The 115,616-nt window shown below is 55.0% G+C and overlaps 10 protein-coding genes across 16 annotated transcripts; 6 read left to right on the top strand and 4 right to left on the bottom strand.

The window, feature by feature from the left end:
• Nucleotides 1-19,023: 19,023 nt before the first annotated feature.
• On the top strand, nt 19,024-22,627 carry ZBTB32 (zinc finger and BTB domain containing 32). Of its 2 annotated transcripts, none has more exons than XM_058530875.1 (6): nt 19,024-19,204; nt 20,304-21,289; nt 21,551-21,624; nt 21,735-21,803; nt 21,930-22,094; nt 22,277-22,627. In XM_058530875.1, the coding sequence occupies exons 2-6, from the start codon at nt 20,403-20,405 to the stop codon at nt 22,564-22,566; spliced, it is 1,485 nt and encodes a 494-aa protein (XP_058386858.1). In that variant the 5' UTR covers nt 19,024-19,204; nt 20,304-20,402; the 3' UTR covers nt 22,567-22,627. The 2 variants fall into 2 exon arrangements, with proteins under 2 accessions (XP_058386858.1, XP_058386857.1); XM_058530874.1 differs by having other exon boundaries at nt 21,488-21,624.
• Nucleotides 22,628-23,847: 1,220 nt separating this feature from the next.
• Nucleotides 23,848-43,509, top strand: KMT2B (lysine methyltransferase 2B). The gene is made up of 37 exons (XM_058530825.1): nt 23,848-24,225; nt 25,361-25,433; nt 25,675-27,701; nt 27,892-28,005; nt 28,092-28,242; nt 28,509-28,788; nt 28,950-29,005; nt 29,251-29,529; nt 29,810-29,904; nt 30,184-30,282; nt 30,424-30,537; nt 30,670-30,816; nt 30,918-31,013; nt 31,480-31,597; nt 32,135-32,248; nt 32,421-32,605; nt 32,681-32,770; nt 32,862-32,966; nt 33,100-33,173; nt 33,735-33,850; nt 33,947-34,038; nt 34,118-34,255; nt 34,991-35,149; nt 35,381-35,501; nt 35,579-35,657; nt 35,760-35,920; nt 36,922-37,149; nt 37,232-38,525; nt 38,616-38,705; nt 38,781-38,890; nt 41,408-41,545; nt 41,629-41,703; nt 41,804-41,981; nt 42,278-42,385; nt 42,510-42,593; nt 42,712-42,841; nt 42,933-43,509. Exons 1-37 carry the CDS (start codon nt 23,863-23,865, stop codon nt 43,206-43,208), a joined length of 8,157 nt encoding a protein of 2,718 aa, XP_058386808.1. The 5' UTR covers nt 23,848-23,862; the 3' UTR covers nt 43,209-43,509.
• Nucleotides 43,501-46,567, bottom strand: IGFLR1 (IGF like family receptor 1). The gene is made up of 5 exons (XM_058530891.1): nt 46,510-46,567; nt 45,707-45,929; nt 45,062-45,246; nt 44,374-44,758; nt 43,501-44,292 (listed from the first exon to the last, which is right to left on the bottom strand). Exons 2-5 carry the CDS (start codon nt 45,861-45,863, stop codon nt 43,967-43,969), a joined length of 1,053 nt encoding a protein of 350 aa, XP_058386874.1. The 5' UTR covers nt 45,864-45,929; nt 46,510-46,567; the 3' UTR covers nt 43,501-43,966.
• Nucleotides 46,568-46,630: 63 nt separating this feature from the next.
• U2AF1L4 (U2 small nuclear RNA auxiliary factor 1 like 4) lies at nt 46,631-48,899 on the bottom strand. Of its 2 annotated transcripts, none has more exons than XM_058530915.1 (8): nt 48,764-48,899; nt 48,531-48,618; nt 48,077-48,143; nt 47,945-47,994; nt 47,773-47,871; nt 47,462-47,595; nt 47,260-47,355; nt 46,631-46,902 (listed from the first exon to the last, which is right to left on the bottom strand). In XM_058530915.1, exons 1-8 carry the CDS (start codon nt 48,805-48,807, stop codon nt 46,818-46,820), a joined length of 663 nt encoding a protein of 220 aa, XP_058386898.1. In that variant the 5' UTR covers nt 48,808-48,899; the 3' UTR covers nt 46,631-46,817. The 2 variants fall into 2 exon arrangements, with proteins under 2 accessions (XP_058386898.1, XP_058386899.1); XM_058530916.1 differs by having other exon boundaries at nt 47,975-47,994.
• A 44-nt stretch (nt 48,900-48,943) lies between these two features.
• Nucleotides 48,944-50,397, top strand: PSENEN (presenilin enhancer, gamma-secretase subunit). Its single transcript, XM_058530937.1, has 4 exons — nt 48,944-49,116; nt 49,250-49,406; nt 49,822-49,926; nt 50,113-50,397. The coding sequence occupies exons 2-4, from the start codon at nt 49,346-49,348 to the stop codon at nt 50,250-50,252; spliced, it is 306 nt and encodes a 101-aa protein (XP_058386920.1). The 5' UTR covers nt 48,944-49,116; nt 49,250-49,345; the 3' UTR covers nt 50,253-50,397.
• Nucleotides 50,398-51,375: 978 nt separating this feature from the next.
• Nucleotides 51,376-56,417, top strand: LIN37 (lin-37 DREAM MuvB core complex component). Its single transcript, XM_058530912.1, has 9 exons — nt 51,376-51,702; nt 54,263-54,338; nt 54,515-54,565; nt 54,893-54,922; nt 55,004-55,089; nt 55,183-55,349; nt 55,900-56,040; nt 56,127-56,200; nt 56,285-56,417. Exons 1-9 carry the CDS (start codon nt 51,669-51,671, stop codon nt 56,364-56,366), a joined length of 741 nt encoding a protein of 246 aa, XP_058386895.1. The 5' UTR covers nt 51,376-51,668; the 3' UTR covers nt 56,367-56,417.
• Nucleotides 56,418-56,465: 48 nt separating this feature from the next.
• HSPB6 (heat shock protein family B (small) member 6) lies at nt 56,466-58,990 on the bottom strand. The gene is made up of 3 exons (XM_058530925.1): nt 58,785-58,990; nt 57,691-57,813; nt 56,466-57,600 (listed from the first exon to the last, which is right to left on the bottom strand). Exons 1-3 carry the CDS (start codon nt 58,965-58,967, stop codon nt 57,430-57,432), a joined length of 477 nt encoding a protein of 158 aa, XP_058386908.1. The 5' UTR covers nt 58,968-58,990; the 3' UTR covers nt 56,466-57,429.
• An 872-nt stretch (nt 58,991-59,862) lies between these two features.
• PROSER3 (proline and serine rich 3) lies at nt 59,863-68,289 on the top strand. 5 transcript variants are annotated; one of them, XM_058530837.1, is made up of 11 exons: nt 59,863-60,216; nt 61,099-61,195; nt 61,496-61,698; nt 62,555-62,682; nt 62,783-62,892; nt 63,555-63,637; nt 63,746-63,894; nt 66,552-66,727; nt 66,822-67,776; nt 67,866-67,947; nt 68,106-68,289. In XM_058530837.1, exons 1-11 carry the CDS (start codon nt 60,206-60,208, stop codon nt 68,245-68,247), a joined length of 2,136 nt encoding a protein of 711 aa, XP_058386820.1. In that variant the 5' UTR covers nt 59,863-60,205; the 3' UTR covers nt 68,248-68,289. The 5 variants fall into 5 exon arrangements, with proteins under 5 accessions (XP_058386820.1, XP_058386821.1, XP_058386822.1 ...); XM_058530838.1 differs by having other exon boundaries at nt 59,867-60,216; nt 62,786-62,892; XM_058530839.1 differs by having other exon boundaries at nt 59,867-60,267; nt 61,099-61,285.
• A 7,959-nt stretch (nt 68,290-76,248) lies between these two features.
• On the top strand, nt 76,249-88,749 carry ARHGAP33 (Rho GTPase activating protein 33). Its single transcript, XM_058530826.1, has 21 exons — nt 76,249-78,037; nt 78,114-78,198; nt 78,568-78,648; nt 78,753-78,890; nt 79,305-79,397; nt 79,967-80,089; nt 80,177-80,254; nt 80,338-80,404; nt 80,488-80,547; nt 80,636-80,788; nt 80,870-80,972; nt 82,128-82,272; nt 82,352-82,434; nt 82,514-82,621; nt 84,021-84,166; nt 84,803-84,956; nt 85,040-85,185; nt 85,264-85,338; nt 86,351-87,022; nt 87,116-87,507; nt 87,592-88,749. The coding sequence occupies exons 1-21, from the start codon at nt 77,634-77,636 to the stop codon at nt 88,375-88,377; spliced, it is 4,092 nt and encodes a 1,363-aa protein (XP_058386809.1). The 5' UTR covers nt 76,249-77,633; the 3' UTR covers nt 88,378-88,749.
• Nucleotides 88,750-95,852: 7,103 nt separating this feature from the next.
• Nucleotides 95,853-108,658, bottom strand: PRODH2 (proline dehydrogenase 2). The gene is made up of 13 exons (XM_058531050.1): nt 108,485-108,658; nt 108,213-108,409; nt 107,987-108,125; nt 107,815-107,901; nt 103,475-103,555; nt 103,247-103,402; nt 103,003-103,169; nt 100,196-100,306; nt 99,684-99,769; nt 98,582-98,754; nt 96,198-96,374; nt 96,030-96,100; nt 95,853-95,928 (listed from the first exon to the last, which is right to left on the bottom strand). Exons 1-13 carry the CDS (start codon nt 108,656-108,658, stop codon nt 95,853-95,855), a joined length of 1,695 nt encoding a protein of 564 aa, XP_058387033.1.
• Between the last annotated feature and the right edge of the window lie 6,958 nt (nt 108,659-115,616).

Genomic DNA, 115,616 nt, shown 5'->3' with positions numbered 1-115,616 from the left:
TGTTGTGGAGAAAAATTGGAAACAGCCTTACATCCATCAGCAAGGAATGGGTTGTACAACTCATGTTATATCCTTGGACTGGGATTCTCCGTAGCTGTTAAAAAGAAGATAGATCTATGTGAGTGGACATAAAAAGATGTCATAATGGTATAAATAATTGGAAAGCATACATAAGGATATTTGTAATAGTAACCTAAGTGAACATCAGTAGGGGCTTGGTTAAATTAGCTGTGCTGTGTCTACACTCCAGAACACCACCCAGTGATAAAAAATAATGAACACGGGCTCTATGCTTTAACACGGAAAAAGCTCCAGGTACTGCCAAGTAGAAAAGCTTGCAAACCACATGCAGGACTTCTATTCCTGTAGATACATATGCAGGGTTGGACTTTTCTTTTTAAAGAAATGGGTCGATGTTTTAAAAATAATGTTTAAAAGAATGGGAAAAATACTTTTAAGAAAGCAAACATCAGGGCTGGCCCGGTGGCGCAAGCAGTTAAGTGCACGCACTCCGCTGTGGTGGCCCGGGGTTTGCTGGTTCAGATCCCGGGCATGCACCGACACACTGCTTGGCAAGCCATGCTGTGGCGGCGTCCAGTATAAAGTGGAGGAAGATGGGCGTGGATGTTAGCCCAGGGCCAGTCTTCCTCAGCAAAAAGAAAAAAAAAAAAGAAAGCAAACATCATTTGTAACCTTTTCATTTAAAAGATTATAAAAATTTAGAACTGGAAGTGCCCGTGTTCAATTCCCCAGTAAATTCCCTCCCAATCTGGTCCAATCCCCTAGACAACTGCTATTAACATATGCTAACAGTCCTTTTTGGGTTCTCAAAAGTTTACTTTGACACATACATATATACTTATACAAGCACACACAAAGGTGTTTAATAGAATCCTGCTTTAAATATTGCTTTGCAACTTGCTTTCTTTACTTAACTACATATTATGGTCATCTTTCCATGTTAGTATATATGAATTCACCTCTTTTTCTTTTTTTTTTTTTTTTTACTATTTGGCAACGTATTTCAGAGTGTCGATGTGTCATAGAACATCATGATCTATTGTTAAGTAAACAAGGCAAGGAGCAGAACAGTGTGCAGAGTGATTTCATTTTTATAGAAATGATGTACACATATTTCCCAGGAAGCACCCCTCTGAGGAGGGAGGGGAATGGAGGGCTGAGAGGAGCAGAAATGTTCACACTATATATATCTTCATAATGTTTGCAAAAATTTTTTATAAAGATCATTTATTATTTTTCGAAAACAAATACTAGCAATGGGGTTTCTAAAACGCTAAACAATACACAACTTTACTTTTCAAGCCAGAATTTTAAAAACACCACGTAGCTGTGATACTCACCATACTTTAACACACAAGGGCCCCTCCAGGGTAACTGGCCTGACTGGCTTTTCTGCAGGCCCTGGAAGGAAACTTCTCCGCCATCCTTGGGCATATATTTGACCCCCTCGTAAACGTGTCAAGGAAAGGGGGGATTCCATCCGAAGCTCCTTTTAGATTTAGGTCTGTCCTCATGAGCAAGTTCACAAACTGAGTCTGTAACTCGGATTCTCTGAGAAACAAAGAGGCAACACTGGGTTCGCACCAGCCCCTCCACACTCTGGGCCTCAGTGTGTCCCTCTATAAAGTGGGGGTTCTAACAGCCCCTATCTCGGGGCATAGGGTCCAACACATCCTAAGAGTCGGGAACTAGTAGACCTTTTATTATGAATCAGGAATTTTCTTGATCCCATGTAATCAGAATCAAATGAAGAAACACACTGCCTGCCAAGGCTGCAACTGTCTTTGGTGAACCCCAATTTCAAATGTTTGGGGTTCCACCACCGTTGATGGACAGAAGCCGATTCACCAAACGGACTCACATATTCGCACTTACGAATGTAACGTCATACTTGAAAACGCTCACTGCTTTCCCTGAGAGCTGCCCGGCCCATGGGCTCAGCGTATGTTAGAGTTAATGTGATGCTTTCTGTCTGAGGGTTTGTGGAGTTAATGCAGATTGATATGCATAAAATCAGTTTTTCCCTTAAAAATCACACTGCAAAAGAATATTTAATGTTGTAGGAAAATAGTTGGGAAATTGTTAAGCGAAAAAAGAAGATTATAAAATAGCATGCCAAGTATGATTGCTTTTCTTGTAAAAATATAAATATGTGTGTTTGCATTAAAATCGTAAAATAAAAAAGTCTCCCAAAGGTTAACATTGGTTATTAAGGAAGAGGAGATGCTTGCAGGGGATTTTTATTTCATTCCTTGGGCATTTTGGTATTTTCCAAATAGTCTATGGTGATTATTGGTTTTGTCCTCCAACAAAACTCAAGAAATAAATGTTAATAGAAATGTCACTGCAGGACAGGAGATGTGCATTGAGAAAAGACTTATTCTGCTAAACATTTTCAAACTTTACCTGAGCAGTTAAGACAGGTCAGGCCTTGCCAGATGCTGGAGCTTGGAGTCAAGCTGGCCTCTGGGCGGCAGGTAGGCCGGCCTCCACCTCTGTCCCACATCTGCCACTGCCCACTCTGGCTCCATCTGGCCACATACCTGCAGAGTGCGGCTCAGCCAGACTGGTAGCTGTGTGGCCTGGCCAAGGCAGGCCTCAGCTGGCTGGACCGGTTTGTCTGCCCTGGCCCAGTCCTGTGGGTGAGAGGGGAGCAAAGAGATGAGAGCCAAGTGAGGCTCCCAGGACAACCTAAGAGAGAAGCAGCCATTCGATGGCTGTTCCTTCTGCACCCCTGCATGACCACATCTGTCCATGCCTCGATCAAGCCTCTAACCCTCCATGGCTCCCCAGTGCCCTCAGCACAAAGTCCAGCTCCTTGGCCTGGCACTGAGGGGTCTATGTGGCCCATCTCTTTGCCACCTCCCCAGGCTCCTCTCTCTCTCGCCCCACTGAACCAAGCTCTCTTTCACCACCTGAGATGACAGAGTGGAGAGAATCAACTATAATGTTATGTGGCCATCAAGCAGGCACACACCCCTGACTACATCCACTGTTGCTTATACTCCTTCCACGAGGACAAGTTGGCTTATTCACTAAAATGTAAAACTCACACCCCTTTGACCCAACTGATTCCACCTCTGGGAATCCATCCTGCATATGGACTCACACATGTGTGCAAAGACCCACGTACCAGGGTAACGGAAGCAATAACTGAGAAACAGCCCAAATCACAGCAGAAGGGAACTGGTTACAGAATTCATTTATATTCACACCGTGGAATACTATGCAGCCCAGTTGAACGGGGACCACATTTGTAGTTGCTGATATGAAACCATCTCCATGATACATTTTCCACTGAGAAAAATGGAAAGTGCAAAACTCAATGTAGCTAAATGCAATGTGATATCCTGGATGGTATCCTGGGAGAGGAAATAAGACAGAAGTGGAATAATTAGTGCAATCCCACTGAAGTCTGGGGTTTCATCAATGGTACCATCCAATGTTAACTTCTTGGTTTTGATAAACGTGCATGGCTATGTGCTGTGTTAACATTAGGGGAAACTGGGTGAAGGATCTACAAGAATTTTCTATGCTGTCTTTGCAACTTTTCTGTAAACTTAAAATTCTTCCAATATAAAAAGTTTATTTAAAAAACTTGAATGAGGGCCGGCCCGGTGGCGCAAGCAGTTAAGTGCACGTGCTCTGCTGTGGTGCCTTGGAGTCCGCAGGTTCAGATCCCAGGCGCGCACCAACGCACCGCTTGTTAAGCCATGCTGTAGCGGTGTCCCATATAAAGTTGAGGAAGATGGGCATGGATGTTAGCCCAGGGCCAGTCTTCCTCAGCAAAAAAAAGAGGAGGATTGGCAGATGTTAGCACAGGGCTGGTCTTCCTCACACACACACACAAAAAACTTGAATGTATGTTTCTATATTTGTAGAACTCTAGAGAGGAGAAAAAAGGAAAAGTTTGTGTATGCACAGGATATGTCCTGTCTTATGTTTTATTTTTATGATTAATTTTCCTTAATTCAGGAATGAATATCCATTTTGACAATTGATGAATATTTAAAAAATAATTTACACCCACACTTGCATCATAATTTTTTCAGAGTACCCAATGTCATTATTTGAAATTTTTTATCTGTAGCATTATTTCAGAATATCTTTGTTTTGGATTACAGAAAGAAATAACACAGGACTGAGGGAAGGAGTGAAAGGAAAGAAACAGGGCAATTCACTAGAAACCAACTCTCAAAATATTCACATTACCAAATGGCCAACTCACTAAATTCATCAAAAATGCTTTCACCAGTATTAACCCAAGTAGTTTAACAGGTTGTAGGGAAATAGATTTTTGGCAGTGGTCCCCTCAGAACCACTGAGCTCGAAGTGTCCTGAGTCAGAGACAGAACAGACAGAAGGAACAGGCTTCCCAGAAGGTAGGAACCTGGAGGCAGTAATAGTCTTCAGGAAAATATGGCCACTGACTTTGCTGGCTCCTCAACGTGGCCTTGCTGATTGTGAGTTAGGGGTGAGAACCAGCAGTCCAACGTGGGTTAACACTCCTTAAATGGAAAAGCTTACATTGTTTTTTGTTTGTTTGTTTTTTAAATTGTATCATTTAATAGGGACTTTTTCTTTTTTTTTTTTTTTTTTTGTGAGGAAGATCAGCCCTGAGCTAACATCCATGCTAATCCTCCTCTTTTTGCTGAGGAAGACCGGCTCTGAGCTAACATCTCTTGCCAATCCTCCTCCTTTTTCTCCACCAAAGCCCCAGTAGATAGTTGTATGTCATAGTTGCACATCCTTCTAGTTGCTGTATATGGGACGCGGCCTCAGCATGGCTGGAGAAGCGGTGCGTCGGTGGGCGCCCGGGATCCGAACCCGGGCCGCCAGCAGCGGAGCGTGCGTGTAGCGGAGCGTGTGCACTTAACCGCTAAGCCACCGGGCGGGCCCGCTTACATTGTCATGTAAGATCTTCCAGACTGGTGACGTAAGTCCTGGGTACCCAACGGCTGTGGTATTGTAAGAACTGAACTTTCCTGATCCGGTGAGAACCTATCTTACGCAGACAACGTCACTGATACCTTATGCCCCAGGGACTGGGGGCCCAGGAAGCTATATTGAGACATGTTGCATCTGCCCCTGTCCTAGGTGGTAAAATTGTGAACATCACCGGCTCACTCACGCATTCAAACATGATTTCCCACCCTTCATGGACATCAGGCACCGTTCTAGGTTCAGGGAACCCAGCAGGGAATACATCAGACCCCAGTCTCTCCCTTTATAAAGCTTACTTCTGGAGGGGGAGATAGAGAAAACCAATAGGGGGAACAGACATGTCAGAGGATAGTAAGTGCTAAGGAGAAAAATAAAACGTAAAAGACTAAAAAAAACTAGCGGGGAAGGGAGCAGGGAGTTCCAGCACACAGCCGTGTCCTGGCTGGTGTGTGAGCTTCCAGCAGTGCCATGCGCCCCTCGGGGTTGTTTCGCTTTGTCCTAGTTGGATGATGCCACGTGTGGTGTTGGGGAGAGCTCCAGCTGGCCATTCCTGGGACACATGCCTGCCTTGGAGCAGGGATGGAGTCACCCCACTCAGTGGGCCCGGCCTGGGAGCAGGGAGGGGTTGGTTACCCAGAGCAGGCTCAGGCCCTGAGCCTAGGGAAGAGTGAACAGACTTTGGGGGCAGAAAAGACCACTATCCCCTCTCCCCGTCAACCTCCCTTCTGACAATTCAGAGATAAATGACACAGAAAGCACTGAGAATTCAATGGTAGCCATTATCATCACTGTCATTTTTATTAATATCAGGGGCCCCCATCACTCACTTGTACCAATTATCCATTTATTTATTGCCACTTAGTTCCAACATTTATCAGCGGGCACAAGGTTAGGCCTTGTCAGTAGATGGCGCTGGAGGGACACTGAAGGATTAGGGGCTTCTCTCCAGATTCCAGGGCTTTGTCCTTGTTGCTACTGGGCTGTGACCAGCAGGTGGCTGTTATTCTTCACAATGCAGCCGGCCACCTCCAGCACCTTCATAAGCCCAGCCAGGGACACGCCACTTAATCTAGGTGAGAGATCTATTGCAAACAAAATAGAATCATGATATCTCATTGAACCGTCCTTTCAGATGCTCTGCAAATGGAAACAGAAAGATACAAAACAGAGCAAATGGTCTTTTTGAAGAGCCACTTCCAGTCCTGCTGGGAAAAAAATGATCAAAAAAAGATCTCTGGCGTTATTAGAGTCCATCTCATAAAAATTCATTCAGAAAATTGAGGAAACAAGTCTAGCAACCGAAGGAATTTTTCAACTTTCAAGATTTATACCGAGTCAAGGCAAGTGATATTTGTCGCCTAGAAACTACTCTGGTCCAGGTTGTACCAGTTAGCTTTTGTTAACCACCCCAAAACGCAATTGCTTAAAATACTGGTTATATTTTAGCTCCTGATGCTGTGGGACCACCTGGGCTGAGCTCAGCCAGGCAGTTCTTCTGTGGGTCTCACCTGGGCTCATTCATGAAGCTGCAGTCAGCTAGTGGCGTGACTGGGGCTGGCTGGTCTAGGCTGTCCTACGAATATGTGCCTCACATGTATGTCTGGCTGGCAGGTGGTGTAGGTTGCTGAGGTGACGGCTCTGACTGGGCCAGTGTCTACAGTAGGCCAGCCCAAGCTTGCTCACATGGCGGTACTCACAGGGTTCCCAAAAGCAGCAAGAGAGGGCAAGTCCCAAAGTGCACAAGCAATTTGTAAGTCTCTGCTTTGGTCTCATTCGCTATTGTCCCATTGGTCAAAGCAAGTCATGACTAGGGCCAGAGTTAGCATGGGAGGTGTGCAGAAGAGAGGAGAATTATGGAGGCCATTTTCACAAACGGTCTACCACACAGGGTATCCAAGTTGATAAAAAGATGCCAGCAGTCTCCAGAAGAACTCTATCTGAGACTGTTCCACATCGTCATTTCCTCAAATGGCCTGCGGTTCCCAGGAAGAGGCCAGCTGGGAAACAGTGCCGACAGCAGCCCGCACCTTGAGTCATTCCTCCAGTAACCAAAGAGCTGTCTTATGAATAGTCACCTTTTTCTGAATTTCAGATATCACAGAAGATTAAGGAGGCAATTTTTTAACTAAATTCATGTTTCAAAACTCAAGTAGGAGCTCTACTAAAGACATGAAGTTTCCCTTAGATGCCTTCTCAGATGCCCTGGGCACTGGAATGGAAAGAAATAAAATAGAAAAAGTAAAAGGTTAAGACCAAGGTCTTTTTGCAATTCTACTACAGTACCGTTGGACATATAATTAAAGGAAAGTCCCTAGTGTTCAAGTTCCTCTTGCTGTCCAAAAAGAACACCTAAGATCAAATTGCTAAGGATGTCCCATCTTCACCACTTCTTTTCAACATCGTAATGGAAGTCCTAGCTGATGCGATAAGACAAGAAAAGGAAATAAAAGGTATACAGATCAAAAAGGAAGAAACAAAACTGTCTTTGTTCACAGATGACATAATTGTCTTATGTAGAAAATCCGAAAGAATCGACAAAAAAACTCCTGGAACTTATCAGCGATTATAGCAAAATTGCAGGAAACAAGGTTAGTATACAAAAGATCAAATTGCTGGTTCAAGCATCAGATCTGTACCTAAAGCCAACAGAGTTACAACCAAGAGTTATAGAGGATGGGTCTAGAAATAACAGGTGCAATCACTGACGGATCTTAGAGATTTACAACCAGGACACACAAGTGCTATTTCCTATTAGACTTTCCTGACCATCCTCAAGAAAGTGATTACCAATCAAGTCAAAACCAGATGAGTTTATGGTACATGGCACCATGCCATGGTACCAAACCTTTTCCTCAGTAAAGTCAAATGTTCTGATCAGGAAGGCGTGTGGTTAACAGCCACCATGACTCATGTCATATACTTTTTACTTAAATATCAAGATATTTTCTGGGCAAACAGCCCTATTTTGATCCCAGACACATTTAGAATGCTTATCATATTAGTCCTCAAGCAGAGTGAGTGATAAAACCCCAATCAAATTTAATCTTCTGAAAACATTCCTTTAAAATACTGGAAATTCCATTGGTTGTTGCTAAAAAAGTTGTTAAAGGTATTTTCAAAGTATTTCACAAAATGTGTCATTTAAAAAGCATACATTATCACTAGATAAAACCAACTATGTGTGTATCTTTTCCCCCAATACAGTCAAATATATTTGTATGTTTCCCCTTTTCAAGAGATTTTTGTCCCAATAGCTTTCATGTTAAGTAGAATGTTTTCAAGGAGAAATACTTTTTTTAAGTTGAAGGAGTACCGATGAAATGAGAATGGCAGAATGTTGACAGCTGTTGCGTCTGGGTGATAGGTACAGAGGGGTTCACTAAACCATTGTCTGTAAAAAATAAACACCTCTTGCCGTGTCTTTGCACAGCTCTTAGAATAATGCCAGCGCGTCTGAGCGTGGCCTGCAAGGCCAGGCCCTGCCGACCACCCCCAGCCTCAATCTCCCCTGCTTCCCCCTGCTCTGCTCTCTCGCTCCAGAGATGTTGAACTTCCGGGCCACAATTCCTCCCACCCCAGAACTCTGGCACCTACTTTCCTACTGCCTGGAAGACTCTCCCCCATCCCTAGTGTAGTTAGTGAGTACACATCCTTCAGATCTTAGTGCAAGCATCTCTTCCTCCAGGAAGTCTTTCTTGAAAACTCTGGCCAGGTTGGAGTCCCGTTTTACTTTCTTAAAGTATCGATCTTGTGGTTTTTCTTCAGAGCACTTAGTACAGTTTTAATTTTACTTGAAATTGATAACAATCGCCTACATTTAATGAGCACTTACTCTGTGCAGGGGCTGTTCTGAGAACTTCATGGGTGTCTGCTTGTTTGATTCTCTTAAGGACAGCAAGTGGAAGGGACTTGCTCGAGGTCACACAGTTGGTAAATGACAGAGGCAGGACTGTCAGTCTGGTTCCAGAGCTGATCTCGCAACCATTCTACTCTGCTCCCTCGCCCTGAAGTAAATAGTATGCATCTCCTCTACCAGACTGTGAGCCCCTCGATGGTAGATATTCAGTGTTACAGACTGAATTGTGTCCTCCAGAATGCATATGTTGAAGCCTTAACCCTCAATGTGACTTTAAGGAGGGAATTAAGGTTAAATGAGGTGATAAGGGTAAGGCCCAGTCCAATAGGACTGATATCTTTATGTCTCAGTCCATTCAGCTGCTATTACAGAATACCACAGACTGGGTGGACAGAAATTTATTGCTCACAGTTCCCGAGGCTGGCAAGTCCAAAATCAAGGCACCCGCAGATTTGGTATCTGGTTAGGGTCTGCTCTGGTTCGTAGACGGCTGTCTTCTCACTGTAACATCACCTGGTGGAAGGGGCCAGGGAGCTCTCTGGGGCCTCTTTCCTAAGGGCACTAGTCCCATTCAGGCGGGCTCCACCCTCATGGCCTAATCACCTCCCAAAGGCCCCGCCTCCAAACATCATCATGTTGGGGATTATGTTCCAACGCAGGAATTTTTTTTTTGAGGGGGGGAGGGACAAACATTCAGTCTATGGCACCTTATAAGAAGAGGAAGAGACACCAGAAGTGTACGTGCACAGAGGAAAAGCCTTGTAAGGACATAGTGAGAAGGCAGCTGTCTGCAAGCTGAGAGAGAGGCCTCAGGAGACACCAACCCAGCTGGCACCTTGATCTTGGACTTCCTGTCTCCAGAACCATGAGAAATAAATTTCTGATGTTTAAACTACCCAGTCTGTGGTATTTTGTTATGGCAGCCCTAGTAGACTAATACATTTAGTCTCTTCTTGCTTGCCAGTGTATACTTTGTACCTAGCACAAAGTTGGTCCTCCAAAAATATATACTCATGTATCATCACCTTTTCCAGAAAGTCTTCCCTCACCCTGGAAGAATATGTTTTGAGGTCTAATTCCTGTCTAGAAGGTTAAATCTTTGAATTTAAAGATTTCAAAGGGGCTGAGTCTTCTACAGGGCTCAGCACAGATGGCATATGCTGTCAGATATTTAATAATATTTGAGTGAATGCAAGTCTCCTGACACCTACACACGAGCCCCAGATGGGGAGCAAGAAGACCTGAGGTCTAAGTTTTATCTCTAGATCCCTGAGCAACTTTGGACACTGAGCTTCAAAAGTAATCATAGCCTTGGGTTTCTCCAGAGATCAAAGCTTGGGGAAAGTCCTTTATGCTCTGAAAAGTACAGGGTCATTTTTATGTCTGTTACGAACACGTGTAGTTGAGCTGGGCTTCTGAGGCTTAGTCATCCCCCTGGCCTAAGCCAGACTTCTTGCTGTACCTCAAATATACCAAGTTCATTTCTCTCTCAGGGCCTTTGCACTTGCTACCTCTTCTGGGAACACACTTCCCCCAGACTTTCCCATGGCAAATATCCAGCCTTAATTTTCAGCGTCTACACCAGAGTCAAGGAAGGTGATGTTGATTGCAAGGAAACAACTCAGTTTTAGGGCATTGAGGAAGAGAAGAGATGCCACTGTTCTACTAGTTCATTTAATACTCTCAACTGTCCTTAGAGGTATTTACTATCATTATCCCCACCTTACAGATGAGAAAATTGAGGCCAAGAGAGGATAAGTAACTTGACAAAGGTCTCACAATTAGTAAGTGGCAAGGCCAGGAGATGAATCCAGGCAGTTTGGATCCAGTGTCCAGCTTCTTATAATTTTATTTATTTATTTTATTTTTCCCCCAAAGCCCCAGCAGATAGTAGTATGTCATAGCTGCACATCCTGCTAGTTGCTGTATGTGGGACGCGGCCTCAGCATGGCCGGAGAAGCGGTGCGTCGGTGCGCGCCCGGGATCCGAACCTGGGCCGCCAGCAGTGTTGCGCGCGCACTTAACCGCTAAGCCACGGGGCCGGCCCTAGTGTCCATCTTCTTAACCACAAGGCTCTCTGCTTCTCCACATACATTAAAGGGTAGTTAACATAGGGTCTGGCACAGGGTAGTTGCTCAATAAGCCATAGTTATTTCTCTACACCTCTCAGACACCTTACTCCCCTAATCTTACAATCCAACCCCCAGAATGAAGCCGACAACCCTGCCTACTCCTTCTTGCCAGAGCCCAGGGTCCCTCACTCCATCTTTTCATGCCTGCACATGCTGGGGAGCTGGATTTGAGTGATCTAGAGTAAAGCTCTCTGGGTTCCCATCCAGGCTCCACCACTCACTAACTCTGTAAACAGAGGAATGTTACATCCCTGCCTGGGTCTCAGTTTCCTCACCTGTATAATGGGGACAACAACAATTCCTATGTCCTAGAATTATTGTAAGGAGTCACGGAGATGATGCACGCAGGATGCCTTCTTCCTCACCTGGCCCAGAAAAAGTCTTTGATAAATTGTAGCAATTACGATCAGGGCTTCTCACTGAGAAGCCCTCAAAGGGTCTGAGGCTGTGAAATACACTCCCAACCACCGTTAGGGCCAAAGTTGGGACCAGATGAACTCTGTTTGCAGACAAGGCTGGCTGGGTGAGAGGACTCTTCACCTGATCCAACCCAGGATCTACCAGAAAAGTAATTCCTGGAGGCAGTGTGGTTCAGCGGGTGACCTCTTGGGTCTGACAACCTGGGTCTGAATTCCAGCTCTGATTTCTCCTCAGGGCCTCAGTTTCTTCATCTGTCAAATGAGAAGGGAGCAGTGTGAGGAGTGATCAAGAATGTGGGTTTGGATTCAGAAGGTTATGTGTCATTCATTCTACTCCTTGCTCAGCCACGGACCACCTATGTGAGCTGAGATGAGGGTCTTCACCTCCATGAGCCTCAGCTGTCTGTTCCAATGGGTGTCGTCTTCACTCCCCTTCCTAGGGTGGCTGTGAGGATTCCCCAGGACCACGTGTGCCCACGCTCTGGACACTGTAGCTGTTAGGATGGGAGGCAGCATATACCTATGGTTAGGAGCTTAGGCCCTGAGTCAGACTGCAACAGACCTAGTGCGAATTCCAGCTCTGACAATTACTCTTGGTGAGATCTTAGGGAAATCAGTTTCTTCTCTCAGCCTTCATTTGCTTATCTGTGAAGTGAGAATAATAACAGTAAATATCTGATAGAGCTTGTTGCGACGATTCATTCAGATGATGCACGTAAAGCACTTAAAACTGGCCTGGCTCAGTGTAAGTGGCCAGTAAGTAGCAAAGACATGATCATGAGGCAGATTTTTAAAATATCCTTTTCTAGAATGCGAATATATTTGCCCAAAAGTTTGAGGACTTGAAAATATGCGCTGAGTGCCAAACAAAAATCAAAAAACCTTCAGTTATAGATGCGGCAAGCCAGGGTCCACGTGACCACATCAGACCCCCATCCCACATCTACAGGATGAGCCCTACGTAATCGTGGTGGAGCTCGAAGGCTGGACTCGCACCGGAACAAGGGCGGAGTCCCAGCGATGCCCACACTCGCTGTGGGACCTGAGACAAGTGACTGCACCTCCGACCCTCAGAGTTTAACCCGGCATAGTAATCGGCTCACAGGGTTATTGAGAAGGATTCGACGAGACGATGCACAAAGCGTGGTACCCGGAAGGGGCTCAGTAAGCGGGAACTGTCGTTGTCACTACTACGGCGCCTGTCGCTCCCCTACTTTTTGAGGGGTTTGCTCCCGCTTTAGGCGGTCTCCCTCCCGACTTTCAGCTCCGGCTATGTCCCAGGCTCCTCTGCGTCATGCCCTCCTCAGGAGGGTCCTCCTGCGCCCCCCGCCCCAAGCTCCTCAGCTAGCCACGGGGAAAGAGGCGCCGGACAAGTCTCCGCGGAGCCCTGCGGCGGAGCTGAAGCGCAGGGTTGGAAGCCTAACCGCCGCCTGAGACCGTGGGGCTAGGCTCCCGCCTCCTGGCCCTCTCGTCAATCAAAAGCGAAGACCCAAGCCTCCGGGCCAATCAGAAGTGGAAGCGGTGGAGGAATGCCCGCCTCCTTACAGCGCCCTCGCGCCTCATTGGATGTGTCCGAGCGCGAACCCAAGGCCAAGCCACTTAAAAGAGAGAGGGGCCAGCCAATCAGCGGTGCAACCGCAGCCAGGCTGGTGGGAGAGGGGAGGCGGGCGGCACTCACAGCCTGGCGCGGTGCGAGCTCACAGTCTGTCAGCACCCAAGTCCTGCCTAGGCAGAAAGCCTGCCGGCCGGGCTCTAAGCTCGTGCCAATTAACGGGGGGCGGCGCAATGGGCCATTCTCTCTACGGTGCGGTGGGGGGCTGGTGCGTGAAGTACGCACGCAGTTAATCCCGGCGCAGCCGACAGTCGAGGTGTCAATGAGGGCGTTTGAAGCGCGAGCGTCTAGACCAATCACGGGTCAAGGCACCGACCCCTCTTGTATCTTCCCTCTCACCCGCACTTCCGGGTGAGGCAGCGTGCGTTCTGCAGCCAATCAGCTGTGGGGCAGGGCACGAGGCGGCAAAGGGGAGCTGCCAGAGGCACCTGAAGCCTGGCTGGCTGTTGAGGGCCTCCCAGTCAATCACACACACGCTTCTCCACGGTTTGTAGGCGGCTGAGAGTGAGGTGAAAGGGTGTGCAAAGAGAGCCACTCAGGGTGGCAAGACAAGAGCAAGAACGGGTGACGTCCCTCAGCACTTGCAGAGGGAGCCTCCAAGGCTCCCTAGGGAAGGAGGTTCAGGGCCCAGTGTCTTCATAGAGAGGGTGGGAAGGTGCAGACTCCGCAGGCGGTCAGCCTGGGGGCGGGCTGGAGGGTGAGATGTCAGCTTTAGAGACCTGAAGCCTGAGTCCGCAGACTCGGCCCCTGCACCGCGCCGCAGCCAAGCAGCCGGCTGCGAGGCGAGAGCGGGGAAGCAGAGCTGTTCTCTGTGCGTCCCAGGCCGTTGAGGTGGAGCCGGGAAAGAGGGTGTGGCCAGCCTGGCAGCCAATCAGCGTCCGCCTCGGGATGGACGTGTGCACGTGCCGGCCTCGCGCTCCGGTCCTCGTGCTGCTCGGCACTTTCTAACGGCCGCTGGGTGTCCACAGACCTGCGTGTGGGTGAGGCTGAGCGTAGGTGAGTCTGAACAGGGTCCCAGTCGGTGAGTGCCATGGTTTTTGTTACTGTTTTTCTTCGGGATTTGGCCTGGCCCAGGCGAAGCTGGGGGATGGGGCTTGAGTGGTCGCAGTGAGGGTGGGGAAGCGAGGGCTGAGGGCCCTGGGGACTCCCTCTGCCCTGGAGAGGCTGGAAATGGGCCTCCTGGGCACCTCTGGGCCCAGGCTGGGCAGAAGTTAGGCCAGCATGGCCTATGAGTTGGTCCGTGGTTCCTGAGACCAGCCTGATTTGGAAGTGTGTCGTGGGGCAGCCAGAGGCCATTAGAGCTCTGTATGGGGTTGTTGGCCAAGAGGTATGGCCACTGGACTGTGAGAGGTTGTCTGGGGTCTCTGGACTGAGTCTGGATCTGGTGACTGGAAAGAGGCCTGTGACTCTCCAGAGGTCATTGTGAGTCACTGGCCAAGAGATGAAACTAGTGTGCACTTGAGAGGTTGTCTGGGGTCTTTAGATCCAGCCTGAGCTGAGAGTGGGCATTGATGAGGTTGCAAGCCCAAAGGGAAGTTATCAAGGGTCATTGCCTCCAGGCTACACTGGGAACATGTGGCTGCAAGGCTTTTGGGGGTCTCTGGACTCTGTCCAAGTTGAGGTGCTGTTAGCAGATTTTCCAATATTGGGTCCAGGTTGGACAACATGGCCAGGAGGTCAGGCCCGTGGTCTTCTGGAGGTTCTGGGGAGGGGGTCTCCAAATCCCAGCCAGGTTGTTTGCCCTCTATGAAGTAGGTAATTACCTTGTGGTGGCTCTAGACAGAACCGGGATTGGCTTGTGTCTGGGCCCTTTTGGTCCCCATCTGTACCTCTTCCACAAACCCTTTCTGGTCATTCCCAGAAGATATAAGGCTGTAAGCATGGGGCAGGTGCATGGGAAAGATGGATGTTGTAGTGGAGCTCAGGAAGAGATGAGTGAGATATCTGCTCTTTAGGAAATCACCCAGGTTGACTTTACCGAAGATCTTTTTATATTCACGGGCCAGGGTGTGGATGTCTAATTTCACTCAGCTTTTCAAGCTCTACATGGTATTAAAGCTTTCGGAGTGCTTTTACATACACCCAGAGTTCTTAAACCAGGGGTGGGGGATGCAAGAGGATGGTCTATGAGTGGATTTCAAGGGTCTGTGAGCTCCTGGAAATCATATGAAAAACTGCATGCATGTTGGATTTTTTGGGGAATAGGGGGCAAAATTGGTCACACAGATAAGTGAGAAGGAGTATTTAACCTGTCCAAGGATGGGCTTCAGCGCAGTCTGTGAATGCCTTGTTATTCATATGCAAAATGGTACAAGAGTCGACAATTTTCTGATGTAAAGAGTTGATTCCATGGCTTACATTTTCAAAGGGATAGTGACCCCCTAATAGGTTAAGAATCATTGGAATAAAGCAGGCTCCGTGTTATTTATGGGGCTAGGGAAGACTATAAATAGAGATTCCCGTTTCTTCCCACACCTGGTGTTGGCGCACACTTCAAGGTGGCTCACATACTAGCCTGCAGGTCTAAGCTCAGTCTCCATGCCCCTCACATACAGTACCTCAGGCACACAGTCCACTCTCGTGAGTATAGACCAGGACCCTGGTAGGCCCTGGAAGTGGGCCATTTGGGCCAGGAGGTCCAGGGTTCCGAGTACCCAGAGCATGGTCTAGAACTGGGGGGCACAGGTTCCAGGTGAGCACTTCCTGGATGCCCTTGGACTTCTTAGCCAGAAGACATCAGAGTGGGGCCCTCTGCCTGGGTTTAAGGCAGTGCTGCTATTCAGTACTGTTCTTGAAAACAGCCCCTGTGAGGAAGTTGAGGGTCTTGGAAGAGTTAGCTCCATATTAGGGCTGAAGAAAAAGGCCATCCACTGTGAGGATGCAGTGGAACCTAAGTTTTTTGACTTCTAGTCTAGTTCTTTTTCCACTTAATCCACAAAAGGTGTGCTATTATAGGGTCTCTATAAACCTACATTCAGCTCACTTGGCTATGACTATATCTGGTTCTTGGGTTACACAGAACAGATTTAAGGGAAGAAGGAAACGAATTCACTCTGTGGTGTCTCTTCTCTGCTATGTGTTGGATGTAATTAACTAGAAAGAGTGAACATTTGAAAGTTTATGTAAGTTTGGATAATTGGTCTTTATATAAAATGCTGTAGGGGGCTTAAGCATCTTAATTTGTGAAAGAGATGTGTTCCTGGGAAGAGTGGAATGTTCCTAGAATTGTTCTAAATTGGATCTTGTTTAAACTTGGCTTTGGGGGTACTCAACATTTAAAATAAGTGAGATAGAGGGAACATTCTTCATAAAACAAATAATCATCCCTCTAATTGGCCTATTCTGATGGTTTAATTTTAATGATAATATTTAAAGGGAATCCATGCTTGTATTGCTGTGTTGATATTTTTACATCAAGCTGGGTTGTGCTTTAAGGAGCTTATAAGGCGCTTATGGTCAAGCCTATCAGTAAGAATAAAAAATATCAGATTTCAAGCTTTGCTTAGTAGTATGAGTATCAGAAAGAACTGAGAGGCAAAAATCATACCTCCTTTTCCCACATACTTCTCTTCCAATTATGTGCTACCTATTCTCTCCCACCCACTCTACCCTCTCCCAGGATGCAGGCTGTGTCCTCATAATCTGCGGTTTCCTGGCCCCACCCCAGGGAGACAGCTGCAGGTGATTCCCACTAAGTCAGCCTGGGAAGTAGAAGGTGGACAAGGTTTCTGAGACTGGGGAGGGGAGACCTTTCAAGAACAGAGACAGTCATGAGCCAGCCCTGATGGCCTAGCAGTTAAAGTTCCGCGTGCTCTGCTTAGGTGGCCCGAGTTCGGTTCCCGGGTGCTGAACCACACCACTCATCTGTCAGTAACCATGCTGTGGTGGCGGCTCACATAGAAGAACCAGAAGAACTTACAAGTATACACAACTATGTACTGGGGCTTTAGGGGGGAGAAAAAAGGAGGAAGATTGGCAACAGATGTTAGCAAAGGGTGAATATCACCCCCCCCCAAAAAAAGAATAGAAACAGTCAGCAGTGTCCCTATCTTTCCAAGTCAAAGTGCTATTTGCTTCTGCTTCTGCTGTGACTGCTCAGTGCAAGATGGCTTGGGCTATGCAGTCAAAAATGTAGGGAGAGAGAAGGGCCTAGAGTGTCATCAGCCCAAGGGCTGAGGTGTAGAGGCCCTAGAGATACCTCTATGGAGGCAGTCTCTAAAGGGATATCCTTAGACGGGGTAAACACCAAGTGGGAGGCAAGATGGGGTTTCCCATTCTTGGGGGCTTTTGTTCACTGAATGGGGAGTCCCCTTGCCCCTTCTCCTCCCTTTTAGGTTTCCTGAAAGCCCACTGACACTCTCTGTCAACTACATTTGGTTTACAGAGGATGCTGCCCTTTGAGCAGTCTCCAGTTCTCTTGATCAATGAGCAAACCACACCAGTGGGGGAGCTGAGTCACAGGCACATGATATAGGGCTGGGAGGTGAGGGGGACTACACTCCACTGGGTGATGATGTAATCTTCCAGACCCCTGTACCTTTTCTTCTATACTTGAGGTATCTCCCTCTTGGCTTTCCCCACTTCTTCCATATCTTCAAGGATTGTGTATTTCTGTGTTGGAGGAAGGATGTTTCCCTCTGTATACATACATATCAGGGATTGGTGCTTTTATGTGTCCAGGCCAAGTATCTTTTATATGGGTGTCTAATGAGTCCCTGGGTGTGGTGGTGTGAGGAATTAGAAAGCTCAGAAATGGAAAATATTTAACGTTCAGAGAAGCAAATGATTAAAGCTTGCCCATTTGCATTTTCCCTTTCACTCTGACTCATCTTCCCCTCTCCCCACCCTATTATTGCCCCTCCACCAGCCCCACCCATTGGCACACCCTGTCTGATCTAGGAAGGGTTAACTTCTGCCTGCACCCAAGCTAGAATGAGAGGTAGAGGGAAGGCATGTTAGGTCTGGAGGGAGAGAGTAGAAGGCTGGTCTGAACATTTTGGGGTCCTGGAGCCAAAGGGAGAAGCAGGAGTTTAGAGACATAATATTTGAGTCTAGGAGGGGACCAGAATCTAAGGGAGAAGCCTAGGGGGAGCCAGACCATGTCTCGTCATCAGAGCAGCCTACCCGTGCCTGACTTGTATATCTTCCAGTTATTTATTTGGCATATATGACATGCCAGGCACTTATCATGAGTGATTTATCAACACTTGTTGAATGAATGAAAAATTTGCCACAGGATGAGGGATAATGGAATAACAAGAAACAGAAAAAGAAATTTGAGTCTCTCAGACCTCATCCTTTCCCCAGGTTAAAGAGTGGTAAAGTGTGAAAAGAGGGGAAATCTCCAAGGACCTTGACCCCTTGGGCAGGAAGTGAAAGAAACCCTGGAGTCCTGATTTCAGAGAAATGTCATTTGTCATCAACTCAAGAAAAGGAGTTTTTCTCTTCGAAGACCACCGCAAGCCCTTCCTGGGGTTGCCCCCTTCAGCGCTTGATGGGAGGATCTGAGTCACTCACACATGCAGTCCCCAATGGTGGCCCAGATGACAGGGGTCATTCCCACATAGCTGTCAAGGCTTGGTAGTACTAAGTCAGGCATGCTTTCGGCCCTCCTTCACTCTCTTCTTGGAATCTAGATGCTTCAGTCCTTTTTACTTCTCAGGTAGTAGAAACAGCTTCCAGCTGCTAGAGCTCTAATGACACCTCTAAGAAACAGAACTAATACTATTTGAATGACGCTGTGTACTGATAAACCACTTTCACATTCATCATGTCATTTCATCCTCACTTCCACCTCCAAGTGAGGTAAGCAGAGGTTATCCCTATTTCATGGACGAGGTAACGGAGGCTCAGAGAGGTGACTTGCCCAAGGTGATTCAGCTAGAAAATGGTCGAGATGAAACTCAAGTGAGGTCTGATTAGTCCAAAGTTCTTGTTGCCTCAGTTACACTTCTTTGACTGGAGAAGTTCACAAATGAAATAAAGACAGGTCAGGAGGCAATGCCTGGATTCTGGAAGTAGAGGGGGTGGTCTCTCCTGGAGGGGTGAAGCAGAGCCGGGAGTATAAAACCACACCCCCTTGGGGGACTGTGGCAGACTGATACTTGGGACACCCAATGGAAGACTGTGAGGTCAGAGGCGGGGCTAGCTCCAGCGGGGGGGCCCCAGGAGCCCCAACAGCAGTTCAGAGCATGCGGTGTCCAGGAGGAAGCTACAACCGGTGAGTGGTTGCTTCTCCCCAGCTGAGACTTTCCTCCCTTACCCCCCTTTCTGTCCACTTCCTGCCAACCTGTAGCCCTCTTCCTGAGGTGTCCAAGTAGTAATCCTCCCTCCCAGAAGCGTCCTTACTCACAGTGCACCCACACCTAGGAATATGCCTGCTGGGCACAGAGACACTTGGGTCTGTCTCTTGGTAACTGGGTTCCCAGTTCTCTTCTTAAAAGCCAATGTGGTGGTTTTGATGTGTGATAAACTTCTGCCTCGTTAGCTGCTGTCTTTCTATTCTTCACTTTTGGCTCATGAAAAACAAAATTAAACCATCTCCTTATCCTAATATTGAGAGGAAATAGCCTCCTGCTCTACAGTTCCCATGTCCCTTTCTCCTGCTTCCTTGGCAGTCAAAGTCTTCTCCAAAACTTCTCTCCATCCTTAGGTCGGGAGCCTTCTCTCCTGTGGCTTCTGCACCTGCTCTCTTAACTCACTGGATGGGAGTCTTTGGTCTCTTCCAGCTCCTTCTCTGAGAATGTGTTCTAGAAGCTTCAGCCTCAGGGAGATGATCGATTGATGCCTTAGAGCCTGCCCTCCTGCAACTACGACCCTGTCTTGCTGCCCTTTCTGCCTCTCAGGACCCTCAGCTCCACGTGATGGGCTTGTGGGAAGAGGACACTACTAGCTTTCTAAACTCTCCCATGAAGCTGCGTCTTGCTCCAACCCTAGTTGCCTGGGCTGGGTTTTATGGTGATCTCTGTGTCTGGAATGAAGAAAGCCTGGCCTGCTCAGAGTTTTCCCTGCAGAGGGGCTTGGAGAAGAAGTATCAGCATCTGCTATCCTTTAAGTCAGAGACTGCCAATTGGCAGGACCCATTTATACTAGTCTTAAACCCACTACTTGATATAGTTGTTAACTGCCTTGTCCTTGCTCTTTAAGTCCTGAATTTGGTCTAATTTCCATTCTCCCACCACTCCCACCCCCAACCCTGGCCCCTGTTATGATTCTGGATAAGCTCAGGTCCTCTCTTGGGTTAGTTTATTTGCTCCATTCAGGACAGAGAGCTCTGATCCAGAACCAGCAACTCACTCACTCTCCCCTTCCCTCCACAGGCTTGAGAATATGCTGTTCCTCCCTCTCCTTTCTGCCACAGACCCCACACTGTGGCCTTTCTCTCAGAACCTCTGAGATTGGTACCCAGGCAAGGCACAATGCCCCTGTCCCCAACAAGACTGCCTAGCCCCTATGGCTCTGATCGCCTGGTACGGCTAGCAGCCAGGCTCCGGCCAGCACTATGTGATACCCTGATCACCGTGGGGAGCCAGGAGTTCCCTGCCCACAGCCTGGTGCTGGCAGGTGCAAGCCAGCAGCTGGGCCGCAGGGGCCGCTGGGCTCTGGTGAAAGGCATCAGCCCTTCCACCTTTGCCCAGCTTCTATACTTTGTTTATGGAGAGAGCGTAGAGCTTCAGCCTGGGGAACTGGAACCCCTTGAGGAGGCGGCCAGGGCCTTGGGGGTACAGTCCCTGGAAGAGGCGTGCAGAAGGGTTCGAAGGGACAGGGCTAGAGAAGAGCTGGGTCCGGGACTGAAGGAACATCAGGAGGAGCCAGAGAAACCCACAAAGGGTTCTGAGAGAGGAGTAGGGGCCCTTGGAGAGAAGCAGAGACCAGAGAAATTTGTTAGAGCTGGTGGGCGAGAACAGGAAACACTGCAGAAGCACAGGCCACCAAGAGAGAGCCCTGAGATGGCAGAGGCAACGAGGGAGGGCCAGGGAGTGCAGATGAGATTCAAGGAGAAACTCAACCAATTCCCTGTTGGCCATGGGGGAGTAGATGGGAAGCAAGAAGTGATCATGTGGGTGAGGGAGACTCCAGGGGGCTCTGAGGAAAGTCTGCAGGAGTTCCCTGGCCCCCTTCCCCCACCTGCTTCCCTCCAAACCAGCGTCACCCCTAGGCCCTGGTGGGCTGAGGCCCCTTGGTTAGGGGAGGGGCAGCCTGCCCTATGGAGCATCCTGCTGTTGCCGCCCAGATATGGCACCCCCTTCCCCCATAGCACCCCCATCACTGGAACCTGGCAGGAGGTCTGGCCTCAGGACGAGAGGTGAGTGAAGGGCCTCACGGAAGACCTCCCAAGCTGGGAAGGAGTGGCTCAGGAGAGGCAGCGGTGACGGGTGGAAGGGCACCATATCTCTTATCTCTACTGTACATTTCCTGAGCTGGGGACAGGACAAGAAGCTCCCACCAAAGGGGAAGACAGAGCCCAGTCCCTGAGGAGGACTCATGACACCTCCCTCCCCAGGAAGAGATTGGCCACAATCCCAGATTTTGCCAAGGCTGTAACTCTTCCCCACCCCACCCCCAGGATGCCACTGTCCCTAAACCTCCACAAAGGGCTCTGGAGCCAGAACCAAGTGGCCTCCTCCAGCCCAACCCCAGGTAAGCCCCTCACTGCCCTGCATGAACCCTATAATGTGGTCTCTCCCCTGGGGCTGGGGGTCCAGGAATCCAGCCTGAGCAGGGCCCCTACTTCACTCTGCTCCCTCCAGGTTCCCTCCACCAGGGCCCCGCACAGCTCAGCCCTGTGGAGATGGAAGAGTCTGATCAGAGGCACACAGGTGAGGAGGGTGAGGGAGCTTTTGCCTCAGCCCCAGTGTAGCCCCTGATGGCTTGCCTGGGTGTTGCAGTGAATCCAGCTCTGGGATTCCCAGCCCTGCCCTCTTTTGCTTTCTCCGTCCCCACAGGTGCACTTGCAACTTGTGTGGGTCATATGGGCACTGCAGGCCGCCCATCTTGCCAGCACCCCCCCCTGCCCCCTCCTGCTCGGTCCAGGCCCTATTCTTGTTCTGTCTGTGGAAAGAGGTTTTCACTCAAGCATCAGATGGAGACGCACTACCGAGTCCACACAGGTATGCACGCCCTGCCCAGTGTGAATTGTCTGCTTCCTTCCAAACTCCAGTCTGCCCGTTCCTAGGTCCCTGTCTGCGTGCCTGGCTCCCGCCCAACTCCCTTGCCTAGTCGCCCTGATCTACCCCTAGGCCAGCTTTCACCCCCTTCTTTCTTTCACTGGCCTCCCCTCCATCCGCCCTAGGAGAGAAGCCCTTCTCCTGTAGCCTCTGTCCCCAGCGCTCCCGGGACTTCTCGGCCATGACCAAGCACCTGCGGACGCACGGGGCGGCACCCTACCGCTGCCCTCTGTGCCAGGCCGGCTGCCCCAGCCTGGCTTCCATGCAGGCGCACATGCGCGGCCACTCGCCCAGTCAGCTCCCGCCCGGATGGACCATTCGCTCCACCTTCCTCTACTCCTCCTCCTCCTCCTCCTCCTCGAGGCCGTCCCGGGCCTCGACCTCTCCCTGTAGGCCTCCTTCCTCCACCACCTGACGGGGTGTCGGTAGCTTCTTTGGCTTCAGCCAAGAGTACAATTAAAGAACGAAAGACGGGCGGCGGGCTGGCTAGGCTTCTGACCCGGCTACGGCGGCATGTCCAATTCGGCTCCAAGAAGCGTGGCAGGAAGGGCGCCGAGAGCCCTCTCTCAGATGATAGCAGGCCACAGAAACCTGGGCCAGCGAGCCCTTGTAGGGTGAGGGCAGTGAGCTTTGCACGAGTGAAGGTTAACTGTGCGGAGACTGGCGATTTCATCACCAAAATAAAGAGTTTCCTGTGCCTTCCTCTCAGGACAAGAAAGTCAAGTCCAGACTTTAGTCTGGGGTGGGAGCCGGGGAGTGGGCGGCCTTGCCCTTAGTCCTGTAGCGGCCCCTGCTGGCCATGCGTCCGCTGTTCGGCGCAGCGGCCACCTCCTCCATCTCCTGGGGTTCCCAGTCCTCCCCCGGAGGCAGCGGGCCGCGAGGGCTCGGTGTCCAGGCTGCCTTAGCAGCAAGCCCTGTGCGGAGAGGCTGCGGGAAGCCAAGTTGCTCGTCCCTTCCACAGCAAGCAACGGCGCACGGGGTCTGAGTCCGGGCCTTGCGGCCTGGGGCTCGAGAGGAATGCATGCCCCGCCCTGCTTTCGGCCACCCGCCTTGGCTCTCCTTAAGCACAACGGCCACAAAGCTGCTGCCCCTTCGGCATCTTCCCCCCAGGCTGTGCAAAACGGCCGCCCGGTCTTGCCTCGTACTGAGACTAACCTTTTGCCGCTGCCCCTTCCCCAGCCCACGCCTCCTGCAGCGGCGAACTTCATTTCCCAGTGTCTCCGGGGCACCCAGGGTGCGAAGCTCACTGCACCCTGGGAGTGGTAGTTCATGCGGGCCGCTGGCCTCGACAAGAACAATGGGAGGGGTCTGGGGCAAGAACCACACCTCCCGGCGGCCCGGGGGCTGGCTTTCTGCGTCGGGTCCGGGCCCCACAGTCCCAGCTCTCGCGGCCCTAGCTCCCGGCGGAAGGAGCGAAGAGCCTGGACTACATTTCCCGGAGGCCCCTGCGCCTCACCTCTCTCCGGCCGCGTCGCGGGGTCTATGCTCTTTAGGCGCGGTCTAGGGGTGACGGCCGACCTGCCTCGGACTCCCGCTCCCGTGGTGCCCTGCGCGTGGCCGGCCCAGCCCCCGGCTCCCGCCGACCCGGCGGCGGCGCTGGTTGTTGTCGTGAGCCGGAGCCGCCCCGCCCCTCCCCTCCCTCCCCTCCCCCTGGCCCTGCGCACGGGCCGCCCCTCCCCCCCGCCTCCCCGGCCCCTCTCACGGTGCCAAGATGGCGGCGGCGGCGGGCGGCGGCAGTTGCCCCGGGCCTGGCTCCGCGCGGGGCCGCTTCCCGGGCCGGCCGCGGGGCCCCGGCGGGGGCGGGGGCCGCGGCGGACGGGGCAGCGGGGCCGAGAGAGTGCGGGTAGCTCTGCGGCGCGGCGGCGGCACGGCGGGGCCAGGCGGAGCCGAGCCCGGGGAGGACACGGCCCTGCTCCGTTTGCTGGGGCTCCGCCGGGGCCTGCGCCGGCTCCGCCGCCTGTGGGCCGGCCCGCGCGTCCAGCGGGGCAGGGGCCGGGGCCGGGGCCGGGGCTGGGGCCCGAGTCGGGGCTGCATGCCGGACGAGGAGAGCAGTGACGGGGAATCCGACGATGAGGTGAGGCAGTCGGAGGCGTCCCTAGCGCCGGGCGGGGCGGAGGCCGGGGGCTTCCAGGGGTCGGGGTGGCCCCGAGGGGTGACGTGGGGAAGCGGGGTCCTCAGGGCACCTGCGGAGGGAAGGGGCCTTGGAAATAGACTTGGGAGGAGCTGCACGGAGCTGTCGGTGGAAGGGGCCTCTGAAAGTGGGTAGAGAAGCCCGGGCTGCAGCTGGGCACTGGGGCCCGAGACGGGTCCTGCTGAAGAGTCCTGGGTTGAGCCTTCTTGGTAGTTGGCAAAGCCGCGGCAGCAGAGGCTTGGGCGAGGAGGCTGCGGGGACTGCATGCCCACCCGGTGGTGGTTGACAGCAGCAGCGTGGCTTTAGTGGACCGAGGCAGGGCTCTCTGGGCTCTTACCTGTAGGCTGCCCCGCCCGGCTTCATAATCTCTGCCACATCCCTGGTTTCGTCAGTGCCCCAATTCTTCTTCTGACCTAAAGTAGATAGAGGGTAGAGTGGTGGAGGGTTTTCTCTTGGGAGTACAGATTCAAGAGAAATGGAATGAAGGCTGAGACTGGGCACTCTAGCAGGTCGGAGTTCACCTCAGGATTTATCCCCAGCCTTTCAGAAGAGGCAAGAAGTTGTGGGTTGTATCACTTAGGACAGTTTGTAGCCACCTGAGTGTTCAGGGTGGATCCTAATATGATCAACCATTTGATAGACACAGACACTCTGTTTGGGTACCCCTATTCCCATCTTGATGTAAGAAAAAACTGCAACCTGAGATAGTGTAAACGGAGGTCTCACTTTTATCTGAGTTGGAATATGAGAGAATCTAAGGGTAGTGCCTACTGCCTGGTCTGAGAAGACCCTGTTCTGTTCCCTTCTGGGACAGTGAACCACTGATGGCTGTGGTGGTGTGGTCTGGCACAGGGCATGGGGCTTCAAAATGCCCTGTGCTTCCATCCCTAGGGAGAGACCCTGTTTTCTAGCTCCGCCCCCCGCCCCCCACCATCCAATCCTTTCAGCTCTTTTGTAAATAGCAGGGGGACGTTAGGGGGAAATCTGGGGATATTCCTCAATACCTGAGACTCAGGTGGAAAGAGGGCTTTGGCACTGACTGCTGTTTCTCCCCTCCACCCCTGGTCCCCTAAATCAGGAGTTTCAGGGTTTTCATTCAGATGAAGATGTGGCCCCCAGTTCCCTGCGCTCTGCGCTCCGATCCCAGCGAGGTGAGTGACGGGGAAACTCTACCTCTGTAGCTTTACAGGAATGTTATTCTCGCTCTTCATGTCAGCTCTTCCCTGTTCCGCTAGAGTCTCCATCAGTTATGGAGTGTGTTCTGTGTTCAGAGCTCAAGCTAGACTGGGCTGTGGGGGAAACAGACAAGACTTAGTCCCTGGCCTCCTGGAGAGCCTTTTTCAGTCTGCAGGGCTAGCTTGACCCATCTCCCCACACCTATTCTCCTTTTAGGTCGAGCCCCCCGAGGTCGGGGCCGCAAGCATAAGACGACCCCCCTTCCGCCTCCTCGCCTAGCAGATGTGGCTCCTACCCCCACAAAGACTCCTGCACGGAAACGGGGTGAGGAGGGCACAGAACGGATGGTGCAGGCACTGACTGAACTTCTCCGGCGGGCCCAGGCACCCCCAGCCCCCCGGAGCCGAGCATGTGAGCCCTCCACCCCCCGTCGGTCTCGGGGACGGCCCCCAGGACGGCCAGCCGGCCCCTGCAGGAGAAAACAACAAGCAGTAGTGGTGGCAGAAGCAGCTGTGACAATCCCCAGACCTGAGCCCCCACCTCCTGTGGTCCCAGTAAAACACCGAACTGGCAGCTGGAAGTGCAAGGAGGGGCCAGGCCCAGGACCTGGGACCCCCAAGCGTGGAGGACAGTCTGGGCGAGGAGGTCGTGGAGGCAGGGGCCGAGGCCGAGGCGGGCTCCCTCTCGTGATCAAGTTTGTTTCAAAGGCCAAAAAAGTGAAGATGGGACAGTTGTCCTTGGGACTTGAATCAGGTCAGGGTCAAGGTCAACATGAAGAAAGCTGGCAGGATGCCCCCCAAGGAAGAGTTGAGTCTGGACAGGGAGAGGGCCCCTGCTGGAGGAAGGAGCAGAAGCTGGAGGAGGAGGGAAAAGAGGAGAAAAAAGAAGAGAAAGACAAGGAGGAGGAGGAAGAGAAGGAAAAGAGAGCTGTAGCTGAGGAAGAGATGACGCTAGCTGAGGACAAGGAAGAGGCAAAGCTGCCATCGCCACCCCTGTCTCCTCCAGCCCCTCCATCTCCTCCACCCCTCCCACCCCCCTCCACATCTCCTCCATCCCCACTTTGCCCTCCCCCACCCCCAGTGTCCCCTCCGCCCCCACCATCCCCTCCACCTCCTCCACCCCCTCCTGCCCCAGAGGAGCAGGAGGAATCCCCTCCTCCTGTGGTCCCAGCCACATGCTCCAGGAAGAGGGGCCGGCCTCCCCTGACTCCCAGCCAGCGGGCAGAGCGGGAAGCTGCTCGGGCAGGGCCGGAGGGCACCTCTCCTCCCACTCTAGCCCCCAGCACCACCGCCACGGGAGGCCCTCTAGAAGACAGCCCCACTGTGGCTCCCAAAAGTACCACCTTTCTGAAGAATATCCGGCAGTTTATTATGCCTGTGGTGAGTGCCCGCTCCTCCCGCATCATCAAGACACCCCGACGATTTATGGATGAAGATCCCCCCAAACCCCCAAAGGTGGAGGTCTCACCTACTCTGCGGCCTCCAGTTGCCATCTCCCCACTTGCCCCCCAGGAACCAGCACCAGCTCCCTCTCCACCACGTGCCCCAACTCCTCCATCTACCCCAGTGCCACTCCCTGAGAAGAGACGGTCCATCCTAAGGGAACCCACATTTCGTTGGACTTCCCTGACCCGGGAACTGCCCCCTCCTCCCCCAGCTCCACCGCCGGCCCCACCCCCACCTCCTGCCCCTGTCACTCCATCCCGGAGGCCCCTGCTCCTTCGGGCCCCTCAGTTTACCCCAAGTGAAGCTCACCTGAAGATCTACGAATCGGTGCTTACTACTCCTCCTCTTGGGGCCCCTGAAGCCCCTGAGCCAGAGCCTCCTCCCGCTGATGACTCTCCAGCTGAGCCTGAGCCACGGGCAGTGGGCCGTACCAACCACCTCAGCCTGCCTCGATTTGCCCCCGTGGTGGCCGCTCCTGTTAAGGCTGAGGTGCCCCCTGCTGCGGTTCCAGCTCTGAGCAGTGGGCAGCAGCCTCAGGCTCAGCTACAGCAGCCTTTGCAGGCCTTGCAAACCCAGCTGCTGCCCCAGGCCCTACCACCACAGCAGCCACAGTTACAGCTGCAGCCACCGCCACCACCACAGCAGCCACCACCCCTGGAGAAGACGCGGATTGCTGGCCTGGGTTCCTTACCACTGTCTGGTGTGGAGGAGAAAATGTTCAGCCTCCTCAAGAGAGCCAAGGTGCAGCTGTTCAAGATCGACCAGCAGCAGCAGCAGAAGGTGGCTTCTTTGATGCCGGTGAGCGTGACGCTTTGGCCAAGCCTCAATTCTCTGCAACCCCTTAACCTCCTGCCTCCCTGGACACCTTCCAGCATTGCGGGGAGCCCTCAGAGCCAGTCCTTCCCCTGTCCGCCGGCTTCCTGTGTTGCTTCCCAGGCCCCAGCATTCCTCACTTTCCAGCCTCTGACCGTGTTTATTCCCCCACCAGCCAAGCCCTGGAGGGCAGATGGAGGAGGTCATGGGGACTGTCAAGCAAATCCCAGATAGAGCTTCTGTCAGGTCTGAAGATGAATCAGTGGAAATTAAGAGAGAGAGACCATCGGTATGGAGTGGGAAGAGGGCCCTCCGAAGAAGCCTGATTGCAGGAGCTCAAGGGGCTGCTCCCCACACATGGTTTCTCTCCCCCAGGGCCCCGAGTCCCCTGTGCAAGGCCCCCGCATCAAACACGTCTGCCGACATGCTGCTGTGGCCCTGGGTCAGGCCCGGGCCATGGTGCCTGAAGATGTTCCCCGTCTCAGTGCTCTCCCTCTCCGGGATCGGCAGGACCTCGCCACAGAGGGTAGGGGCGGGTGTGTTGTGGGGCGATTTGACAGCTGTGTCAAGTTTGGGGGCAAGTGAATGCAGCCAGAGCCTAGGAGAGAGAGAGCTGAGTTGGGTGCTTGGGGCTAGGTGGCAAGAGGATTGGAGTGCTAGGTCTTAGAGCGAGTTTGGGGGCACCTGGAATCTGAGCAGTGTGGGAAAGTGGGGTCCAGAGGGGAGAACAGGGAAGTGGGGTAGAATGCCCGATGGCTTCATGGCTCCATCCACTCCTCTCCGCTGCACTAGATACGTCATCAGCATCTGAGACCGAGAGTGTCCCATCACGGTCCCGGCGGGGAAAGGTGGAGTCAGCAGGGGCTGGGGGAGACTCAGAGCCTGCAGGGTCTGCAGGGACCCTGGCCCACACACCCCGGCGCTCACTGCCCTCCCATCATGGCAAGAAGATGCGGATGGCGCGGTGTGGACACTGTCGGGGCTGTCTGCGTGTGCAGGACTGTGGGTCTTGTGTCAACTGCCTGGACAAGCCCAAGTTTGGAGGCCCCAACACCAAGAAGCAGTGCTGTGTGTGAGTAGCTGGGGGGCAGGCTCCATTCCCACCCGTGGTTGTCAGTCACCCAGGCCTCCTGCCCTGCCAGAGCAGTGGGATTGGCATCCTTGTGGAGAGCTTCCTCTCTTCCCCCAGACCACCAGTCCCCTACCCTGGTGACGTGCTGCTCCCCTCCCCAGATACCGGAAGTGCGACAAGATAGAGGCTCGGAAGATGGAACGGCTGGCTAAAAAAGGTAACGAGGTTTACGGAGCATTTCTGTACACAGCCTTGTTTAGATTCCTGGTACGGGGAAACTACGCTCTCTTTGCTCGCTCCCCTTGTCTTTGTAGTCCACCATCCTTGTCATCTTTTGCATCGTGTGCTTTGGTTTCTCCCGTACTTGTTCTTTTCTGCCCCACTTCTTTCTGGCTTTTCTCCATCCCAATGTCCCATGTCCCTGGCTGAGCTCAGATCCAACTAAGTCCCCTGTTCCCACAGGCCGGACGATAGTGAAGACGCTGTTGCCCTGGGATTCCGATGAATCTCCTGAGGCCTCCCCTGGTCCTCCAGGCCCACGCCGGGGGGCGGGAGCTGGGGGGCCCCGGGAGGAGGTGGTGGCCCCCCAAGGGCCGGAGGAGCAGGACTCCCTCCTACTGCAGCGCAAGTCAGCCCGGCGCTGCGTCAAACAGCGACCCTCCTATGATATCTTCGAGGACTCGGATGACTCGGACCCCGGGGGTCCCCCTGCTCCCCGGCGTCGGACCCCCCGAGAGAATGGTGCGACTTGCTTGTTACTTCTTCTCTCAGTCTTCTGTGTGGAAGGGACAGGGCTCCTGGACCCAGAGCTCTATGGCTATGTTAGAGAAAGTAGCTGAGTGCAGAGGAGGAGGTAGTTGTAGGTTGACAGGGAGAGCTGGTGCGTGGGGTTTTCAGTAGCTGAGCAAGGCCTAAGAGTCATCCCGGTGGACCTTGGTTAGCTCAAGAAGGCCCTGGGGATCAGGTAACATTTGGGGGTTGTAGCAACGGGGGAACCTCACCACTCATGTGTCCTGCCCAGATCTGCCAGTGCCAGAACCTGAGGAGCAGAGCCGGCCCCGCAAACCCACCCTGCAGCCCGTGTTGCAGCTCAAGGCCCGCAGGCGCCTGGACAAGGTCAGCACGGCCCCACACCAAGAACCCCGTGCCCTGTGGAAGGCATGGCTCCCGCCCTCCAGGAGCTTCCTGGCGAGTCAGGGTAACCGGCTCAACTGAGTGCCGTGGTGTGTCCACACCAGGAGGCAGGCCCTGAGGGGTGAGGCAGGCCTGTCCTTCTAGAAGGCAGAGGATTTGGGCAAAAGCTATGGTCGGGCAGGCTGGGAGAGAGGTCCACGAGGAGAGAAGTTGGCAAAGGGTGGGGCTGGCAGCCTTCTGACTGCCACCATCTCTCCCTAGGATGCTTTGGTCCCTGGCCCCTTTGCTTCTTTCCCCAATGGCTGGACTGGAAAACAGAAGTCCCCTGATGGCGTGCACCGGGTCCGTGTGGATTTTAAGGTATGGCATTGACATGGGGAGGGTAGTGGGGACTGTGGTTGGAAGAAACTTGTTGGTTGTGCCCGAGAAGCCAGGGCTTTAAGGATGGATCTGGCTTGTGTTCCTGGCTGCCCTCTGATCCTGTGTCCTCTCTTCCCTCAGGAGGACTGTGACCTGGAGAACGTGTGGCTGATGGGCGGCCTAAGTGTGCTCACCTCCGTGCCAGGGGGGCCGCCGATGGTGTGCTTGCTCTGTGCCAGCAAAGGCCTGCATGAGGTTGGAGCCCCGCCTTTTTTCACAGCCCCCTAGTCTCCACTGGCCCTTACTGCCTGGTTTCTTGGGCCTTCTCAGCAGGGTCTCATCCCCTGGCCTCACACTGTGCCCATCGTTCACTCTCCCCACTCCCAGCTGGTGTTCTGCCAAGTCTGCTGTGACCCTTTCCACCCATTCTGCCTGGAGGAGGCCGAGCGGCCCCTGCCCCAACATCGTGACACCTGGTGCTGCCGCCGCTGCAAGTTCTGCCACGTCTGTGGGCGCAAAGGCCGGGGATCCAAGGTTTGGGCGTGGGGGCCATGAGGGTGGGTGGTGGCGTGGAGGAGACGGGTATTCCTATGCCAGTAGGTTCTGTATTGCTGTCCTTCTCCAACACCCAACAGCACCTCCTGGAGTGCGAGCGCTGCCGCCACGCTTACCACCCGGCCTGCCTGGGGCCCAGCTACCCAACCCGGGCCACACGCAAACGGCGCCACTGGGTGAGAGATGAGGCCGCGTGCCTGCTGTGGGGCTCCACTTCATGCCGCCACAGCCCAGACCTGCTCTAGCCCAGGGCTGTCACGAGGTGGGGCTTTGGAGGTCGTTAGAGAGTTTGTTAAACAACGTGTCCTCTTCAAAAATGTGACATAGATTAGAGTTATATGCAGAATTTGTACATAACGGCTTCAGGGGCTCATGGATTCCATAGTCCTGGGCACAGAATCCCCTGCTCTAGCCTAACCTCCACCCTCCGTGTCCGTCCGCCAGTCTCCCCGCTTCGTCCCTCTCCCTCCCCGCTTCCCTTCCTCTCCCTCCTCCTCCTCATCTTTCCCCACACCTTTTCTCCTCTTACTCACCCTTCCTCATCTGTTTCCTGTCTACTGTCCACTCCTCTTTGCCCATCCGCCCTCGCACTGCTCCAGCCTGGTGCCTGGCTCTCCCCCTAACGTGGCCCTGCCCCCCCAGATCTGCTCAGCCTGCGTGCGCTGTAAGAGCTGTGGGGCGACTCCAGGCAAGAACTGGGACGTCGAGTGGTCTGGAGATTACAGCCTCTGCCCCAGGTGCACCCAGCTCTTTGAGAAAGGTGGGGACCTGGCAGGGGACGTGGGCCCTGAGGGGCCACCGGGGAGTGGGCCAGGCTCCTAGACAGGCAGCTAGAGCAGATGCTCTTTTCTGGTGACTTCCCCCCACTTCTAGCTGTGGAACCTTTTCTTCCGTTCAGGGTCCTGTTGCACAGAAGCCCGTCTAGTACCTCACATAGAGGGACACAGCCCCTCTGGAGGACAATGGCAGTGGAGGGCCTGAGACCCCCACCTCGTGGTGGTCCCTGAGATGCCTCCTGGAACCTCACGTGTCCACTGAGCACTTTGAAAGCCGGGGCTTTCCTTATTTATTCAGGCAGCACGTTTAGCAAAGCCCTATTCTTTGTGAGGCATTGGGGCTGCAGGGCTGGTAAAGAGGCCTTATCCTTAGCTTGCTTGGTGGGAATGGTAGGGACCCAAGATGGGGCATAATGGAGGCAGCCGGTGCCGCGGGCAAGGGATGGCGGGCCCCAGCAGGGACCCTGAGGGCCAGGTAGTGGCCCCAGGCCCTCTCACTTGCCTCTTCCCTCTTCCTCCAGGAAACTATTGCCCGATCTGCACACGCTGCTATGAAGACAATGACTACGAGAGCAAGATGATGCAGTGTGCACAGTGTGACCACTGGGTGCACGCCAAGTGCGAGGGGCTCTCAGGTGGGTGGGCCAATCCCGGGAGTTTGGTCTCCGCCTGTGGGGATCCCCGTCCTACCCCCCACTGCAGGCCATCAGAGGACAGGTGGGCTTGATGTCCTTGGCGACCCAGGGGCTGCTGAGAGCCCTTTCATGCTCCGGGACCATTTTCTCCTTCCTGCCCTGGCTGTTCTAGATGAAGACTATGAGATCCTTTCGGGGCTGCCAGACTCGGTGCTGTACACCTGTGGACCGTGTGCTGGGGCCACGCACCCCCGCTGGCGAGAGGCCCTGAGTGGGGCCTTGCAGGGGGGCCTGCGCCAGGTGCTCCAGGGCCTACTGACCTCCAAGGTGGCGGGCCCACTGCTGCTGTGCACCCAGGTCTGGGGGGCTCGGATGGCAGGCCGGGGTGGGGCCAGGCCCGGCGCCAGCCCTGCTGACTTCCCCTCTCTGCAGTGTGGGCAGGATGGAAAGCAGCTGCACCCAGGGCCCTGCGATCTGCAAGCCGTGAGTCAGCGCTTTGAGGAAGGCCACTACAAGTCCGTGGTGAGTGGGACACTGAGAGGAACAGGTGGGTGCCAGGAAGAGAGGGCTGGGGTTGAGGTGGGGGTTCGGATCCTGACAAACCCCCTTACAGCACAGCTTTATGGAGGACATGGTGGGCATCCTGATGAGGCACTCAGAAGAAGGGGAGACCCCAGAGCGCCGGGCTGGAGGCCAGACGAAGGGGCTCCTACTGAAGGTGAGCTCTTTGGGGGGTGCCTATAGGGTGGCTTGAGTGGTAGTGGGGAGGAGAGAGTGGGTCCTCCAGACTCTGCCCCCGCCACCTCTCCTGGGGAAGCCAGTCCTTCTCATCCTGTTAACCCACTTCCCAGCTGCTAGAGTCTGCGTTCGGCTGGTTCGACGCCCACGACCCCAAGTACTGGCGACGGAGTACCCGGCTGCCGAAGTGAGCAAGGCTGGGTAGCAGGAGGGGACCAGGGAGTGAGGGCAAAGGCCAGGGCACCTGGGAATCCAGGGTCAGGCTGGGCTGAGGACAGACGAAGAGCAGAGTCAGGGTCCAGAGGGGGGTGGGACCAGGATGCGAGTCCTCAACGGTTCTAGACTAGCAAAGACCAGATCGTGTAGTTAGCTTCTATTTCTAGTTTGTGCGTGGCAATGTTGCGGAGCTGCGCAGGCGCTGATGACCCAGACGGTCAGGGCGGTGATGGGGAAGCCCAGGGGGCTGTGGGAGCCCAGAGGAGGTGCCTGCTGGAGCCTGGGGCCTGAGCCTTCCCAGAAGAGATGACATCTGAGCTGAGATGTGGAGGAAGAGTATTCCATGCACGAGGAACAGTATTTCATGTGTCACAGGTGGCATGAGAGCGCCTGGTTTGTTCGGGACACTGAGAGAAATGCCACGTGGAGAGAGGACAAAGGGTGTCATGGCGTGTTTAGGCTGAGATTGTGGGTGGGCCCCAGTCCAGCCACCCTTAGAGACATGTCAGATGCTGACCCTGCCTGTCCACAGCGGAGTCCTTCCCAATGCCGTGTTGCCCCCATCCCTGGACCATGTCTACGCTCAGTGGAGGCAGCAGGAACCAGAGACCCCAGAATCAGGGCAGCCTCCAGGGGACCCCTCAGCAGGTACGAGGAAGTAGGGGCTGGAAGCCAGAGCTCCTGGGTTGGTGGGCCAGGCTCCAGGTCCTGATTCTTGAATATCTCTTCCCACACCCCTTCCAGCTTTCCAGGGCAAGGATCCAGCTGCTTTCTCACACCTGGAGGACCCCCGTCAGTGTGCACTCTGCCTCAAATATGGGGATGCAGACTCTAAGGTGAGGGCTACTGTGGGAAGGCCCAGGTTGTGGGGCCTGGTCCCTGGGGCCTCCCCTAACGCCATTCCTCTGCCCTCAGGAGGCAGGGCGGCTCCTGTACATTGGGCAGAATGAGTGGACACACGTCAACTGTGCCATTTGGTCAGCCGAAGTGTTTGAGGAAAACGACGGTTCCCTCAAGAACGTGCACGCTGCTGTGGCTCGAGGGAGGCAGATGGTGAGGGCGTGGGCCTGAAGGGCAGGCAGCCCTTGGGGTCTGGGGTAGGGCCACTCCTGGTGGAGACAGCTCTTGTTTCACAGTCTCTACCCCAGCATGTCCTTTCCCTGTGGGTCCTAGGTACCTTTTTTGGTTGTCCCAGGACTCTGGTGCTGCAGTGATAGCGGCTTTTTTCCTATTTGTGCCCTCTGGCCGTAATCCAGGCCTAAAGCCAGGGAGACTAAAAGTTAGAAGACCTCCCATTGATTGCACCTGTGCAGATGCTCTCCAGACAGGATGGCATTTAGCTCTTCTACGTCCCGTGAGGTGAGGTGTTGCCCGGGTTAGGGTTCTCCTCACGGTGTGGCACTGGGTCAGGAACTGCAGAATGCCTCAGGCTCACCGTCAGGAGGTGGGATGATGGAGTTACCTATCCAGGGGTAGATGAGAGGAGTAAATGAGATAGTGCAGGTTCCTCATGAGAACAGTGTGAGACAGATGGTAGGTGCTACTCAGAAAGCGTTAGCTGTTGGTGTTTTTCTTCCTACCGCAACACTGCTTCTAAAACTCGGCAATGCTTTCGATGTGCACCTGGCCTGGCTGCAGCTAGGGAAGAGGTTATGTTGGTGAGTGCCTTTCTGTGTGAGGTGCTGGGCTCAACAGGGGCCCAGGCAGAGTGTCAGGACAGCAATGCTGAGCATCAGGCCCCGGCCCCGGTCACTGGCTTCTCCCCTTAGCAGCCCCTTCCACCCGCAGCGCTGTGAGCTCTGCCTGAAGCCTGGAGCCACGGTGGGCTGCTGCCTGTCCTCCTGCCTCAGCAACTTCCACTTCATGTGCGCCCGGGCCAGCTACTGCATCTTCCAGGACGACAAGAAAGTTTTCTGCCAGAAACACACAGACCTGCTGGATGGCAAGGTGGGCCAGAACCGTGAGGGAGACAGCTCCCCACTACTCTCTCTTCCCTTTCCACTCAGGGACCCCTGCGGCCCCTCAGGCCTGGTCCTTGCTGCCTCTTAGTGTCTCCTCCTTATTCTCCCCAAGTCCTTTAGCCAAGCCCTCAACTCTCCAGCTCCTGCCTACAGAGCCTTCCCTTGCATCCCCCTACCCCCCACCAATCCAGCACCCCATTTGCCACCCACCTCCCAGGAGATTGTGACCCCCGATGGTTTTGATGTTCTCCGCCGAGTCTATGTAGACTTTGAGGGCATCAACTTCAAACGAAAATTCTTGACGGGACTCGAACCTGATGCCATCAATGTGCTCATTGGTAAGCCGCTTGCTCTCTGCCCTGGTCTTCTTGACCCTGCCTGGCCCCACCCTCCTGACCTCTCCTCTGCACCACAGGCTCCATCCGAATTGACTCCTTGGGTACTCTTTCTGATCTCTCGGACTGCGAGGGACGGCTCTTCCCCATTGGCTACCAGTGAGCAGCCTAAGGGGGGATTGGTGGGGTTGGGGAACTCTAGGACTGGATCCCATTTCCCAAGTTGTCCTGACCCTCTTGTCTCACACGCCCACCCAACAGGTGCTCCCGTCTGTACTGGAGCACGGTGGATGCTCGGCGGCGCTGCTGGTATCGGTGCCGAATTCTGGAGTATCGACCGTGGGGGCCGAGGGAAGAGCCAGTTCACCTGGAGGCAGCGGAGGAGAACCAGACCATTGTGCACAGCCCCACCCCTTCATCAGGTCCGGCCTTGGAACTACCTCATTTTCTTCCATTTGTCGTAAAGGCACTATGAGAGAACTTAATGACTGTGCATTACGTGCCAGGGCCTGTGCTCAGCATTTCACAGGAAGTGAGGGGAGAGCACCGTGCTGCCTGCTGATGGGGAGTAGGTGGCAACTTCTTGACAAGCGTAACGAGCGTTTTTGGCCACCTAACTTGGGGCACGCGCTTATGTAATGCTCCCCACAGCCCTCTGAGGAAGGCACAAGCCACGCTGTACTGCACCTCGAGAGGGCAGTTGCTCTCCATAGTTACATAGTGATGGGGCCAGGGCTCAAACCTGGATCTGCTCAGTTCCCAAACTGGCACCCTCATAGCCATGCTGGCACTGAGGGATGGAGCAGAGCAAAGAGTGGGCTTAGAGCCTGGTAAAGGGGGAGAGGCCATTGTGGGCTGAATGGGAGGAGGGAGAGATCTGGGTGGTGTTTGCAGGTAGGGGGTTTGTTCCAGGTTGAGCATGACATGAAGTGGAGAGGGGAGGAGGGTGCAGCCGTCCTGGCTGGAAACAAGGGAATGTTGGGAGGAGGCGGCAGAGATCAGCTTGCACAGATTGGGTGGAGCCAGGTAATGGGGAGCTGCCAGCACCAGGATGGGGCGGATGCGTTTGATGTGGCGGGGATGCACAGAGCAGGTCAGAAAGTGGTGGGACTGGCCGTGCTGGAGAGAGGGCAGTGCCTCTCGTGGCCTGTGGGGCCTGAATCAGAGAGGGAGCAGTAGGCAGCTGGGAAGGGGGGTGATGGCAAAGGATGGGTGAGGACCTAACCCGGGTGCGTGTGGAGGTGTTGCAGAAGCCACCGAGGGGTTTGGGGGCTAGGTGATGACTGGAACCAGTACTCACTGTGACCGGGTTAGGGGCGGGATTGGAGAAGGTGCAGTTGTTTCAAAAGAAGGGAGGGCATGTGAGAAGAAGCTTTGATAAAGAGCCCCTGCCACCCCTGATGTCATTCTCTGGCCTCTTTAGAGCCCCCAGATCATGTGAACCCCCCACCAGATACAGATGCCCTTACCCCGCGAGCTCCTGAGCACCACTCACCTGTTCAGAACCTGGACCCCACTCTTCGGCCGGATCCAAGCAGCGCCCCTCCTTCGGCCCCCCGCTCTTTCTCGGGGGCTCGAATCAAAGTGCCCAATTACTCACCATCCCGGAGGCCCTTGGGGGGTGTCTCCTTTGGACCCCTGCCCTCCCCTGGCGAGTACCTGGGAATGTCCGGGGGAGAGGTGGGGCGTGTGAGGCAGGAGTACGTGATTGACAGTGATGTTTTCCCTCACAGGAAGTCCATCTTCTCTGACCCACCACATCCCTACAGTGGGAGACCTGGACTTCCCAGCTCCCCCCAGACGCTCCCGTCGTCCCAGCCCCCTGACCCCCAGGCTGCCACCATCACGGCGGGCGTCTTCCCCTCTCAGAACTTCCCCTCAGCTCAGGGTGCCCCCTCCTACCTCAGTCGTTAGAGCCCTCACACCTACCTCAGGGGAGCTGGCTCCCCCTGGCCCGGCCCCATCTCCTCCACCACCCCCTGAAGACCTGGGCCCAGACTTTGAGGACATGGAGGTGGTGTCAGGACTGAGTGCTGCTGACCTGGACTTTGCGGCCAGCCTGCTGGGGACTGAGCCCTTCCAGGAAGAGATTGTGGCTGCAGGGGCAATGGGGAGCAGCCACGGGGGCCCAGGGGACAGCTCAGAGGAGGAGACCAGCCCCACCCCTCGCTACGTCCATTTCCCTGTGACTGTGGTGTCTGGCCCTGCCCTGGCCCCCGGTGCCCTCCCTGGAGCGCCCCGCATCGAACAGCTGGACGGAGTGGATGACGGCACAGACAGCGAGGCTGAGGCAGTCCAGCAGCCTCGGGGCCAAGGGACTCCTTCAGGACCAGGAGCAGGCCGGGCTGGGGTCATTGGGGCTGCAGGGGACAGGGCCCGACCTCCTGAGGACCTGCCATCAGAAATTGTGGATTTTGTATTGAAGAATCTAGGGGGGCCTGGGGAGGGGGGTGCTGGGCCCAGAGAAGAGCCACTCCCCACAGCGCCTCCTCTGGCCAATGGCAGCCAGCCCCCCCAGGGCCTGCCTCCTAGCCCAGCTGACTCCACCCGGACGTTTGCCTGGCTCCCTGGGGCCCCAGGAGTCCGAGTATTGAGCCTGGGCCCTGCCCCTGAGCCCCCCAAACCTGCCACATCCAAAATCATCCTTGTCAACAAGCTGGGGCAAGTGTTTGTGAAGATGGCTGGGGAAGGTGAGCCTGTCTCACCCCCAGTGAAGCAGCCACCTCTGCCCCCTCCCATTCCCCCCACAGCCCCCGCTTCCTGGACTCTGCCCCCAGGACCCCTGCTGAGTGTGTTGCCTGTGGTGGGGGTGGTCCGCCCCACCCCACCCCCACCCCCCACTCCACTGACGCTGGTGTTGAGCAGTGGGCCCCCCAGCCCGCCCCGCCAGGCCATCCGTGTCAAGAGGGTATCCACCTTCTCTGGCCGTTCCCCACCAGCTCCTCCCCCAAGCAAGACCCCCCGGCTGGAGGAAGATGGAGAGGCCTTGGATGATCTCCCCCAGGGTCCAGGGCTCAGTGGCAGTGGGTGAGTGAGTGTGCTGAGGCCATGGAGGCAGGCAGGAGAGGTGGGCAGGGGGAGGCAGCTCGGCCTTCTCACGGTTCTCCCCATCACCAGGCTTAGCCGAGTGAGGATGAAGACACCCACAGTGCGTGGGATTCTCGACCTGGATGATCCTGGGGAGCCCGCTGGGGAGGAGAGCCCAAGGTGAGTGGCCAGGGCCCTTTCCCTGGAGGCCCTGGGACCTCTCCTTCTCCCCTTCTGACAGGTCTCTCTTCACAGGGCCCTCCAGGACCGGTCTCCTCTGCTGCCACTTCCAGAAGGTGGTCTTCCCCGGGCCCCTGACGGTCCCCCCGACCTGCTGCTTGAGTCCCAGTGGCACCACTACTCAGGTAGGGCCCAGCCTTTCCCTCTCACTGCCTCCTTCCGTGTGCTCGCCTCAGCTGCGGCACTGACAGATACAGAACTGTCCACTTCAAAAAACACCACTGAAGGTTGCACATTGCACACCCACCTGGGTACAAGCCTGAGGCTTGGTGCTAGAATTTTGGAGACGCTCTCAGGGAGCTTATGGTCTATGGCAGAAACAGAGAGAGGAAGTTTTAGCTCGATATGACAGGTCTTCTGCAAGTGCCTGTCCAGCATGCCCAAGAGCCCAGGGGAGGGCTGCAGAGCCTAGTCTGTCAGGGTCAGAGGGCTAGGTACCTCAAAAAGCCAAAGATGAAGTTTTGGGGATCGTCCAGAGAAGACAGAGCCCACCTAGGACCCAGAGGAGGGGCAGGAACAGTAGGAAGGAAGTCAGAGGAGGGTGGTGGCCCAGAGGCCTAGAGAAGGGAGTAGCCAGCAGCCCCAACTGCCACAGAGGACACGAGGTGTGTGGGGTCTAGGATCGGTGTGCCGTGTTGGGCAGGTGGCACAGGGAGGGGAGGGTGTATGTCTGAGTGTAGAATTGAAGCCAGTGGTTGATGAGGAAGCCAAAACAACACCCAGGTGTCTTGCCAAAAAGCTCAGCCTACAGAGGAGGTGAGGCAGCAGTGTAAAGGGTTTGTTGTGAGGGCTGAGACAGCAAAGCCAAGGATGAGGGCAAAAAGGAGATGGGCAGAGGCGTAGGGTGGGGTTTGACTAGGAGACCCCTCGAGGAAAGGTGAAGGACATCAGTACGCGGGATGGGCGCGTACCTTGGAGCGGTCTTGGCTGACGGACTCAGTGTGGCTGGAAGGAAGTACAGTACTCTGTTGGTCACGTGGGCAGTGGGAGAGGGAGTGGGCTGTGGCCAAGTAAGCTGGTAATCGAGCAGCCTGAGGCTTGAAAGTTCTCGTGGCCCCAGTCCTGTCCTGATGTGTGGATTTTCTCATTACGTAGAGCGCAGGTGCTGAGCATGAAAGTGGAGTAAGGTAGCCTGAGACTGCTTAACGGAAAGGCTACTTATAGGAGACAGAGATGGCATGAGGATGTGGCAATGACCGTGACAGCCAGGTCCCCGCCCTTAGGGACTAGACTACATTTTGGTAGAGGAAACAGACACGTCCGTTAGCAAGTGCACTGCAGCTTGGAATGAGCGCTGTGAGGAAGGACGCAGTGAGGGTGGCTGGGCGAGGCCCCTGGAGTCAGCCCGTTGTGTTCAGGGAGCTGATGGAGGAGAGAAGGCTAAGAAGAGGTGGAAGAAGTTGTCAGAGGTGGACCCAGGGGCACTGAGGCCTGGAGACGATGTGGGTCACACAGCAAGGGTCAGGTTTAGAGTCTTGCTTAGGGCTTGAAGGGCACGTGGGCAGGTTGGCCTAGAGAAGCAGTATGGGGAGAAAGTGCAGCCATGGGAGCCCCGTGTCTCCTAAAGCCTGCTCCACGGAAACTTCTGTTCCCCCACTCCACCCAGATACAGTGCTCAGTCCTCAGTCCACATCCTGTGGGAGCCAGCAGCAGTATTGGCACACAGATCCCTCCCTCCTTGAAGCACTTCCTTCCCTGGCTTTGGAACCCCAGCCCTCTCCTCACCTCTCTGGTTGTGCCTCCTCATTGCCCCAACCTGTCAGCTTTGGCATGTCCAGGGCCCTGGCCTTGACTTCTCTATCTACACTCATTCCCAGGTGCCCTCATCTACCTTCATGGCTCCAAATCCCAGCTCTAATTCCGATAGCCCCCAGCTTGCTAGCCACCCTTCTATAACCTGCTGCCTGCCCGCCTTCTCCTTCAGCAAGTTGCAGGGGGAGGTTTTCTAAGAGGAAGCTCAGATTCAACAAGTCCCAAACTGAGCTCTCAGCCTTCACCCCGGACTTGTTGCTCTCGCATCCTCACCATCTCAGTCAGTGGCAGTTTCATCCTTCCAGTTGTTTAGGCCCCAAACCTCAGAGTTGTCCTTGACCCCTCTTTCTCTCATATTCATGTCTCCTCCATCAGCAAGTCTTGCCTGCTCTAAAGTCTTCAGCCCCTGAGAAATCCCTTAAATAGCTCAGAATGTATATGTACTTGATTCTATGAGTATGGGCCTGTATAATAATATATTTGTAATATTTACAGAAATGTGCTGCATATAAAAAAAATACATGTGAAAAATATAATTCTCCAGTATTTTTAATTTTGTGTGAGAGACAGAAGAATGAGGGGTAGATGGGCATTTATGGTAGACTGGGTTTGAGTGAGCCATAAGTGTGACCTGCAGAGAGACAACACTGCAGGCCTCCATGGAACTGCCTATCTAGCCAAGAAGTCCTGCAGAAAAGGGACCACAGGCCCTGTAGAAAAAAATAATGTCTGTCCTATTCAGTTCGCTGGCCAGTTAGGGCAGGAAGAGGGCCTTCAGCCCCAGTATGTGTGTTTGTGCTCAGGCAGGAAGGGAGGGTGATGGGGAGCTGGGGGCTTTTGAGTCCAGGAGGAGTGATCCTCACCTACTCTGACCTGTTCCTTGGGACCAGGTGAGGCTTCGAGCTCTGAGGAAGAGCCTCCATCCCCAGAGGACAAAGAGAACCAGGCCCCGAAACGGGCTGGCCCGCATCTGCGCTTTGAGATCAGCAGTGAGGATGGGTTCAGCGTGGAGGCAGAGAGCTTGGAGGGTGAGTTGGGAGTAGCAGTGATGGGGAAGGAAGGTATCCTGTAGGACACCAACCTGACTGCTCTGGCCCTGCCCTCTCCGCAGGGGCGTGGAGAACTCTGATTGAGAAGGTGCAAGAGGCCCGAGGGCATGCCCGACTCAGACATCTCTCCTTTAGTGGTAAGTGGGGGTCCATGGGGATGCTGGGGGCTGGGATGACTCCCCAAGGGCAAGATGGGCCTCTGCCATGACTTGTGTGTCCTCACCTTTGACTTCCCAGGAATGAGTGGGGCAAGGCTCCTCGGCATCCACCATGACGCTGTCATCTTCCTGGCAGAGCAGCTGCCCGGGGCCCAGCGCTGCCAGCACTATAAGTTCCGCTACCACCAGCAGGGAGAGGGCCAGGAGGAACCACCCCTGAACCCCCATGGGGCAGCCCGCGCCGAGGTCTATCTCCGGTGAGAGGGCTGGGGCGTGATGCCTGGATTGAAGGAGCCAGGTTCTTGAGGGTGGCAATGAAGTCTGTACAGATTGGAGACAGAGGCCTGGGAAGAAGACACTAGGGCACTCGAGGCCTTACTTCTAGAGTTCACATCAGAAGAATGAACCCATCCATTCCCCTTTTAGTGTGTCTTCAGTAGTAGCGCATTCCTCCTGCCCTGCCAGCAGCAGGCCCAGGGCAAAGAATAGATGGGTAGCATCTGCTTGAAGGGCTGCCTGTGAATCTCCCTCCTTCCCTCCCTCCTGCCTGCAGGAAGTGCACCTTCGACATGTTCAACTTCCTGGCCTCCCAGCACCGGGTGCTCCCTGAGGGTGCCACCTGTGACGAGGAAGAGGATGAGGTGCAGCTGAGGTCAACCAGGTATGGCGAGCAGGCTGGGGTGCTGGGGGTGGTTTGGAAGGGTCCCAAAGAGGATGACCAGGGGCAAGAGAGGTTGGTCCTGGATACCAGCCTGTGGGATGTGTGACACTGCTGCTCCCTCCAGACGCGCCACCAGCCTGGAGTTGCCCATGGCCATGCGCTTTCGCCACCTCAAGAAGACATCCAAAGAGGCTGTGGGTGTCTACAGGTTAGTGGGGTTGGGGGGAGGCTGCCCCTTGGGTGGATGGACAGGCGCCCTGGTGTGGAGCTGCCTTGGTTCCCTCCCCCTGCCCCCTGAGCTCGCCCTTGCCCGTCCTTCCCTGCAGATCTGCCATCCATGGGCGGGGCCTGTTCTGTAAGCGCAACATCGATGCTGGCGAGATGGTCATTGAGTACTCTGGTATCGTCATTCGCTCTGTGCTAACTGACAAGCGGGAGAAGTTCTACGATGGGAAGGTGGGCTCCACCAGGTCCTGGGAATGAGGTGGGTGAAGCGGGGCCTGCCCATGGGAACAGAGCACCTGACTGCCCCACCCTGTCCCTGTAGGGCATTGGGTGCTATATGTTCCGCATGGATGACTTTGACGTGGTGGATGCCACGATGCATGGCAATGCTGCCCGCTTCATCAACCACTCGTGTGAGCCCAACTGCTTCTCTCGAGTCATCCACGTGGAGGGCCAGAAGCATATTGTTATCTTCGCCCTCCGCCGCATCCTGCGTGGTGAGGAGCTCACCTATGACTACAAGTTCCCCATTGAGGACGCCAGCAACAAGCTGCCCTGCAACTGTGGCGCCAAGCGCTGCCGTCGCTTCCTTAACTGAAGCCGTGGCTACCCACCACGCCCCTGCTGCCATCTTGCCCCTAGCCTGGGGGCTCCCTAGTCCCTCCCAGAGCATCTCACCCCCACCTTATGTTCAGGGTGGATGTGGGCATGCAGGTGGCAAGGGCCCTGCCTCCACCCCTCCAGCCCACCCAGCAATCGCCCCCTTTCTGCCCTGGGGGGCCCAGGATGTAGATATTGTACAAAGGTTTCTAAATCCCTTCTTTTCTATGCACTTTTTTATTTAAGAGGGTGGGATCCCTGGTGGGGACCCCCCACAATAAAGTCTGTCAATGTTTGGAGAGGTGGTCTTCCTGTTTGTGTGGTGCTGGGGGCAGGTAGGAGCTTCTGTTTCTCTGTGCCTCACACCCATCCTGAGCCAGGGAAGTCCATCAGTCTCAAATTAGTGAATTGTGGGGTCTGTTCAGGCTTCAGAGCAACAAATGTTCTACATATTGTAAGTTAGAACCCTGCTGGCTCCCTGTAGATGACTTCTCCCAGGGGTAGCAGGAGTATTTCTCAGAGGAGATCCTGGTTGCCCAGAGGCACTAAAGGCCAACTCGCCCATATCTGGTCTTATGTGTATGGTGGAATGGGCCCTTTTTCTGGTGGGGAGAGGAATGAGAGAATGTCTGGTGGGTCTTGGCCCGATTAAGATTCTATTTTAAGAGGGCCACTTAGTTGAAGCTCAGAGACAGCAGGCACTTATTTCAAGGGAAACTTTATTTTTGTTGAGTACTAGGCTGGACAAACCTCAGATCAGCCAAGCTTGGACAGCACCCGCAGGGCATCTGCCCGCCCTAGCTGGGCCAGGTGTGTGCCAAGCTGGCCCAGAGAGGCAGAGGGTTCCCTCGCAACCACCATCTCGATCAGGGCCCGCAGAGGTGAGCGACTGGGTCGCAGTGAGTAGGCAAAGGTGGACCAGGCAGCGGGCAGTCCATATCTTGCAGCCAGGTGTCGAGTGGTGCCACAGGCCATCCCCCCACCTGGCCCAGGCTCAGGATCCAGCAGCACAATCAGCTCCTCCAGCACCTCCAGCTCATCCAGGAGGCGAGACAGGGGCTGCGACGCCAGACTCGGCAGTTCTGGAAGACATGGAGGGGTGAGGGGGAGGAAGGGTGGGCTTCCAGTCCACTTTCCCTCTCCTTGGTGTGTCCCCGACTAACCCCTGCCCAGGAGTGGAAGCAGAGACACCCTCTTCCATGAGTCCCCTGCCTCTGATGCCTCCAGGGAGCCTGGAGATGAGGAGTGCAAGGAGGAGAGGGTGTGGGTGGTGGGGTCGCTGCAAACCAAGCCAGGATAGGGGTGGAGGCGAGCTTTCCCCTGGCGGCGGCGGCAGTGCCTTTGCAGGGCGAGCAGGAGGATTGCTGTGGAGGTCAGGAGCAGAACCATCACCAGGGGCAGGGCAAAACTCGGCAAGGCCTGCTGAGGGACGTTGCGCTCAGACGTCCACGGGTGACTGGAAATCGCCGGTGAGCTGGGCTCCTGGGAGCTAAGGACGCTCGGTTTTCCAGGCGTCAGGAGGCAGAGCTCCTTGGTAGGGACGGGCTTCTGGGAATAGGGGATTGCAGTAACGCAAGAGGCACGCCCCGCTCCTGCCCTCTCAGCCCAGTCCTCCCATCCCTATGTCCCTCAGTGGGGCCACGCCTCCGCCTGATCCAGACCCGCCCCCCTACTTTAACCCCGGCAGGTCACCTCCCGATACCGCTGTGCCCCAACCCCTATCCTCCTCAGTGGGGCTATACCCCCTCCCTTGGTCCAGACCCCGCCCACCCGGTCCCAAGCCACGCCCTCCAACCCCGCCCCACTCCGGCAAGCAGCACCCAGGGCCAGGCCCTCCGGAGGCGACCGCACCTCTCTGCAGCGCCGCCGGGGTCCGCCGCGCCTCCCGGCGGGAGTAGGGGCCGTGGCTCCACCGCCACAGGGGCTACATAGCTCCGCGCTGTCGGAGTTGCACTGCCCAGGAGGACACTCTTGGAAGGGGTGCGTTACGTGATCGCCAAAGTCATTGAGCCCGCAGTTTTCTGAAAACTCCTGGTCTGGTGGGAGACCGGGTCTCACGTGTGACCAGGCCCCGCCTCCTCCACCCTGGCGCCGCCCTTCCCTCCTGTCCTATCCCAGGAGGCCCCGCCCCTTGCACTTACTCACCGTCCTATCAGCGGACGCGCCCGCCTCCCGTCCTCCCCGCGTTAGTGCCGCGGGCCCGCAAACCTGCTCTCGGCGGGCCCCGCCCTCTCACTCCCCTCCCGCTGCGGCCCCGCGCTCCGCCCACGTCCGCGGCCGTCCCCGCCGCCGCCGCGGCTTCCTCGCCGCCCCCGGCCACACCCCTTAGCCCGGGCCCCGTCGTAACCCACGCCATCCCCTTCTTCACAGGCTTAGACCCCTCCCCTACCCCGAAGCAAGCCTCACGGGCTGTAACCACAGACCTCGCTCCTCTCCCGCTCCCCATCACCCCTGGCTCTGCCCACCGTATGCATACGCCCCGTCCCTGCTCCTCACCCGGGCAGGGGGGCGGCCCGAAGCGCTGCAGGCAACTGCCGCAGCACTGGTTGTCAGGGTTCCAGTACTCGAGGCGGCCGCAGCGCTGGGAGGCCTCCCGCGGCGCCGCCAGGGCCAGGAGCAGCGCGGCAGTCAGAAGGCAGCGGAGGGGCCCCATCCGGGCAGGGCCTGCAGCCTGGGGGGCCGTGACCGCAGGACTTCCGCCCACAGCGCCGCCGCCGCACTTTCCAGGAAACCCCGGCAGAAGGAAGCAGTGGATGTGGGGGCATAGGATCCCCAGGCCTCTTCAGAAGCGGGGAATTACCCCCCAGCTCCCAGTCCCTCTCCTGGCCCATTAGCAGAGAGGCCACAAGGCCTCAAGATGGCTAGAACCGGGATGGGGCCTGACTGCGTGGATTCATATCCCTCTCTGCCATTTTCCCGCCCTCTCTTTTCCCACGTAAAATGGGATAATAGCACCTGTCTCATAGGGTTACTGTGGAGAATTAAAACCGTTACTATAAGTAAAGCGCTTAGAACAGCACTTGGCATATGGTAAACTTAAGTATTCGGTATTACCAACTCCCCCTCAGGGTAGCCAGCATGGAGGACGCAGCCCTTACCCACTGGAGACTCCCACTCAATTAGCTCCTAAACTCAATCTCTTCTGGGCTGGGGAGCCTCCAATCTGCCACCACCAGGCGTCTTCCCCTGAGAAGCCTCTGGTGGATGTGCTGAAGTTACCAGCACAAAGGTGTCCCCACCCCACCGGTCCCACTTGGGGGTTTCTAGGGTCCTGGGCTCTGAGCCCGCTGCTTTCTCACCTGTTCGAGATTACTCCGCTGAGGTTGTGGCCAGAGCCCAGGCCCACTTCCCCTTTTCGTCAGACGTGGGGGTGGGAGGAAACTCCAGCCCGCAGCCAGGCTCGAGCTAACAACGAAGCTCTAAAGCCTCAATACACAACTTTATTAGGGGAGGGATGGTAGGAAAAGGGCCCTGTGTAGAACAGATTACATCCTGGAGCCCTGGAGGCTGGGGAAGATGGCGGTGGGGAGTTAGGGAAGCTTTGAGGAGGCGTCCTGGCCAGGAACATCTGTGCCTGTCAGGGATGGAGGGCAAGGGGTCCAGGGTCTCAGAAGCGGCCATGCCGATGGTCTGGGGATCGTCGTCGGTTTCTTTCTCTGGGACGGTGGCTGGCCTGAGACCTAGGGGGTGACCTGGGGACAGGAGTGGACAGGGGAGGGTTAGAGCCCTGGGGAGTGGTATGCAGGTCTGCCTCTCTGCTCTGGGATGGGGCAGGGCTGGTGATGAAGCAACCGGAGCTCCTGAGGGTGGTGTCAGGATGGGTGCTCAGGCTCATCTCGGGACTGGAGAACTAGGTCGGTCTTGGGTTTGGGGGTTTGGGGTTCAGGCAGCTTTGGGGGTTGGGACATAGGTGCTGGTCTTGGGATGGGGCTCAGGGCTAGTCTTAGGGTACAGAAGGCTTGAGACAGTTACTGGGGCATAGGATCAGGTCCACCTTGGTATAGGGGCCTTAGGGTATGAGGAGTCTTGGCAGACTGGTCCTGAGGTACCTGCGCCTGGGTCCGCGCCCATAGAGCTGTCGCCGGAGGTTCCGGGAGATGGGTCGCAGGTGCATGAAGTTGCAGAAGCCACCGCGGGTACATTCCCTGGGTAGAGGACGGATGGATGGATGGAGGAGACCACTGTCACTGACAGCTCCCTAACACACACAGTAGTCTGGGACTCCAGGCACCCAGCCCTGTACTACCATACCCCATCTCATACTGCCGACAGCATGACTCCCGGAAGTCGGTGACAGGAGACAGCTCGGCATGTACAGCCTGCCCATTGAACCAGCGGTTATTGAGTTCAGCCACTGCCCGCTCTGCATCCTCCTCGCGGCGAAACTGGGAGGAAAGTCGGTCAGGGTCAGCAGTCAAACTCAGAAATCTTCAGGGGACTAGATAGCAGCCCTGAGGCAGGACTGGATTTAGCGATGGACCTCAAGCTGTGAGGCTACAGTGGTGGCCATTAGGCACTGAAATGCCTCCCCCTCTGGGCTCTAATGGGGGGACAGCAGGCACCTTGACATAGACATTGCCCACGAGGTGGTCCCCCAGGTTGTCGCACACATTCATCTCTTCAATCTCCCCGTACTTCTCCTGCAGTTCGGTGAACACCTCCTGCGGAAGACCAGGAGGAACTCAGCTGAGCTCCTGGCCCAAAGGGAACTCGACCCACCCTGCCAACCCTCACCTCGAAGAAGTTATCATAGTGTTCTTGCACCTCCACGTCGCTCACGTGACCTGGAGGAGGGGGCAGGGTGGAATCAGGGCGTGGCCTGCTGGGGGCTGTCCGCCCTGCCCCCAAGACCGGCCCTTCACTCACAGTGCGATCCGTCTGCGGTTTGGGCGGTGTTCTGTGGATTCCGGTACAGGTTGAGCAGCACTATGGTCTGAACAGAATTTAAAAGGGGCAGGGGCTGAGCTCAGAGAGCGGGGTACATGTAAAGGGGTGAGGTATGAAGGTTGGGAGTGGGACCTTGCACCAGAGAAGAAGCCTAAGCATTTTGACTGCATCGGCGATGCTTGCCCCAAGGAAACCTGAAGAGAGGGGACCTAGGACAGCCCAGCGGCGTAGTCTTGTACATACGGGGGGTGGCCAAATTCCTGGGAGAAGGGCCTGAAGGTTGGGGGAAGAACCTGCAGAGGTCCGACAAGAAACGAGCCGGGCGGTAGGGTGGGCCTTAGAAACCCGGAAAAGGCGGGACCTCGTGACGGTGGACAGCAGAAGAGGAAGGGCCGGGAGGCGTTAACCCTCGGGGCTCCGGGGTGGGGCTCACCTGGCTGAAAGTCGGTTTGTTGTGAAGCCGGGAGCACCGGTCCCCGTGCCGGCAGGCCCCGATCTTAAAGTAAAAAGAGCAGTTAACCCTGGAAGAGGTGCAAAGACAGAGGTGAACCGAGGGCCGGGGAAGCTGGACACCCCAGAAACACCGCCCCACGCCGCCCAGCCACCAGGGAACCAAGTGCCCCGGCCCCGGCCCCCCGAGGGGCCACTCCCTGCGCCCGTTCTCACTTGTCCTTCTCAGTCCCGAATATCGAAGCTAAATATTCAGCCATTTTCACCCGAACCCTCCAACTCTGTCTGCTCTTTACGTCACTTCCATTGCTTAAGAGTATTGGGAAGCGTAGTTCACCGCCGCCTAGGGACGCACATCACGCGCTCAGAAACTCCCTAGTGCGCTTGCGTGTTTGGAGGCCTGAGCCCTCCGCACGGACTCACCGGCAGGAGTTCCCCGAATGCGCGTGCGTGCAGCGTTGCCTCACTGAAAAAGACTACAAACTCCAGAGATACTTGCGGCATCTCGCGCAAACGGCCGTAGTTGAAAGTGGCGGAGGCGTCCAAGCCACAGGAAGTAGACTCGCCTGGTAAGTTGAGGGTCGTTTCGCGGCCCCCAATAAACGTGAAGAGCGTTTCAACCCAGTCAGCTTTCTGGTGGGGGTAGGGGTGTCCTTCTTTCAGCAAACCTGCCCTTCAGTTTATCTCCTTTTGCCGTAATAGGGGCGTGGTTGTTCGCGATCCTTGCATCTGTCACTTGGGGTCAAGGCTTGGGTCTCGCCCCGCAGACCCTCGGGACGACCCGGCCCCAGCGCAACTATGAACTTGGAGCGAGTGTCCAACGAGGAGAAGTTGAACCTGTGCCGGAAGTACTACTTGGGTAAGGGCCGGTCTCCTAGGCTCCCAGGAGAAGAAAGGGGACCGGACTAGAGCGCCTGAGGGAAGAGGGTATGGGGCCTGAATTATTGGGTCTAAGGGATGAAGCGACTGGGGACGCGGGCTCCTGGGTCTGAGGGAAGGACCTGGGTCCTGAGGAAGGAGGAGGCCAGGACCTCAACTTGTGGGTCCCAAGAGAGGAGAGGAGGTGGGGGGCTGGACTCCTGAGTCCTGAGAAAGAGATGGTTGAGGAATCAGATTCCTGGATCCCAGGCAGGAGCGAGGATTCCTGAGTTCCTGATAGCAGAGATTTCCATTTGAACTTGGGTATGGGAGAAGACCTTCCAAATAGGTCCTCTAGGTGGATGTGGGGGAGGATCCTCATTGCCTTATGTCCCAGTTTGTTTTTTGCTTTTCAGGTGGGTTTGCTTTCCTGCCTTTTCTCTGGTTGGTCAATATCTTCTGGTTCTTCCGGGAGGCCTTCCTTGTCCCGGCATACACGGAGCAGAGCCAAATCAAAGGCTGTGAGTCCAGGGCACAGATGAAGGGAGGCCACCCAGTGTGGGGAGGGGGAAGTGGGGAGCTTTGGTGGGAGGGGATGATGGAGGTTCCAGAAGTCTGGGGCTCTGTGGAAGAGAAGAGAGGGCTGGTCTGGGGAGACCAGAGAGCAGGTGGAGGCCAAACTTTTCCACTCCTGTTCCCTCTTACAGATGTCTGGCGCTCAGCTGTGGGCTTCCTCTTCTGGGTGATTGTACTCGCCACCTGGATCACCATCTTCCAGATCTACCGGCCCCGTTGGGGTGCCCTTGGGGACTACCTCTCCTTCACCATACCTTTGGGTACCCCCTGACAACTTCTTCTGCACAGACCTGGGAACCTGCTCATTCTCCCAGGATGAGCTCCTCTACTCTAAGCCCACTCTCAAGCCCCTAAGACTTGTTCCCATCTTCTGTGTTCTCTGCTGACATCCCCCAATAAAGGACCCTAATTCTCTATGTTGACTTCCTAGGATCTCTTGGAGGTTGAAGCATAAAATGATTATTAATATTCAGAAATATTTATTGAATGCTTACTTTGTGCCAGGCTTGGTGCTTCACACATTATGTGCATTTTTTCACTGAATACTTATAATTTTCCGAAATAACAAAGTTTCCTACTTAGGAACCCTGTTTTACAGATGCAGAACCAAGAAAGGAATAATGCTTCTATTACTAGGGGCTGCTATCCCATATTGTAGTGTGTGAATTTGAAAACGTTACTTTCCCACTCTGCCTCAGTATTCTCATCAGGAGTGTGGATCACAATTCTACCTCCTACAATTTGGGCCAAGGCATAGGTGGTTAATGAAAGTTTCCCACTTTCTGAAGGCAATGTCTGCAGCAATAGACATATTCAAGAGCTGTATTAGAGAAGGCTTCCTTGGCCATCCTCTTTAAAATTTCAGTCCCCACGTCAGTACTCCCTATGTTCTTTCTCCTCTTACATTTTGTTTAAAACGTTCTACTTGTTTATTGTTTATCCTTCATCTTTTAAAATATAAGCTCTATTAGAGCAAGGATTTTTCTCTTTTGTTCACTGCGGTGTCCCCAGTGCCTAGAAGAGTGCCCAGCACGCTAATTAATATTTGCTAAATGAATGAGGTTGTGCCTGAAAAGAGATTAACAGGTAGCTGGCACTTAGCGAGTGCTTAGTAAGAGGGAACCCAGCCAAACTCCAGACTTGCCTTCCTCTTAGGGACAAGAGGGTCTCCCGACGGTTAAATAAATCCTGTTAATAGCTAAATTGGTGTTACTCAAAGCTTCTAACACTACAAGTTCCAAGAAGCCTCGCGATGCCCTGATCCTACGTCTCCCACCGTGCCTCGCGCGGCGCAGGCGCCGTTACCCCGGCTGAGTCGGGAGCTAGAACTACACCTCCCAGGAAGCGCCCTGGGGTGTCGTCGGTTTGTTTCCGGAAACGGGGCCCCAGAAAGGTGGGACTTAGGGCTGGGAGCGGACGGCGGCAGCTCTCAATTGGTCGGGGTCCCAGATTGACGGTCGCCTTGACTAATGGGAACAAGTGACTGCCGCAAGAGCCCGCCCACAGAAGGGGAACTAGAGGAGGTGGCGGCAGCGGCGGCGGTGGCGGCTGGACACTGGTCAGCGCGGAGGACTGTCCGCACGCAACCTTACCTTTGACCTCTCCCCGCCTGCCTCTGGCTTTGACTTGTGACCCTAGGCTCCTTGGGGCTCCTCTGACCCAGCTAGCCAGACCCCAGACCCAAACCATGTTCCCGGTGAAGGTGAAAGTGGAGAAATCAGGTGAGGACCCCGAGTTCGGGGGCCTGTCGGGGAGCTCCGGACTGATCGGGGGATGGGAGTCCCGACAGACAGGAGTATCGCGATAAGGGGGACTGCGCGGCTTCTCCCTGCAGCCCATCTGACTGTCGCTCTGAGGCATCGAGCGATTCCTGCCACCTTCATACCCTCCCGGTCTGTGCTCGAGGTAGCTTTGAGATTGAATGGTGGTGGCTCAGGCATTTGGGGGCGGTAAGACATGGGGATCCTGAGCCATGTGACTCTGAGAAGGACTCTTTTTTTGGTTCTGCCTCAGTTTCCCCATTTCCAGCAGTGGTTACGAGTCAAGCATTGTGCTGAACGCCTGAACTACAGAGAAGCTTTTAATCCTCGCAGTCACTGTATCGCAGTAATCCTAGGAATGAAGAAATGTGGTAGATGGGGAAACTGAAGCTGAGAGAGAGGAAGTGATTTTGGATTGGGGCGGAGCTGATGGGAACCCAGGACTAGCATGTTAAGGGTAGTGGGAGAGGCACGGAATCCAAACAAAAAAAATGATAGTAAAATGGAGTAAGATGTTAGATGGTATAAGTGGTAATAAAATGAAACAGGAGAAGGTAAGTAGATCAGGAGGGAGGCAGGGTGAGGGAGAGCCATGAGGATATGTGAAGGAACAGCGGATCAGCAAAGGAAATAGCTTTGAAAAGGCCCTGAGGTGGAAGCCTTGTCTGGCGTGTTCAAGGATGAGCAGGGAGGCCGGTGTGGCTGGAGCAGAGCGAGTGAGTTAGAGTGTGAGGAGGTGGGTGCGAAAGGGAGGGGATGGGGGCGGGTCTTATGGGCCCAGGTTAGGACTTTGGCTTTTGCTTTGATGGAAATTGGGAGCCAAGGAAGGGTTTTGAACTGAGGAGTGAGTTAATAAAGATGCCCCCCAAATGCTGAAAGAATTGTGGGTAGAAAAGTGAAGGGGGCCTGACCACAAATGGTGGGTGGGGAAGGGGTAGGCAGGGTCATGGAGGCCTGTGAGGACCAGGCTGAGGAGCTCAGACTCTGACCAGGGGGCACTGCAGAGTCGTGGAGGCTTCTATCAGGATGATCAGGGTCAGGTTTGGTTTCAGGAAGATTCCCCCGGCCGCTTTGTGGAGGGTGGGTCAGAAGGGGAGACTGAGGCTGGGAGCCCAGGGGGAGAAAGGGAAAGGACCAGAGTCAGGGGTGTTGGGAGCGGGGAGCGGGGAGAGACACTCAGGAGGCCAAGTGGACAGACCAGGGGATTGGTGGGCTGGGGTGGGGGAGAGAGAGAGGTGTCCATGTTGAGGCCCAGGGGGGATAGTGGGGCTACCCCTGAAATGGGAGCCCAGGAAAAGGGGTAAGAGAGAGACCCTGAGGCCAGTGTGGGCCTAGTAGGTGGAACGAGCCTGGGGGATGTCCAGGGGACATGTCCAGGAGTCCGTGGGATCCCACAGTCTGAGGTTCAGGAGAGAAGCAGGGGGTGGGGAAGGAGACATGATAGATCCATACCTTGGTTCCTGCCCAAGGCTCTTTGCGAGAATGTCAGCTGCCCCAGCTCCCACCCCCACCCTGTCTCTCCTCTGAGTGATGTCAGGAGTCCCTGCATCTCCCAGTCTCCTCAGGAAGTCCCAGGGCTGGGAAAGCATGTCCCCAAGTGTCCTTCCAGGCTCTGAGCACCGGGCCGGAGCTCCTGCTAGATGGAAGAGGAGAGCAAACACCCCACAAGGGCGAGAGGAGAATATTTATAACATCATCTCCTCCTCAGTTCCGTGATGGAGGGAGGGCAGCACAGGCTGACAGAGCCAGGCATCGCCTGTGGCAGGCAGGAAGGTGGGCGCAGATCTCATTTCCAGAAAAAAAAAAGCCCAAAATGGGTATTTTAGGTGAAATCTCCCGATTTTTAAATGTAGTCAGCTCAGATTTAATTCAGATTAAAATAACACCACTGCCTCAGCCAAACAAAACACATCTGGCAGCAAGACTCTGCACCCAGTCTGAGACCCTGCCTTATAACCTCAGCCGTGGAGCCAGACAGCCTGGGTGCAGATCCTCAGTCCTGCTGTTTCCTGGCCGTGTAACTTTGAGCAAGTCATTTAACATTTCTGTGCCTCAGTTTCACTGTCTATAAAATGGGGATAAACATCGTATCTTCCTGCCAGGCTTACTGTGAGAATTCAGTGGGTTAATGTGTGTGATGTGCTTGGAACCACACCTGGCACATAGTAAGCACTGTGTACATGCTATTTTTATTATTATTGCATCCTGCTAAGAAACTCGTCTACACCATGGTTTATTTAAACCTCAAAACAGTCCTAGCAGATGGGTATCATCCAGAGACCCATTTTCATGATGAGGAAACAGGCTCAGCAACGTAAGGTGACTTAGGTCACATGGGAGCATGTGGCACAGCCCTGGAATCCAGTGCTCCTGCTCATCGCTTCAGCAGTCTCTGCCCACTGCACCCTCAGCATTCCCCGGCCTGGTGAAGGATTGGATAGGCATGCCCTCCCTGGCCCAGTTGGCTACAAACCCGCCTCAGGCCTGGGAACTGACTCCTGCTCTGTCCCCTGTTCCCCAGAGTTGGAGATGGCCAAGGCCCGGAACCAACTGGATGCCGTTCTGCAGTGTCTGCTGGAGAAGAGTCATATGGACAGGTTGGGACCTGGCCCAGCATGGGGTCATAGGGGGTCGGGGGCCCTGGCAGGGGACCCTCTGATCCTGGGTGAATCTGGGTGGGACCCCAGAGGCTGGCTTAGGGAAGAAGGTGCCCAGTGGAGAGGCCACTCTGGGCCTTTGGAACCCTGAGCCCACAGCTCTCTTCTGCTCCCAGGGAACGTCTGGATGAGGAAGCCGGAAAGACCCCCTCGGACACCCACAACAAGTAAGTTTTGTTGGTGGGGTTTGTATCTGAGGGCTTGTGTGGATAACTCTTCCCTCAACCAAGCCCTGAGCACTCGGCCCCGTGCTTCCTCCACCACAGTCCTAACCACTCTGCGGGGACAAAGACCCTGGGGCAACAGACGCTTAGGTCCCCTCATGGTTGGGACCTCAAGGCCCAGGGGCGTGGGTGGGACACAAGGCCTAAGCAATTGGCGGGGTCCATGTAGGCATCTCAGGCTCAATCTCAGGGTATCCCCAGGGTTCCCTCTTGAGGGGTTTGAGCAGGCATTTGAGGGTCAGCCTGCTGACGCCCCGTCTTTCCCCACAGGGATTGCTCCATCGCGGCCACCGGCAAACGGTAAGGTAGCAGGGGCCCCAGCCAGCTGAGGAGAGGTCCCCAGCCCCCACCCTGGTCCTGACATTCTCCCTCCACACACAGGCCGTCTGCCCGCTTCCCCCACCAGCGGAGGAAGAAGAGGAGGGAGATGGATGACGGGCTGGCCGAGGGAGGCCCACAGCGATCCAGTGAGTAGGCGGTGGCCCTCGAGGGCGGGCAACACCAGGGGGCTACGGAGGACATTCACGGACATTCACGTACCTCCCCCTCCACCACCCTAGACACATACGTGATCAAGCTGTTTGACCGGAGCGTGGACTTGGCTCAGTTCAGCGAGAACACGCCACTGTACCCAATCTGCCGGGCCTGGATGCGCAACAGCCCCTCAGTGCGCGAGCGGGAACGCTCGCCCAGCTCGCCACTGCCCCCTCTGCCTGAGGATGAGGAGGTGGGATGGGGGAGGGCAGTGGGTAGATGGTCACAACGTACCCTTCCCCAGCCAATGGGATAGACAGGCGCAGGTCTCTGTCCCTCAAATGACTCCTGGACCTGGGGAGGCACACAGACGTGAACCCTTAGGCTGGGGGATGGATGGAGCTCCCTAGAGCAGACAGACATGGCTACCTGGTCTGGGAGGGAGAGGGGACAGGGTTCCCCTGGGCAGATAGATGTGACCTCCAAAATCAGGGGTCCCCAAGAGCTGGGGGGCTGGACAGAGGTCCTTAGTGCAAACAGGTATAGCCACCTGGCCTAGGGGAGCAATCAGGACCCCTTGGGCTGGGCAGGGGTAGATGGGGGTCCCTGGGTTGGGCAAGAGAAGACAAGGATTCCTGGGGCAGGCAGACCTGACCCCCAGCCTTCAGACATGACTCCTAAGCACAGGTCCCTGGTGAGTCCCTCATGTCTGTTGTCACTGGGAAAGGCAGGAGGGGTGAATGTGTACCCCTGGCCCTCTTCTCTGACTTTTGGGCCTGGTGTTGGGGCCCTTGTGTCCCCAGGGTTCAGAGATCAGTAACAGCAAGAGTCGTGATGTGTACAAGCTGCCTCCGCCCACAGCCCCTGGGCCACCTGGAGATGCATGCAGATCCCGAATTCCATCCCCACTGCAGCCCGAGACCCAGGGTACCCCCGATGATGAGGTGGGTATGCAAGGCTGGCCTGGGGCTACGGGGCATATTGTGGGGCCTGGACGTAGCCACCCAGCCTGGCCTCTCTATCCATGCAGCCCTCTGAGCCTGAGCCCTCCCCTTCCACACTCATCTACCGCAACATGCAGCGCTGGAAACGCATCCGCCAGAGGTGAGCATCCCCCAGCCTGCTTGCCCCCCTGTGGCCTCTGTCCCAACTGCTAAGTCCTCCCTCTGCCTCCCACCCCCGCCGCAGGTGGAAGGAGGCATCTCATCGGAACCAGCTTCGTTACTCAGAAAGCATGAAGATCCTACGGGAGATGTACGAGAGACAGTGATGTTCCCTTGTCCCCCCAAGCCCAATAAACATTCTCCTCCTCCACACTGGCCTCTGTTGCTTCAGCCCATCCTTCCTGGCCCAGGCATAAAGCAGCTGGCACAGCTTTAGCACATTTATTGGGGCAGTGGGCCTGGTTAGGAGTGAGGAGATGGGGCAGCAGGGAATTCAAGGAGGGAGAAAGATTGTGGGGAATCAGAGTGGCTACTTGGTTGGGTCTTGGAGAAGAAGGGGAGGTGCATGGAAGGTGGATTGCCTGGGATATGTGATTGGAGAGTTGGGGGTCAGGACAGAGTGACTGGGGGGTTATGGTTAGAGTTGGTGATGGGGGCCTAGGATATCTGCAGAGTCTGGGGGAATGGGGTAGGGTATCTGTAGTTTGAGGTTGAGGGTCCTGGTTGGCTAGAATCGGTGTCCAAGAGTGGGGGTTAGAAAAGGAGTTCAGGGGTGGGGGTGGCTGGCTAGGGTTTCAAGTCAGAAGATGGGTTGGGGGAGGCAAGTAGGGAGAGTGGAGTGTCTGGTTGGAGTGAGGGGAAGGATCCAGAGCCTTGGGAGCCAGGCTTGGATGGTCTGGGGTGGAAGGTCTGTGCAGAGTCTGGGACATTTGAGGGGTGAGGGGGATTATGCTGGACTGGCCTAGGGTGGGGGCAGGGCTGTGTACACCATAATCCGGTGTCACAGAGGGGAGGGGATCGAAATGGGGTGTGGAGATATTTTCCTAGAAGAGTCAGAGGAAATAAGGAGTTTTGAGTGGGGCTATATGCCAAGAAAGGGGGGTCAGTGGGGATGGGAGACTGCAGGCTAAGGCATTGTGCTTGAAGGGTCCGGAACCTAGGAAGGTGTTGAGGGTTTGAAAGCTGGAGGGCTTGTGAGAGCGGGAGTGTCAGTGGAGAGGTCTAGGTTATCAGGACTGAGTCTAGGTTGGAAGGGTCAGGGCGGGATCCCAGATTGGGTGGATGGGTAGTCTTGGCGCGCTCAGGACATCTGGCTGGGCGGAGTCAGGTCGGCTTTAAAAGAGGGGGCCTGAGGCGGCTCCCGGCGTTCAGGCGTGCCCAGCCAGACCCCTACTTGGCAGCAGCCGGCGGCGACGGGAGTGGGGCCTGGGCCGGCGCGGGTGCGGCCTGGATGGACAGGACACCCTCAGGGGACAACGCGGACGTCACGGTGGCAGGATCCACGCCAGGCGGCAAGCGGTAGCGGCGGTGGAACTCGCGCGAGATGTATCCGTGCTCATCCTGGGGGGAGAGAGGCCTGAGTACCCCCGCCCCTTCCCTATAGATGCCCCGCCCTCCGGCCCGCAGTCCCACCCCCGCCAGCAGGCTCACCGGGCGCTCCTCGTGGCGCGCATGCACCTCCACGTGTTCGCCAACCACCTTGACGGCGATTTCCTCCGGCGAGAAGTGCTTCACGTCCAGAAGCACCGAGAAATGCCCGGAGTCGGTCGGCACCTGCACACAGGCCGATCGTCATGGGGCGGGGCGGGGCTCCCTGGACCCAGTCAGGCCCCTCCCCCGTCGGGGCCCGGTCGGTTCCGCTGCTGCAGCTGATCCTGGCCTCCGGAGCTGGGGGGGTCCCCTTTCTTACTCATAGCCACCATCGAGGACCTGTTCCCCCAGGATAACTGGCATCATCTGTCCCCGTGGCATCACTGGGATTCCTCTCTCACCCGGAGTGATGAGGCCCCCTCCCCCTGCAAGGTCAGGGACCTTTGCCTTCTCAGGGTGAGGCCTGACTACCCCCCCCCCCCCGGTGTCAGCGACCCCACGGTCAGCGGCTCCTCCTGGACACTTACTCCTCAGCTCCCTCCCCCTCAGAGCCCCCCGGGCCCTTACTGCCCTCCGCCGTCCCCCGCCAGAAATCGCCAAGATGCCTCCTCCCCCGTCTCCAGAGTCTTCTTTCTACCCTCCCACTCGAGTCACGGGACCGCCTGCGCCCTCAGCTGTTACTAGTACTCCTCCTCCGCTTCCCAGAGCGGCCAGGACCCCCTTCTCAAGTCACAGGACCCTTCCTCTCCTCTGCCTCTCCAGGAGACATAAGGTCACCACATACAGTCTCCAAACTCTCTTCCCCAAGGCTAACAAAGCATTCCCTCCCCTCAGCAGTGACTGGGAGTCCCCACGCCCTTCAGAATGACTGGGCTCCCCTTTTTCCCAGATTCCTTGGGTCTCCAGCCTCCTCCAGAGTTACCAAGACTCCCCTCAGAGTACCGCTCCCACCCTGTCAGTGACCCAGCCCTTCCACTCCCCCGAGAGCTGAGACCGTCCTCATCTCGATGGGGACCTCCCACTCCGTTCAGTAATCCGGCCTCTGAGATTCCATACTCAGGGAACTCCGGAAGCCCCCCTCAAAGGGGCACGCCCTCCCGGGACCCCGAGCCTTGGAAGTGGTCAGGTGACCGCCCCTCCCCCAGGCCTGGCACCTGGGCGGTAGGCAGCGCCACGCTGGGTGCGCGCAGGTAGTAGGGGGCCAGCGCGGCGGGGCAGAGCGCAGCCAGCTCGGCCTCCAGCAGTCCCTCGCCGAAGCGCTGGTCGAAGAGGCGCCCGGGCAGGGGGGCCGAGGCGCGGCGCAGCCACGACGGCTGCACAGGCACGGGGATCTCCATCCTGCTCCGCCGCCGCCGCCGCCGCCGCCCTGGGCGCCGCAGTGCCTCTGCGTGCGCCGCCGCCGCCGATTTATAGTTCGCCCTGTGTCCGCCCCTCGGCGGGCCGCCCGGGGACACTGGGACCGTGGCCAGACTCGGCCATTAATAGAGCCTTATTTAGAAAGCCCAACAATGACTTAGCCATTTATTAAGCGCCTGCTGGATGCCAGAGAGGTGTCATTAGGGTTCCCCAATTTCCCGAAAGGGAAACTAAGGCTGAGAAGGTGGAGCCTTGCCGGAGTGGGGAGCACAGCGCGTTTGGGACCCGGGGCCTCAGAAGCCCCCGCGGAGTTCCCAGTACGTTTAATCCACCCCCGCCCCGCAGGCAGCTCTGGGGATGACGCAGATGGCCGTCTTAGGAGCTGATTCCTGGGTACAGGGAATGCTGTAGCGGGGCCAGGCTGTCAGGAGGACACAGAACAGACCCTACTCCCATCTCAGCCGGGCCCTGGGCCCAGCCCGCCGGCAAGCCGGGCCTAATTCTGTGTCTCTGACTCAGCTGTGGGTGCGCAGGGTAGGGCGGTCTGCCAGGTGAGCAGCGGCCAGGGGGCGAGGGCATGAACAGTCCAGGCTGGCCCCCGGGGGGCCGCGCGCCGGGGCCCGAAATAGCTCATTTTGATCCCACCACCTCGGCCAAAAGCCCAGGCCTGGCACTTGGTGCAACCAGCTGCTCCTGCAGCAAGACGGAAGTGGTTAGATGACCCAGCGGGACCGGATGGCCGGTCCGACTGTTGGAGGGAGGGATGGCAGTTAGAGAGGGGACAGACTCCCTGATTGCCCCCTGCAGTGGGAAAAACGGTAGTTAGACTGGAGTCTGGATGAGATATCTGCAGCAAGAGGGGGAGTGGTTAGGAGACCCGACTGCAAGCAGAGTGTAGTTTAGAACCCCGCCTCGCCTCAGATCCTTTCCATTGGTCCACAGGTTTGTCAATTACTGCTGCACGCTACGGTTCGCCAATCAAACACGCTCCTTCAGTCAGGCCGCCGTTACAGCCGGTTGTGAGACATCTCCCTTTGGCCACTTTCCAATTCCTTTTATTTTCGTCTCCGTCATTGGTCGCCTTGGAGGCCGCTCTCTTCCCGCGCCCGCACTCCCAGAGAGGGGCGGGGCCGATAGGACATTGCTAAGCGACCAAGATGCGCGCGGGGTCAGTCCGCTGAACGAGAGGAGCAGGTAGAAGCGCCGAGGGAGCTGCGGGATGGACCGCAGGTGAGGCCGATCCTCTTCCGGGGACCACAGGAGGCCTGGGGAGGACCGAGGGTGAGAGCAACACAGCCGAGGGTCAGGTTTGCTAGGGCCCGGAGTCTCGTTCTCCAACAGTACTGGAACTACAACTCCCAAGATGCTCCACAGCTTTGGCTGCTCCAGCCTTAGACTTAACCATCCCGGGGGGCCCATGGCGTCTTACATTCCGCTCTCTAAGTGGCCCCAAGGGCTTTTTTTCCTCCAAGGGTGTCCACGGGCATCTTGGGAATTAAGTTTCTTAATTTTGAAATTGCCCCCAGACTCATGGGTGTTGTTTTTGACCTTTCTTGCTTGGGCGGAGCCCAGTGACTGATGGACATTGTAGTTTTTTCTACCCTTTTCTCCCTAGAGAGTGTCCCAAGGACTTATGGGAAATGTACGGTGGTAGAGTTTAGCCTTGCTGCTTAACCCGAGCTCCCCTTCAAAATCACCTGGGATGCTGCGAAAAAGATACAGATGCCTCGCCCCCCGTTAAGATATTCGGATTCTTTTGGTCTGGGGTGAGGACCGCGCATCTGTATTTTTAAGACTGCTCCTAGACTGGATCCAGGGTTGAGAACCTCTGGCTAGCAGTTCCTGGGTTCTTCTTTGAGACTGCTCCAAAGGCTGGTGGGACTCGTGCCTCCAGTATCATTATCTTGAATGTGCGGCAGTGCTTCATGGAAATTATAGTCCACCTCTCCCAGGAATCTGTGGGAACCATAATCTGGTTCTGCCCTCCTCTCCCCTTCCTCCCACCTCGACTTCACCCGCCGCTGCCCACCCGCCCCCACCCTCCCCACCCCCCCCACCCCCGGAGGCTGCAGTGACCCTGCTCTGCCTGCCAAACCCACTCTCCCCTTGCAGCCTGCCAGTTTTCTCCATCCAAGAGAGCCCATTTGGGGACACTCCCCTGGGTCGAAGCCACTACTGGCCTTCCGGAAGCCAGACCTGGCACCCCAAGGTGAGGACACCACCCCACAGAGAGTGCTGTGTGCCAGTCCAGTAGGAAGGGAGTGACGACTAGAGGGAAGGAAGACACGTGATGATGGGGGTGAGAGATTAAGAGAGAGTCCCTCCTCCCTTCCCATGGCCCTGCCCTTATCCAGTCCTCTGCCACCATCACAGCTGCAGTCACTCTTAGTTGTTGCCATTGTGAGATGTGTTTCCTCCTCTCTGGACTAAGACTTCATGTGTGTCTTCATTCCTCCACAAGGATGACCTCAGGCCTCACTTTTTCTTCTCCACACCTCCCCTGTCTTAGACCCAGAGCCCATCCAAGACCCAGACATCCAGGCTCCCAGCAGCTCCCAAAGCTCTGGCCACAGGTCCCAACTCCCCTGAGCCATTCGAGGATTCCTGGCCCTCCAGCTCGGGGACCCCTTCCCCACCCAGCACCACCGAGGGACAGATTGGAGCCTCCCCACCACCCACCCTGATTGACAGTGGGGACTCTGTGGTGGCCAAGTAAGTACACCCAGCCCTGGAAGGAAAGAAGGTTTTGGATGAGGGGCAGGGGGCAGGCATCCCATAATCATCATCAAACCACAGCTGTTTATGCAGCACTTTTAGGACCACACTTCATGTGTGTTGTTAAGAGCTCTGGATGTAGGCTGCCTGGGTTCAAATCCCAGCTCTGTCACTTACTCTCTGTATGATCTTGGCCTCAGTTTCTTCATCTGTAAATTGGGGATATTAATAACACATATCCCCTAGGGCTGTTTTCAGCTTTCAATGAGTTATCGTCTGTAAAGCATCTGTAACAATGCCTGTCGCATGGTGAGCACTGGATTTGCAGGATACAAGTTCAGGTGCTGTAACAAAGAGTCCCTAATTAATTGTGGCTTAAACAGGTAGCATTTATTTCTCCCTCACCTAACAGTCCAGGCAGAAGCAACCAGGGCTGATATGGCAGCCCCTTGTTGAGTTGTCAGAGACAACTTCCTTCTATCTTGTTGCTCTCCCATCCCGGGGTCTGTCACCTTTTCCTTCATGGACCAAAATGGCTCCCAACCACATCTACTCTCCAGAATCATGTATCCTCATTCGTGTTGGTCAAACACCTAGTTACATGGCCATAAAGCTACAGGGGCACCTGGTAAAAGTATCTAGAGAAAAGTGGCTCTGTGCCCAGCATTATTATTATTATATAGTCTTATGTAATATTGCATTACTATATAAGAAAGGAGAATAGACATTGAGGGACCACTACCAGGACTGCTATGGTGCTCCATAAACATCGGCTATTGTAACTATTATTATTGTTATGATTTGGCTCTCCTCACCACCGCCACCCCCACCTCCCATTCTCTGATGCTCACAGGTACATCAACCGGTTCCGTCAGGCTCAGCCCACGAGCCGGGAGGAGCGCCAGCCTGCAGGCCCAACCCCGGCTGACTTTTGGTGGCTGCAGCCTGAATCTCCAGACCCCAGCAGTCAACTTGCAGCAGGTACCTGCTTCAGTGCCATCCCCTCTAGACCTAAAACTTTTCCTAATTAATGCCCCAGCAGCCCCTCCCCTTGGCCCCCTAATCAATTGGGGCTTCTCAGCAGGAGTCAGTGAACCAGGAAGAAGACTCAACACAGCAGTCCCGACTCTTGCCAAGGTGGCCAGCACATCACAGGCTAAGGCTGTGGCCCCCCTTCAAGAAATAAAGCAGGTGACATCCCCTATCCACTCCCTCCCCTATGTGCCTCAACTGCCAGCACCAGCCCTGGGATGGAATTAGAGTCAATCCCCGGTTCAAGGAAGATTAAACAAAGAAAGGAGGATTTGTTGGCTTATGCAATCAAGAAATCCAAAAGTAGATGCTTTCAGGCATGGCTGGATCCAGATGTTTGAACAGTATTGGGAGGAACTTGACTCTCTTGGCTCTCTGTTCCTCTTTGTTGGGCTCAATCTCAGGCAGGCTTTCCCCTCAAAGTAGCTAAGATGGCCCCAGTAACTCCAGGCTTCTAACTTACTTAGTTACTCCAGTGGAAAGAGAAGGCTTTTCCGATAGCTCCATCCAGAGCCCCAGGGCTTACTCTCATTCGCTCATCATTGGGCCAATCACTGTGAACCAGAGGACAGAATGTTGTGATTAGCCAGGCCTGGTCAGGAAGGTAGGGTCTGCCCTTCTCCCACAGCAATGACTGCACTGAGGGGTGTGGATCCACAGAGGAAAACGGGTCTCTCTTCCCGAGGAGGAGGAGCAGATTCTAAGCCAGCATGTAAGGGTACCAGGTGGAGTGCTGACCTGCACTCCAGGCCCTCTCTCCAGACGCCTTTCCCAGCAGCCTTTGGGATGGGGGCTGGCCTCTGACCCCTCTCACCTCGCAGAGCCTCAACACATGGAACTCATCCATGCTGGACCTGGAGACGCTGAGCCTGCAAAGCAGAGCTGCCAGGCTGCTCCAACGCAGGTGCCTCCCCGTCTGCGTCCTCCTCCCCCCACCACCCCTCCTGCAGCTCCAGGCCGGGCCCACCGCCTCTGAGACCACTGTGGTCTCACTTCTGCCTTCTCCCCACAGCAAGGCCTCCATCTCCTCCTCCTCCTCCTCCTCCGTCAGCCCCGGCGATGCCAGCAGCTCCTCATTCCCCATCAGCTCCGATGGCCTCTCTCCCTTCTCCATGACTTTCATCCCTGACTCCAGCAAGGACTCTGACCCCAAGGTGCATGGTAAGTCCTGGGAGGCAAGGACTGAGGGCAGTCTCGGTGTGAATCCCAGCTCTGCCACTTACCAGCAGTGTGACCTGGGCCTTTCTGGGCCTTGTTTCCCCAACTGTAAAACGGGGGTAAGAATTGTGCTCCTCTGCTCTGGGTGTGGTGAGGACTCAGTGAGCTGGTGACTACACGGAGCACTTAGCACAGCTCTGCTAACAGGAGCAATCGTTAGTGCAACATGTTCTCTCTGCATCTGGTCTGTGGTTCTGAACACAAAGCTCCAAAATCAGGTTTTTTGCAAAATTGGCACTATACCTGATTTGACAGCAAAATCTGACCTAAACAATAGGAAGGATATTTATAATCTCTCTATACATATATATATGTCTCACTTAGGGTGAATATTCCTACCTTTTGCTCTGGATATATAGTACATTGAACCATATGAAATTTTTGTCTTATAAGTAAAAAATGGTTGACTATTGGCAATTTCATATTATTCAACCAAATACCAATGTGTGAGTCTGGTGTGCTGTCCCAGACCCCTGTCTCTGCTGTCGGTACCATGAAACCTTGCTAAAACATGCAAACTGTTGAACTCTCAAATTTCTGCCCCCAAGATTTCAGAGAGGGGATTAAGGACCTAGGTTAGTATTCCTGCCGTCATTATTGTTGCTGAGACTCTGTGCCCGGGGCCTGGGATGCAGTGGTGGACAGGCTGATGCTCCCCATGGCTCAGGGGCTCCCGTGCATGGGGACAGGCGAGCGCAAGTAAACAGGTGTTCATGTGATCCTGCCCAAGCACCCGCCTGTCTGATTCTTCCCTCCTTCTAAGCTTCACCTTTTATTCACCTCTCCTTCCTGAGCCTCAGTTTTCCTCATCTGTAAAATGGGGATAAAACTAGTACCTACTTCATGAGTTGTTTTGAGTGAATGAATAAACTTATTCATTCCTTCATCTAACAAACCTTGAATCCCTACTGTGTATGAGGCCCTGGGAGCGGGATGAGGGATTCCACGGTGAACCAACCATACACGGTCCCACCGTCAGGGTCCCCACAGCAGAGTGAGCGTGGGGCAGAGAACAGATACATAACCTCACAAAGGTGAAACGTAAATAGAAATGGGGGCCAGGCAGGAGAGGATCGTGCTGCTGGGAAGTCAGAGAAGGCCTTCCCAGAAGAGGGGCTATCTAAGTGGAGACCTGAATGATGGGGAGCGGGGCAAGAGCCCTCTAGCATGTACAGAGGACCTGAGGTGGGAGGGAGCATGGTGCAGACAATGGACTAGAAAAGGTGGGAGCCGGGGGTGAGAGTAGTGTGGGAGAAGGTGGGAGAGATTGGCAGAGGTCAGATTACATTGGGCCATGTATGCATGGTGAGGCGTTTGGTCATTATCGTAGTACTGGGGAGCCAAGGGAGGTTCTGAGCAGGGAGGGGACATGATCTTTCCTGGGTGTTAACAGACCCCCTCTGGCTACTATCAACACCCAGTGAGCGACGCTAGTAGTTCGACTTGGGCCAAAGCCTGAGGAGCAGATTAGAGGGAAGTGGCCAGGTTTGGAAATAGAATCACAGGATACAGAGGGGAGGGGAGGAGAGAGAGTTCTGAGATGATGCCTCCTTCTCTGTACAGCGTCAGATGGTGGGGCTTCTGAGAGAGAATGGTAGCCCTCCTGATCCTGACTGATGGGATGGTGCTCTGGGTGATGGGAAGGATGTCTTTTCGCCCCACTGGCCTGAGGACAGCAAGTGGCCCTGCCCTTAGTCACTGCTGGATCCCAGCACAGGGCTGGGCACTGGCATGGAGCACAGTAAACAGTTCATTCTGCATTTATGCCACACATACTGTCACCAGGCCCTGTTCATGACACTGGGCATATGGTAATGGCCAGACAGACAAAGATTGCTGCCCTTGTTTGCTGGCATTGTGGAGGGAGAGATAAACAATACGAAAGAAGTACGATATTTAGTATGTTAGAAGGTGATAGTGCTAAGGAGAAAAATGGAAGAGGAAAGAGGAGAGGGAGGGGCAGGGCTGGGGGCTGTTGCAGTTTTGAATGGGGTAGCCAGGGAAGGCCTCACTAGTGGTGATATGTGGGCAGAGATCTGAAGGATTTGAGGAGTGAACGCCCGGATACATAAGGGAAGAGCTTTCCAAGCAGAAGAAACCACAAGTGCAAAGGGTTTTGCTTTTTACCAGGAGAGAGGTGCAGCCTGGGGAGGATTCTAGCCGAGGAGGGCTCTGACTCTGGTGTTCACAGGCTCCCTTTGGCTGCAAGTGGGGAACACACTGGGAGGAGAGGCGAGTGGGGAAACCAGGGAGGAGGCTGCTGTGGGGTCGGCCCTGGGTGAGGGCAGTGAAGCGGGGAGAAGTGGGCAGAATGTGGAGGATCCATCCTGTCCACTGCTGTACCCACAGTGTCCAGAGCTCAATAAATGTCTGTTGATGAGTGAAGAACTGAATGATGGCAGGTTGAGATGCCCACCAGTGCTCTCTCCTCTCCCTCTGTCCCCTTCCCCACTTCCCACTCCAGAGAGGAGCTGGACGTTATCTGGGGAGCCTGTCTGAATAACCTTCTGGTACAGTGGAAGGGTGTGTGCGCAGGCTATCGTTGGGTTGCTCACACCCCGGTCCCTCCCTTACCCCCCCTTCCCTTACTTACCCCACAGCAACGCCGGCGCTGGCCCCCATCCCTGCTCCAGCCCCCGTCTCCTCCCAGGCACCCCTGCGGCCGGAGGATGACATTCTGTACCAGTGGCGGCAGCGGCGGAAGCTTGAACAGGCCCGAGGAGGTCAGGGTGACGGGACCTGGGTGCTGCCGCGGACCCCTGCCCTCCCCACTCAGGTGAGATGGGAAAGGGAGGAGCCTGAAGGAGGTGGAGGGGGGAAGAGGAGCCTGAGGAGGACTGAGGACCCTCTAACCTTTCTCTCCCTCTCAGGTCCCTGTCCCCATCTCCCTACAGACCTCTCCTGCCCCTGCGGAGACCTCTGGTTCCCTGGGAACCCAGCCTAACGGCGTCCCACTTTGGGGGAGTGTTGCCCGGCCTGGCCCCCCTGAGGCCTTCTATTTAGAAAGGCCTCCTATTCCCCCAGGGTTCTCTCCACACTTCTTTTGGGGCCCCAGCCCCCATGGGTTCTTCTGGGCCCCGCAGTCTGGCTCCTGGGTATCTCTGGGGGCTGTTCCCCCGACGTCCCCGGTGTCTATCCCCGCGCCTCCAGCCTCCACCTCTGCGCCCCCGGCCTCCACTCCCGCAGCCCCGGCCGCCCCCCAGGGCCCGCCCACCCCTGCGCCAAGCAGCCCTGCCCAGCCAGAGAGGCAGGGCCCCAAGCCTCGGAGAAGCAGAGCCCCTCGCCGGGAGACTGCTGGCTGGATCACAGCCGGGGACGAGGGGCCCGGCCCGCAGCTCAGAGGCGCCCTGGGCCAGGTGGTAACAGCTCGGCTGTTCCCGGACTGCCTGGAGGACACGCCCCCTCGCCTCGAGGGCCTGCCTCTGATCCAGGCAGAATCTCCGAAAGTCAAGGCCACACCCCGAAAAACCAAGGTTACGCCCCCTCGCTCAGAGGTCCCGCCCCCTCCATGGGAACCACGGTTTCTGCAGGAGGAGACCCCGCCGGGGCGGTCTAAGGCCGGGTTTCGGAATGCCAAGGCCACGCCCCCCCTGGCGGGCTCTGTGCTTTGCAAGGCCGAAGACAGTCCCTCGGCTGAAGTTCGGGATCCGCAGCCCGGGGTCCGGTCCTCACCAGATGAAGAGGTGTCCACAAGTGTCAAGGCCCCACCCCCTCCGTTTAAGGTGGGGTCTCACAGGGCTGTGGCCACGCCCCCGTCTACTGCTGACCACGCCCCCTCAGAGGACCTGCTCTCCCAGGCCACCCGACTCCTGGAGGCTGCCGAGGGTGAGCCAATGCACGTGGCTGCCTGGACCTGGATGGCGGTCCAGCACCCTACGAGTTCCGCCCCCTGGAGCTCGCTGTTTTTCCCCCAGACTCCGACGGCAGCGAGTTCCAGGACGACCCTGTTCTGCAGGTGCTAAGGGTTCAGAGGGCAGAGCTTCGGCGGCAGAAAAGGTGACCATCACCAGGATCTATAACACTGGGCCTCTGAATCCTCAGAGAAGGCCGACTGGGTGCCTACCCCTCCCGAGCCCCTTTCCTGGATCTGCCCACAGCCCCAGACCCCAATCTGAGCACATACCTCAGCCTCTACTCCCCTGGCTTTTTTCCAGGAAAGTGGAAGCCCAGTTATCCCGCCTGCCGGGCCACACTGAAGACCCAGGGTCTTGGTCTCCTCCAGCCAGTTCGCCCCCCGGGTCCCCAAGGATGCGGCTGCGGAGGGAAGGGGTCTCTCTTGAGGCCAGACGACCTTGAATTGTACAAAGTCCCTTTTTCCCAATAAAAATTTTTTTTTCAGTTTACTGGTTGTCTCTGAGAAAGGGGTTGTTCTGGAAAGGCCAAGGGTCATGCTAATTTAGGGAAATGGCTCCCCCCTCCCCTACATCCCCACCCCACCCTGGCCCCACTCCCACCCTAGTTCCTGACCATTGACACAAATCTCTTGGTTTCGTCCTCTTTGAGGGTAGGGCAGGGGAGGGGTTCCAGGCAAAACTGCAGGCAAGACTGGGACTCACCTTATCTGCCTCACAAATCTGGAGTGGATCCTCTGGTCTCAGATAAGGCCGAAGGGACTGTCCTCTGGGCATGAAGCTAATGGGGTCATCAGAGTGTTGGGCAATGTTTAGTCCTCAGTCCACATCCTGCAGGAGCCAGCAGCAGCACGGATCCCTTCCTCGAAGCACTTCCTTCCCTGCTTCCAGAACCCCACCCCTCTCTCACCTCTGGTCATGCCTCCTCACTGCCCCAACCTGTCACTTTGGCATGTCCAGGGCCCTGGCCTTGACTTCTCTATACTCATTTCCAGGTGCTCTCATCTAGCTTCATGGTTCTAAGCTGCATCTCTATTCTGATAGCCCCTAAACTTCTATCTTCAGCCTAGACCTGGCCACTGAACCTCAGGCTCCTATATCCTGTTACAAGCTCACCATCCCCACTCAAAGGTCTAAGAGATGACTCCAACACCGCGGGTCTTAACTGAGCCCCCAATCTTCCCCCATAAACCTGCTCCTCCCTGGGCTTCCTCAGCTCCATCCTAGCTGCTCAAGCCAAAAGCCTCATAATTGTCCTTGACTCCTCTTTCCCTCACACCAACAGTCAGTTGACCAACAAGTCTTGTCATCTCTACCTTTAAGATCTATCCAGAATTTAACCCCTTCTTCCCCTTCCACCGCTATCACCCCAGTCTAGGCTATCACCACCAGTCTGGACTATTGAAAAACCCATTGTTTTGTCTGCAAATTCTTTTACACACTTCTTACCAAAAAGTAGAGTCTATGAGAAGAAATAGAGAATCTGAATAGACCAATCACAAGTAAAGAGATTGAAACAGTAATCAAAAACCTCCCCAAAAATGAAAGTCCAGGACCAGATGGCTTCTCTGGAGAATTCTACTAAACATTCAAAGAAGATTTAATACCTATTCTCAAACTATTCCAAAAAGTTGAGGAAGATGGAACACTTCCTAACACATTCTACGAGGCCAACACCACCCTGATACCAAAGCCAGACAAGGACAAAACAAAGTAGGAAAATTATAGGCCAACATCGCTGAAGAACATAGACGCAAAAATCCACAATAAAATCTGGCAAACCGAATACGGAAATACATTAAAAAGATCATACACCATGACCAAGTGGGATTTATACCAGGGATGCAGGGATGATTCAAAATCCACAAATCAATCAATGTGATACACCACTTTAACAAAGTGAGGAAAAAAAACCACATGATCATCTCAATAGATGCAGAGAAAGCATTTGACAAGATCCAACATCCATTTATGATAAAAACTCTCAATAAAATGGGCATAGAAAGAAAGTACCTCAACATAATAAAGACTATATATGACAAACCAACAGCCAACATCATACTCAATGCGGAAAAACTGAAAGCCATCCCTCTGAGAACAGGAACAAGACAAGGGTGCCCACTCTCGCCACTCTTATTCAACACAGTACTGGAGGTTTTGGCCAGAGCAATTAGGCAAGAAAAAGGAATAAAAGAAATCCAAATAGGCAACGAAGAAGTGAAACTCTTGCTGTTTGCAGATGACAGGATTTTATATACAGAAAACCCTAAAGAATCCATCAGAAAGCTATTAGAAATGATCAACAACTACAGCAAAGGTGCAGGGTACAAAAATCAACCTACAAAAATCAGTTGCATTTCTATACTCCAATAATGATCTAAGAGAAAGAGAACTCAAGAAGACAATCCCATTTACAATTGCAAAAAAAAAGAGTAAAATAACTGGGAATAAATTTAACCAAGGAGGTGAAACTATGCAATGAAAACTATAAGACATTACTGAAAGAAACTGATGATGACATAAAGAAATGGAAAGACATCCCATGCACATGGATTCGAAGAATAAACATAGTTAAAATGTCCATACCACCTAAAGCAATCTACAGATTCAATGCAATTCCAATCAGAATCCCAACGACATTCTTCATGGAAATAGAACAAAGAATTCTAAAATTCCTATGGGGCAGCAAAAGACCCCAAATAGCTAAAGCAATCGTGAGAAAAAAGAACAAAGCTGGAGGCATCACAATCCCTGACTTCAAAATATACTACAAAGCTGTAGTAATCAAAACAGCGTGGTACTGGGACAAAAACAGACACACAGGGACCAGCCCTGTGGCTTAGCAGTTAAGTACACGTGCTTGGCTACTGGCCGCCCAGGGTTCGGATCCCGGGCGCACACGGACACACCACTTCTCTGGCCATGCTGAGGTGGCGTCCCACATACAGCAACTAGACGGATGTGCAACTATGACATGCAACTATCTACTCGGGCTTTAGGGGAAAAAAAGGAGGAGGATTGGCAATAGATGTTAGCTCAGAGCCAGTCTTCCTCAGCAAAAAGAGGAGGATTGGCATGGATGTTAGCTCAGGGCTGATCTTCCTCACACACACAAAAAATAAAACAGACACACAGATCAATGTAACAGAATTGAAAGCCCAGAATTAAACCACACATCTATGGCCAGCTAATCTTCGACAAAGGAGCTAAGAACACAGAATGGAGAAAGGAGGGACCAGCCCGGTGGCGTAGCAGTTAAGTGCATGAGCTCCGCTTCGGCGGCCTGGGGTTCGCGGGTTCAGATCCCGGCGCGCACAGACGCACCGCTTGTCAAGCCATGCTGTTGTGGCATCCCATATAGAAAGTGGAGGAAGACAGGCACAGATGTTAGCCCAGGACCAATCTTCCTCAGCAAAAAAAAGAGCAGGATTGGCATCAGATGTTAGCTCAGGGCTAATCTTCCCCACAAAAGAAAAAAAACAAACAATGGAGAAAAGAAAGTCTCTTCAATAAGTGGTGTTGGGAAAATGGGACAGCCACATGCAAAAGAATGAAAGTAGACCATTATCTTTCGCCATACACAAAAATTAACTCAAAATGGATCAAAGACTTGAAGGTAAGACCTGAAACCATAAAACTCCTAGAAGAAAATCTAGGCAGTGCACTCTTTGACATCGGTCTTAGAAGGATCTTTTCAAATACCATGTCTACTCAGACAAGGGAAACAAAAGGAAAAATAAACAAGTGGGACTTCGCCAGACTAAAGAGCTTCTGCAAGGAAACGGAAACCAGGATCAAAACGAAAAGACAACCCACTAACTGGGAGAAAATATTTGCAAATCATATATCCGACAAGGGGTTAATCTCCATAATATATAAAGAACTCACACAATTGAACAAAAAAAAAAACAAACAACCCGATCAAAAAATGAGCAGAGGATGTGAACAGACATTTTTCCAAAGAAGATATGCAGATGGCCGATAGGCACATGAAAAGATGTTCAACATCACTAATCATCAGAGAAATGCGAATCAAAACTACATTAAGATATCGTCTTACATCGTTAGAATGGCTATAATCACCAAGACAAAAAATAACAAATGTTGGAGAAGGTATGGAGAAAAGGGAACCCTCATACACTGCTGGTGGGAATGCAAACTGGTTCAGCCACTATGGAAAACAGTATGGAGATTTCTCAAAAAGTTAAAAATAGAAATACCATATGACCCATCTATCCCACTACTGGGTATTTATCCAAAGAACTTGAAACCAACAATTCAAAGAGATTTATGCACCCCTATGTTCACCGCAGCATTATTCACTATAGCCAAGAAGTGGAAGCAACCCAAGTGCCCATCCACTGATGAATGGATGAATGGATAAAGAAGATATAGTATATATACAATGGAATACTACTCACCCATAAAAAAGACAAAATTGTCCCATTCGCAACGACATGGATGGAGCTTGAGGGTATTATGTTAAGCGAAATAAGCTGGACAGAGAAAGACAAACATCACATGATTTCACTCATATGTGGAAGATAAAATAACGCACGGGCAGAGAGAATACTTTGATGGTTACCAGGGGGAAGGGGGTTGGGGGGTGGGCACAAGGGGTAAAGGGGCACATCCATATCGTGACTGACAAATAATAATGTGCAACTGAAATTTCACAATGTCATAAACTATTACGACCTCAATTAAAAAAATTAAAAAAAAAAAAGTAGAGTCTGGCTTTTCTCTTTGAAACTGGGTGGAACTTTGTGACTACCCCAACAAATAGAATGCAGAGGAAGTGGTACTGCTTTAACGTTCTAAACTGGATTAAAAATGATGACACAATTTCCACCTTTTTTTTTTTCTCCCTCTCTTTCACTCTCTGATGCTTGCTTTGGAGCCCTGGGCTGCCACATAAAAAGTCCAGTTGCCAGGCTGGGTAGGCGTTTGGGTTACACAGGTGTCCGCACTTGTCAAATTTCAGTGAAATTTGTGAATTTTATTTTACATAAAGTTTACCTCAAAATAAAAATAAACATTGAACTCTAGTTAAAGATATGCATGCTGAAGTATTTAAGGGACAGTATACAAATGTCTGTAATTTATTTTGAAATGTATCCAAAAATTAGTTAGATTAATGGATAAATAGAGTAATAGGTAGATGTGAGATAAAGCAAATATGGTAAAATGTTAATGGTAGAATCTAAGTAGTGGATATATGGGTGTCCACTGTAAAATTTTTCAACTTAGCTCTATGTTAGAAACTTTTTGTAATAAAATGTTGGAGAATATATGATCAGGATTATTTTGATATCTGTATTTATTAAAAAGGGCAGGATAGGATAGATTTCTGTTACAAGTAGCTTCTTTATGTCAGAGACATAATAAATATTTGTTTACAGCCTTTTTGAACAAACGATACATTTAAATAAAATCAACAAGAAGGAAGTAGCTCTTTAGATGTAAGGAGAAATAAAAGATGTTTAGGGGCCAGCCGGGTGGCATAGTGGTTAAGTTCACACACTCTGCTGTGGCGGCCCGGGGTTCGCAGGTTCGGATCCCAGGTGTGGACCTATGCACCACTTATCAAGCCATGCAGTGGCAGCGTCTCACATACAAAGTAGAAGAAGATGGGCACAGATGTTAGCCCGGGGCCAATCTTCCTCAGCAAAAAGAGGATTGGCAACAGATGTTAGCTCAGGCTAAAAAATAATAATAATAAATAAATAAAAGATGTTTAGCAGTAGAACTGATCTAATTGGGGGGTGAGTGAGACCTAGAAGGATTCCTGAGGAAGTTACATTTATTTATTTTTTTTTTAATTTTTTATTATTTATTTTTTTCCCCCAAAGCCTCAGTAGATAGTTGTAGGTCACAGCTGCACATCCCTCTAGTTGCTGTATGTGGGACACGGCCTCAGCATGGCCGGAGAAGTGGTGCGTCGGTGGGCGCCCGGGATCCGAACCCCGGGCTGCCAGCAGCAGAGCACAGGCGCTTAACTGCTAAGCCACGGGGCCGGCCCAGAAGTTACATTTAAACTGAGACAGATGGGAATTAACTAGTTGACAAAGGGCCATCCTAATTACCATTGCTGGGTTACAAGCCACCCCCAAAACTTAGTGGCATAAAACAATCATTTTATTATGCTCATGGATTCTGTGAGTCAGAAATTTGGACAGGGCACAACTGGGGACAGTTTGTCTCTGCTCCATGATGTCTAGGGGCTCAGCTGGGAAGACTCAAGGGTACCTCCACAGCTGGGGGTGGAATCCCGGCAGCTTCCTCACTCACAGATCTGGCCCCAGGGCTCTGATGCCTCCAAGGCTGGTTTCAGCCGGAACTATGGACTGTGGTGCTACACACAGTCTCTCCATGTGGCTTGGGCTTCCTCAAAGCATGGCTACTTCAGTGTAGTCGCATTTCTCACATGATGCCTCAAGGCTCTAGAGCTAGTCATTCCGGTGGACAAGGAAGAAGCTGCATTGCCTTTTACTACCTAGACTTGGAAATCACACAGTGTCAATCCCACTCTTCTCTATTGCTGGAAATTGTCGCAATCCTGCCCAGATTCAAGGGGGAGGGAACATAGACTCCACCTTTTCATGAGAAGAGTGTCAAAGAATTTGCAGTCATGTTTTAAAACCACCACAGAGGTTGATGGGGACAGGGAGGAGTACTCCAGGCAGAGGGAACATCCTGTGGGAAATCCCTATGATGGAAGTGAAGGCAGCAAGTTCAATAAATTGAAATAAGTGACTGTAAATTGACCCCTCCCCCAGCACTCCCTTTCCCCAATCTCTACGTAATTTTTATCCAGAGAACTTATCACCTTCTAATATTATATATATATATATATATATGTTTTGTTTTTTGGGTTTTTTTTGCTGAGTAAGAGTCTCCCTGAGCTAACATCTGTTGCCAATCTTCCTCTGTTTTGTATGTGAGCTGCTGCCACAGCATGACCACTGATGAGTGGTGTAGGTCTGTGCCTGGGAACCTAACCCAGGCCACCTAAGCAGAGCGTGCCAAACTTAACCACTAGGCCATCAGGGCTGGCCCCCAATATTCTATATTTTAAGATATCTATTTTGTTCATTTTCTGTCTTTTTCCACAAGTTTTTGCGCTCCATGTGGGCAGGGTATATTTCTCCCTGTTTTGGTTACTAATGTATTCACAAATTCAGTGATCAGAGTTTTTGAATGAATGAGTGGATGGATCAAGGAGGTACCCTCTGAGGTGAGAGCCTTGTTAAGGCCATGACTAATGGGAGACTCCTCTTGGAAAGGGCATTTCTTCAGAGTGTTCTCTGAGCCTGGCTCAAAAACGGCGAGAACAGCTGGGATTGGCTTTATGGGAGGCGTGGTCACGTTCTGGCGTTGCGGGATGACCTATTCCTAGGAAAAATGAGTCAAGACTGGAGGCCGGCCTGTAATAAGCAGTAGAGGAGGAGGCAAGAAAAATATACAGTGGGTAGGGCAAGGCCAAGTCGCAGGGGGCGTAGGGTCATGTCCCAGGCAGGGCACCTGAGCCAGTGAAAACGGTCCAGGGACGAATACCCTCAGTATTCTGTGGGCGGGGTCAGGGTCAGGACTGCCAAGATGGGGCTAGAGGATTGAGACATTGAAAAGCTGCTTGGGGATGGAGAAAAGCCCTGAGGCCATGGGAGAATCCAATTAAGAGTGTCAGAGGGGCGGTCCCTGAGAGTGGACTAAGCTGAGGGCCCATCGCCTAGCGTAAGAAGTGTTAGAGAGGCAAAGCATAAAGAACCTGGGGGTGTGTCTTGGGAGGGGAATGACAGCCAATCAGAAGCAGCCATGGGCGTGGCGCTGTCAAACTTCGCGGGGCGGGACCGAAGACAGACCCAGGCAGGGATGGGACCCATGCCGAAGCCAATGAGAAGCCGCTCGGTGGGCGGGGCGTCGTCCTAAGGCCGAGGCGGGAGCCAATGAGAAGCGGCGCCGCGTCCTAGCTGCCCCCGCCCCGGTGGGGCGCGCGCCGAAGCCACGGGCAGCCGTTAGGGGCGGGGCCTGCGGCCGCCCGCGCGCGGCTCGCGCCCTCCGCTTTGTGTCGCCATGGCGGCGGCATCGGCGACGAGGACGACGAGCGAGGGGTCCCGCGCGGCCGGCGCCTGAGGAGGCTACGCGACCATGGTGGTGAGCGGCCCACGCGGCCGTCGGTCCGTCCGCGTGTCAGTCTGTCCGCGTGCGGCCCCGCCCCGCGCGCCCCGCCCCCGGCCCCGCCCGGCCCGCGGCCCGCGCCGCCCCTCACCCTCGTCGCGGTCCCTCTCGTGTCCCGGCCTGGGCTTGGGCCCGAGCCCTTACCCCGGCCCCGCCCCCTCAGCACGCATCCCCTTCCACGCCCCGGATGGGGGTGACGGCGGCCGAAGACCCGGGCTTGGGAGGAGGAGGGGCTGGTCCAGGGAAGGACCCCCGATTCCCCGAGTGGCCCCCGCGGGCGCCTGCTGAAGCTCCCTGGTTCTTCACCAGCCCCCGTCCCAGAGCCGTCCTCAGCGTCCTCATGCCAGCCGCCAGCCCTCCCCGGCCTGGCCCCTCTCCTCCTCCACCAGCCCCTTTCTCATTCTTGAGCCCCACCCCCACCCGGCTCCATCCTCAGCCTGACCCTTTTCTTCTCCTTCTCGTCATTCGCACCGCATCCCAGTCCCTCTCTACCAACCCTCCCCTACCCCCATCAGACTGAACCTTTAGCTCAGCCTCTCCAGTACTCCACCCCAACCCCAAGGCGGCATTGTAGCTGCGGCTCCATCCTTGGGTCCTCTCCACCTTCTTGTCGTCCTCCCTCCCCCACCGTCTCCCTCTCCCACCATGCTGCTCCTGCTCATTCATCCATTCATTCCCTCGTCGTCGCTCACTTAACAGACATTCCCTGAGACCTCTGTGCAGACCCCATGCTCCAGGCACAGAGAGAGTCAGATCCCATCCTGCCTTAGGGTGCCTCATGGGCTGGAGCGGGGGAGAACTGAGGATGAGACCCAAGGGTGAAGTCGGGGTTGCAGGGATATGAAGGCGGGAGAAGCTGGAGCCCAGTCTGGGGAATCCCCATCTGGCAGCTGGTTAATTTATTCGTCACATTTTACCGGGCCCCTGCTGTGCGACTGGGCTGGCACAGGGCATTGGGACCCAGAGAGGAATCAGGCACAACCCTATCTGTGAGGAGCACCAATTCTGTGCTCAGCTCTGTGCTAGGCAATGCTGGGGGACTGGGACTCAGCCCCAGGCCCTGATCCTGGAGACGTCTCAGTTCAGTGGGGGAGATGGACTTGTCACCAGACAGTGACATCTCAGAGTGCTCACGGCTGTGATAGGGGAAGCTCAGGCTGGGATGGGGGAACCTCAAGGGATGGAGGAGTCCAGAAGAGGTGCCTGATACAGCCTGAAGGGTCAGTAAGAACTTCCTGAGAAGAACGTGAGAGTTGAGACCTGAGGGATGAGGAGGAGCGAGCGAACGTAAGGAGAGGATGGGGAAGAGTGTTTCATGCAGAGGGAATAGCCTTTGCAGAGACCTAGAAGGAAGTGAGAAGATGGTGCTTTTGTTGGACTCTTAGAAGTTCAAGAGCTGTGAGTGGAGGCAAAGGGGAGAGATGGGGCTGGAGAGGTAAACAGAGACCAGAGCATTCAGAATTTATCTTGAAGACAAGAGGGAGCCATTGCAGGTCCACGATCTATGGAGAGACAGGCAGATTTGTGTTGTGTAAAAATTATACTGGCTCTTGCTGTGAAGAAGCTGGCAGGAGGGAAGAGGTTGGAAGCAGGAAACTGATAAGATGGGAGCTGCGGTGTCCAGACATCGATGGAAGGTGTGGAGAGGCACAGATGGGAGATGACTGGACTCTGCAGGGACTATGGGAGGGTTTAAACAGGGAGAGATGGTACCAGCATGCTCTCTCCCTGCCTCACCCTCAGCCACCGCTCCTCCAGCCCCCCACCGCAGACCACACACGAGGAAGCAGGCCTATCCTCGGCCGGCTGTCACCTCCCCCTGACCTACTCTTCTACTCCATGCTCAGGGCAGTGTGTGGAGCAATTCGGGCCTCCAGGCTCAGGCTGGCAGATAACAATGCTCCCGTTGTGTCTCTGCTCCCATCTCTGGGGCCTCTGATTCTCCTTTCTGCTCTACAGGCTCGCAGCACTGACAGCCTGGATGGCCCAGGGGAGGGCTCTGTGCAGCCCCTGCCCCCCACTGGCGGGCCCAGTGTGAAAGGGAAGCCTGGGAAGAGGTGAGAGGTGAGGGAGAGGCCCAGCTAGGAGGGGGCAAGCTCAGGAGCCGCTAGTGATGTGTCACCTGTCCCCCAGGCTCTCGGCTCCTCGAGGTCCCTTCCCCCGGCTGGCTGACTGTGCCCATTTCCACTACGAGAATGTTGACTTTGGCCACATTCAGGTATGGGGGCTTGGCACCCAGGTGGGAAGATGAGATCCCACCCACCGTGAAGCAACATCAGCCACTGTACCCCTGAAACTTGTCCCTGGGACTGGCTGCTCCACCCCTCTGAGCAGGCAGTGGCCGGAGTTGCAGGGCGGAAGGAGAGAGCTGTCCATTCACTCATTCATTCCTTTATTCATTCAGCAACAGCTTTTTGTTAGGTGTATGCTCTGTGCCAGGACCCTGTACTCTGACAGACACCCCCAGGCCCCGCCTGTGGGGAGGTACAAGAGGGGACACAGACCCATCCCTAGCTAGCGCCAATCTGGAGAAGTCAGGACTGAACCAAAGCGAGGCCCTCACCTGGGCCTTTGTTTCCTTCTGCAGCTCCTGCTGTCTCCAGAGCGTGAAGGCCCCAACTTCTCTGGGGAGAACGAGCTGGTGTTTGGGGTGCAGGTGACCTGTCAGGTGAGGCCACTCCTGCCTCTCAACCAGCCTGGCAGACTGGTTGCATGGTTCTCAGCTCAGTGTAACGGGCCCACTGCTCCCTTCTGTCCCTTCCGCGCCCTCAGGGCCGTTCCTGGCCGGTTCTCCGCAGTTATGACGACTTCCGTTCCCTGGACGCCCACCTCCACCGGTGCATATTTGACCGGAGGTTTTCCTGCCTCCCAGAGCTTCCACCGCCCCCAGAGGGCGCCAGGGCGGCCCAGGTAAATTGCTTCTTGTCCCCGCCCCTGCTTCAGCCGTGGCGTGTCCTCCTCAGCGAGGCAGGGGGATAGACAAACATTTAAACAATGGTATGGCCCAAGTCCCCACCAATCAGCGTGGAGAGGCCCTCGAAATGCAGCAGGGTTCTGGAGGCCCCCTTTAGTTTTAGGGTCATGGGGAGTTCCAGGGGGTTCCACGGGAGGGTCAGCATGGCCTGGCCAATGGGGGCACACAGGAGCTTGGCATAGCCTGTTTACCAACTGGTATGACAATATTTTAGTGCTTAACAGCGGAGTGGCTCCCATGCCTTCAGGCTGAATTTCAGCCCTGCCCAGAGGTGAGCTAGGGCAGTCTAGGAGGGTAGTGGGCTCTCTCAGGGTCCCCTCACAACAGCCCGCCCTGCCCACCCACCCCAGATGCTGGTGCCGCTGCTGCTGCAGTACCTGGAGACCCTGTCAGGACTGGTGGACAGCAACCTCAACTGCGGGCCCGTGCTCACCTGGATGGAGGTGGGCCTGGGCAGGGGGTGTGGAGATGGGAGTGAGTGAGGGATGTCTGAACAGTGAGAAGCAGCCTGGGAGTGTGTGGGCGCAGGAAAGAAACGAGCCAGAGAGGAGGAGGCGCTGGTATTTCAGTGTCTGTGTGGGTGCAGGCCTGTGAGAGAGAGCGTGTGTGTGTGTGTGTGTGTGTGTGTGTGTGTGTGTGTGTATGTGTGTATGTGTGTGTGTGCTTCAGCAGGTGCTGGGCTGTGGGGATGTCAGGATTTCAAGGTATATCAATTAGAAATGGGATTGTTGTAATTCACAGAAGGCCTGGCTAAGAGGGGCTTAAACCAGCAGGTTTTTAGATAGCACACGTGCAGTGTCTGCTATGGAGGATGAGGATACAGGGTGTCCTGAGACATGTGAGAGGAAGGAAGGGGCTTTGTTTTGCAAGAATTTAGGTATTTGACCAATAGGTCTGAGTGACAGGGGCTCTCAGGTGGGGGACAGGTCTTGGCCTCCGTTGGATGTGGAGGAAACTTCTCTGCCTTTATCATCACCTTCTTCTTCCCTGCCACATCCCTCCTCCATCTCAGCTGGACAACCATGGCCGGCGACTGCTCCTCAGTGAGGAGGCCTCACTCAATATCCCTGCAGTGGCCGCAGCCCACGTGGTCAAACGGTACACAGCCCAGGCCCCCGATGAGCTATCCTTCGAGGTGAGGCTGTGGGGGAGCGGACTCCAGCGGGGCTCTCTGCTTCCCCTGCCCCTCTGACCCTCCCTCCTCGCACCTGCCCACGGCCAGGTGGGAGACATTGTCTCAGTGATCGACATGCCACCCACGGAGGATCGGAGCTGGTGGCGGGGCAAGCGAGGCTTCCAGGTGAGCCCAGCGGGGGTGGACAGGTGGGGCTGGGGCACCCGGCCAGCTAGGGCGGCCCAGACACTGACCCCAACCCTCCTCAGGTCGGTTTCTTCCCCAGCGAGTGTGTGGAGCTGTTCACAGACCGGCCGGGTCCAGGACTGAAGGGTGGTAAGTGCTCTGGCCAAAGTGGGGAGGCCCTCCTGCGTCCTGTGCCTGCTGCCCATCCTTCCCACTCACTGTTTGCCCCACAGATGCCGACGGTCCCCCGTGTGGTGTCCCGGCTGCCCAGGGTGTCTCCTCTCTGACCTCAGGTAATGGGAACAAGGAGCCAGGGCCCTGCCCCCGCCCCCCCAGCCCAGTGGCTGCACTGATCCCGTGTGGCCTGCCTTTACCCCACAGCTGTGCCCCGGCCGCGTGGGAAGCTGGCTGGCCTCCTCCGCACCTTCATGCGCTCCCGCCCCTCTCGGCAGCGGCTGCGGCAGCGGGGTATCCTGCGGCAGAGGGTGTTCGGCTGCGACCTTGGAGAGCACCTCAGCAACTCGGGCCAAGACGGTGAGGCCCGGGCCACCGCACGGGGTGGCCTGCCGCATGGGGTGTGACCTGCTCAGTCCTGACCCTGCGGCTCTCTCCCAGTGCCCCAGGTGCTTCGCTGCTGCTCGGAGTTCATTGAGGCCCACGGGGTGGTGGATGGAATCTACCGGCTCTCAGGCGTGTCGTCCAACATCCAGAGGCTACGGTGAGGGCCCTCCACCAACCTCGTCTCTCTACAGACTGCTACCGAGTGGTCGTCTCTATTCCAGGCCTGGGCCGTGTGCTGGAGACTCAGAGTTATCAGGAGTTAGGAGGGCATAGAGCAGGGTGGGACCAAGGCTGGAGGGCTTCTTTGAGGAAGTGACACCCCCGCTGAGGCCTGAGAGGTGAAGGCAGAATGAGCGCTGGAAGCGGAGGGATCCACCTTCACTGAGCACCTGGCACCTGCCCAGTGCTAGGCCCTGGGGACTCAGTGGTGAATGAGATGCCGAGAGACTCTGGCCCTCATGGGGCTCACATGCTGGAGGGACAGACAAGGAAGTGGGAACGTCACTAGGAGGTGACAAGGGCTGTGGAGAAAGACTGGGCTAAGCAAGATAACGCTAAGTCAGGGAGGGTGCTGAAGTTTTAAATACGGTGCGCGGAGAAGGCCTCCTGGAGGAGAGCTCACTCCAGAGGAGGTGAGGGAGTGAGCCATGTGGACATCCTGGGAAAAGCACCCACAGTGGAGGGAACAGCCAGTGCAAGGGGTAAAGCAGCAGGAGACGATGTCCGAGAAGTGATCAGGGCAGAGCGAGCAGGGCCTTTTGGACGACTGCGAGGATTTTGGCTTTTACTCCAAGTACAGAGGGAACCACAGGAGGGGTCTGAGCAGGGGAGAGACAGCACGCACGAGGGTCTAAGAGTGGGGAGGCGGTGAGGCCCGAGCATTGAGGCTGACCGGGGGCCAGGAGGTGAGAGCGGAGCTGGGGGCAGCGAGAGAGGAGGCACGGAGCTTTCACCGAGAGCAGTGGGCACCACCAGAGAGCCTGGAGCAGGGGCTGCTGGGGTTTTAGCTGCATTTTCTGGCGACCTCTTGAAGTCGGGAGGATGGCATGACTTTGTCACGCTCTGGAGTCAGATAGCCTTGGGGAGCTACAAGCAGGACATCTCCCCCTGGGCCTCAGTGTCCTCCTCTGTAAAATGGGCCACGTTGTCTTTGGCACACAGAGTTGTTGGGGGTTTGGTAAGGTTCTGCTCTGAAGAGCCCAGCACAGGAAGAGGGTGGCATCCATCTGTGGATACTGGGGGTGGCGGAAGGACCCGGCCAGGTGGGCCAGCTCTGACTAGAATCTTCCTCCTCCTTGGCTTGGTGCCTCAGGCACGAGTTTGACAGTGAGAGGATCCCGGAACTGTCTGGGCCCGCCTTCCTGCAGGACATCCACAGCGTGTCCTCGCTCTGCAAGCTCTACTTCCGCGAGCTGCCCAACCCCTTGCTCACATACCAGCTCTATGGGAAGTTCAGCGTGAGTCAGGGGGCTGGCAAGGGTGGAGGGTGCTGGGATGCTTCTGGCCCCGCCCTGTCACTTCTGTGCACCATCGCAGGAAGCCATGTCAGTGCCGAGGGAGGAGGAGCGCCTGGTGCGTGTCCACGACGTCATCCAGCAGCTGCCCCCGCCGCACTACAGGTAAGCCAGGAGCGCAGGGGAGGGCTGCGCTGAGCTCTAAGGGAGCTGAGCCTCAGTGCCCCCTCCACTCCCCTCCCAGGACCCTGGAGTACTTGCTGAGGCACTTGGCCCGCATGGCGAGACACAGTGCCAACACCAGCATGCACGCCCGCAACCTGGCCATCGTCTGGGCACCCAACCTGCTACGGTAAACTGGCAGCTCACCAGCCTGCCCGCTCAGGGGCCGGGCCTCATCTCCCCCCACCCCTACCCCCACCCTGGGAACCCACCCAACTCTTGTTCTCTTGTTCATTTCATTCAACACATAAAATAAGTACCTCTCGCGTGACAGCCCCTGTTCTCAGCACCAGGGACAGAGTAGTGAGCAAGATCCTGCGCTCCTGGGCTCACATTCTCATGGGGGAGATGCGCAGTGAACCATCAACGAGAAAAATACAGAGCACTGGCTGTTGGTGATGAGTGGCGAGGGGAAAGATTACAGATCAGGGAAGGGAGATGTGCGGGATTGTGGCGTTTTGAAGTTTTTAGATAGCGTGGCAGGGAAGGCTTCAGTAAGAAGTCTTTGATGGCCAGCAGCAGAGAAGCCCCAGAGGATGCTGGTGACCAAGACAGGCAAGCTCTGTCCTGGAAAGCCTCAGTTCTTCTGGGGACACAGATAAGTAAAAAAATAAAATAGGTAGTACTTCAGGTGGTGGGTATAAGAACTATAGGGAAAAATACACACAGACCCGAAGTACAGATCTTTACAATTTTAAATGAGGTGAGTGGAGAAGAGTCCATTGAGAAGGCAACATTTGAGTCAATACCTGCAGAAGATGAGGGAGGGACCCATGTGGATATCTGAGGAGGAACAATGAAGCAGAGGGAACAGCAAGTGCAAAGGCCCAGAGGCCAGGTCAGCACCTGGTGTGCTGGAGGAATGGCAGGGAGGCCAGTGAGGCTGCAGTGAGTGAGCAGTGAGCGAGTGGTCGGGGGGAGGAGATGATGAGGTTGGAGAGGTGACGGGGACCAGTAGAGGAGTGACTTATGGGTTGTGGGTCATGGTGACTTGGCTTTCACCAGGAGCGAGGTGCAGCCAGGGGAGGCTCTGAGCCAGGAGGGCCTGACCTGACTCGGGTTCACAGGCTCCTTCTGGCTGCGAGTGGAGCAGATCGCAGGGGTCGGGGACGGGAGCAGGGAGACCGGGAGGAGGCTGCTGAGATGGTCCAGGAGGCGGAGGATGGAGGCTGGACCAGGTGGGGCAGTGGGGGAGAAGAGTTTAGATTCTGGACAGATGTTGTGGGTGGAGCCCGCAGGGTTTGCTGAGAGACTGGATGTGGGAGTGAAGGAAAGAGACAGACCAAGGACAAGTCCACGGTGTCTGGCCTGAGCCACAGAAGAGTTGCACTGAGTGAGATGGGGAAGGCAGGCAGGCAGAGAGCAGGTTTGGGGAAAGGCTCAGAGGCCCGCTCTAGATGTGGTCAGTTTGATAAGGTCAGGCGCGTTGAATGACAGTTGTTGCTTCTGCCAGCTCGCCACCTTGCTTAGCCAGAACCCACCAGCTGGGGCTCAAGGCACCTGGCCTCCCTCCCCCTCCTCCCACCCAGGTCCATGGAGCTGGAGTCAGTGGGGCTGGGTGGGGCAGCAGCCTTCCGGGAGGTGCGGGTGCAGTCAGTGGTGGTGGAATTCCTGCTCACCCATGTGGACGTCCTGTTCAGTGACACCTTCACCTCTGCTGGCCTCGATCCTGCAGGTACACCCTTCCCACCCCCGATGTCCTGGCTGCTGCCCCCTCATTGTCAGGGCTGCAGTGGGAGGGCAGGTGGGCTCCCAGCCCTATCCCTTCCCAAATGAAGCTGGACCTCCCTCCTGGCTCCTTGAGGACCCCGCCCCGGCCTCTCCCTCCCCTCCCTCCCCTTCTCATTTCAGCTCCTCCGTTCAGGATCCCCACTTCTTGGCCCGGACATCGGTCTTCCTTCACCCCTTGTAGCTCCTGGGGGCGCTTGGGGCCACGGGTCCTCCTGGGAGGAGGTGGGAGGTCCCCAGACTTGACCCTGCCCTGGCCCCACCCAGACTCCCTGCCCCACCCCGGACCCCAGCCCAATCAGGACTCAGCACATCGGAGGGCCCTCTAGCCCGAGGTAACTGAAGCCAGAGCCGCTGCCCTCGCTGGCTGCTGGGAGCTGCCTCCTCATCAGCTCGTTCTGCCTCATTCCTCCCCCTCACCTGCCTGCTGCCCCCCCATTCCCGCCTGATCTGCCCTGGCCCCCTGCCTTGCCAGCCCGGGTGGGCACGCTACGGGGCCGGGGCTTGGGCTGTAGCGCTTGGCTTTGCCTGTGGCCTTGAATGGCCCTTGAGCTGACAGCTGCCCCCTTTGCCAACTCCCCAGGCCGCTGCCTCCTCCCCAGGCCGAAGTCCCTTGCGGGCAGCGGCCCCTCCACTCGCCTGCTGACACTGGAGGAAGCCCAAGCTCGCACCCAAGGCCGGCTGGGGACCACCACTGAGGCCACAGCTCCCAAGGCCCCAGCTTCCCCTGTGGAAAGGTTAGTGGGATGCCAGGGGGAGGGGAGGGCCAGCCTAAAGGCCCCAGCCCCTCAGACTGCCGCCTGTGTCCCCCACACCCCAGGAGGAAAGGGGAGAGAGGCGAGAAACAGCGGAAGCCAGGGGGTAGCAGCTGGAAGACCTTCTTTGCACTGGGCCGGGGCCCCAGCATCCCCCGAAAGAAGCCTCTGCCCTGGCTGGGGGGCACCCGCGCCCCACCGCAGCCTTCAGGTCAGAGGCTGGACAGTGGCGGGGGGTGGAGAGCCGCACTCTGGAGTGCCCCCATGACCCTTCCATCTCTGCCTGCAGGCAGCCGACCTGACACAGTCACACTGAGATCTGCCAAGAGCGAAGAGTCGCTGTCATCGCAGGCCAGCGGGGCTGGTGAGTAGAGGGTGGCCTGTGCCTGTGCCCAGATGGAGCTGGGAGGGGCTGGGGCCCTGAGTTGGTCTCCAAAGGTTGTACTTCATATTTGGGGCTCTTGGGTTTTTTGTGGTTTTGAATCTGGACATTAGGTACAATGAGTTGGATACAGCATCCCCCTTGGTTCATGATGCGCCGTGATCACTGGTCCATGCAGGGTCCTTTCAAACAGTCTAATTTGATTCATTCCTTTTGAAAAAAACTTCATTAATATAACGAACACCCATGAACCCAGCAGCCAGAACTGAAAGAGCCCCACTCCCTTACCTGCGAGCTCCTTCCCCCGGCTCCGCCTCCCCACCAGGCCATCCTTTAGATTTGATAGTGGTCATCCCAGCTCTTAAGGCTGTATCACGGACAGGGGTATGCATAAATAACATGTCGCGCAGTTCTGGTCGTCGTGAGACTTTAAGTAAAGGGTGTCATAAGAAAGGGGCAGCGTGCCGTGTGTGGAACTGGCCTTTTCCGCTCACCAGTGCATTGCAGATACCCTCCGTGTTGCTGAGGGTAGCTCAGGCTCCTTCCTGTCTGCTGCGCTCTCATAGTCCGGATGTGGGTGTCCCATGGGGAGTTGCTTGTCCATTTTCTCCCGATGGATCTGGGGGCTCTGATGAGCAATCCCTGCCACTCCAGAGAGCTCACCATACCCAGGAGTGGAGGTGCCTTCTGTAGGGCATGTGCATGTTTCCAGTACAAGAGAAGGCCCGGCTGCTTTCCAAACACGGTCACTCCCCGTCTGCACTCCAGCAGCCGTGCTGAGATCCTGCTGGTCTCATGCTCACAGCCCGTGTGGTTATCAGACCCCATTCCTGCCTCTGGGTCTGGATGGTGCTCTTCACCGACTGGCTGTTCATTTCCTTTATCACTGTTATGTCCCCAACCTATTGGGTTGTGTGTGCTATTCTCACTCCTGTATGGGTATGTACAGCTCTGACCCCTGACCCCTAACTGCCTCCCACCCCCTCCCTTCCAGGCCTCCAGAGGCTGCACAGACTACGGCGACCACACTCCAGCAGTGATGCTTTCCCTGTGGGCCCGGCACCCGCTGGCTCCTGCGAGAGCCTATCCTCGTCCTCCTCCTCCTCCTCCTCCTCATCCTCTAAGTCATCCTCCTCGGGGTCCTCCGCAGCTGGGCTGGGGGCACTCTCCGGTTCCCCCTCGCACCGAACCTCAGCCTGGCTGGATGACGGTGATGAGCTGGACTTCAGCCCGCCCCGCTGCCTGGAGGGGCTCCGGGGACTCGACTTTGATCCTCTTACCTTTCGCTGCAGCAGCCCCACCCCAGGGGACCCTGCACCTCCTGCCAGCCCAGCTCCCCCGGCCCCCGCCTCTGCCTTCCCACCCAGGGCGCCCCCACAGGCCCTGTCGCCCCGTGGGCCCACCAAGCCTGCCTCGCCCACTGCCCTGGACATCTCAGAGCCCCTGGCTGTATCAGTGCCACCTGCCGTCCTGGAGCTGCTGGGGGCTGGGGGGACACCTGCCTCAGTCACCCCAGTGCCAGCCCTCAGCCCCAGCCCAGGACTACGCCCCCATCTCATCCCCCTGCTGCTGCGTGGAGCCGAGGCCCAGCTGAGTGACACCTGCCAACAAGAGATCTGCAGCAAGCTGGCACTGCCTGCTCCCCGGGGAGCCCAAGGCCAGCACGGTGAGTCCTGCTCAGCCCACCTCACCCCCCCAGAGACGCTGAGGCTGCGCCCAGGACCCGGCTGATGCCCCCTTCCCATTCTTCTCTGCGTAGGTCCTGGTATGGATTCGCCGCTGCTGCCCCCACCCCTGTCCCTCCTGCGCCCTGGGGGGGCTCCGCCCCCACCCCGCAAGAACCCAGCACGCCTCATGGCCCTGGCCCTGGCTGAGCGGGCTCAGCAGGTGGCCCAGAGACAGAGCCAACAGGAGCATGGGAACACCCCAGCTGCTCCCCACTCCCCTTTCCACCGCTCACTGTCCCTGGAGGTGGGCGGTGAGCCCCCAGGGACCTCAGGGATGGGGCCACCACCCCCTTCCCTAGCCCACCCGGGTGCCTGGGCTCCGGGACCCCCACCCTCCGTACCAAGGCAACAAAGTGACGGGAGCTTGGTGAGGAGCCAGCGGCCCACAGGGACCTCAAGGAGGGGACTCAGAGGCCCTGCCCAGGTCAGTGCGCAGCTCAGGACGGGTTAGGGGTGCAGGGATGTGCCAGAGATGGCAGCCCAGTTCCCGTGTTCTGTCCCCTCACAGGTTCCTACCCCCGGCTTCTTCTCCTCAGCGCCCCGGGAGTGCCCGCCGCCCTTCCTCGGGGTCCCCAAACCAGGCCTGTACCCCCTGGGATCCCCATCCTTCCAAGCCTGCTCCCCAGCCCCGGTCTGGAGGAGCCCCCTGGGTGCCCCTACACCACTTGACAGGGGAGAAAACCTGTACTATGAGATCGAGGCAGGGGAGGGTGCCTCCTACTCCGGCCCCACCCGGTCCTGGAGTCCCTTTTGCTCCATGCCCCCAGATCGGCTCAATGCCTCATATGGCATGCTTGGCCAATCGCCACCGCCCCACAGGTCCCCCGACTTCCTGCTCAGCTACCCACCACCGCCCTCCTGCTTTCCCCATGAGCACCTTGGCTACTCAGCGCCCCAGCACCCTGCCCGACGCCCCACCCGGCCTGAGCCCCTCTATGTCAACCTAGCCCTGGGGCCCAGGGGTCCCTCACCCGCCTCTTCCAGCTCCTCCTCCCCTCCTGCCCACCCACGAAGCCGTTCAGATCCCGGCCCCCCAGCCCCCCGCCTTCCCCAGAAACAGAGGGCCCCCTGGGGTCCCCACACCCCTCACAGGGTACCCGGGCCCTGGGGCCCCCCCGAGCCTCTCTTGCTCTACAGGGCAGCTCCACCAGCCTACGGGAGGGGCGGCGAGCACCACCGAGGGTCCTTGTACAGGAATGGGGGCCAAGGAAGAGAGGGGGCTGGTCCCCCACCCCCCTACCCCACTCCCAGCTGGTCCCTCCATTCTGAGGGCCAGACCCGAAGCTACTGCTGAGCCAGAGCTGGGAGAGCCCTTCCTCCCTCCCCTTCCCCTCACTGATCTCGGCCCAACCCAATCCCTTGTTTCGTATTTTCTTGAGCTCCTGACCCCTACCCCAGGTTTCTAACTTTGTAACTTGCTTCTGACGTGGGTCCCTAACCTATTATAACTTCCCTACCCTGGGCTGAAGGGGCTGTACCCATTCCCCCGCCATCCTCCATCCTGGGGGCTCTCGCACAAATCTGAGGGCTAGGCTGACACCCCATCCTCCCTCTCCAGGAGCCCCCAGCGTGTCCTGACCCGTGCACAGGGGGTGAGGGGACAGCTCCTGCCCATCCCGCCCCCCACATACCGCACTAAACCATCTGCCCAAATCAATGAATAAAAATGGTGAAAATATGGCTGCTAGTGTCATGCTGGGGCCAGGTCAGTGAATAGAGGCAGAGACAGATGGGTTGCATTATCATTTTCTTTCATTTTATCATTTCGGCAGGTGCTGAGTGGGGAGTCACTCCTGGGAGGCTCTGAGGGGCGATATCTGCAGAGAGGGAGGGGGCCATGGGTGCCCTAAGAATCTGTGCCAGGAGAGGGGTCACAGCTGGGCCTGTCTCTGGGTTGGCATCCACCTTGCAGCTCGGCTATGATCTCCTCCAGCAGATCCATCCTGGGGAGCGGGGGGGAGGGGAGGATGGGGGTCACCTCAGGGATGAGGGGGGCGGCCCAGGGGCCCTCCCCACCGGGGCCCAATTCTCACTTCTGCAGGCTGGAGAAGAGCCCTCCTCTGATCAGCTCAGGGCTGAGTGCCTGCAGGAAGAAAGGCTGGAGCTGCCGCCCCCTAGCCGTGGGTGGGCCTGGGAGGGTGGGGTGGGCAGGGGATGGGCTGGGGGTCCTGTGCTTCACCTGCCCTGGTGGCCTTCCCTGCCAGCAGCCTCCAGGGTGTGGGGAGCCTCCCTGTGGGTCAAATGGCAGGGGGTGCGCTCACAGAGCCAGGGTTCCGGCGGGGCAGCCCTGTGTGTGTGCCGCCACAGCCCCTGCGGGGCTCGGATCTTGAGAGAACTCCCTCTGAGAGGGCTCCAGAGCCCTGGGGCCCCAGCAGGGAGGCTGAGTCCTGAAGTCTGGAGTGCAGGGCAGGGCCCTGGGGCGAGCAGGGTTGGTCAGGGGTCACAGGTCAGGGAGGGGACAGTTGGGATCCCAGGGGGCCCTGGTCAGAGGAGAGGCAGCCAGAGAAATTGGGGTTGGTGAAAACTTGGGGAGGGGTCCCAGGTTAGCCATCAATGGTTGCGCAGGGCTCTGGGGGTATCCGTACTGTGGGGCTGGGCTCCAGGCGGCGGTGCAGGCTGGCCCTAGCGGTGTGGCTGTGGCCCGGGCAGAGGCCACGGCTGGGACTGGGGCTGCTGCCTAGAGTCAAGCTGCTGCCTGAGTCCCAGGCTGGGCCCCTCTGGACTCTGCTATGGCCCGTGACCTCAGGAGTCTCCAGGGCCTACAGAGAGCAATGGCAGAGAGCTGCCATGGGCTGCCCAGGTGCCCCACAGCTCCTGTGGTCCCCCACATCCCTGGCCTGGCTCCTACCTGGGATGGGGTGGGGTCTAGGGACATCACAGGGGGCACAGGCCTGGGTGTAGTCTTGGCTCTGGAAGCCACCTCATAGTAGAGTGTCTCTGGGGGGACAGACCAGTTGACTGGAATGGGGGGCACAGCTGAGCTGTGCCCAGCACCTGCCACCACCCCCTCCTTGCCCTCTAACCTGGTGGGGAACCCTGGGGTGCAGGGCACAGTGTGGTCCGGTCCATTGGGGAGCTCACCTCAGGAGCGGAGTCCTGTGGGAAGGAGGCTGGATGTGGGGACAAGGGCGCTGCCTGAGGTTCCACGGCTACCACCCACCCCTGCCAACCTGTCCTGTACCTGGGCCATGGCCTCCCGCAGCAGGTACCGTGCACTCTGCAGGCTGCCCCAGCGGTCAGTGGGCCCTAGGCCCATCCCAGCCTGAACCAGGGCCTGGTAGGGGGCTGGCACCCGGGGGTCCAGGGCCGGGCTCTCACCTGCCTCCAGTTTAGCCTTCACCTCAGGCCCCTCTCTCCCAGCCCAGGGCAGCTCTCCTATGAGGAAGCATGACTGGGCGACCCAAACGGGCAGGGTGCCTCAGTGGGGCAGGGTGTAGGGTCACTCACTGACCAGTGAAGACCTCCTGAGCCAGGATGCAGAAGCTGTAGAGGTCTGAGGTGGTGGCAGGTGTGTCGCCGCAGATGAGCTCCAAGGGCAGCCATGGGTACAACTCAGGGGGTGGGGGCAGCCCTGGGCCCGGGCCTCCCCATAGGTAGCCCTGCTGTGGCCTGTAGAGGCCCAGGGGACTAGTGAGCTAGTGGCCACTGGACAGGGACACGGGGACAGGCAGGTGAGGCAGGAACCCACCTGGGCTGCAGCCAGCGTTGGTGCAGCGAGCGTCCGTGCTCCAGGCTGCCCACCTTGGCCAAGCCTGGCCGCACCAGCTGCACAGCATGGGAGCTGAGGCCGCCATGAGCACGCCAGCGCGCGTGCAGGAAGAGCAGGGCCTCCAACACCTGCAGCAGCAGGGGACCGGGGAGCAGGCCCGGCACAGGGCGGGGGCGGGGCCCCCCCTCACTCGGTCCCCGTGGGTGCAGCACCACGTGCAGGGAGCCCAGCCACACGGGCTCAAAGAGGAGGCGCAGCCCCGACAGGTCCGCCGAGGGGCTCAGTGCCATCAGCAGCAACAGGTTGGGGTGGTGCAGAGTGCTGGGGGAGGAGAGCGGGCCACTCACAAGGAGGCCCCGTCGCAGCGGGTGGGGCTGCTCCTGGGCACGGATCTGCACCAGCCAGGGGACAGGAAAGAAACTGAGACCGCGGGTCCCACAGCCTGGCAGTTGCAGAGCCAGCACCCAGCCTGTACCCCGTTCATGCTACCCCCCTGCACCCGCCTCCCCTCTGTGGCCTACAAGACACAGAACTGGGACCCACTTTCCAGTGGGGGGATGGTCACTCCAGTAGGAGGGCTCCATGCCAGGTGCTAGCCCACAGGTGAAGACTCGGTAACCGTGGCCACTGGCGCTCTCCCTGGTCTTGTTTATGAAACACTTGAGTCGGGCGGGCAGGCAGGGGCCTGGGCTGTGGGACTGGGCCGGCCTGGGGAGAAGGCTGGGTCAGCGCACCTGCAGTGCTGAAGGTCGGCCAACAGCACATCAGGCTGGCTTCCAGGCACTGCCAGCTGCCGCACCGTCACGGGGTGGCCCCTCCACAGGAGGCTGCAGAATGGGGAAGGGGAGAGAGTGTACACCTGAGATAAGGGGCTTTCCTTGTGCGGGGAGCAAGAGAGCTGGACTCTCCCCGGAGCTCTGCTGGACCCCCTGCAGGAGGCGTGGGGGGTTGCTCTCACTTGGCCATGAGGGTGTGGGAGCTGCTCCTGTAGGTGCGGTCGGGCTCGCCCTGGGCTGGCAGCAGCTCCTTAGGGTCCACGAGGGGTATGCCTGTCACCAGCCCCAGTGGCTACAGGCTGCTCAGCTGGGGATGAGGAGCGCGACTGTGAGGCACAAAGAGGACAGGGGTGGTCCCCGCTCCCCCAACCTCTCCCGCTTACCTGGCCGAACCCCAAGGCTGGGATTTAGGGGGCCCTCCTGATCTGCCCCAGTCTTGGTGCCCTGGGGTAAACGGCAGTCCGAGGGTAAGTCTGGGGTAACTGGGAGTGGTGGGAGGGTGGGCTTCACAGTGTGGACAGTCACCTGCCCGCCTGCCTCAGCCGCAGCAGAGACAGGGAGCCACACAGGCTGCGTCCAGAGCCGGCCTGCAACAGGCCCAGGGATGCAGTGGGTGCCAACTCAGCGCCGTGCACCAGTGCTGATATGTGGGCACGGCAGAGCTGTAGTAGCTCCAGCACCTGGACGGGGGCATGTAGGGTGAGGCGGGGGGCGGGGCGCTGGCCCCAACGCCCCCATCCCACCCGTGCCACTGCTCACCTCCAGGCTCTGCTCGGCACCACCCTGCTCCGCCCAGTCCCAAGGAGTGCGGCCCTGCTGGTCACGCAGACGCAGGTCGCCCCCCGCCCGCAGCAGCTGCAGCAGCACCAGGCTGCGGCCCGAGAAGGCACCTGCATGCACAGGTGTGCTGCCGTCGAGGCAGCGGCTGCAGCGGAACAATGAGGATTAGATGGATTAGGAAAGTGACGGAACAGGGACAAGAGGTGACAGGAGGGGTCACTGAGGGATGAAAGGAGTCACTGTGAACATGGGAGGTGGATATCAGGACAGGAAGGGTCACTTGGGGACACAGGGGTCTTTGAGAGGATGTGAGGATCATTGTAAGCGTGGGAGGCAACCGCAGAATGGGAATAGTCACTGGAGGACAAGATGGGGTTAACTGAGAGGACAAGGGGGGGTCCCTGGGGATGGGAGGGTCATCAGGGGATGGACGGGGGAGGTGAGGAAGAGCCCTGGCTCTCCAGGGCTCAGACTCAGGGCCCCGGGGTGGGGCTGTCCACTCACTGGTTGGGGTTGGCGCCGAAGGCCAGCAGGAGCCGCACGGCAGAGCTGTGGCCACGCAGCGCCGAGAGGAAGAGCCCCGTCTGCCCTGCGGAGTTCTCGCCATCCACCTGGACAACTGAGGTGCAGTGAGGCTTAGGGCTGTCCCTGCCCCTACTCCAGGGGCAGAGGTCCTAGGGGCTGCCAGGCAGCACCTTTGCCAATTCTCAGCCCCTACAGTCCCTCCTTGACTGTTAACCCTTGACCCCAGGCTCCATCTCTATGTCCTGGAACCCCCACCCTCCAGCCTCTGGGAACTCTACCTCAGAATCCATCTCAACACAGTGCTCACCATTAGGTCCATAGAGTTGGAACAAGGGGTGACATTTACGTGCCATGCTGACATCCACCCCCATCCCAGAGGGGTCAAAATCACACAAAGGTACCCAGGGGCCAGGGGGAAGTGGACTTGGTGGGGACGTGGGCTTGCAGAGCCTCATGCACTGTCCAGGACAGGCAGCCTCCACCCAGCTCTAACTCAACGTATGTATACAGGTCCTATGCGGCCAGCACCCATTCTTCAAAACAAGCAAACTCTCTGGATTTCATCAGGAAATCACTCAAGTTTATTTCTGAACACTGCATCTAAGAGCAGAATTCAGGTAGCAACCTCCTCTGCGCCTCCACCTCCATGTCCTTGCCAATCCCCCACCCGCCTGCATCATCCTGCTCAGATCCCCCCTCCCAACCCCCTATCTCTGCACCCACCATACCCCAAGCCCTGTTTCTCCGCACTCAGCAATCCCGAGTTCCTCCTCCTCCAGGCTCCACCCCATATCCTCAAGGAGGGCAAATGCACGGCACCCTTGTCCTTGTACTCCTATGTCCTTGGCAGACATGGCTAATCAATCATGTGCTTGGTCCAACCCAGTTTGGTCTCTGCCGCAAAACCCCTCCAAATGTGATCCCTCGGGAACCTCTGAACATCACACTCACTGCATCTTAGTCTACTCAGTAATCCACCATCTTTTGCAATGGCATTCTAACTGATTTTCTGCATTTGTCTTGAATGATCCCTGCAGAGGAATCTTCTTAAAACACAAATCATTTCATGATACAGATAATTATTATAATGAAAGTCATTTCATTTTTTTGTATAGGTAATCTTATACAAGTTGTTCCAAAACAGAAAAATAGAAAAAGAGGGCAAGGCTCATTTTATGAGGCTAGTATGACCTTAATTCCAAAGCCAGATGAGAGTTTCTAGAATCAGAAAATGAAACTGTATATCAATTCCATTTGTGATCATTTATACAAAACTCCTAAATATAGTAAAAAGGGGAACCCAATCAATTTATTCCCAGAAAGCAAGGATTAGTCAACAAAAGAAAATCTATCAACGTAATAAAACACATTCATGGATTAAAGGACAAAAATCACGTTTAACTCAGTAGACACTGGATAAATTGCAATACCTACTGATGATTGGGGGGAAAAAACAGCTCAGAAAACTAAGAATAGATGGGAACTTCCTCATTTGATGAAAATTATAAAGCAAAACCCAAGAGCAAGCATGATACTTAATGCAGAAACACAGGTTCATTCCCTTTACCATCAAGAACAAAGAAAGGGGGCCAGCCCCGTGGCTTAGAGGTTAAGTGCGCGCGCTCCGCTGCTGGCGGCCCGGGTTCAGATCCCGGGCGCGCACAGACACACCGCTTCTCCAGCCATGCTGAGGCCGCGTCCCACATACAGCAACTAGAAGGATGTGCAGCTATGACATACAACTATCTACTGGGACTTTGGAAGAAAAGATAAATAAATTTAAAAAATTATAAAAAAAAAAAGAACAAAGAAAAAGCTGTCCACTGACAACAAGGTTTGGGAGTTGTGGCTGACACCTTATGATAAGAAAAAGAAATTAGACTTTAAAGACTGAGGAGCTGAGACCAAACTGCCACCATCTGCAGATAACGAAGTGAAAGAATCAACAAACAATTACAACTATTAAGCAAGTTTAGAAAGTGGCCAAATTGGAGCCAGCCCAGTGGTGCAGTGGTTAACTGCACACACTCCGCTGCGGCGGCCCGGGGTTTGCAGGTTCAGATCCCAGGCGTGCGAAGACGCACCGCTTGTCAAGCCATGCTGTGGCGGCGTCCCATATAAAGTGGAGGAAGATGGGCACAGATGTTAGCCCTGGGCCAGTCTTCCTCAGCAAAAAAGAGGAGGATCAGCAGATGTTAGCACAGGGCTGATCTTCCTCTCACACACACAAAAACAAGTGGCCAGATATCCAATCAACTTACAAAAATCAATGAAACATACAAATTCTAAGTTGGGTAATGTTAACTTCTTGCCTACAACTCCAGTGGTTTCCCATCACACAGAACAGAATTCACACCCCTTTTGAGGCCCTTTCCCATCTGTACCTGCTCTCTTCAGCTTCAGCCCTCTCCCAGAGTCCCCTCGCTCCCTGCTGCTACTTATACATACCCAGTTTGTTCTGACTTCAGGGCCTTTGCACTGGCTATTCCATCTTTCGGAAGGGCTCTTCCCTCAGCTTTTTGCATGACTGGCTCTTATGCTGTGGGACTCAAGTATTACCCCACCAGAAAGGCCATCCTTTCCAGTGTGTCCACCCATCCTCATCATTCTCTTAAATTCCCATAACAAATTTCATTCAGAGTGACCCAGAAGGTCATGTTCACCCTTAAATCCCCATCACAGACAACAGAGCCTGGCACACAGTAGGTGCCAGGTACACAATAGTTGACTGGCCAACTTAAGTTGCACCCCCCATGCTGCCCCTCGACCTTGCCCCCACAGGGAGTTCCAGCAGCCACACCCTCACCTCTCTGCAGGAGCCGGGTGAGGCCCCACCCTGGGCCACCCGCCACAGCCAGGCGATGCAGACGGCCCACCTGGGCCTCCGGATCCCGCACAGAGCCCAGCTCCACCGGGAAGCCAGAGCGCAGCGAGGGCATTCTTGGCTCCAGACTCTGTCAGCTGCTGGGCAGGGATCAGCTAGGGGGGCTCATGAGGGCAGGAGGAAGTGAAGGGCGGGACCTCCAGGGAGATAAAGACAGAGCTGGCTGGGATCCTGGGGGGGCAGTCTGAGAAAGGAAGGGGGTTCAGGAGGGGTCTGATTTGCAGGGAACCATCTGAATGAGAAAAGGGGTGCACTCTGGAAGAGCTACATACCAGAAGGTCAGGGGGCTAAGCACATCTGAGAGCTGAAGGGGATCTGGAAATCTGAGGGCGGGGCACTCCATCTAGGGATGGCGGTATAAGGGCAAAGGGCCCAGGACAGGAGTCTGGGGGCTGAGGAAGAGGGTCTGAAGACCATCTCTGGGCTGAAGGAAGAGGGGCCTGAGGGTTAGGATCTGAGAGGGGCTGGGATCTACGGGCTGTGAGGGAGTAGGGGTCCAGGGGAGGACAGTCCGAGGGCAAGGGCTGCAGGCCGGGGAAGGGCCCTGAGGTGGGATCTGAGCGCAGTGGCTGGGGTCCGAGGGAGGAGAGGACTACGGGTCTGCGGGCTGCGAGGGTCTGAGGGGTGGGGGCCCACACTGAGGTTTAGGGAAACGTCTGTGTGCCGGGGTGGGGTCCACAGACCGGGGGAAGAGACTGATGCGAGGAACGAGTCTGAGGACCACCGTATCTGTGGGCTGGGGGAAGGGTGCCGGGAATGACGCCAGGCTCTGATAAGAGGGCGGGCGAGGGCTGTAGGAGAGGCGAGAAGGAAGGGAGGAGTGGCAGGGAGGGGGCGGTCTGAGGGCGGGGGTCTGAGGGCTGGGGGCGGGGTCGGTGGAGAGCTGAGGGCCCAGTAAGGTCTAGGCAGGTTCTCGCGCCCAGACCCCAGCCCAGGAGGCTTTGCACCTACCGTTGGGCTGTGATAGTGGTCACCACGTGACTGCCACGTGACCCCCCCCCCCCCCCCCCCCCGGGCGCACTAGATCTGGTGGTCTGGGCGGGAATCCTGGGCGCATGCGCATCACTGGCTTCCAGGCACGTTTGCGCTTGCGCAGTAGCCTCCCTCCCCTAAGAGGCGCCCCTGAGGCCCTGAGGTGACTCGAGGAAAGAGACCGCGGTGTCTGTCCCAGAGCTCTTGGCTGCGCCCTACGTGTTACCCCGTTCCTACCTCGGCCCCAGGACTTGCTGAGGTGGTGGCTCCTTCCAGATCCCTGTCCTTGGCTGTCTTCTTCCCATGCTTCTCACTCACCCGGTAGGCTGTTTCCTCTCTCACTCCCTGCCCCAGTCCCCACAGTGTCCTGGACACCTCCCCCTGGACGTCCCCTGGGACCCTCACACCCACCGGGTCCCACATTGGCCTTGGTTATCTCCCCAAAACTGCATGTCCTCCCGTATCCCCATCTCAGGGTTGACCCCGCTGTCCCCTCTTCAAGCCAGAGCCCTGTGCCTCTCCCTGAATGTCTCCCTCCCCTCCAGCCTGTCACCCCATGGCCTATCCACTCAGCCCCTGGATTGTCCTTTCCACTAGCCCCCTCCTCCCTCCCCTACAGCCCCGCCCTGCTCCAGCCCCTGCCCCAGATTCCCTACCCCAGCTTCCCTGCGCTCCAGCCTGTCTCCCACTCTGGTCTACCCACCACACCGCAGCCAGGGAAGTCTTCCTGAAGCGAGACCTGACTCTGCCCCTCCTCTGTTTGAAACTCTCCTGAATCTCCAGTGCCCTTGGGACAGAGTCCGAGCCCTGCAGCCTGGCTTCTAAGACTGCATCATCTGGCCCTACCCACCCCTCCATCCTTGTGCCCTCACTCCTCACTCTGTTCCACACTTCTCTGTTTACGCACATGCCCTTGTCTTTGAATGTTCTCCTCGCTGTTCACTTGGGTATTCTTTTTTTTATGGTGAGGAAGATTCGCCCTGAGCTAACATCTGTGCCAGTCTTCCTCTATTTTGTATGTGGGTCACCGCTACAGCATGGCTTGATGAGTGGTGTATGGGTCCGCACCCCGGATCCAAACCAGCGAACCCCGGGCCGCTGAAGCAGAGTGCACAAACTTAGCTACTATGCCACCAGGCCGGCCCATCACTCGGTTATTCTTATGAGTTCTCTGGGAAGCCCTCTTGATCACCAGGGGTCTCCTCTGGCCTCCCAGAGCCTCCAGGCTTTCCCCAGCATCTCCCTGATACTCTGCTTGGGCTTTCCCATCACAGCCCTGACCACTCTGGGCTGTCGCTGTCTGAAGATGGGTCTGTCTGCTCTGCTGGACTGAGAGCCCTGTGAGGCCAGGCCTGGGGTTGTCTGTCACTGTTGTGTGTCCAGCATCGTTCACTCCGGAGCCTGGCTCAGAAGGGGCCTCAGTAAATGCTTATTAAATGAGAGGATGGTTTGGATCTTCGCTCTGTCCCTCCCTGGACATGTGGCCTGAGCCCAGCCTCTTGACTTCAGTGCCTCAGTGTCTGCTCTTCCTCCGTGCTCTTCACTTGGGCATCCACAGGAGTGAAGAAAGTTCCCACATCAGCCACTGACTGCTGAGCGGAGCTGACCACAGGCCCATCACAGGATAGGCTGCCTCAGGGTTGGGGGGAGAACTCATTAGTCTGTGATGGATGCCCTTGCTGTGCTCTAGGGTCATCTAAAGATCTCTCTACACCGCAGAGCCCCCCAGCTCAGGCTGGCTGAGGTCAAGATTCCTCTTCCCCAAGGAGGGACTTCAGTGCAGGGCAGCAGCCTGGGCAGTGGCTCAGGACCTTTATTGACCACATGACCCCCAGGGGTGCTAACAGGGTACACTTAGGCCCCGCCGGAGCAGCCTCCGCCAAAGTTCTTGGCTGAGCAGCTCCTGTTCCCTGCGGGCGCCCTGCAGCACACTCCGGTTCTCCTGGGCCCTCCGGATCAGGTAGGGGATCACCTCCTCCAGGGAGCCATAGGGGATGGACTTATATACAGCGTAGCCGGCCTGCCCTGGGGGGAGAGCATTGGCAGGGTGTGGGCTCATGTTTTAGGAGAGGCTCCCCCAGACCCCATCTGCAACAGAGATTTCGATTTCTGAGAACACGGCAGACTAGGTGAGTTGGATAAAATTTCCCACTGAAAAAACTAAAAAATTTGAGGTAAACATTTAAAAAATCTTCTCAATGTTATTAAAATGCTGCCAAGAGAATAAGGAATTTACTACCCCAAGAATTACGAGAAACCGGGAACCCAGAGAAGGAAGGATGCACAGGGAAGCACTCTTGCCCGGAAGGCAACACTGAGCTGCCAGCTGATGACTTCAGAGCTGAGGGGTACAGCAATCGAGCCTCAAAGCTTGCCCAGGGTCAGAGTCATAAAGGAGAACTTCCCCAAGTTAATCTACCCCCTCAGAGTCAGAGTTAACAAGAAGTAACCCCCCACCTTCCCCCACTCCCAGGGACTGGCCTCGGCTGCAGGCAGAGCAGGGAAGAAACCAGAGAACTGCACCCCTGAGAGGTTGCGGCCATGCATTAGTCCCCTCACGTATTTGCGGCCCAAATTTGCATCCCTGGGATGTCTCAAGAAACCGCAGCTGTGGGTTTAGGGTACAGCGGTGTTGTACCCCTTAGCACCCAGCAGAAGAAAACGCAAAGGTCCTGGGGATCAACATGGTGGAGACAACAAAGTGCCCCAAAAAGAAGACGCCATGATCTAGAACCAGCAAAGGCCGCAGACGCAGAGACACAGGCCTTCAGGCCTTCAGCTGTGGGAACAACAGATCTCTCTGGAAGGGTCCCGCAGCGGGGCCGGCTGCGGGCTCTGGATGGGCGCCTGGCCGGGCATGGGTGGGGTTGGGAGAAGGGATCTGGCTGGGAGGGCACGAGGCCTGGGGCTGGTGGGGCATGGGGTGGGGGATGGGAAATGGGCCATTCACATACCCAGTGCCAGGGAGACATGGTCACACATCCCCAGAAGTTGTCCGAAACAGACGGGCCCGTCCAGAGGAATGCCCAGCTCCCACATGCTGTGGAAAAGGCCGCGTGATTGGTCCAGGCAGAGGTGGAGCCAGAGCCGAACGTCAGCACACCCTCGTGACTGTTCCGGTTACTCAAACGCTGAAGTACTTCCAGACTCAGTGATGCATAACCACTGAGCCCCCCGAAAGCTCCCCAGAGCATCCCCACACCTTCCCTGGAGCACTCAGACCCCCTCAGGCCCCAGCAAATAAGAGGCGGTGCCTTGTGCGGCTGGGGCCCACGGCACCTACAGCGTAGCAGGGGTAAATGTTTTGACTATCCTCCCTAGAACCCCTCTGAACCTACTGGCCCCCCGCTATCCCTCCCCTTGTTCCTCGTCCACCGCCCTCTGCCCACCCCTGGCCTGTGAGCAAGGGAGAGGAGGGGAGGAGACCTTCTCATGGGCACCTGTTTCCCATCCCCCCACCTCATACCGCTTGGTCGCCTGGCAAACAGATTCCTCGTTGTGGGAAGCCACCATGAGGTGGCACACGGGGCCACGGCGGGACACGTGGGTCAGCATCAGCTCCAGGCAGCGACTGTAACTGAAGGGACGTGCTCCACTCAGCTTCAGGCACCTGGTAGGTGAGGGTCAGGCCCCGGGGCCTGCGGATTGCTGTCCTCGGGAGGTGGGCTGCCTTGGGGCAAGGACTCCGGAGTCAGAAGCTTCCTCCATTCCGCCCGCACCTGCTGCAGGGGCCATGGCTTCTCTGAGCCTAGGTGAGCGCGCGTTCACCTAGCAGCACTGTTGTGAGGCTGAGATGAGGGAGCACACAAAGCCTTTGGGACTGTTCTGTTGGAAGCAGTTGAGTGGAAGAACAGGAGCTGTGTGTAGGTGTGATGCCTTTCACACCAACACACTCAAAAATCGTTGTGTTTGCCTGAATACGCGTGAAGGGACTCAGGAAACGCATGTAAGAAACTAACATGGGGGGCAAGGAGACTCCGTGATGAGATGGGGATGGGGGTGGAAGAGAGAGGTGTCAGGGCATTCATTTTCATGTTACTTAGACTTTTGAATCATGTGAATTTATTGTTTATTCAAAACATATTAAGACATTGTACTGTGCTGAAGAGGATGTGGAGAATTGGAACTCTCACATGGTGCTGGTGGGAATGTAAAATGGTGCAGCCACTTTGGAAAACCATCTGGATTTCCTCAAAAAGTTAAACTTGGAGTCACCCTATGACCCAGCAAGTCCACTCCTAGCGAACTGAACTTTCAAGAAAATTGAAACTGTATGTTTATAGAAAAAATGTGTCCATGAATATTCAGAGCGGTATTATTCACAATAGCCAAGAAATAGAAACAACCCAAATGTCCAGCAACTGATGAATGGATGAACAAAATGTGGTCTTGTTCATGCAATGAAATATTATTTAGCCATAAAAAGGAAGGAAGCACTGCTACATAGATGAACCTTGAAAACATTATGCTGAGTGAAAGAAACCAGATACAAAAGGCCACATATTGTATGATTCCATTGATATGAAATGTCCAAAATAGGCAAATCCATAGAGACAGAAAGTAGGTTAGTGGTTGCCAGGGGCTGAGGGGAGGTGGGAATGGCGAAGGACTGCTAATGGATATGGGGTTTGATTTTGAGGTGATGAAAATGTCTGGAATTAGATAGTGGTGATGGCTGCACAACCTTGTGGATATAGTAAAAGCAACTGAATTGTACAGTTTTTTTTTTTTTTTGCTAAGGAAGTGGCCCTGAGCTAACATCTGTGCCAATATTCCTCTATTTTATATGTGGGTCGCCACCACAGCATGCCCACTGAGAAGTGGTGTAGATTGGTGCCCAGGAACTGAACCCAGGCCACTGAAGTGGAGCGCACCAAACCTAACCACTAGGCCACAGGGCTGGCACCTGAATTGTACACTTTTAAATGGTGCATTTTATGGTATGTGAATTACATCTCAGTAAAAAAAATAATAATGGTGCCAATGCTAAGCCTCTGGGACACAAACGTGCCTAGGAGCCCTCACAGGCCTTGGATGCGAGTCTAGGTTCCAACCACGGCTTGGCCACTTGCCCTGTAAGTTTGGGTGAGTCCCTGCAGCTCTACAAACTGTCCTCCATCCACTGTTAAATGGAGTGGGACTTTGTAAGCTCCAGGAGGACAGGGCCTGGGGCCCACCCTGCTTGCTACTGAGAGCAGGGTCCAGCACGGGTCTGATCTACATCACGTGGTCAGCGAGTATGTGGGGATTGAATAAATTCCTTCTTCCCCGGGGCCGTGGTATGGGGGTCCAGAGAGCTCACCCACACAGGGTGATTCAAGGTGGGTAAGAATGCAAGTTCTACAGCCTGTCTGCCTGGCCTCAAATCTTGGCCCTACCTCTTATTGCTGTGTGACCTTGGGTAAGTGTTCTACCTCTCTGTGCCTCGGTTTCTTCCTCTGTGACGTAGGGATGATAATGATAGTACCTACTGCTTGACGTTGTTTATTTATTCATTCAACAGATCTCTACTGAGCCCCTGCTATGCAGCAGGCACGATCGTAAGCCCTGAGGGTTCAGCAGTGAGCAAGCCAGAACCCCCCGCCCTCCTGGGCCCACACTCTGGTTGGGGAGACAGACAATGAGCAGCTGGACACGAGACTGTACAGAACCTCAGCTGCTGATATGTGCTGAGGGGAAAAGTCAATCCAGGAAGAGGGTGGGTGTGGCGTGCTCTAGTTCTTGATACGGAGGGCAGGGCAGGTGCCCTGAGAAGGTACCAATAAATAAAGACCTAAAGAGGTGAGGGATTCAGCCACGTAGCTGTCTGGAGGGAGAATGTTCCAGGCATCGAGAACAAGAAGTGCAAAGGCCCTGGGGACCATCAAGGAGGCCAGAGGAGCTGGAGTGCAGTGAGTCAGGGGTCGGTGGGAGGAGGAGTTAGAGAGGCTACGGGGACTGGATCAGTTGGGCCTCGTGGGCCACTGTAAGGATTTGGGGTTTATCGAGGGTGTGCTGGGAGCCATGGAAGGATTTTGAACTGAGGAGGGACATGGTTTGACTCAGGTACAAACATGAGGGGTGCATGTGGGGAACAGCCTGGGAGGGGAGGACAGAGGAGGGAGCGGGGAGTCCGAGGAGGAAGCCGCTGTTCGGGTGGGAAGTGACAGTGTCCTGGACCACGGAGAGGGAGTGACATGTGGACACATGCACGCTCAGCATCATGGGTAGTGAGCTCTCATTGAAGGTCAGATGTTAGTATTTGTCTCGGAGGCCGGCCTGGCCCAGTCCTACCTCTGACTGGTAGCCTCGCAGTCAGGCTGAGTGGGATCTTCGGTCCCCTGGAGCCGGGCCACCTCTCTCTCCTTGTCCAGATACGCCCCTCGGACCAACTTCACCCCGAAGGCCAGGCCAGCCCCGTCTGCAGCCTCAGCATCCTGCTGCAGCCGCTCGTGTGTGTCCTGGCAGAGCACACGGGCAGCTTCAGGTCAGGGCGCTGGGACCCCAGCCCGCAGCCCCCCCAGAGCGCACTACGCACCTTCAGATAGGCCTGGTAAGTGTTCCACACCCAGGGCCCGCCTTCCCTGGGGCGGTTCCAGCGCGCGGCCAGGGCGGCCACCAGCAGAGAGAGGGCAGGGTTCAGCGAGGTGTACTCAGCATCCACCAGGAGCCTCACGTGCTGGGCCCGGGCATGCTGGGGGTGAGGGACTGTGGTCAGAGCCCCGGGCGCCCAGCAGCGGAGCCAGACCACCGCAGAAGGTCTTACCTGCACCACCCGATGCAGGCGGCTCAGAGAAGCCTGGAGATGCTGGTTTTGCTCCGCAGTGAGGCAAGAGATCTGGAGGTCCTGGGGGTGGCAGGGGAGGCGAGAGCAGTCAGGGCTGCTGGACTCTTCCAGGGCCTAAGTCTCCTCTCCCCACAACCAGGCAGGGGAACAAGTTTAGAACTTGTTAGAAATCTGGAAAGCAGCAGCCATATATCACACAGATACTATTTACTGAGATGTAGTACTGTGGTTGAGAGCCCGGAATCCAAGTTTGAATCCTGGCTCCACCACTTACTGTGTGGCCTTGAGCAAGTCATATAACCTCTCTGGGCCTCAGTTTTTCTCCTCTGTAACATGGAGATGATAATAGTATTGACCTCATGCAGTTGGTTTTTTTGTTTTTGTTGTTTTTAGTGGTTAAGATTGTAAATTTTATAATGCATTTCTCATATTTCTTGCAAAAGCAACGCTACTGGTAACAATTTTGTTTGTTTGAGAAAGTCTTTATTTCTCTTTCACTTTTGAAGGATAATTTTGCAGAGTAAAGAATTCTAGGTTGGTAAGTTTTTCTCTCCACACTGTAACTATTTCCCTTTTACTTGTTGTTAGGACGGAGTGGGGACTTCCAAGCTCCGTACACGCCAGACCAGAAACTGGAGGTCCTTGGCTCTGCTGTGGGGCAGGCAGCCTTCAGGCAACCAAAATGCAAATTTACTCCAGGTCTTTCTTCCTCTCCCTCTTCTCCCCATCTTGGTTGCAGCAGCAAAGAGGACTGAACCCTGAGCAGCTGCTAATCCAAGGCCACACCACACTAGGTGGGTGAGGCTGCAACCAGAGCCCTGACGTGCCCAACGCTAAAGGCTGCAGTCCATCGCGAAGGTGTTGTGTGGATAAAACGGGTTAATGTGTGAGATGCACCTGGACATGATAAGCACTCAGTACTCAGTGTTGTTATTGTTATAAGAATAGGTGACCTCATATACTATCTTATGTATTTAATCTTCACAATGGTGCCAGCACACAGATGCTATTCTAGGCTCCATTTTCCAGGGAGGGACTGAAGCTCAGAGAGTGAAGTGACTTGGAATTAACATACAGAAAGTGCTTAGAACAGTAGCTAGCACATAGTAAGTGCCGTAAGTGCTACCTCCTGTTAGTCTGGTAGGACTCGATTTCCTCATCAGATGCGAAAGGCCTCAGGTAGCCCTCAAGCCCCGACCTGTCTGGCCCCTCTGCTCTCACCTCCCCCCAACTCTCTGCCTCGCTCACTGCCCTCCAGCTGCACTGCCTCCCTGCTGTTCTTGGAACATGCCAGGTACCTCCCCGCCTCAGAGCCTTTGCCCTGGCTGTTCCTTCTGCCTGGAACACTCTTCCCCCAGGTGTCCATCTCCTCACTCCTACCTCTCCTACAGGTCTTTGTTCCAGTGTCACCTTCTCAACGAGGTTTACATTTGCAGCTCCCTGTCTGGGGCTTCCCTTCTCCTTCTGCAGCCTTATTTTTCCCTGTGTTGCTCATCCATACCTAACTTGTTACCTATCGGCTTCAGTTTTCATTACTGAGTGCCTCTTGCCCCTCCTGACTAGTGAGCATGAGCCTTGGGGGCAGGGGGTTGGTCTTGTCATCTCCTCCTCCTAGCACAGCGCCTGGAACACGGTAGATGGTCTGTAAACATTTAGGGAATTCACACGTTTGTGAAGTGGAAATAGTAACTGTCCCTCACCCAGTCCTGTTATGGGGACTCAGAGGGTGAATGTGAGCTGCTGGTGACTCAAGGAGTCCCGGGGGCTTCAAATAACTTGTTTTGGGAAGTTAAAGAAAGAGGAACAGATGAGACTTAAGTTCTATTTTATCCAACAGCGTCGCTGTGGATGACGCAGTCCCGCTAATGGACCCCCTGGGGCGGGTTAGTCTGAATGTGGCAACCCCCCAATCTTGGGGGAGAAAACTCTCTCCAGGAGGAGGGAAGAGCTGGGGGCATCTTTTCCTCAATCAGAGAATTGTCTCCCCCTGGCTTGGGCTTAGACTCAGGGGAGTTCTGGGGTGTTAGCAGCTGGTGGATCTCCCTATACAGGATGGCCACCCTCAGGAGGACCTGCTCAGTGCCAGGTGCTATTCACCAACCGCTGAACTGATGTTCTGTCCGCCACCCTCTGAGGTACGGACTGTATCATCCCCATTTTGCAGAGGGGGAAACTGAGGCACAGAGAGGTGAAGTCACTTGTCCGAAGTCACACAGCTAGACAGAGCAGACCTGAGATTTGAACCTCAGCTTCTCCAAAACCTGGATTCTTAACCATCACCCTCAACACCCACTCAGGGGCAGCGAGTAAATGTTTCCCTCGAACATATGCAAAGCATCTAGGACAGTGCTCAGCACTTTGTGAGCGATCAGTAAGTTCTCCGCCATTAATTTATTGTTTAAAAATCACTTGCTTCATTCATTCATTCATGTAACATGTATTTATCATATCTTGTCTGGGCACCAGGGGCTAGGGAAATGGGAGAGAGCAGGACAGTCATGAATTGCACTGCAGAACTAGTGGATGTGGAGACCAAGGATGGGTTGGGGCTCGGATCTGAGATGGGGGACGGTAGAGCTGCCTCTGAGGTGGGGACAGGAAGGAGGGGCAGGTTTGGGGAGACGCTGAGGGCAGTGTGGGACCCAGTAGGTATGAGGGGTCTGGGGGATGCCCAGGAGGCTCAGGGGAAAGGCTAGGGTTGGAGATAGAAACAGGGGCATCATTAGTGCTGGATGGGGAAACTGAGGCTGTAGGGATAGGTGAGGAGGCCGTTTGAGGAGAGTAAGGAGTGAGGCGGGAGGGACCCAGGACCTAGCCCTGGGGAACCTGCATTTTTAAGAGACAGGCAGAGAAACACCTAACAAAGACTGAGAATGAGCCGGCAGGATGGAAAAGGAAAACCGGGTGGGATGTACTGGGGAAGCCAAGGCAAGCAAGTGACAGAGGAGGAGGGAGCCCCCTCTGCTCAGATGCCAGCCTGGCAGGGGCCTTAATCCTTAAAACCGCCCTGGGAAGAAGTTACTATCACTGCCCCATGTGAGTGAACTAAATCTCATAAAGAGATGAAATGCGTTACGCTCCAAAGCTGATCCTCTGAAACCCTAAATCCTGCTTCTGTGTGTTCTGGGACGCATTTTAAAAAATTACAAATTTAAAAAAATCACAATTAGAAAAGAGACATCAGCATGTCCCCTGCAGCGTTGTTTGGGGTGGTGGAGACTCAGAGGCCACCCAGGTGTCCACCCCGGGAGAGGTAAACCTCGCAGCCAGAAGCGGCAATGAGAAGCAATAGATTCGATGTACGCAGAGACGATGATGGATCTTAAAATCAGAGTGCGCAGTGGAAAAAGGATGAAACAGAATGAGAGGGATAACAGAACCCAATTTGTGTACATCTGAAAACATATCCCCCAGACTGATGGAGGAGGGCATGGGGGAGCTTTCTGCAGGGATGGAAATGTTCTATCACTTGACAGGGGTTTGAATTGCTCAGCTGTGTGTATTTCTCTGAGCTCATCAAAGGGTTCATTTACAAGTTGTGCATTTCATTGTATGTAAATTTTACCTGAAAAGAAATAAAGTCCTGTAAGTGATTATTCAGCTCAAATTAGTGATGTGCATCCTGAAGCTTTTGCGGGGAAGTGTGCTAATGTCTGCAGCTTACTTTGAAATGCACTGAGAAACAAGGTGGATTGATGGGTGGATGGAGGGCTGGGTAAAGAGACAGGTGTGATTTAAAGCAGGTATAGTTAAATGTTAATGTGGCAGGTATACGAGTGTTCACTGTAAAATTCTTTCAACTTTCCTGTGTGTTTGAACATTTGCATAAAATGTTGGAAAAATATGCCCTCAAACAGTATAACTCAGGGAAACAAAATCATAATAGCAGAAAGATACACGTTACACAGGATGGAGTGGTTGCCAGGAGGGTAGAAATAGAATACGGAAATAAAAAGGAATGAATGAATGAATGAACCAAAACCCCACTGCTCTAATGGTGACTTCCAGCCAGACACACGAGCATAGCTGAGTGACTGATAAAATGCTGACGTGCTTTCTTCTATGTGGTAAAGAGCTGCTGTCTCAGTCATCCCTCTGAGAGCTCCCAGCCCCCAGGTCCTCCCCTGGAACCCCCAATGAGCCATATTCCAGCCATTCCAACCAGGCCCCAGGGCTCCAGCCACGTTTCTTCTGATTGTCCTCAGCCTGGGAAGTAGAGGTGGCTAGAACATCCCGCTCGCAGGTGCCTCCTGTGTCCAAGTCCAGGAGACTCTGCCCTGACGTGCCCCACCAACCATCCCCCAGCCTGAAGTCCTTACCTGCCCAGAGTCCATGGCTTCTGCCAGCCTCTCGGGGCTCAGCTCCAAGGAAGCCCCTGGCCTTCTGACCCATGAGGTTAGCGCCTTCTGGAATGGGGTGATGGGTGGGGTAGTGAGGGGGACCTGGTGGGCAGCCACACCATCCTCCCCCTCCATCCTGACTGTCCCTTACACAGAGCCAAGTGCTGGTCAGCGCTGTCATCTTCAGCTGCATGAGGATGTTCCCAGTCGGGCCGGGGGTCTCCAGGAGGCCTCGTGACAGGTCCACACAGCGCAGCATAGCGTGAAGGTTGCCTTCATACCAGGCCTCGCTGCCCAGCCAGCAGGCGTCAGGTCCTGGAGTCCGCTAACCCCCTTCCTGCCGTCCTGCCGCCCCCCGGACCCCGCCCCCTACTCACCCAGTCTTGACAGCCGAGTCTGGCTCCTCCTCAGTGGGCACTGCCAGCAGGGGCCGGAGGCCCAGGGTCTGGAGCTGTTGGACACAGCCCCTCACCTCCTCTGCTGTCTCGCCAGCCACAAACTGCCCGTAGATGGATGCTCGGAGGAGCGCACCCGAGAGCCGGGAGCCCAGGAGGCGCTGAGACCAGGCCTGGAGCTGGGGTGACAGGGAGTGAGGGCTCAGAGCTGGGCCCTGGGGAACCTCAGGACAGTCCCCAGGGTCGCTGCTCACCGCCAGGCCATGGGTGACCAGAGGGGGCCAGGCACACAGCCGTAGCACCAGCAGAGCCCGTGTGAGTTCTCCTGTGCCCTTGAGGTGGAAGGCCCCACCATCAAAGTTCAGGGGCCGCCAGCCCCCAGCAGAGGGACTGGCCTGGGAACAGAGCACTCGGCAGGTCCGGAGCATCTCGAGTCCCTCACCACAGCCTCACCAGGTAAGGGGCTTTGGGGCAGCAGGTCTACCAAATGCCCCTTGCCCGGCCAGGGCAGTGACTGATTAACCAGGCAGTGACCAGGGAAAGGCCAATCTTTAGGATCACCAGGCTCCTTGGGGGGCAGTTAATTATTAACTGATGGGGACAGAGTTCAGAATAACGGGGACGGGAAAGGAAACCCCCAGCAACAGCCCCAGCAACTCTCAGCATGGTGGGCACAATTACGAGGTGCCCCCCTGAGCCAGTGGTGCTGAGTGAGAGCGTGGGCTCTGCAGCAAGGCAAGTTGGCTTTGTGACCTCAGGAAAGTTACTTAACCTCTCTTGTTGCCACTGCTTCATCTTAAAAAGAGAAAGAGTGCAGTGTTATTGAATAAATTTGAAAATGCACATAACCTATAAGCCAGCTGTGCCATGCTAAGTATGTATCCAGAGAACTTGAACATGAGCGTCAGGAAACATGTACAGGAAGGAGTGTTCATAGCAGCACTGTTTGTAATAGCCCGAAGTGGGAACCACCCAAATCTCCATCAACTGGAGAATGGATAAATACAGTGTGGTATATTCCCACAACAGAATACTATACAGAAATGAAAAAGGAATGGACTACTGGTACACACAAACACACGGGTAAATCTCACACACATAATGTTGAGTGAAAGAAGCCAGACACCAAACAGGACGTGCTGTATTATTCTATTCAATAAACTTAAAGCAGGGAAAATGAAATGACAAGGAAGTTTTGGGGATCCATATGCAGGTGGTCAAACTATAAAAAAGAGTTAAGCAAGGAAATGATTGTCACAAAAGTCAGAGAGACGGTTACCTCAGGGGATGGGAGGAGTTGTCACTGGGAAGGGGCACATGGGGGCTTCTATGTCCTTTTTTCTTAACTTGATGACTCATCAGCCATGCTGTGGCAGTGACCCACATACAAAGTGAAGGAAGACTGGCACAGATGTTAGCTCAGGGACAATCTTCCTCAAGCAAAAAAAAAAAGAAGAATGTCCTCCTACACGCCCACACCACCATTCTCACATCTAAGAAAATACCAATAATTCCTTAGTATCTAATATTCATGTTCAAGTTTCCGTAATTGCCTCCAAGATGTCTTTTATAGCTGTTTTTTATTTTTAAACAGAGTCAATCCAGGTTCGTGCTTTGCATTTGGTTGTTATGTCTCTTTAGTATTTGGGGAACTTTTTGGGTACAGTCCTCATGATTTTTTTTTTTTATCAGTATTGACTTTTTAAAAGAGCCCAGGCCAAGTGTCTTGTAGAATGTCCCACTATTGTATTTGTGTGATTATACGCCTGTGGTGTCATCTAACATGTTTCTCTATCCTCTGTATTTCCTGTAAACCAGAGTTTTGGTGTAGAGCCATAATTTATTAGATCAGTCTCCTGCTGCTGATGATTTAGGTTGTCTCCAGAGTCTCCACGCCTGGTCTCTTAACCACCATGTTATCAGGCCTTCCAGGCTCCTCAACAGCTCTGCCAGGAGGGTGGGAGACAGATGAGGGGCTAGGTTCTGAGCCTTCACATACTTGCCATTGGGGGATTGACGCTAGAGTTTAGGGAGATGTAGGGAGAGGAGGGAAGCCAGAAGGAAAATAGTCTTTGGGGGCTATTAAGTGAGGGACCTTAAATATTTATTATGAAGGGCTGATTTTAACTTGAGTGCACTGGGGAGCCATGAAAGAGTCTAGATAGGAAAGAGTCTCAGATTTAGGCTTTCAGAAGATCCTTCTGGCTGCTGCGTGGAGAGTAGATCAGAGAGGGAGACTGAAGCTAGAAGCCAGGGAGGAGGCTCAGGCAAGGACAGGGGCCCAAGGATAAGGCTGGACCAGAGTGGGGCTGGAGGAGGGAAGAGATACACAGGAGGCCACATGGATGGGTGATGGGGAGATCCCCTAGAATTCCTCCTGGAAACCCCAAGTCCCGAGGCATGGAGACCCTGATCAGGTGCAGCATCTGAGGGACACTGTCCCCTCAACCTGACCCCCAAAAACTTTCCCAGGGAAACCCCAGGTCCCAGGGAATCAAACACAGAGACTCTGGCCAAGAGTAGGGATCAGAGACACCTGCTTCTCACCCCCTCCCAGGTTTCCCTGAGCAATCTCTACACCCCTCTTCCCTCCCTCCCTGACGGTTCTGTTTTGTTTGGTTTCCTGATAGGCTCCAGTCCACAGGCACAAGCAGCACACATTCGGTGCTGAATAACTAACCGTCTGTTGAATGAATGGAGGAAATGAATTAAGAGTGTCTCTCATGCCTCTGGACCACCCCCTGGCCCACCCTTGATGTACAACTGCTCCTGCAGGCTCCCATCTTGGGGAGGCCCCACTCCCGCTCCCCACTGCTCTGAAGATAAAGAACAAACTCTTTCAAATGGTCTACAAGGCCCATCATTAGTGTCTCAACCTTGAGATCACTTAGAGAGATTATTTTTATTTTTTGTGTGTGTGAGGAAGATCAGCCCTGAGCTAACATCTGCTGCCAATCCCCCTCTTTTTGCTGAGGAAGATTGGCCCTGGGCTAACATCCGTGCCCATCTTCCTCTATTTTATATATGGGACGCCGCCACAGCATGGCTTGACAAGCGGTGTGTCAGTCCGCACCTGGGATCCAAACCTGCGAACCCTGGGCTGCTGAAGCAAAACGTGCCAACTTAACCGCTATGCCACTGGGCTGGCCCCTATTTTTATTTTTTAAATTATCATATGATAAAAATAACTTTTTTTCCTTTGGTGTACAATTCAATGATTTTTAACACACGTATGGATTCATTTAACACTCCAGTGCATCAGGATAAGAACAGTTCCATCATCTCAAAAAACTCCTTTTACAGCCACACCCTCTCCCCACCCATAACCCCTGATGACCATTGATCTCTTTTCCATCACTGCAGTTTTGTCTCTTTGAGAAGGTCAAATATATGGAGTCATAGTACGTCATCTTTGAGACTGGCTTCTTTCACTCAGCATGACGTCTTTGAGAGTCATGTAAGTCGTTGCTTGTATCAAGAGTTTGTTCCTTTTCACTGCTGTGTAACATTCTGCAGTTTGTTTATCAATTCATCTGTTAAAGGATATTTGTATTGTTTCCAGGACTCAGTGAGCTTTTAAAAATCCTGATGTTTGCGCCCCACTCCTGGAGAGTCTGATGTAATTGGTCACAAGCATCAGGAGTGTCACCAGCTCCCCTGGTGATTAAATGTCCACCCCAGCTAAGCACTGCAGCCCCCACAATCTGGCCCCTTCACTTCTCTAACTTAACTCCTAATCTCCTCCACCACTCACCCTCTTTTACTCCTTATTGTCCCTCGAACACACCAAGCTTCCTCCTGTCTCAGCGCCTTTGCACTTGCTGTCTCTTAAAACTCTTCCCTTTGGGGCTGGCCCCGTGGCTTAGCGGTTAAGTGCGCGTGCTCCGCTACTGGCGGCCCAGGTTCGGATCCCGGGCGTGCACGACGCACCGCTTCTCCGGCCATGGTGAGGCCGCGTCCCACATACAGCAACTAGAACGATGTGCACCTATGACATACAACTATCTACTGGGGCTTTGGGGAAAAAAAAAAAAAGGAGGAGGATTGGCAATAGATGTTAGCTCAGAGCTGGTCTTCCTCAGCAAAAAAAAAAAACTCTTCCCTTCCTCATTTGTGTAATTAACTCCCACATGTCCTCAGGTCTCAGGATTTAAGACACTCCCTCAATGAGACCTACCTTGAGCAGCCCCTCCTGTGAGGGGAAGTTTTCTGATTTCATACTCTAATACCAGCCTTGTAGTTCCTGTCATATTCATTCAACTTTGAGTGAATACTTAATTAATGTCGCCCCCTCACCAGACTGTGAGCATCATGAGGACAGGGGCTGCAGTTGTTTATGTCATTAATTTATCCCCAATGATTAGCACAAGGCTTAATTTATGTTGAATGAATGAATGATTTAATGGATTTCTTTGGCGTTTGCTGGACAAGGGACTTGGAGCTTCCTTCTTGAGGCAATACAAGTGGATTGTGGACAAGACCCACTTCTTAAGTCACTGTGATCTTGCAAGAAATGGAGGAGACCCCAAGAATCATGAGGAGACCCCTCAGAATATCATGACCTCGCAGGGGGTAGAGCAGGGGGCAGCAGGGAGGGGTAGAGGTGCCCTCAGAGTGGTTGCTGACAGCAGCATTGCTATCAAGATGCTGAGTCTTGGACTATCGGAGAGGTGGGGGGTCCACCTGGTACTTTCAAGTGAAGTCAAGACTCCAAGAGGGGCTGAGATGGACTCAGGTCAATGGTGCCTCTTAAGTACCACCAGAACCAGAAGCAAATCCTCTCTGGAGGAAGGCTTCCCCTATTTAAGTTTGCAGGACTCCCAGTGACTAAGATCAAGCAATAAGTTCACACTCAAAAATCACCAAGCACACGAGGAAGTAAGCCACCATGAGTGAGAGTCAGCAGAAGAAACTGCTCCGGTTCTCTATGCTGCAAAATAAACCACCCCTAAGCTTTGTGGCTTAAGACAACAAAAATAATTTACTTTGCTTACAAACTGCAATTTGGCAAGGCTCAGCATCGATAGCTTGTTTCTTCTCCATGCAGTATGAGCAGAGGCACTCAGCTTGGGGCTGGAGGGCGCACTTTCAAAACGCTGTACTCTTGTGTCTGACAGCTTGATGCTGGCTGTTGGCTGGAAGCTCAGCCGAGGCTGTGGGCCGGGGCCTCAGTTCCTCTCCAGAGAATGCTCGGGCTTTTTTACAGCATGCTGGTCAAGTTCTTAGACTGAACATCCTAAGGGAACCAGGGAGAAGATGTATTGCCTTTTAGGACATAGTCCTGGAAGTCACACAGTGTCTCTTCCATCACAGTCATAAACCTGCCCAGACCAAAGGGGGGAGCATAGGTCCTATCTTTCAGTGGAGAGTGTCAAGTCACATTGTAAGAAGGGCAAATCTCGTGGCCATCTTTGGAAAATACGACCTGCCACAACAACAAACAAAAGATTCGGACTTGCAAGAATTCAGATATTGGAATCGTCAGACTATAAACTAGCCCTTTGTAAAATGTTTAAAGAAATAAATACACGATCACAAATATAAGCAAGCAACAAGAGAATATCAGGAATAAAAAGGGAGATTTGAAAAATAAAACGAGAGATGAAACTTCAGGAGATGAAAAATATAGTAAATGTAATTCCCAAAATGAAAATAAAAAACTCAGTGGATTAAACATAGCTAAAGACAGAACTATTGAACTGAAAGATGTATCAGAGGAAATTACACAGCACAGAAAGACAAAGAGAGAGATCTATGAAAGAGAGGTTAAGATACACCAAATATCTAATAAAAGTCCCAAAAGCAGAAATTAGAGCGGAGGAAAGGCAACCTTTGAAGAAATAATGGCTGAGAATTTTCCAGAACCAAAGAAAAATAGGAATCCACAGTGCGATGAAAAATATGAATACTTGCTTGCAAGAAGCAAGCATAGCCTCAACTAGATAAATAAAAAGAAATTTATGCCCAGACACATTAAAATGAAATTGCACAACATTGAAGATAACCAGATCTGTTGTTTATCTCTGCATCCTCCAGAGTATAGCAAGGACTAGATGATCCACAAATTCTTACTGAATAAAAAAGAGTATCCCAGGTCGAGATCACAGACAAATTAAAGATAAGGAGGTAGAAACAATTATGGCTGATAGAGGAGAAAAGCCTCTCTTCTGACCTACCCACCTGAAGCACAAAACTAGAATTGGGGAAAGTGAAGTTGAAAATGACAGTGTGGGAGGTGGAGAGACTAGGTGGGTAATCTTGAGTGCCTGGCAGAAGAGATAGAACACAATGGGCTGCTCAATATTAGTTGTGGAAGATTCTTGAATGAAGTTCCCAGATGGTCCTTCTGTGGGTGATCACCCTTTTTGTGGTGAGAACGAAGGGGGCTTTAATATTAGCATAGAGGCGGAGTTCTAAGTGGGAGAACAGCTTTGGGGTCAGAGTCCTCTCATTCGTTCTGACTGGGTCACGTGATGACCCCTAAACCAATCACTGGGGTTGGAGAATAAAATCCTCTGATTGGCCAGATCCGGGTGATACGCCTTTTCGTGGAGCCCCAAGTAGAGTGGGCTGGATACAACGCACAAAGGTACCCGAAGTGGGACACCGGACACTACTGCTCCCCAAGAGAAGACCCTGTGTGTCACCAGGAAAAGGGTGAATGGACGCTGATGACAGAGCAACTGGGCTCCTGAGTGGTTCTGCTGGTCCGGCAGAGAATACATAAAAAGTAAACTCAGAATAGGGACTGGCGTGTGGAAACAGCTCGTAAATGCTGTCTGTTGTTGTTGGTTCAACTAGCCAACGGCTTCCTGTCACCCCTGGGATAAAGTACACACACCATAAGATGACCGTGATTATCCTTGTCCATCTCACTAGCCTCAATTCCTGCCACTCCCTGCCTTGACCGTTCTTCCGTAACAATTTTAGGAAAATCCCGTCCCACGCTGTTCTCCCGCAGTCCTCTATGCCTCCATGCCCTGCACAGCTACTCAGCCTTAAACACTGGGGCTCAGTGACCACTGAACATGCAGACGACACTCCTACCACCACCACCAAGTTTTTATCTCCAGCACAGACCCGCTGAGCTCCAGACCCCAATACACAATCGCTTCTTTAGAATCTTCAGCTAGATTGGCTCTTCTCAAAAGGGGCGGTAGCGCCCCCTGGTGGGAGTTTTGGAAATCTTTGGTCGCCACATAGATTGCAGGCGCTACAGACTTGCAGAGATCAGGGACCGGACATGCTAGAGACTGCGTCCGCGTCCTGAACAAGTTAAAAACGTCCTTAAAGGCATTCTGTGGGTAAAAGAAAATTTTATAATTACCTGAAATCATTAACATAACACATATACACATGCATGAAAAATTTTGGTGTGGGTTAAAA

The sequence above is a fragment of the Diceros bicornis genome, chromosome 34 (assembly GCF_020826845.1).
Source record: "Diceros bicornis minor isolate mBicDic1 chromosome 34, mDicBic1.mat.cur, whole genome shotgun sequence".
Classification (NCBI taxonomy): Eukaryota; Metazoa; Chordata; class Mammalia; order Perissodactyla; family Rhinocerotidae; genus Diceros; species Diceros bicornis.
This window is presented reverse-complemented; position numbering and strand designations above follow the sequence as displayed.

What these genes read in the sequence shown, in the direction of transcription:
- ZBTB32 (XM_058530874.1), top strand. Translation starts at nt 20,403, where the DNA reads ATGCCCCTGTCCCCAACAAGACTGCCTAGCCCCTATGGCTCTGATCGC. An exon ending in CTCCTCCAGCCCAACCCCAG is followed by an intron (nt 21,625 to 21,734) that starts GTAAGCCCCTCA and finishes TGCTCCCTCCAG; the next exon opens with GTTCCCTCCACCAGGGCCCC. An exon ending in GTCTGATCAGAGGCACACAG is followed by an intron (nt 21,804 to 21,929) that starts GTGAGGAGGGTG and finishes CCGTCCCCACAG; the next exon opens with GTGCACTTGCAACTTGTGTG.
- KMT2B (XM_058530825.1), top strand. Translation starts at nt 23,863, where the DNA reads ATGGCGGCGGCGGCGGGCGGCGGCAGTTGCCCCGGGCCTGGCTCCGCG. An exon ending in CCCGCAGGCGCCTGGACAAG is followed by an intron (nt 29,905 to 30,183) that starts GTCAGCACGGCC and finishes ATCTCTCCCTAG; the next exon opens with GATGCTTTGGTCCCTGGCCC. An exon ending in CTCTTCCCCATTGGCTACCA is followed by an intron (nt 35,658 to 35,759) that starts GTGAGCAGCCTA and finishes CCCACCCAACAG; the next exon opens with GTGCTCCCGTCTGTACTGGA.
- IGFLR1 (XM_058530891.1), bottom strand. Translation starts at nt 45,863, where the DNA reads ATGGGGCCCCTCCGCTGCCTTCTGACTGCCGCGCTGCTCCTGGCCCTG. An exon ending in CGGGCCGCCCCCCTGCCCGG is followed by an intron (nt 45,247 to 45,706) that starts GTGAGGAGCAGG and finishes GTCTCCCACCAG; the next exon opens with ACCAGGAGTTTTCAGAAAAC. An exon ending in GCTTCCACTCCTGGGCAGGG is followed by an intron (nt 44,293 to 44,373) that starts GTTAGTCGGGGA and finishes CATGTCTTCCAG; the next exon opens with AACTGCCGAGTCTGGCGTCG.
- U2AF1L4 (XM_058530915.1), bottom strand. Translation starts at nt 48,807, where the DNA reads ATGGCTGAATATTTAGCTTCGATATTCGGGACTGAGAAGGACAA. An exon ending in AACCGCAGACGGATCGCACT is followed by an intron (nt 47,995 to 48,076) that starts GTGAGTGAAGGG and finishes CCCCTCCTCCAG; the next exon opens with GTCACGTGAGCGACGTGGAG. An exon ending in ACTATGATAACTTCTTCGAG is followed by an intron (nt 47,872 to 47,944) that starts GTGAGGGTTGGC and finishes GGTCTTCCGCAG; the next exon opens with GAGGTGTTCACCGAACTGCA.
- PSENEN (XM_058530937.1), top strand. Translation starts at nt 49,346, where the DNA reads ATGAACTTGGAGCGAGTGTCCAACGAGGAGAAGTTGAACCTGTGCCGG. An exon ending in GTGCCGGAAGTACTACTTGG is followed by an intron (nt 49,407 to 49,821) that starts GTAAGGGCCGGT and finishes TTTGCTTTTCAG; the next exon opens with GTGGGTTTGCTTTCCTGCCT. An exon ending in GCAGAGCCAAATCAAAGGCT is followed by an intron (nt 49,927 to 50,112) that starts GTGAGTCCAGGG and finishes TCCCTCTTACAG; the next exon opens with ATGTCTGGCGCTCAGCTGTG.
- LIN37 (XM_058530912.1), top strand. Translation starts at nt 51,669, where the DNA reads ATGTTCCCGGTGAAGGTGAAAGTGGAGAAATCAG. An exon ending in ATCGCGGCCACCGGCAAACG is followed by an intron (nt 54,923 to 55,003) that starts GTAAGGTAGCAG and finishes CTCCACACACAG; the next exon opens with GCCGTCTGCCCGCTTCCCCC. An exon ending in TGGAAACGCATCCGCCAGAG is followed by an intron (nt 56,201 to 56,284) that starts GTGAGCATCCCC and finishes CCCCCGCCGCAG; the next exon opens with GTGGAAGGAGGCATCTCATC.
- HSPB6 (XM_058530925.1), bottom strand. Translation starts at nt 58,967, where the DNA reads ATGGAGATCCCCGTGCCTGTGCAGCCGTCGTGGCTGCGCCGCGCCTCG. An exon ending in TGGCGCTGCCTACCGCCCAG is followed by an intron (nt 57,814 to 58,784) that starts GTGCCAGGCCTG and finishes GCCTGTGTGCAG; the next exon opens with GTGCCGACCGACTCCGGGCA. An exon ending in CGCGCCACGAGGAGCGCCCG is followed by an intron (nt 57,601 to 57,690) that starts GTGAGCCTGCTG and finishes CTCTCCCCCCAG; the next exon opens with GATGAGCACGGATACATCTC.
- PROSER3 (XM_058530835.1), top strand. Translation starts at nt 60,709, where the DNA reads ATGCCTCGCCCCCCGTTAAGATATTCGGATTCTTTTGGTCTGGG. An exon ending in CTCTGACCCCAAGGTGCATG is followed by an intron (nt 63,895 to 66,551) that starts GTAAGTCCTGGG and finishes CTTACCCCACAG; the next exon opens with CAACGCCGGCGCTGGCCCCC. An exon ending in GAGCTTCGGCGGCAGAAAAG is followed by an intron (nt 67,948 to 68,105) that starts GTGACCATCACC and finishes GCTTTTTTCCAG; the next exon opens with GAAAGTGGAAGCCCAGTTAT.
- ARHGAP33 (XM_058530826.1), top strand. Translation starts at nt 77,634, where the DNA reads ATGGGAGATGACTGGACTCTGCAGGGACTATGGGAGGGTTTAAACAGG. An exon ending in GGGGCAAGCGAGGCTTCCAG is followed by an intron (nt 80,255 to 80,337) that starts GTGAGCCCAGCG and finishes AACCCTCCTCAG; the next exon opens with GTCGGTTTCTTCCCCAGCGA. An exon ending in AGCTCTATGGGAAGTTCAGC is followed by an intron (nt 82,273 to 82,351) that starts GTGAGTCAGGGG and finishes GCACCATCGCAG; the next exon opens with GAAGCCATGTCAGTGCCGAG.
- PRODH2 (XM_058531050.1), bottom strand. Translation starts at nt 108,658, where the DNA reads ATGCTCCGGACCTGCCGAGTGCTCTGTTCCCAGGCCAGTCCCTCTGCT. An exon ending in GTTTGCCAGGCGACCAAGCG is followed by an intron (nt 99,770 to 100,195) that starts GTATGAGGTGGG and finishes CCTTTTCCACAG; the next exon opens with CATGTGGGAGCTGGGCATTC. An exon ending in CCATGTCTCCCTGGCACTGG is followed by an intron (nt 98,755 to 99,683) that starts GTATGTGAATGG and finishes CTCTCCCCCCAG; the next exon opens with GGCAGGCCGGCTACGCTGTA.